The following is a 144179-nucleotide window of genomic DNA, read 5'->3' as shown; positions in this document are numbered from 1 at the left end:
TAATTAATCTATATACACCATAAGGAAAGAGTTAAATAAGTTATAAAGCATTCCTACAATGAAATAGTCTCCCACTCAGAAAAAGACCCAGAAGAATGAGTTCATTATATACTTATTGATATGGAAATCCCAGTGATATATTTTAAAAGGGAAAACAACCATCAAAATATTTATACTACCTTTGACTTAAGAAAAAGAAAAACTAAGATTAGAAATATATGTTCACATTTGCTAGCAAAAGCACTAAAAAACTCTGGAAAGATAAACAAAGAAGTAAATTTTAAAATGGTGGTTTTTAGGGAAGAATGCTATTGTGGGACTAGGACTGGGGTAGATGAGAAGAAGTAAGACATTTTTTCCATAAATCTCTGTATATTATTTCAATTTGTGAGCCACATAACTATATTACTGCAAAAATGAAGCATATTTTTAAAAAGCAATGACATTGACCACTTATGAGAGTGATTTTAATAGCATCTTTTGTGTGACGCTGGGTAAAATATTGGTCCATCAGATGTACCTCCATTCTCACTAAACAGTGTCTGGTTAAGGGTAGATTAAATCATCTCATGGCGGTGAACTGTGATTCTCTTCTGCCTAACTATGCTTCCCCTGATGGCATCTGCAGCTGAAGTTAGTGACTGGTGTCCTTTTTACTATCTGGTTTTCATTAATGTGGACAAGTAGTGCTACCAGGCTGGCCTGGTCTTACTTTAGAGCTTCTGATACTCAAGACCTCTTGGGTGTCTCTCATATGCTTCATTTGGCTCTGCTTTGCATCTGAGCCCACAGCCTCTGCTATCAGATCATTCTCCCTGGGCCTACTGACTTCCATGGAGCAATCTCCTGATTTGGTCCCCTCCCCTACCCCATTCCGCACTTTCAGGCACCCATTAGTCCAATCCACAGCACACAGGAATTTGAAGAGCTCTGGAAAGCTAAACTTCAGTCCTCCCTATATCTACCATGGAGAGAACTTCCAAGTTCACACTGATTTGGCCAACTCCCAGGTTGGTATATGGGAAACTCACCAAGCTATCTTTGCCAGAGACCCAGGTATGATTCTGGGCAAAAGTCCCTACCTTTGCATCATCCTTCCCCACCCCCCTCCCACACACAAACATGCAGCTTTTCTTACAGACTTGGTTTTGGCCCAGAGAGGGGAAGAAAGTCCCTCTTCCCACTACCTCAGCCACACCCACACCCCCCACTATCCAGATAATTGTCTCAGATCACATTTTATTTGTCTATTCAGATCCAGTCTAAGAAACCAATAAGTGGAGATAACTTATGTGGTTCTTCTATAACTATTTTTACTCAGGTCTCAAAATTCAGTCATTGATGTCCATCTATTTCAGGGGTCCCCAAACTACGGCCCGCGGGCCTCATGTGGCCCCCTGAGGCCATTTATCTGGCCCCTGCTGCACTTCCGGAAGGGGCACCTCTTTCATTGGTGATCAGTGAGAGAAGCATAGTTCCCATTGAAATACTGGTCAGTTGGTTGATTTAAATTTACTTGTTCTTTATTTTAAATATTGTATTTGTTCCCGTTTTGTTTTTTTACTTTAAAATAAGATATGTGCAGTGTGCATAGGGATTTGTTCATAGTTTTTTTTATAGTCCGGCCCTCCAACGGTCTGAGGGACAGTGAACTGGCCCCCTGTGTAAAAAGTTTGGGGACCCCTGATCTATTTGGTCAAGAGAATGCCGACCTCTTTTCTTAGTAATAGCAGATGTTATTTAGGGCAAAAACACACTGAGAAAAATACCACCTTTCCCATCTCCCTTGTGCCACGAGCTCTCAGAACACTTCTCTCTCTTCCCTTCAGTGACGGCATGTTACCTAGGTAATTACGCTGAGCTCTACAGCACTTCCTGATGAACTTTAATTATTACCTACCTGAGAGGTAGGAAAACTCTAGTTGACCCATTACCTTAATTTAAACAAAGGGTTTAACCTGTTCTGGTAGTTTTAGAGACTGCTGTAGGGAGTAAAAGAGACATTTTGGTGGTTATTTCCTTATTGACTGCAGACCCACTTAGTAAAAAGTGGTCTTAGGAAAGACACTAAAAAAAGTTTTATATTTAGTTTTGTAAAAAAAAAAAAAAAATTCTGTGGCAGTTCTCCACCAAAGTAATTTGAGTCCTGAAATTGTTTTCCCTTATGTTTCTTTAAAAATTCCACGTAACATGTTACACATATAAGACAAATTCCCTAGGCAACATGTGGAATTAACAGAGGTAAAAAGAACATCTTTTCAGGTGGTGGCACAAAACTCTGTTACCTTTCATTTGTGTAGAAAGCTCAGCCAAGTCCATTTATCATTATCAGGGATGATAAGTAATTTAGCCTCCTAAAGATTTTCACATTCTCTTTCCACATAATTCATAATGCATTTCTCAAAAAAAGCTGTGTCCAAAACCACATTCAATATGTTTCCCGACAACATACCGTCTATACTTTAAACTTACTGAGATCTAGTGAAGTATTACTGGAAGGCCAGGGGCGGAGGGGGGGGGGGGAATATCCACCTGGTTCTAGTTGCATAACAAAGCCTACATGCCAGGAACTCTTAGAGTCACAATTCTAAGAGCAGCCCTCCAAATGGGCAGTCCTGTCTCCACCACCCAAACAATGCTTGAATGGTTTAGCTCAGGGGTCCCCAAACTTTTTACACAGGGGGCCAGTTCACTGTCCCTCAGACCATTGGAGGGCCAGACTATAAAAAATACTATGAACAAATCCCTATGCACACTGCACAGATCTTAAAGTAAAAAAAACAAAACGGGAACAAATACAATATTTAAAATAAAGAACAAGTAAATTTAAATCAACCAACTGACCAGTATTTCAATGGGAACTATGCTTCTCTCACTGACCACCAATGAAAGAGGTGCCCCTTCCGAAAGCGCGGCGGGGGCCGGATAAATGGCCTCAGCGGGCTGTAGTTTGGGGACCCCTGGTTTAGCTCATCCTAACTAGGGAAGCCTTGTGCATATTGAATGATACTGATGGCAAAGAATTCTGCCCAAAATAGTCTGCAACATAGGTATGAGGCTGGCCTAAAGTATCCAACTTAAGAAACTCAGTATTCATTTCTGTGACTTTCCCAACATAAAAATTTTAAGACAGTGTTAAATTGCTTGCAATATTCTCCTCCTGTGACAGTGCCCAGAAGTGTATTACTCTTTCTTAACACTTTTAAATAATAAACCAGATCCTGAAGTGGCCATGTTAAACCATTGGGTGCAAGGTGGATACTAGACTTATTGGAGGGATCACTTCGTAAGTTAGATAAATGTCTCACAACTATGTGGTACACCTAAAATTAATATACTATTGAATATCAACTGTAATTGAAAAATATTTTAAATAATATAAGTAAATAAATAAAACATGGCTTCGAATTATTTGACACTCCTCCCATTGAGAGGTGGAGTATCAGCTCTTCCTCTTGAATCTTGACTGGCCTGTGACAGCTTCCACTAAAAGAGTGTGGCAGGTCTGACCAGGAGGTGGCGCAGTGGATAGAGTGTCGGACTGGGATGCAGAAGGACCCAGGTTCGAGACCCCGAGGTCGCCAGCTTGCGTGCAGACTCATCTGGTTTGAGCAAAAGCTCACCAGCTTGGACCCAAGGTCGCTGGCTCAAGCAAGGGGTTACTTGGTCTGCTGAAGGCCCACGGTCAAGGCACATATGAGAAAGCAATCAGTGAACAACTAAGGTGTTGCAACGCGCAATGGAAAAACTAATGATTGATGCTTCTCATCTCTCTCCATTCCTGTCTGTCTGTCCCTGTCTATCCCTCTCTCTGACTCACTCTCTGTCTCTGTAAAAAATAAATAAATAAATAAATAAAAATTTTAAAAGAGTGTGGCAGAAGGGATGCTGTGTGATATCCCAGGTTATAAAGGACCACACAGCTTTTGCCTTGTTGGCTGGAATATACTTCTTAAAGCCACTATTTAGAAATCTGACTACTTTAAGTCTGCTATGCTAGAAAGGCCCGGGATAGGCACCCAGTTAACAGTCCAAGCTGAGCCCATGCTCCCACCCACCCACTCCTTCCAAGAGACAGACAAGGGATTGAAACTGACTTGGACCCTCCAGATAAGCCCATTTTCCAGCTGAATACCATTAAGCAAACAGAACAATCCCCCAAGCAAACTCTGCCTGATTCTGACTCACAAAATCACGAGATGCTATATATTTTAACCACCAACTTTTTGGGAGTTCCTATTATAGTGACAGGTAACCAGAGCACTTACCTCCTAAGTTATGTCATCATTGATCAGCAAGCCACTATTAAGAAGCATATGTCTATTTGATAGACAGGAAACAAAGTCACACGGCATTGCAGGGCTAGAGCTTGACTCCAGCTGTTATTAAGACCTGTGTGTTCTTTCCTCACTGTGACATCTTTTCATGTTGATAATAAAATTTTCAGACTAGAATATCAAAAATAACTGAGTTCATTGGCTTCTGAATTGTGTTCTCTGGGGCCTTAGGGTTTCACAGAAGCTGACTGAAGCCTCATCCTGGGAGAGGAAGCAATAAGGGTAGGATCACCAAGCCAAGGATGGGGTAGCCCTGCTTCAAAGCACATTTCGTTTCTTTTTATGTATGTATGTATTTAGAAACTAAATTCAAATAAAATTTGTTCTGCTTTTGGTAACTGTATAAAGCACATTGATATTCCACTTACGATACCTTTTGACAAAAAAATGTTTCATTACTAAAACTAACAGAAATGTTTTCAAAGTAGTAATCTCATCCAAAGACCTCATTTGAAAATTAAAAAGCTGCATCCTGAAAAACATAACATCTTGCCCAGCTTTATACCTAGTTATTGGCCAATCAAGTTCCATGATTTCTATTACAGGATCTTACCATGTTTATACAATTAGCCCGTGTCATGCATTATCAGCAAGACCCAAGATTGAGATGAGTTAAGTTATGCAATCAACGTTTACTGAACACCTGCCAGGTACCAGTTCCCAGACCAGATCCTGGTGATGTGTCATTGAACATGATGGGCATGGTCATTACTCTCATCAGGGTTACCATTCAATAAGAAGTAAGTACCAACTAGTAATCCATGGGACTCTTTTCTACAAGTGGCTTTGCTCCTGTCTCCTTCTTATTCATAACAAAAACTATTATTAACAAAAGAAAAATTAGAAATCATATGATTCTGTTTCTTGCTGAGGACAAATGTTAAACTGTAACAGAGGAAAAGGAAGGCAACATGGAACTCTACTAATCTAGGAATAGGAATAATTAGGTCTCAGTTAAGTAGAGTAGGGTCACGTGGATAAGAGCACAAGGCAAGATAGACTTTTTAAATTGTTATAAAATTGTTCAGATGAGTTTTCAAGAAGTTTTCCCACTTCTTTGTTTTGTTCATTTAGTTTTGTTTGAGAACACTCCTTAATTATTCCAAGAATTTGCTTAAGAATCTCATGTTTCAGGTAGCATTCATATGACATGCTTTATAAAGATCAAACTAAACACAGGTAGGAATGTGAGGTAGTTTTGAAAAAGTAATAGGCCACTTAAGAGGGTGTGTTGATGTTGAGTGATTTCTGAGCATCTACAGGTATAGAGATAACAAATCAAAATATCTCTTTATTCAGTCAAAAAAATCCATGTCTTCAGGCAAAACCAATTGTAGAACTTGTGAACCAAATAACTCTTTTTTTAAAAAAAGATTTTATTTATTCATTTTAGAAAAGGGAGAGAAAGAGAGAGAGAGAGAGAGAGAGAGAGAGAAGGGGGAGGAGAAAGATGCATCAACTTCCATATGTGCCTTGACCAGGCAAGCGCAGGTTTTGAACCAGCGACCTCAGTGTTCCAGGTGCACCACCACAGGTCAGGTCCAAATAACTTTTAATGACTGAGTTAATACCATGGAGTATTTATTTTAAAGGTGCAAAAGAGATATTTTAAACTTTCTGTTTTGATTGAAATTTAAATATGTAAAGGTTCTGCTTAAATACATGAGAAAGGCTAACTGTAGCAATGATCTCTCCACTCATTGTCTTCCTTGAAAGACTACAGTTTTGTCAAAGATCATCTTAAACTCATCCATAAATACTTTACTTTGCATGGTTCATAATTTAAACCCCAAAATGTTGTTCTTTATTAATAAAGTTCATTTATTCCCCATTGTCATCATGGAGTAGTATGTTACATACATAATACTTACATATATTTTATCTATTTTCCCAATCAGAAATGAACACTTTGTGAGTGTACTCTGTATCTTCAAGCTTTATATTGTCAATCTCCTCATGCAAAAACCCAACTCAAAGACAGTAGTCTGTAAATGTTTGTTGAGAGACCAAATAATATATAGTCTTTTGTAGTATTTTGCTTACATTAAAATACTGTTTTTAATTTTTTTATTGGCCCTGGCCAGTTGGTTCACTAGATAGAGCATCAGCTGGGCATTTAGATGTCCCAGGTTTGATTCGCAGTCAAGGCACACAAGAGAAGCAACCATCTGCGTCTCTCCCCCTCCCTCTCCCCTTTCTCTCCCTTTTCCCCTCCCACAGCCAGTGGCTCAATTGGTTCTAGCCAATCCTCAGGTCCCAGGCACTGAGGATAGCTCGATTGATTCGAGCATCGGCTCTAGATGGGTTTTGCCAGCTGGATCCTAGTCCGGTGCATATGAGGAAGTCCGTCTCACTATCTCCCCTCATCTCACTTAAAAAAAAATTTATTAGGGTGACATTGGTTAATAAAATTGTATAGGTTTCATATGTACAATTCTATAATACATCATCTATTTATTGCACTGTGTATTCACTACCCCAAGTCAAGTCTCCTTCCATCACCATTTCTCCCCCTTTACCCTCTTCTACCTTTCCCAGCCACCTTTCCCTCTTGCAATCCTCATACTGTTGTCTGTGTCTATGTGTTTTTTCTTTGCTTAAATTGATTAATTTTTATTTGTTTTTCACAATAACCTTATTAATGAAGATTGACTATGAAAACGCTTAGAATATTTGTCCCTTTTACAACCGTAGTATTGTTATGTGAGGGAACCAGAACTGCACTTTTCTGGCGGAATCCTGTCTCCTTTCCAACCCTGGGCACTACCTCCCATCATTGAAGGAGGAAATAAAAGCCTTTACCTTTTTGTTGTTATTCCAGCAAAATAAATGTGTTACTGTAGGTTATTTCACTCATTTATGTATTCCCCAGCACTGTGCCCTTTTCATTTGCTTCACAATTCTCTACAATTTGTAATTCCCTATATATGTTTATTTGATATTTGTTTTCTCTCTCTCCTACCAGACTATAAGTCCCACATGGGCAGGGAGCATGTCAATTTAATTACCCAGAGCCCAGCACAGTGCCTCAAGCATTGTAGGCATTCAAGAAAATGTGTTGGATGCTCACTGAATGTTCCAGAATATGTTTCATTCTGCCTTTAATCCTTGAGCTTTGATAATGTTAGAAAGCATGCTGACTCAAAGGTATGTAACGTTAAGTATTAGCTTGTTGTCTCATTCTGATGTTATTTCCAATACAATTTGACATTGTTATCCATGATTGACTTCCTACATAGGAAAAATAAAGTGTAGAATCCTTCTTATTACTTGTTAGGTGCTTCTTTTAGTTGTTTTAAACTTCTTTTGTAATTTTGAAAGTAATACATGCACTTGATACAAAATTCAAAAAATATATATATAACTCTTCCAGTCCCATTTCCAAAAAAAGCCTTTTTTTCAGTTCCTTACAAATCTTTTCAGGAGAGTTTTATTCATTTACTCCTGTGTGTGGAGTAATGTGATGTAATTTATTATTCAAACCAATACACTTTTTTTTTTTTTTTTGTATTTTTCCGAAGCTGGAAACGGGGAGAGACAGTCAGACAGACTCCCGCATGCGCCCGACCGGGATCCACCCGGCACGCCCACCAGGGGCGATGCTCTGCCCACCAGGGGGCAATGCTCTGCCCCTCCGGGGCGTCGCTCTGCCGTGACCAGAGCCACTCCAGCGCCTGGGGCAGAGGCCAAGGAGCCATCCCCAGCGCCCGGGCCATCCTCGCTCCAATGGAGCCTTGGCTGCGGGAGGGGAAGAGAGAGACAGAGAGGAAGGAGGGGGGGGTGGAGAAGCAAATGGGCGCTTCTCCTATGTGCCCTGGCCGGGAATCGAACCCGGGTCCCCCGCACGCCAGGCCGACGCTCTACCTCTGAGCCAACCGGCCAGGGCCCCAATACACTTTTGAAGACAAAAAAGATACTGTTAATAATTATGCAGGGACAGCAAGCATAAACCAGGAATGTCTTTTCTATATGGTCATCAAACCTGGAAGTGTTACCCAAGCTTTCTTAGGATGCATCATGATCATGACCACTGTTAAAGACCTAGATTAATGAACTGTCCAGCTGCTCTGTCCTTATGCTTTAGAAGTTAGTTTATGATAAAACTTTTACTAGTCCCCAGGAAAATAAGAGTAATTAATACTCAATTATGAGATTTTTATAAATATAAACTCATCCAATTTAAAAAATTGTATCATATTCTGAAGTTACGCCCTTTCTACTCTGGTAATTAAATGCCATTCCAAGGGTGTAAGGGCCATTGTTTCCCTCTTTTATTTTTCAGTGATTGTTGCAGTTTCAAATTCAGTTACAAGAAACAATAACACACTAAAATAGGTCTAACAAAAAGTTTGGAAGTAGGTAGTCATGGGTTGCTACAAACATTCAGTTGTATCATTGAAGATCCAAGCTCCTTCTTTAACCACTATTCTTAGCATGATACCTTTTCACTTCATAGCAACAAGACAGCTGCTGAAATTCCACGCATCACATTCAAGTTCCAGGCAGAAAAGGCAAAGGATGAAGGCCTTGTATTCATAATGCTGTGTTGTAAAAATTGGGCCAGAGAAGTCCTTCCCTCTAGATGTACTGATACATTTCAATAGAGTAAATGAGGCTGCCTAACAACCTATAGACAAATTACTGACCTGATCAAGACAGCTACATTTTTTTTAAGTGAGAGGAGGGGAGACAGAGAGATAGACTCCTGCATGTGCCCCCACCAGGATCTACCCGATAACCTCCATCTGGGGCCGATGCTTAAATCAACCTAGCCATCCTCAGCACCTGAGGCTGATGCTCGAACCAGTGGAAATACTGGCTGCGAGAGGGAAAGAGAGAAAGAAGGGGGAGAGAGGAAGGGGAAGAGAAGCAGATGATCACTTCTCATGTGCGCCCTAACTGGGCTTGAACCCGGGACATCCGCACACCGGGCTGATGTTCTATCCACTGAGTCAAACAGCCAGGGCTTACATAGCTTTATCAAAACAAATTCCAGATTACATCATGCTTCTGCTCACACTTCAAGTGGTTTCTCTACTGTGCTCAGGGTAAAAACCAAAGTGTACTCAACCTCACACCATCTGACCTCCCTGCTGTATTTTATGTCTGATTGGCTCCTATTCTTCCCCTCATTCACTCTGTTTTGAACACACTGGCTCTTTGGTATTCTTTGACTATACCCAGCACACCTCCTCCTCAAGGCCTCTGTGTCTTCTGCCTCCAGATACCAGTGTGACTCACCCTTCTTATTGAGGTCATCTGTAATCAGTGATGTAAAGGGCAGTAATAACCATCCTCCATCTCAAACAATCTCTCTCTCTCTCTCTCTCTCTCTTTCTCTCTCTCATCTTGCTTGTTTTTCCTCCCTAGCCCACCATCTGCAGTACTCTATTTGCTGATGTATTTAGTTATTGTCTCCTCACACTAGAATATAAGCTCCTTGAAGGTAGGAGATTTATATGTTTTGTTCACTGCTGTACCCTTAATGCTTAAAAATGTGCCTGGTTCACAGTGGGTGCTCAATTAACACTGAATGAATGAATGATGAATTAAGTGAACGACCACAGTGGTCTAGGCCCTCACAATTTACCCTGAGGCCTGAAGTAGAAGCCTGTCTTTCTTAAGATCAAAGGATCTCCCCTCTCTGACTGAGCAAGTCTGACTAGTAGTGGGGTAGAAAAGGCAGGTAAAAGGCAATGTTTGCCAGTGTCCTTAATTGGGAAACTGAAACATTGAAACCTTTCTGTTGGTGCCACTCAATTTAAAAAACAAACAAACCAAATTATAGTATTTAGAAACCTCTTTGGCCACCAACAGGTTTACCTCCCTATCTTTTCTTCCTTGCCCTGTCCCTTCAGTAGGGCCAATGACCTTGGTCCTCTCCCCTTCGGAATTGGACGGCTTTCTCTGCATTGACTCCTGACAGCCTTCATTACCTGTTGGGCAGCTCCTTCTCCATATCTCAATTCTCTCTACTGTGGAAAAGGGAACTCAAATATATAAAACAATCTTCTCTACGTCTTAAATGTAAATTCCTAAGAAGCAAGCCATCAATAAATTATATTAACTACATCAGTCCAGTCGAATAAAATATATATTAGGGGGCATGTGTATAAAATGTTTAGTACTGAAATAACTTTCAAATATTTAAATAGAACTCATAAAAGACAAATTCTCACTCTACTACTGATATGAATCAAGATTTCAGTCCGTGATCTGCCATTGCCATTGGAAATGTAATTAGATTATAAATAACACATTCCAAGTTGGTCTTTTAACTCTTAAAAATTCTTTTCTGCCTCTAAGCTTTATTCCTCAGCCTCCACTTCTCCTTGGGTTGTTAAAAGCGTACAAAGAGTTCACCTCTATTATTAGCCTAAAATTGTTTTTTTTTTTTAACAAAATGGCGATAAAATGCCAAGCAATTAGCAGCATTCTGTGTGATTCTGTATTGCACAGTTTGGGAGTGGATGTATCCACAATGTGGAAAACAGTCAGTGGGGCTGTGGGTGGGAGGCAGGAAAGGAGGACAGATTCCCCTGTCCCTGACGTACACGGAACATCTGTTCCTTATATTAAATGGAAAATCAGACTCACCACAGCATGATAAACCAACTTCTAAGGTATAATTGAGTAGTTAATGCTCTGTAAAAATAATTTTCTCTTGGCAAGTGGGACTTTAGTTTTGAATTTTTGTGTAAGATTAAATTATCTCTTATCTCCATTTCAACCCTGGATTCCAAAATAGACCTAAAAGTGTTTTGTACTTTTTTGGTCTTAGGATAATAAATAAAGGTAATGGTGCTCTATTCTCCATCTGCATGCTCTGTTCCCTGGGTGTACATATGTATTTATGGACATATGTGGTAGACATATGTTCATTAACCCGTAGGAGTAACACCCTGGCCTCTTTGCTATCCTTTCAGTATACCCAGCATGGACACATATACTGTATCACAGACAAATGCTACGTACTGTATTAGAGAATCAAAACAGGTCAATTTGAGAGCTACTTTAGATTGGGTGTTAGGGAGCCACCTCTAAAGAAGTGGCATTTAAGATGAAAGCTAAATGGCAAGAGGGAGCCAGCTGGGGAAAGGTCAGGGAGCTCTCTACTCCAGGAAGAGGGAACACCTAGGCCAAAGAATCCAAGGGAAAATAAGTGACTTAAAGAACAGGAAAGTCAATAGCAAAAGCACAAAGGAAGAGGAAGATGATGTTGAAGAGGTGGGCAGGGCCAGGACTGTGTAAGCTAAGATAAGAAATTTGGATTGTATTCTACTCATTTCTATATAAGATTCATTGTAGGAATATACTTTTATTTTATTCATTCATTCAATTGTTGATGAGCATTGAGTTATTTCCAGTGCTATAACAAAGGGTTGTATAATGGAAGAGTGTGCACACCTCTCTAACTCCTTTGGATACATATAACTCCAAAATCCCTAATCATGCCATGTTTAGACATTAAAAAAAAAATCTAGGGTTCAAAAACATGTTTCTCCATTTTAAAATTCATGTGTTCCTTCTTAAAATTTGGAGGAAAAACTATAAAGAAGAAAATCACCAGTTTCCTACCACCCAGATATGCTGCATACCTTGCCTTTGCCTCTTCAAACCCTAGCTCCAGCTCTCTCCCCCTGCTTCTCCCTGGACCGTCTTGCATTCTGGCTTCCTATTAAATCTGGTCAATGAGAGGCACTAGCAAGAGATGGGAAGGGTGGAAGAGAAAGACCTCGGGCCATTTATTCTTCTTGTTCTTGTCCTGTTAGATCTCCATAGATGGCTGTATCTCTTTAGAGGGTCTCAGTTCCTATCAGATAGCCCTTTCCATACAACCACTCTCTGGGTTCTGATGACTACTTTCTTTAAAGCCTGCCCAAGCCTTTGTGAATAGTCCCTTTATTAAATGTTCCTCGAGGTACCTATCTAAATGTGCCAACCATATTCTGTCAAAGTCTGACTGATAGACCAGAGGTAACATTTTCTATATCTCTCTTTCTTCCTTTCTGCCGATCTTCCTTTCTTCCTGTCTTCTTTCCTTCCTTCCTTCCTTCCTTCCTTCCTTCCTTCCTTCCTTCCTTCCTTCCTTCCTTCCTTCCTTCCTTCCTTCCTTCTTTCTCCCTCTCTTCCTTCCTTCCTTCCTTACCTTTTTTCTTTCTTTTTGGAAATTAAATTTAATGGAGTGACATTGATCAATAAGAGTCCATAGGTTTCAGGTGAACATCTTCATAACATTTGAATTATTGATTGTTTTGTGTGCCCATCACTGAAAGTCAAAGCATTTTCCCTCTTTAGTCCCCTACCCCTGGTAATCCCTTCACTCTTAACAACCATCTTTCCTCGGAAATAAGACAGTGTCTTGTATTAATTTTTGCTCCTAAAGGTCTTATTCTCAGGGGATGTCTTATTTTTTCATGAACAAGAATTCACATTTATTGTTGAACAAAAAATCGACATTTATTAATATACTGTAGCCATGTCATCACAAACATCAGCATAACCAGCCAAACTCTGAATTCCATCAAGACTTTCTTGTGACTCTATTTCCATGTACAACAATCTACCCTGTTGCTGCAAAAATAAGACAGTGTCTTATATTAATTTTTGCTCCTAAAGATGCGCTAGGTCTTATTTTCAGGGAGGTCTTATATTTCTAAGCTTGAAAAAACTGCACTATGTCTTATTTTCAGGGAAACAGGGTATGTCCATAAGTCTCAGTTTTATATCCCACCTATGTGTGAAATCATATAATTCTTATTTCCAATATATTTCCAGTAACTAACATTTATAGTTTGGATCATGCTTTTCTCAATTAATATTGCATTTTTCCATATTATTAACTATTATTTTAAACTATTACTTGCACCGTAATATTTATTCCATTCATGACTTAAGCGTTCAGTGATTATTGAACACACAGACTATTTCTAATTTGTTGCAATCATAAATAACTACGATGAGTAATATCCTTATCTGTAATCTGACTTGTCTGTTTAAAAAGATTTTTTCTTTACTCTGAGGTTATAAAAATATTCTCCTATATTACTATCTAAAGCTTTATTGGCTTGTTTTTCATATTTAGATCGACAATGTAACTGTAGTGGATTTTTCTTCCACATAATACCCTAGCTGTCCCAGCACCATTTATTTAAGTAACCACCCTTCCTCCATTGCTCTGCAATGCCACCTTTTTCATAAATTAAATGTCTATATATGTATACATTTATTTCTGTGCTTTAGAATGTTCCACTGGTCTATCTATTCTTATGCAAACACCATCTTGTTTCAATTAATGTGACTTCATAGTGAGTCTTGATATCTAGTTAGGTAAGCCTTTCTACCTAGTTGTTTTTCAAAATTGTTTAGGCTATTCTTTTATGCATTTTTCTAGGGGGATAGTGGTGCTAGAGGGTTTTCTGTTTTGTTTTTAATTTTATTTTGTAAATAAACATATAATAATGTTGACTTTTATTGATGGGTATAGTTTTATGAATTTCAACACAATTATAGACCCTTGTAACACCCCCCAAGTCAGGATGAGGAGAGCTCCTGGACCCCAAAGCTTTCTCATGCTATCCTTGACCCCTCACAATCACTGATTTGTTCTTTATTACTAGTTTTTCCTTTTTTTAAAAAGTCATATGTGTGTGTGTATATATATATATAATTTATATTTTTAAAGAAGAGCGAGAGAAGGGGCAGGAAGGGAGAGAGATGAGAAGTATTAACTCATGGTTACATCACTTTAGTTGTTCATTGATAGATTCTCAAACATGCCTTAATGGGGGGAGTGACCTCAAGCTGACCCAGTACTCTTTGCTCAAGCCAGCGACCTTGGGCTTCAAGCCAGTGACCTTTGGGTTCAAACCAGAGATCATGGGATCATTTCAATGATCCCATGCTCAAGTTGGTGAGCCTGTGCTCAAACTGGCAAGCCTGTGTTCAAGCCAGCGACCTCAGGTTTTCAAACCTGGATCCTCAGTGTCCCAGGCCAACGCACTATCCACTGCATCACCACTGGTCAGACTAAATAGAATTTTACAGTATGTAACCTTTTGAAACTGGCTTCTTTTACTCAGCACAGTGTCTTTGGTATTCATCCAAGTTGTTGTGGATATCAATAGTTTGTCCCTTTTTATTACTGAGTGGAAAGAATTCCATCGTGTGGATGTGCCTAAATTTGTTTACATATTCACCCTTTGGAAGACACTTGGATTATTTTTGGTTTTTGATGATTATAAAGAAAGCTACTATAAACATTTAGGTATGAGTTTTTGTATGAACACAGTGTTTCATTTCAATTAAGTAAATACCTAGGAATGGGATTCCTGTGTAATAAGTGTATGTTGAACTTTATAAGAAACTGCCAAACTGTTTTCCAGAGTGGTTATACCATTTTGCATTTCCATCAGCAATGTTTCTTTGAGAGTTCCAGTGGCAGAGAGCACTTGATATTGTTTTTTTTTAAAGCCATTCTAATAGTTTGAAGTGGTATCTCACTGTGGTTTTAACTGGCATTTCCCTAGTGATTAATCATGTTGAACATCTTTTTATGTGTATATTTGCCTTCTGTATATTCTCTATTGCAAAGGGCCTACTCAAGTCTCTTGCTCCTTTTTTAATTTAAGGACTTTTTTTTCTTATTTTTGAGTTTTTAAAATTCTTTATATATGCTGAATACATCTTTTTTTTTTGTAGGTTGTGTGATTTAAAAATATTATCTTCATCTATAACTTATCTCTTCATCCTCTTAACTGTGTCCCTGACAGAGCAAAATTTTTAATTTGAGAGAAAACTTGGATGCTGGTGGTGCTGCCAAACATGACTGAAGCCACGGTTATGGCAAAGTCCCTGAGATCCTCGAGATTGTGGTGCCAGGGATGCCTGTGGTAATAGTGGCAAATGTCAGTAAAAGGGGGCATGTGTAACCTGAAGTGGCCATCCTAGAAGTCTTGCCCTCCAAATGCAGCCCAAGCAAATGAACAGCAAGTAGCAGCAGCCAAGATGGTGAGTGAAGAACAAATTCGGTTCTTCGGAAGTTTATGGTGTGACAAATCTTAACAGAACTTCCTTCACTAAGTTGGAATTCAGAAGAGGGGAGATCCCTTTTGTTCAGAGTAGTAAATTAAAGTGAGCTCTTTAATCTCAATATGCATTAAATTACAGTATTTCTCTTTCCCCTGTCCTGGGTGTTCCACTCCACTGACTACAGCAAGTTGACTATCTAGTTAGTATGGTACAATACAAGAACACTTTGTCTTCCAAAATAATTACCTGAATTCATCTACAAAAATAACTTTCCAATAAAATGAAGTACAAATACCTGCTTTATATAAGCTGTGTGCCTGTTCATAGTTTCCTATGTCAGATTTCCAGAGAAAACCCATTATTCCTCCAAATGAGTTTTCTGATCACTTAAACAAATAGAGCATTCTGTTCCTCTCATTACTTGTCATAATGAATATTTTAAAATTAATGTATCATGCAGTTAATATGTATGACATTGTTGTTTTCTTATAAGTTTGCTGTCAAACTTTGAAATAAACAGGCTCATGGTAGCAGAATAGAGCTATAGGGTTTTGAATATTTTCAAAGCTCATTTCTATTCATATCATTCTAATTTCTGAAAGAATAACAGGACCATAATAAATGCTTCTATTCTTGAATATAATTCTTGAATCTAATAAAAAATACAGGATACTAAAAGTGCTATGCCTCAAATCTGAAATCTTTAACTATCTGTCCAACAAATATTAGGTTCTCTTTCATGTTCAGATGTTGATTTTAATAGACATTATAATTTTTCATTGCTGTTGATTGTTAAAGTAGTGACAAGAATGTGGAAAAAATAAGGAAATTCTATATTTCTACAGAGGAAGATATTTTCTAAGATGAAGTTCCAGATGTCTATAGAAATATGTCTATTCCGAGTTAATATGAACTTTAGGACACATTTCAGAATAATATAAGTTTAAAAGGGGATTATTTTGCAAAAGTACTTTGACAACATGACTAAAGTGAAGAGGAATAAATTTTTATTTATTAGACAAAAGATATTAAGAGATAAAGTAATGTGGGGTTTTTTTGTTTTGCTTTGTCCTGTTTTTGACAGAGACAGAGCGAGAGTCAGAGAGAGGGACAGATAGGGACAGACAGGAAGGGGGGGAGATGAGAAGCATCAAATTTTTATTGTGGCTTATTCATTGACTGGGGGCTACAGCAGAGCGAGTGACCCCTCGCTCAAGCCAGCACTTTAGGCTTCAAGCCAGTGACCTTTGTGGGCTCAAGCCAGTGACTATGGGGTCATATCTATGATCCCACACTCAAGCCAGTGACCCTGTGCTCAAGCTGGTGAGCCCACACTCAAACCAGCAACCTTGAGGTTTTGAACCTGGGTCTTCTGCATCCCAGTCCAACGTTCTATCCATTGCACCACCTCCTGGTCAGGCTGCTTGTTTTTTTTTTGTTTGTTTGTTTTTTTTAAAGAATAAATAGGTGCCAAGTTCAGGATGATCAGTAATATGACTCAGGTGTTCTTAACCTCTCATCAGAGGACCCCTCACAGAAATTTTCTTCCATCGCCTTTAATCTCCATAGATACTTTCTGTTGCCTTACTTTTTCCTCTTCACTTTCTGAACTTTCTGTATAATTTTAACTTTTCTGTACTATTCAGTGGAGTGTGCAATGGGGGCTCAGTAATTTCTATTTTCACAACAATTATAGTAAACATATTCCAGAATATGGGTATATGCTTGTGAATGGGTACTTGAAGTCTCAAAGAAAGGTCAATGACTGACCAAAATTAAGAACACTTTGTTTTTAAGCTTTTGTTATATCAGTTAGAGATATTGTAATAAGAAGTTATATTAGAATAATCAGATTTTAAATCCCTGAAGAATCTTGAAACGATCCTACCCTTTGTTTACTGATGAAAAAACAGAGATGCTAGAAAACTTGGCTGAGGCCACCAGCAGAATCAGAAGTAGCCTAGAATTAGCCAAATATGCTCCAAGAGTTCACCTGCCTCTTGATTTTGCTCATGGTGTTATCACCATTTCAACTTCCTAAAACTCATTGTCATTTTATGCACTCTTGGCAAGTTTTGGGCAAACTTTTATTTCACCCCTAGATTGGGTTAGATGCCTCTCTTCTGCCTTTCTTTTGCAAAATCGATTGGGTTAGATGCCTCTCTTCTGCCTTTCTTTTGCAAAATCGCAACACACAATACACATGGCACTTACTTGCTTTGCTGTAATCAGTGATTTCCCTCTATCTGCCTCAGTAGACTGGGAGGACAGATATTGCGAGTCTGAATTTCTATATCCTCAGCATCTACATGATGCCCAGAATATATATGGAGCTTAATTATGTGTCTTTAAAAGATTCAATCATTAGAATCAAAGTCTCCCTTTTTCAAGACTACATTTTTCACTGTATGTTCTATATTTAGGAAATATAAACATTTACTTATTTTTATTATTTCACTGAACATCTGGATTTTTGTTGTTGTTGTTGCTTGTTTTGTTTGTCTATATGGCAGAAATTGCTCAACTCTCAGGGTAGTTTGGGTAGGATTAACCTCATCCTTAGTGTTAGGGGTGCTCAGGAGACCTGATTACAATACTTCATGTCCTTGGCTGGAAATATATCTCCAAGGAAGGGTGCAGAACTCAAATCAAAGGAATCTGAAAAGACCACCTCTCTACTCTTGGAAGAAGTTCTCCTTAGGCTAAAAATGGTATCACTAAATTTGATGTTAGTTTGAACCTAATTGGGGCCACTACCTAATGGCCAAACGGGAGTCTAATATTGGGGAAAATAAAGATTTGATTATATCCCTTAAGCTTCTGAATGTAGCCATGCCTGAAATCAGAAATATTAACTAGAATTACTTTGGCCACAAATAGCAAAACATTCTGTTAAAAGTAAGCATTTCTTTTCCTTATATAACAAAGAGTTCAGGGGTAGATTTTTTTTAATAAATAAATTTTTATTAATTTTAATGGGGTGACATCAATAAATCAGGGTACATATATTCAAAGAAAACATGTCCAGGTTACCTTGTCATTCAATTATGTTGCATACCCATCACCAAAGTCAGATTGTCCTCCGTCACCTTCTATCTAGTTTTCTTTGTGCCCTTCCCCTCCCTCTCCCCCTCTCCCTCCTCCCCTCCCCCCCCGTAACCACCACACTCCCGTCCATGTCTCTTAGTCTCATCCTTATGTCCCATCAATGTATGGAATCCTGCAGTTCCCAGTTTTTTCTGACCCACCCACTTCACTCCGTACAATTTTATCAAGATCCCACCATTTTGTTGTAAGTGATCCGATGTCATCATTTTCTAAGGCTGAACAGTGCACCACAGTGTACATGTGCCATATCCTCTCCATCCAGTCTTTTATTATTTTTTTTACAGTGATTAAAGTCTTTAAGCAAACTCTTAGCCAATACAGCAAGAATCCATAAAAGAGTAGTGTCCTCAACATGTTCATCAAGGCCAAGTTGGCACCATCACCATTCCAAATCCCTGCAAATGCAACCCAACCCCAGTTCAGTCTGTTAGGAGCTGTCACAAGGAGCAGGAGTCCAGGGAAAGTGAACATCCAGGAAAAGTCCACATGGCACTGAAATTGTTGTCACAATTCTATACTTTGCAGCTTCCATCCAAGTCCCAGTGACTTCTGCTTCTAGCTGGTAACGATTCAGGTAGACTGGAAAAGCCATCTGCAGCATGTGTGAAGATGGAGCTTCTGTTCTCCTCTTCCTGGAGAGATGAGACCAGGGTGCTTTTCCCTGGAGCTCTGTGACTGTGGCTTGGTAAAGAGAACCTTGGGATACACTAAGCTGGGTGGCAAGGGTAGATTCATAATAGAAGTTGGCAAAAGAGGGAAAGAGAGCTCTAAATTAGGAGTAGGTCCCAGCCTGAAATATGAGTGGGGCATTGAGGTAGGAGGGATAAAGGAAACACTATATAAAACAAAACAGCAGAAAATAGGACTATCAACACCCACAACAGAGATCTTTGAGGGAAGAATAAAAAACCTGACTATTCAGGCAAGACATAGTTAAGTGGCCCTTGTGCAAATGAGATCAGTTTACCTGCTTCTTGGAAGAAATACCCTAGGCTCATCCACAGTGTCGTAGATGGGGCTGATGGTCCTGAGCACCTTCAGCCTTCAGTGGCAAACCCCAGCTTTCTGGGCAAAGTTAGGTCATAGGTGGCTGGAGCAGGGCTGGAAGAGACTGAACCCTCCCTTAGAGGAGCAAGGGGGAAGCCTACCTTCCAGTGTCCCTGTTTCCTCACAGCAGAGGCATGTAAGTCTGGCAGGCTTTAGCTCAATGACCTTCCTTTCCACTATTGAAGCAGGACCCAGATGGCATCCTATGAGACCCCTTTGAGGCGTTGGAGTCTTTAAGGGCGTGTCCTAAAAGCTGGTAGTTCACCTGATCTCTATTGGGCTTTTTCTGCCTCTTGGTATCTTAAAGGCCATGCTCAGAAGATCTCACTGAGGGGTTTGAGGATCCCCATCCGCCTATATAAACTTTTTCCGTATATCTGGAGCTATTTGGAAAAAGACAAAACAGTGTTATTAGCTGGATCAAATAAAAGAAGGTAGGAGTTTGCAGGAGAAAAGGATTTGGTGTCTTCTGTTCATCAGCATTCAAAAGAAATTTAAGAGAGTAATGGCGCTGTAGGGAGCAATACCGATAAATCTCCCCCAAAACTCAACAAGATCTTCAACCAGAACCAGAAAAATCTATCCTTGGAGCCTCCAGATGTTCTGTAATACACCCAAAGGTATGGTCGAGCAAAAAATTGGCTAAATATATAATCAAACCCCGAAGGAAATAGGGAATAAGAAATACTCCGCCTTCCTCACTAACCTAAATAGGGCTACTTTCACTGGGAACTGAGAGTATGGGAACTAAGGCGGGCAAAGGGGGTGAATAGATCCAGGCCACGGCACAAACAGCTGAACCAGGCTGTGGCACGGAGATCCAAGCCGAGGAAAAACTGTGCCTGTGGCAACCCAGTCAATACAAGCTAGCACTCACGCCAAACCCACACAAAGAAAGACAATGGGGCAGCCATTTGCCCCGATCTCCTGGTCGGCGCACGCAGATAGTGGGCAAGAGATTCCTCTGAGAGCCCTGGGAGTGGGCACCTGTGTTACCCCACAGAGAGGCAGAGTCAGAGGCCTTTGTGTGGGCCTAAAAGCAGAATCTCGGGACTGCCCCAGTGCCCGGGAAAAGCCGCGCATAGGGAGGGAGCAAGAGCTAATTCCAAAACTGGATCTTTTCCGTGCGGGCGTGGGTCTCACTCAGAGTGTGAGACGGCTGGCCTGATATCCTGGTTGGCGCGCACGGAGAGTGGGCAATAGATTTCTCCTAGAGCCCTGGGAGTGGGCGCCCGTGTTACCCCACAGAGAGGCAGAGTCAGAGGCCTCTGTGTGGGCCAAAAGCAGAATCTCCGGGCCACCCCAGCACCATGAAAAAGCCGCACACGGGGAGGGAGCGAGAGCTAATTCCAACGCTGGAACTTTTCCGTGCGGGCGGGGTTCTCACTCGAAGTGAGAAGCGGCCTGCTCCATATTCTGGTCTGCACGTGCAGATACTGAGCGAGAGATTCCTCCAAGTGCCCAGGGAGTGAGTGTGCGCCGGTGTTACCAGACAGAGTGGCAGAGTCAGAGGTCTTTGTGTGGGCACAAGCCCCGCCTAATTATGCTAACAGCACTGACTGATTGAGCCTTACCCAGAGCCCTGTGCTGAGTGGGAATAGAGTGGGGATTTGCCAGCTCTTTGAGCCTCTTACTATCCAAGCAGAGGCAGCAGCAACCCCATAGCTGGATAATCAGGATACTAATTCAGGAAGGAAAGACTAGGAGAGAGGCTCCAGAAACACGGACTCTCTCAGTGTTGGAGCCTACAAATGCTAATGAGCCTTGACTGCCACGAGACTGAAGCCCAATATATGACATCGCCATAGAGACTTATCAACTGCAAACCTCCACCTGAGCGTGCCACAGGGGCAGAACCCAGGGTACAGAGTCACCGACCAGTAAGAGGGAGAGAAAAGAAAAAGCAAGAAGATAACCTCTCAAAATCAAGAATAATCCGCAGACTTTATAATCTATCCCATTTTATTATATTTGTTCATTTGTTTCTCTTATCTTCATGTCTTGATTATTTTTTTCCTCTTCCAATTTGGTTGTTTAATTCTCTGCTGGTCTTACTCTCTCCTCTCCTTGAACTACACTACCCATAAGTGTTAAATCTCCCATTATCTTTTCTTTCTTCTTCCTTTCTCTCTATGAGGGTTGCACTCCAAAACCCTTAACTCTCTCTCTCTCTCCTTTTTTTCTTTTTTCTTCTTTTAGTGGTTCCCTCTTTTTTCTCTCTCTCTTTCTTTTCTCCCTCTATATTAGTTTCTTCCTTTCTTCTGTATGTCTCCTCTCATTCAATCCTCAATAACGAACAAATTATCTTATCTGGGACTCAAACTTATGTTTGTGGCATTTTGGGGGGTTTTTACTTCGCTTTTTTAACTCACTAGCAGTGCTCCCAACCCTGGCTCTCCATTTTATCTAGTTCTTGTTCCACTAAATACAATAGTAATTTTTTAACTTTTCCCCCCATTTTCCTGTTTCCCTCTTATTTCTCTCATCATATCTCATAGTCAACCAACACCTAAAAGCAAATCATTTTATTCTTGACCCAAATTTTTTTCTTATTTGCAGTTCGTGGGTCCATACCCCCTTCTTTTGCCCCTTTATTACGTCTCCCCAACTCAGGCCCTCCATTACAGGCATTGTTTGTTCTATTTAACACAATATAATCACAGTTCACCACAAGATTTTCTCAAGAAAGAAGGGAGAGGAGAGGAGAGGAAAAAAGGAATGGAAGGATAATTTTCTTTTTTCTTTTTTTTAATTTTTAATTTTTTAAAATTCTTTTCTATTCTTTTATTTTTATTTTTTTAACTTTTTATTTATTATTAAATCTCATTAATACTATCAACAAAACCACCCTCAGATGCCATTAATAAAGAGAAAATCAAATATCATGAATACATAAGAAAGAGAGATAACACAGATGGATGAGGAAAAAAATCTATGTAGAAAAAATTTAATATATTGGAAACCTTGGAGCTAAATGACAGAGAATTTAAAATAGAAATACTAAAAGTACTCGGAGATATACAAGAAAACACAGAAAGGCAATTTAGGGAGCTCAGAAAACAACTCAATGAACACAAAGAATATACTACCAAGGAAATTGAAACTAAAAAACAAATCAAACAGAGATGAAAAACTCAATTCGCGAGCTGAAAAATGAGGTAACAAGCTTAGCTAATAGAACAGGCCAGATAGAAGGTAGGATTAGTGAAATAGAAGACAAGCAACTTGAGGCTCAACAGAGAGAAGAAGAAAGAGACTCAAAAATTAAAAAAAAAATGAGATAGCCCTACAGGAATTATCTGACTCCATCAAAAAGAATAACATAAGAATAATAGGTATATCAGAGGGAGAAGAGAGAGAAAATGGAATGGAGAACATATTCACACAAATAATAGATGAGAACTTCCCAAGCCTGTGGAAAGAATTAAAGCCACAAATTCAAGAAGCAAACAGAACTCTGAGTTTTCTTAACCCCAACAAACCTACTCCAAGGCACATCATAATGAAATTGGCACAAACCAATGACAAAGAAAAAATTCTCAAGGCAGCCAGGGAAAAGAAGAATACAACATATAAAGGAAGGCCCATTAGATTATCATATTTCTCAACAGAAACTCTACAAGCTAGAAGAGAGTGGACCCCAATATTTAAAGTCCTGAAAGAGAGGAACTTTCAGCCACAAATACTATACCCATCAAAGCTATCCTTCAAATACGAAGGAGAAATAAAAACATTCACAGATACAGAAAAGATGAGGAAATTTATCATCAGAAAACCCCCACTCCAGGAATTACTAAAGGGGGTTCTCCAATCAGATACAAAGAACAACAAAAACAAAAAAACAAAGCCACAAGTAAAAGCTCCAAGAAGAACACAATAAAACCAAATTTAAACTGTGACAACAACAACAAAAAAGGGGGGGAACGTAAAGGATGGAGAATAACAGTAGCAAAGGACAATGGAGTGCAAAAGTACTCACAAGATAGTGCACTACAATGAACAGCATAGGAACCCTTTTCATTACTTAATGGTAACCACCCTTGAAAAAACCACCACAAAAACACTTGACTTAAAAAAAGGTAGCAACAGAGGAAAGAAGTATGGAATACAAACAAACAAAAACGAATGATAGAAAAATAAAAGAGAAGAATCAAACAAGATACAAAACTAACAGAAAGCAATTTATAAAATGGCAATAGGGAACCCACAAGTGTCAATAATTACACTAAATGTAAATGAATTAAACTTACCAATAAAAAGGCACAGAGTAGCAGAATGGATTAAAAAATAAATTCCAACTGTATGCTCCCTACAAGAAACTCATCTAAGCAACAAGGATAAAAACAAATTCAAAGTGAAAGGCTGGAAAACAATACTCCAAGCAAATAACATCCAAAAAAAAGCAGGCATAGCAATACTCATATCTGATAATGCTGACTACAAGACAGCAAAAGTACTCAGAGACAAAAATGGCCATTTCACAATGGTTAAGGGGACACTGAATCAAGAAGACATAACAATTCTTAATATATATGCACCAAACCAAGGAGCACCAAAATATATAAGACAGCTACTTATTGACCTTAAAACAAAAACTGACAAAAATACAATCATACTTGGAGACCTAAATACACTGCTGAGGGCTCTAGATCCGTCATCCAAACAGAGAATCAATAAAGATATATTGGCCTTAAACAAAACACTAGAGCACCTGGATATGATAGACATCTACAGGACATTTCATCCCAAAGTGACTGAGTATACATTTTTCTCCAGTGTACATGGATCATTCTCAAGAAATGACCATATGTTGGGCCACAAAAACATAAGCAAATTCAGAAAAATCAAAGTTGTACCAAGCATATTTTCTGATCATAAAGCCTTGAAACTAGAATTCAACTGCAAAAAAGAGGGAAAGAATCCCACAAAAATGTGGAAACTAAACAACATACTTTTAAAAAATGAATGGGTCAAAGAAGAAAAAAGCTCAGAGATCAAAAGATATATACAGACAAATGAAAATGACAATACGACATATCAGAATCTATGGGATGCAGCAAAAGCAGTGATAAGAGGAAAGTTCATATCACTTCAGGCCTATATGAACAAACAAGAGAGAGCCCAAGTGAACCACTTAACTTCACACCTTAATGAACTGGAAAAAGAAGAAGAACAAAGACAACCCAAAACCAGCCAAAGAAAGGAGATAATAAAAATCAGAGCAGAAATAAATGAAATAGAGAACAGAAAAACTATAGAAAAAATTAATAGAACAAGGAGCTGGTTCTTTGAAAAGATCAACAAAATTGACAAACCCCTTGCAAGACTTACCAAGGAAAAAAGAGAAAGAACTCATATAAACAAAATCCAAAATGAAAGAGGAGGAATCACCACGGACATCGTAGATATAGAAAGAATTATTGTAGAATACTATGAAAAACTTTATGCCACTAAATTCAACAACCTAGAAGAAATGGATAAATACCTAGAACAATACAACCTTCCTAGAATGAGTCAAGAAGAAGCAGAAAGCCTAAAAAGACCTATCAGTAGAGAAGAAATAGAAAAAAACATTAAAAACCTCCCCAAAAATAAAAGTCCAGGCCCAGACGGCTATAACAGCAAATTTTATCAAATATTCAAAGAAGACTTGGTTCCTATTCTACTGAAAGTCTTCCAAAAAATTGAAGAAGAAGCAATACTTACAAACACATTTTATGAGGCCAACATAACTCTCATACCGAAACCAGGCAAGGATGGCACAAAAAAAGAAAACTACAGACCAATATCTCTAATGAATACAGATGCTAAAATACTAAACAAAACACTAGCAAATCGAATACAACAACATATTTAAAAATAATACATCATAATCAAGTGGGATTCATCCGAGAATCTCAAGGATGGTTCAACATACGTAAAACGGTTAACGTAATACACCATATCAACAAAACAAAGAACAAAAACCACATGATCTTATCAATAGATGCAGAAAAGGCATTCAATAAAATAAAACACAATTTTATGTTTAAGACTCTCAACAAAATGGGTATAGAACGAAAATATCTCAACATGATTAAGGCCATATATGATAAACCATCAGCTAACATCATATTAAATGGCACAAAACTGAAGGCTTTCCCCCTTAAATCAGGAATAAGACAGGGTTGTCCACTCTCTCCACTCTTATTTAATGTGGTGCTAGAAGTTCTAGCCACAGCAATCAGACAAGACAAAGAAATAAAAAGCATCCATATCGGAAAAGAAGAAGTAAAGGTATCACTTTTTGCAAATGATATGATCCTATACATCGAAAACCCCAAAGAATCCACAAAAAGACTACTAGAAACAATAAGCCAATACAGTAAAGTCGCAGGATACAAAATTAACATACAGAAGTCCATAGCCTTTCTATATGCCAACAATGAAACATTTGAGAACGAACTCAAAAAATAATCCCTTTCATAATTGCAACAAAAAAATAAAATACCTAGGAATAAACATAACAAAGAATGTAAACTTATATAATGAAAACTACAAACCATTGTTTAGGGAAATCAAAAAAGATATAATGAGATGGAAGAATATTCCTTGTTCTTGGTTAGGAAGAATAAATACAATCAAGATGGCCATACTACCCAAAGAAATATACAAATTTAATGCAATTCCCATCAAAATTCTAATGACATTTTTTAAAGAAATGGAACAAAAAAATTATCAGATTTATATGGAACTATAAAAAAACCCAAATAGCCAAAGTAAGCCTAAAGAAAAAGAATGAAGCTGGGGGCATTACAATACCTGAATTCAAACTATATTATAGAGTCATGATAATCAAAACAGCATGGTATTGGCAGAAAAATAGACACTCAGACCAATGGAACAGAATAAAAAGTCCAGAAATAAAACCACATATATATGGTCAAATAATTTTTGATAAAGAGGCCAACAACACACAATGGAGAAAAGAAAGCCTCTTCAACAAATGGTGCTGGAAAAACTGGAAAGCCACATGCAAAAGAATGAAACTGGACTACAGTTTGTCCCCTTGTACTAAAATTAATTCAAAATGGATCAAAGATCTAAATATAAGACCTGAAACAATAAAGTACATAGAAGAAGACATAGGTTCTAAACTCATGGACCTTGGTTTTAAAGAGCATTTTATGAATTTGACTCCAAAGGCAAGAGAAGTGAAGGCAAAAATTAATGAATGGGACTACATCAGACTAAGAAGTTTTTGCTCAGCAAGAGAAACTGATAACAAAATAAACAGACAGCCAACTAAATGGGAAATGATATTTTCAAACAACTGTTCAGATAAGGTCCTAATATCCAAAATATACAAAGAACTCATAAAACTCAACAATAAACATACAAACAATCCAATAAAAAAATGGGAAGAGAATATGAACAGACACTTCTCCCAGGAAGAAATACAAATGGCCAACAGATATATGAAAAGATGCTCGTCTTCATTAGTTATTAGAGAAATGCAAATCAAAACTACAATGAGATACCACCTCACACCTGTTAGATTAGCTATTATCAACAAGACAGGTAATAGCAAATGTTGGAGAGGCTGTGGAGAAAAAGGAACCCTCATTCACTGTTGGTGGGAATGTAAAGTAGTACAACCATTATGGAAGAAAGTATGGTGGTTCCTCAAAAAACTGAAAATAGAACTACCTTATGACCCAGCAATCCGTCTACTGGGTATATACCCCCAAAACTCAGAAACTTTGATACGTAAAGACACATGCAGCCCCATGTTCATTGCAGCATTGTTCACAGTGGCCAGGACATGGAAACAACCGAAAAGCCTGTTAATAGATGACTGGATAAAGAAGATGTGGCACATATACACTATGGAATACTACTCAGCCATAAGAAATGATGACATTGGATCATTTACAGCAAAATGGTGGGATCTTGATAACATTATACGAAGTGAAATAAGTATATCAGAAAAAACCAGGAACTGCATTATTCCATACATAGGTGGGATATAAAAGTGAGACTAAGAGACATTGATAAGAGTGTGGTGGTTATGGCGGGTGGGGGGAGAGGGAGAGGGAAAGGGGGAGGGGGAGGGGCACAAAGAAAACTAGATAGAAGGTGACAGAGGACAATCTGACTTTGGGTGATGGGTAAGCAACATGATTGATTGACAAGATAACCTGGACATGTTTTCTTTGAACATATGTACCCTGATTTATTGATGTCACCCTAGTAAAATTAATTTAAAAAAATTAAAAAAAAAGAAATTTAAAATTTTTTAACTAAAAAGCATAATATGGTAGACCTGTAGGAGTTCCAGGGTATGACTCCTCCCTTTTAAGTTTTTTTTTAAATTGACCTTAAAATATTTTCTGGGTACACTTTAATAATACCTTGACTTTAAAGATTGTAAGAAATACCCATAATTCAAAAGGTTTGACAAAATACAGTAAATGCTTTTGCTACATATGCAGGAGCATTGTCAGTTTAACCAGTTTAGAAAATCCAATAATAGAAAAATGCATACAGACAATGAGCTATAACATGCTTAGCAGCCTCTCCTGTTCTGACAGAGGTTACTATAAATCCAGAATAGGTATCCACTGTAACATGGACATAGGACTGTTTGCCAAATGAAGGTATATGAGTAACATCCATTTGCCAAGGTTGTCCTGGTAAGGGTCCTTGAGGGTTAACTCCCAATGAAGGGACAGATTGTAGTATAGGACCCCTTGGACAGGATTTCCCAATCTGCCGTGCTGCTTCCTGAGAAAGTTAAAAATGTTTACACAGGGCTGCAGCGTTCTGGTGATGAATAGTATGAGACTAAATTGCTCGATCTGTTATGGTTGCTCCAGATAATTTTCTTTTGGGTAGCTTGATCAACAAGGGCATTCCCTTGTGCTAAAGCTCCAGGGAGCATGGAGTGAGCTCGAGTATGTCCCATAAAACATGGAGCTCTATTTTGACATACAAGTCTTTGAAATCCCTGATCAAGCATCTGAGTACCGACTAAACCATTAGGACTGACAAACAACGCTCCCGTATTTTTCAAAATATCTCTACCCCACAAATTAACTGGCCATCCAGGGAGCACATAAGGCTTAAAAAATACCGAATGACCTTCTTAATCTTCCCAATACAGAAAACTAGAACTTTGTTGAGGGGATTTACTCTGCCCTATACCTTGTAATTCTATGGCTGCTGCATGAGTGGGCCAGGAAGGAGGCCAATGTAGCTTAGCAATAACAGATACATCAGCTCCAGTATCTAAAAGTCCTTTAAATTTATGCCCATGTATTGTTAGTTCCATTTCAGGGCATTCCTGACCTATTTTTTTAAATCCAATTGTCAAAATCAGAGGAGCCAAAAGGGATAGATTTTTCTAGCACCGATTTTTCAGTGGACAAAATCAACACTCTTGACCCAAACCTCTTGACAACCACTACAAGATCATATTCTCACACATGATGACTAAAAGCAAAAAAAAAAATTGGATTTTCCTTTCTCTTCTTTTCAGGAACTAAGTTTCTCCCAAAGGTCCCAAGTTCCCTTCTCTTTATATCTCATTGGTCAGGATTGGTCACATGCCCATACCCTACCTGTAAGACAGACTGGGGAAGTGTAGATCTGTCATTTTTACCTCCACAGTAAGATATAAGCACTTCCAGCAAGAAAAAAAGGGGGTGGGGGAAGGTAGACCACGACGAGCAAGGCCTACCACACTAATTTTCCATGAATTTTTCAGATATGTGAAGGAAAATAGTTAATTTATTTAAGCTACTTTGAGTCAGTTTCCTGTCTTTTTTTTTTTTTTTGCAAGAGAGACAGAGACAGGGATAGACAAGTAGACAAGGACAGACAGGAAAGGAGAGAGATGAGAAGCATCAGTTCTTTGTTGCAGCTCCCTAGTTGTTCATTGATTGTGTTATCATATGTAGCTTAATGGGGAGGGTGCTCCAGCAGAGTGAGTGACCCCTTGCTCAAGCCAGTGACCTTGGGCTCAAGCCAGCAACTTTGGATGTCAAGCCAGCAACCTTTGGGCTCAAGCCATCGACCATGGGGTCATGTCTATGATCCCACGTTCAAGCTGGTGAGCCCACGATCAAGCCAGATGAGCCTGCACTCAAGCCAGCAAGCTCAGAGTTTTGAACCTGGGTTCTCTGCATCCCAGTATAACGCTCCATCAGTTTCCTGTCTTTTACAATCAATCATGTGTAATAAGATATCTCACTTAAAATTTTATTTTTTTATTATACATTTAAAAATCTTTAAGTGGCCCTGGCCGGTTGGCTCAGCGGTAGAGCGTCGGCCTGGCATGCAGGGGACCCGGGTTCGATTCCCGGCCAGGGCACATAGGAGAAGCGCCCATTTGCTTCTCCACCCCCCCCTCCTTCCTCTCTGTCTCTCTCTTCCCCTCCCTCATGCGGGAGTCTGTCTGACTGTCTCTCCCCGTTTCCAGCTTCAAAAAAATACAAAAAAAAAAAATCTTTAAGAGAATTCTCTTATAAATGTGTACTATTACCAAATAAATAAAAATTATAAAGGTTATTGATTTTTAAAAAAATGAGTTTTCTGTCCATATTTTTATATAGCTAACCCAAACATTCCTGTGTGTTAAGTATTCATACACTCACTGAAAAGATCATTGAAGTATAATCTCATAAACAGGGCTTTGGGACAATATCAACATAAAACCAGAGCTAGTTGATAAGGTTCTTTATCTTGTTTTCAATCTTTGAATTAAAAATATTTTTGTAATTTATTCACCACACATTCTACAAATGCATGTCATTCCATTGCTCACTGATTTTTTTTTTTTTTTTTTTTTTTTTTTTTTTTAGCTGAAAAAGAGCATAGAATATAAGACATAAAATCTGCACTCAGTTGACTGGCAGAATAAGGACTTCGACATAGCTTCAATAAAAAATGTATTTTTTATTGCATTTTTCAGTTACTTTTAAAGACTGAAACATTTGTAAATTAGATACTTTCCAATTTTTTCTAAATAATGTTGCTTTTTTACAAAAGCTAGGACAGATGGTCGTTTTATTTTCCAGTTTAATTATAGCTGTACATATGAGAAGCAAACTTGATACTGCCTTCTGTTTGAATTTTCTCCATATTTTTAAGTCAATTTAACAAACACTAAATTTTCTCAGCTTTCATAATAGGCTTAGAAAATAGATATCAGCGGGGCAGCTGGAATAATTTGAGATGAGTAGTATAGAAAAATAAGCCTTGTATCCCAAGCACAATTATTTGGGATATCAAACTCTTCTGAGTAAAATTATATTTTAATGAATAAAAATATAATCTGATCAGGGAGCCAAATTGAATGCTAATTTTAAATGTAGTTTTTAAATCTCTCTAAAATTATTTGAATATTTTTAAAGCTATGGTATATTTTAAATCATATATTAAAAATAATTAAAATTGATGTCATGCAAACAACACTTAAATGTGAAGATGATAAAAATATTTAGACAAACTGAGAAAAGTTGGGGAAAACTAAATTTGAATTTCACCATGCCTCTAAAGTTTCTCAACCTTGGTACTACTGACACTGAGTCACATAATACTTTGTTAGGGAGAAGGGGTGTTGTAAAGCCAGTAGCCATAGCCACCATCACAGCCGCCTGACCCATGCAGGTTCGCATTAGATTTGGAGAGACGGTAATGAAACAACGGAGCCAAAAACTGGTGGACCATTACCTTTAATCCTAGCTTGTACCTGGCGGGCAAGAAATACACACAGTGGGAAAACAATTCCCTTTCCATTCAGGGCTCCCAAAACCACTGACTTATCCGAGTTTCCTAGAATCAAAGGTTTCTAACCTCACCAGTCTTACTCACCTCTGTTCCCCATCTTCTTCTCTCTGCACAAACTCTGTACAAACTGGCTTCTCGCTCAGCACTCCGCCATCTTGGCTGCTTCTCCTGGCCTCTTCCACGTGGCCTTTTTCTGCTTTCCTACAGCATGGGCTTCTCCTAGAATGTAATCACTCTTCCCCCAGAACAACGTGATCTCTCTTCCTTTTAAAACCTTTTGGCGCAAAAGCCCCCCCCCCCAACACATATTAACATAATGACTCCCATCCCAAGCAAGAAGGGCAATTAATATTATCACCTGGGCGACAGGCTTCCACATGAGCAGTGCCATCTTTTTTTTATTTTTTTTAATAATAATAATTTTTTTAGATTTTATTCATTTTTTTGAGAAAGAAGAGAGAGAGAGAGAGAGAGAGAGAGAGAGAAGAGGGGAGGAGCAGGAAGCATCAGCAAGCCCAGGCAAGCCCAGAGTTTTGAACCGGCAACCTCAGCGTTCCAGGTAAACGCTTTTATCCACTGTACCACCACAAGTCAGGCTGGGCAGTGCCATCTTTAACAAAGTGAGCATAATATATTTTATCTGCCCAACAGGTGTCCCATGTATACCAGGATCTTTAGCTGAGTCTCTTCCCTTCTACATTGTGATGACCAAAAATATCTCCAGGCATAGACAAATGTCCACTGGGGTGCAAAATTATCACTCCCCTTTGAGAGCACCTACTCTAGATCCCACTACCAATTTACAAGCAATTCAGAGGACAGAGGACAGGAAACTTAATCCACAAAGTCCCAACACTGTGAGAAATTCTACAAATTGTTTTGTTTTGTTTCTACAAATAAGTTGCAAGGAAGAAAAAATAAGAGATTAAAAGAGATTTAACCAGTTTTAACCCATTGTAATGAATGGAACATATTTGACCCAATTCATAGAAACAAAGTATAAAAATATTATGCAACAATAAAAGAACTATGAATATACTGACTAGATATTTGATGATGGTTAAGAAATTTTTGGAATTATGAGATTGTGGTTATGTGTCTAAAGAAAGACTTTATTTAACAGAGCTTACTGAAATACGTACTTTTAGAAGAAATGATATGCTGTTTGGGATTTGTTTCAAATTGATCCAGGTCTGGGGCTGAAAGGAAGGGGACAATGGAGGTACAATAAGATTTGGGAGTGTTGAAGCTAGATGATAGGTTCATGAGAATTCATTAAACCAGGGGTCCCCAAACTTTTTACACAGGGGGCCAGTTCACTGTCCATCAGACCGTTGGAGGGCCAGACTATAAAAGAAACTATGAACAAATCCCTATGCACACTGCACATATCTTATTTTAAAGTAAAAAAACAAAACGGGAACAAATACAATATTTAAAATAAAGAACAAGTAAATTTAAATCAACCAACTGACCAGTATTTCAATGGGAACTATGCTCCTCTCACTGACCACCAATGAAAGAGGTGCCCCTTCCAGAAGTGCGGCGCCTGTCGGATAAATGGCCTCAGGGGGCCGGATGTGGCCCGCAGGCCATAGTTTGGGGACCCCTGCATTAAACTATTCTCTTAACTGAGGGTTATGTTTAATATTTTCCATAAAATTAATTTAAAATTATTTAGACATGTCTTTTCTAATATTTTTAGCCTCATACACTATCTGTATATTAACAGCTTAATTTTTTTCTGAGTGATTGAAGTTATTAATTACCAAGTTAATTGTCCAGAGGAAAACGCATGCATTTGCTTTCATCTAAATTTATTGGCTTTATTGATCAACTTAACAAAAGTATTGTTAAATTGATATATTAAGTAGGCAGAGCAAAATCTAGCACCATACCCCATATGGTCAATTTCAAATAGTGCCTCTCACTAACCCTGGGGTTCCACATAAGAACTTGCAGAAATATTTTATTCAAATTTCACCTTTTAAACATTTTTCCAATTAGTTTTTAAAAACCCAACCTGGAGTCTTACCTACCCATTACCATGTATGTTAGTTAACAAAATCTGCCTTAGACTACCAGTGCAATTACTTTTGTCATTACTGTTTAATTGAATCAGGAACACCCTAATATTTACAAGGTAAGTGATTGAAAAGTAGTACAATTTTTCTTTATTAGTTTGTGTGGATCTAAATTTTCTCAACATTTTGTAATCCCCTTAAAATATGAATGTTTCAAATACTTTATGACTACCCAACTTACAATCATAATATCCAAATATTAATGTTTTATTTATTGTTATGGTTAATCAACATAATACTATGCAAATGTTTTTAAAAGTAATAATTTTATGGTAATCCAATGCTGAATTATGTACTTTATACATTTGAAAAAATGGTTGGGCTACAGCAAGAAGTTTGGGTATCAAAGTGCAGTGCATATAGAAAGAAAATCAGGAGGCCTGGTGAGGCCTGGGCATGAGCTTTGAAACATAGGACGTGCCTCTGCATTTTGATAAATGAGAACTTGCATGTTAGAAACTGCATTCTAGTTAGAAGCTTTATAAAGTCAGGAATCATATCTGGTTTATTCACAACTGTATGCCAGAACATTACCAATGAGTGCCTTATCCTTAGTTCTCATCTGAATGTATTAGCTGCCACAGAAGCACTCTAAATTCAATTTTTTTTTTGAGAAAGAGAAAGGGAGAGAGAAATAGAGAATGAGAAAGAGAGGAATGGGGAGAGAGAGAGAGAGAGAGAGAGAGAGAGAGAGAGAAGCAACATCAGCATGTTGTTCCATTTACTTGCACCATTGATTGTTTTCATACGTGTCCTGCCCAGGACTCCAGCCAGTGACCTCGGGGGTTGAGTGGGTGGTTCCAGGGTGGAGCTGGCACCCTCAGAATTGAGCTTTCACCCAGGGGCCAAACCCTGACTGGGACTTGAATTGACAACCTCAGTGTCAAGCCAGAGACCCAGGAATGGAACCTGCAATCTTGGCACTCAAGGACTATGCCAGGGTTAAAGTCAAATTTTTAAAAACAATAATAAACAATAAATGCATCAGTCAGGATAACTGCAGAAAGGAGAATTCAACTCAGAAGATTCAAGAGACTCCAACAAAGGATCTCTTTCCTGAGCTGTGAACAAAGCAAAGGGAAACAAGGCGTGACGAGGTACCTAGGTTCAGCAAAAGGGGAAACCATTGGAGCCCTTATGCCTGAAGGCACAAAGAGAGGAAAATGACATTACTGAAGGTCAATGGCAGCTGGAACCTTAGAATAGAAGCTGAGTCTGGGAAGGGTTACAAGCGCTACTCAAAGCAGGAGGCAGTGAGGAAGAAACCCTGGTCCCTCTGTCCCCCATCCTCCAGCTACTACCAGTGACTCCCATAGGCTGAATCAACCGGAAGCCAGCAGAAAAGGAGCCCAAGGGAAGCAGGGCTCACGGCTCAGCCTCCACAGCACAGAGCAAGGCAAAGACAGGGACAGGATGATGGCGGTGGGCAAACAGAATACTCAAAAACCTCTCCTTCCCTCACAAAATTGGCAAAAGAATATTTTCAATCCTCAGGCTGATGATACCACCAACTGAATAATAAAAGAACAAAAACAAATAAATCATTTAATCTAGGGAGGGACCACTTGGGTGACCAGTAGAAAGGAAAAACTATCCTCCTGCCCTGGCTGGATAGCTTGGTTGGTTGGCGTGTTGTTCTGGAGCGTGAGGGTTGCCAGTTCAATTCCCTGGTCAGGGCACATACAGGAGCAGCTCAATGTTCCTGTTTCTCTCTCAGAAAAAACAAACAAACAAACAAACAAAAATATCTTTATTTTAGCTTCTACTTAAAAATTCCATGTATGTGAACAAAGTCTACATATTTTTAGTAGGTCTTAAAATTTCATTTTGTGATGATTAATCTATTCAAGTTTATTCTCTCTCCCGAATGGCAATCCTATACATTGTCATCGCCTCTGGGAGGGGTCTTGGCTGCAGCAATATTTACCTTCAGTGACATCTACGATGGCTACTATCTTGCTTGTTCTTTAGTTGTAGGTCTACACAGGTTGCTGGGAGTGTCCCTTCAGACCCATCTGCAATATCCCTTCAGGCCCAAGGCTCTCTGTGCAATTTCAGTGCCATTGTCAAGGTGCCATGGGATCTGCATGCTGCTCCGAAGCGGTGCAAGGCTCTGGGAGCCTGCTCAGGGACCTTAACCTCTGAGCCCTTGCTCCATTCCTGCAGAGACAAGGGAGACTGCCAGGCCTTTCTCCAGTGCATCTACTTACATAGTCACCTCACAGATATTCCTGCTCTGGGCCCTTACTAGTTTTCCAGTCTCTATCCAGAAGCGAGGCCCAGGTCCTCATGATTTGGGATCCTCAACTTGTCTTGCGTGTCTGTCAGCATCACTTTCCAGGGTCACACAGTTTCTAAACTCTCTTCATTCCTCCTCACCTTTTTCACCACCCTTAACCAATTGAATCTTAACAGGTTTTGGGGTGGTTATGGGGAAGCCTTTGGAGTTTACAATACATCTCTCTAAATCTTGTCTTTGGTAGAGATCAAAGTTTTGACATTTCTTCTTAATAGTAATAAACATAGGGTTCTAAACCCTATCAGATACAGCCTCTTCTATTGTATTATACTGATTCCATTCTAATCTTTTTATTCTATTCCATTTCATTGCAATTGGGAAGGTAATATCAGTGGTAGTGTTCAAATAATTTAACAATCAGTTCTCTGCCCTAATGACCATTTTAAGTATAAAAAAATGATATACTGAAAGGTAGTTTATTATTTTATTAATTTAATACTTAAATAAGAACAATAAAACAGGTACACAAAATTAGATTATGTTATAAAAAAGTTTTAAAATATGTTTTAAAAAAGTTTTATTTAATGAAAAAATATTAAATAATACCTGACAAAAAACAGTAAAACTGTTATTCAAGATATTTTCATATTGTTTCTTGATTGGTGTCCCCACTTGCAATTTTCTTCACTTTTATCTGAGCATCATAGGCTGTGTGATTTATTCTTAACCATCTTTTCACTGTAGGAGTAGAATCCCATTCTTTCACCTATGGACGAATGAACATTACTATGGGTGCTTAGAATATGCTGTTGCACAGATGAACGTTAAAAAAGAGTAAGGAATGTAAATTTATGATTTCCACATTGGGTGGCTTCCCAGGTGCCCACCTTAGAAAACTCTGATTATAAGTGCCATTTTAACAATCGGTTCGCTGAACTCAACAAAAAATTAGGTATTGGTTCTGTCGAACCGGTATGAACCAGCTGAATCCTACCACTTGTGGTATAGTAAGTAAACTCTAGAATCAAACAGATCTGGTTTAAATTCCAACCAGGCTGGTCACTTATTAGCTATGTGAATTAAGCCAGTTACTTAAATTGTGAGTCTTCTTCTTTTAACTTGTAAGTCTTCTCTTTTTCCTCTTCTGTATTCACCTGCCCTAGGGTTGTGAAGATTAAATAATATAGAACATATAAAGCACCGAGCAGTATAGTTGCAAAACAAGGATACCAAGTAAATATTAGTTGCTGCTGCTGTTATTATATGCAAAGTCTCTAATTCATACTTTATATTATAAGGCTACTGAAAAGATCAAGCTATTATCTAAACAAGAAGTCTCTAATTCCATTTTCAAACGGGGAGAATATTTAGAAGGTTTAGACACATTTACAAAAATGGCCTGCTTTTCTAAGCATCCCATTTAGTTAGCATAGAAATAACTTAAGAGTAGGTACATAAGACAAACAGACAGGCAGGAAGAGAGAGAGATGAGAAACATCAATTCTTCTTTGTGGCACCTTAGTTCATTGATTGCTTTCTCATATGTGCTTTGACCCAGGGGCTCCAGCCAAGCCAGTGATCCTTTGCTCAAGCCAGAGACCTTGGGCTCAAGACAGTGACCATGGGGTCATGTCTAGGATCCTGAGCTCAAACTGGTGAGCACACTCTCAAGGCAGCGACCTCAGGGTTTCAAACCTGCGTCCCAGGCCAACACTTTATCCACTGCACCACTCCTGATTAGGCTCTGCTTATTTTTATTCTGAAGTTATTTTCACAATTTCTTCCATTTTAATATTCATGTGTAACTTAGAGAAATTGCTAAATGAAATGATAAATTCTACAAGTATTTAAAGAAATTGGCCTTTCTCACAGAGTGGGCCAAAAGTAGGTTTATAATTGTTTGTATGGAAAATAATACAATAATTAATAAATAAGAATATAAGAATAAACTGTGTTTCATGTACCCACAACTGTAAACCTTCTTTTGCCCAACCCTGTATAATAACCATGGAAAAGCTTAACCTTTTTGTCAGAATCCCAGCAGCTCTTCAACATACCTAAAATTCAAAGGTTTAACCCTCACTCAACCCTTCAGATCTCTATTCTTTACTATAGCTTACTAGATAATATGCTTTGCTAATATTGTTTTCTCAGTAAAAAAAAAGAGTCAGTTTGATTTTTTTTTTTCTTTTCTGAATTGAGAAGTGGGGAGGCCGAGAGCCAGACTCCCGCAAGTGCCCAACTGGGATCCACCCGGCATGCCCACCAGGGGGCGATGCTCTGGTTGCAACTGGAACCATTCTAGCACCTGAGGTGGAGGCCATGGAGCCATCCTCAGCGAGCCTGGGCCAGCTTTGCTCCAATGGAGCTTTGGCTGAAGGAGGGGAAGAGAGAGATAAGGAGGAAGGAAAAGGGGGAAGGGTAGAGAAGCATATGGGAGCTTCCCCTGTGTGCCCTGGCCAGGAATCGAACCCCGGACTTTCACACACCAGGCCAAAGCTCTACTACTGAGCCAGCTGGCCAGGGCAATTCTTAATCTCTTGGATTCTAGCCTAAATTAATGAGCCAGTTGTATACCAAAACATTGAGTCATAAAAATCAAAATCAGAGAACAAAATAATTTTAAAATTAAAGTCATTAATGTCCCCTTTTATACTTTTAGCTAAGCATCTTGAAAATAAGTTTCCTTTAATCAATAGTGTAATAATGAGAGAAATGTTTGTACTATGAAGTCTAACATGATTAATTTTAGAACAACTCAATTTTTACAAAATGTATTAGAAGTAGGGCTAATAAAATTACTGTGGTATTATCATATTAGTGCACAATAATTAAAGAGAAAATGAGCATATTAAATTTAAAGGATGAAAACATGATTTATCATTTTTCTAAGGATTAATAACTTACAGGAGAATCACTCATTTCTTTAAACAGTTTTTGGTTTATTAAAATATAGAAGCGTAAATGACTAGCACTCATTTTGTATTGACTTATTTTAGAAAAAAGTAAATTGATTATTAGGAAAGCAAATGAGAGCCAAGAGAAATAATCTATCCTAATTGATCATTAATTAATTTTGACTAGCAATTCTGGCTAGACATTTGTCTGAAATAATTAATATAGAAAGTAATTCAATAATTTAGCCAACTACTTAACATAAGTTATTTTAATGATACATGAAAGACATCTTGTTCACATTCTGGTATGAATAACTGTTTATACAATTATAAATGTGATGATCATGATAATTTGTGGTTTCATTTTTTAAGTTGGTTACTATGACATCAGACTGACATTTTACCTAGTGTTGTATAATCTTTTGATATTAATCCTATTAATTTGAGGTTTGAAATGTAGCTACAGAAATAAATAACAATGATCCTGAGAAATCATTTGATTTAACAATATAGAGTTTTACAAAATATAAATATATAGGAGTATTGAGCCATGGGTTGGAAGTGTCAAGTCTTTTTTTTTTTTTTTTTTTGGTTATACTTTTTATCTGAAAAATTAAAGACTTAAAATTCAACAGATGAAATGTTTTGTGTGATTGTGTGGTTACACTTCTAATGGTAACCTTTTTCTAATAAAACCTGAAAATAAAATTCCCTTGGCTTTAGAGAGAGATGTAACTATTGTTCGATTTATTTCTTAAAAGTTAGATTTTGCTTTATTTTTGAAGGGAAAAATTGCTGCTACTGTAAGGAAGGAAAATAATTACTTTCTCAGGAGATGAATGAATATATTTGTCCTGTGGTGGTTGTAGCTGTACCATAGTGTAGACAAGGAAGCATTTTATTTAAAAGGCTTTGCAACTGTAATGACCACTGAGCTCCTGGTTGATTAATGAGTCTTCTATAAACTATGACAATTGGATATGGAAGGCTAAAAAACAAGTAGCACAGCAGGATCTTCAGTAATGGGTATCTTTTCTTTCTCACTCTCTCTTTCCATTTAACTGTCCACACATCCAACAGCACTTATAACTTTAGCCTCACAGCTGGAGAGTCAAATCATAGCAACAGCCTTTCATATATTGCTGTTATAGTTGAGAGATAAATATAAGAAGATAGTTTTGGGGAAAAAAATCATGTGTAGCTACCTGGATGAAACCTTTGCCAATACTATAAGCAGTCATTTTTAAATGATAGAAAATATTCATGTGAAATCTATATGATTTTATTAATCAATGTCATCCCCAATAAATTGAGAGGATGGGAGATAGCGAGAAAAACTTCCTCATGCTCCGCCCCGTGTGGGGTCAATGCTTGAATAAACCAAGCTACTTTTAGCACCTGAGGTTGAAACTCTTGGATCAACCGAGTTATCTTCAGTGCCCAGGCTGATGCTGGAACCAATCGAGCCACTGGCTGCAGGTAAGAAAGAGGGACAGAAGGGGGAGAAGGAGAGAGAGAGAAACAGATGGTCACTTCTCTTGTGTGCCGTGATCAGGAATCAAACCCAGGACGTCTATATATGAGGCTGATGCTCTATCTACTGAGCAAACCAGCATTCTACCAAGTTTTTAGAGCTAAATATTAAGGAAGAGATATTAAACCTGCAGGTAAAATATCAGATTTTATTTACACTATACTAGGGAGAAAGCATGACATTGTTAATACCAACATCCACAAAGCAAAGAAATTAAACTTCAAAAGATGGCTATATTGTCAGGACATAAAAAATAAAGATGTATATCTGATGACTGCATTCACTAACACAAGCAAATGTCCTTTAAAGGAATCAGAGCTACATTATTTGTGTTATAAGTGACAAAAAATTTTTGTTAAATACTGTACATTATTTTATAATTTATTTACTTATTTCGACTAAAGAATTTAGTGCATATTTGATAAATAAATAAATTTTTTTTGTAACAGATAAATAAAGAAATTAAATTATATTCATGGCAGAGTTCATAGAAAGAAATGAGAACAATGATCAGCAAAAAGTAAGCTTTCCTTTAGCATTAGCTATTGTTTAACACCTAATCTGAGCACAGTTAATCAGCAACTCTTATACAGCTCAAAATGAATTCCAAAATTTTAGATTTTTTTTTTAGAATTTTTTTTTTTTTTGTATTTTTCTGAAGCTGGAAACGGGTAGAGACAGTCAGACAGACTCCCGCATGCGCCCAACCGGATCCACCCAGCACGCCCACCAGGGGCAACGCTCTGCCCACCAGGGGGCGATGCTCTGCCCCTCCGGGGCGTCGCTCTGTTGCGACCAGAGCCACTCCAGCGCCTGGGGCAGAGGGGGAGGAGCCATCCCAGGCCATCTTTGCTCCAATGGAGCCTTGGCTGCGGGAGGGGAAGAGAGAGAGACAGAGAGGAAGGGGGGGGGTGGAGAAGCAGATGGGCGCTTCTCCTGTGTGCCCTGGCCGGGAATCGAACCTGGACTTCTGCATGCCAGGCTGACGCTCCACCACTGAGCCAACCGGCCAGGGCCAGAATTCCAAAATTTTAGATTCCCCAATGCAAAATGAGAAAAGACAGAGATAAGTCATTTATTTTAGGTGTCTTATATATAAAAGAAGAAGCTAAGTGTTTCATGAATAATTATTCATCGCACATCATCTTTATTACTGTGACAGCATCAGTCAACATAGCACTTTAAAGAGTTAGCATGGAGCCCTGCCCTACCCCTCTGGACATTCATAATGCATCAAATGGCAAGCCAAAAACAACAATTCTGTAAGACCCAGAGTTCCTTCTCACAGACAGCTTCCGTGATCATTTTCTGGTCTTCCTTAAAGCAATACAGAACTTCCAAACGGACTCACATACTCTGGAATATGGACTCATAATGTTCTACTGACTTTGGTTTTTCAGAAAATAGTAAGAATTGCATTTTTAAAAGACTCTATGATTTCTTCTCTGCTATGGTGATCTCCTGGGAACTCAAAACTTTGAGGTGAAAGAAAGCCAGGTGGAGTTTGAAAACAGAGCAGTTGAAATAAGCTTGACTCTGGAATTTGTGGTAAGCAAATGTTCACCTTAACATCATATAAAATAAAAATATAATATTTTCTAAGACCAAAACAAACATTTTTCTTCTAAAATTATTTTTGGTTTTACTTTTGTTAGTCACAATTCTTTAATTTACAATGAAACTTCAAAGACTTTAAAGGAATTTATGGTCATAAAAGAAGGTGTGCATAGTTTTTCAGATATGTTAGGTGGAACTATCACTACTTCATACTGAAATTAAGTCATTCATTCTACTGTTATCAGATTTAAATTTTGAGTTTTCATAACTTCCCTAATGTTTTCTTCTTGGGATTGGCATTATATAAATGGAAATAAGCCAATTCAATCTTGTTAATGAGACTACTGGCATATTTTTGCACATGCTTTACATTTTTCAAATGCATTCACAAATACTGGATATCAAAAATAAACCTGTGAAGCAAACAGGGCAGGAATTATTAGTCCTACATTCCAGGAAAAGAAATTTCAGTTTAGAGATGTCAAGTCAATTGGCACATAGATATTAAATGGCAAGACTGAAATGATACTTAAAGCCAGGTCTCTAAGTTTGGTACTTGTATCAATCAAGATAAGCTAGGTAATGCGGTAACAACAAACAATTCCCAGATTCAGAGGCTCAAAAGAAAAAGGATACATTTTTTGTTCTTAAGTCATGTCCATCACAAGATATCTGGAGACTTTCTTTAGTTTTCTCTCTCTGAAACCCGGGATATTGTACTATTCATTGTCAAACTGCCCATCGCTAGGACAGAGGAAAAGAAATTATAGCAAATCACACGCTTGCTCTTTTTTTTTTTTTTTTTTTTTTTTGTATTTTTCTGAAGCTGGAAACGGGGAGAGACAGACAGACTCCCGCATGCGCCCGACCGGGATCCACCTGGCACGCCCACCAGGGGGCGACGCTCTGCCCACCAGGGGGCGTCGCTCTGTTGTGACCAGAGCCACTCCAGAGCTCGGGCCATCTTTGCTCCAATGGAGCCTCGCTGCGGGAGGGGAAGAGAGAGGCAGAGAGAAAGGAGAGGGGGAGGGGTGGAGAAGCAGATGGGCACTTCTCCTGTGTGCCCTGGCCGGGAATCGAACCCGGGACTTCCGCACGCCAGGCCGACGCTCTACCACTGAGCCAACCGGCCAGGGCCACATGCTTGCTCTTAAAGCTGATCCACACACTTCTGCTTGTGGTTCATCAGTCAAAGCATACCTCATAGTCATGGCTACTACGAATAAACAAACCTCTGAGGCAATACCAAAAATATTTGGTGAATGTTACTGGTTACAGTAGTCAGTCCTTCTAGGCACTGAATATTCAATCAACTTTCCTTCCTTTACGCAATATGTACTAATCCCTCCCTGAAGGAGAAAATAACGAAAGTGTCATGTATTGAGGACATCAAGATCAAAGAGCAGGAGCTATGAGTGATGTACTATAGTGAAATATGCTTCATGTCTGGATGCGGCTCCTCGTGAACTAAATAAGCAAGTCATCTGCTCCCCAAATATCAGGGATACACTGGTGAAAAATGTTTTGGTAACCTCAATAACTATTTCTGCTCAGAAAGGAGAAGAACGGGAGACTAGCAGGCTTGTCTATAGCAAGTGTGGAAGCCCTGTGGGCAGATACTGTAAGGATCCTCTATCCCAAGGAGAGAGAAATGTTCCCTGGTTAGACCTGGAAGGGGTTTTCCTGTCCAATCCTTCTCCATGGCTCTTTTCTCTACCCTCTGAAAAATGCCATCTTTTCCATTTTCCTCTTTGTACACATTCAAAGTGAATATCAGGGAATATGACATTTATGAGACACTGAGCAACTTTTTCAGGTAGCTACATTTGCAGGAGAAAATCAAAGATAATATGGTGAGTTTCCCTTAAGACCAAAATTATTATTCACATGTAGCTGTATATAGCTAGGTAAAAACAGTTTATTATAAGCATTAAGAGAATTTAGCAGGGTATGTGGATGTAAAACCAATAGGTAAAAATCAGTTTTATTGATATATACTAGCCATAAATAGTAGACACATTTTTAAAGAATTATTTAAAATAGCAAGAAGAGATATAAGTAATAAAAAAATACAGGGTGGGACAAAAGTAGGTGTGAGTATGTGAAATACAGAGTTTATTCTTTTTTTTTTTTTTCTTTTTTTTTTTTTTGTATTTTTCTGAAGCTGGAAACGGGGAGAGACAGTCAGACAGACTCCCGCATGCGCCCGACCGGGATCCACCCGGCACACCCACCAGGGGCGACGCTCTGCCCATCAGGGGGCGATGCTCTGCCCCTCCGGGGCGTCGCTCTGCCACGACCAGAGCCACTCTAGAGCCTGGGGCAGAGGCCAAGTAGCCATCCCCAGCGCCCGGGCCATCTTTGCTCCAATGGAGATTGGCTGCGGGAGGGGAAGAGAGAGACAGAGAGGAAGGAGGGAGGGGGTGGAGAAGCAAATGGGCGCTTCTCCTATGTGCCCTGGCCAGGAATCGAACCCGGGTCCCCCGCACGCCAGGCCGACGCTCTACCGCTGAGCCAACCGGCCAGGGCCCAGAGTTTATTCTTGTATTATTATTTATTCTTATTTTACAAATGAACAACTGTACACCTACTTTTACCCCAGCTAGTATATGGAACAAAAAAGAGATGCAATGCCTATGTAAAAAAAAAACTTTATTGAAGGGAGTTAAAAAGTGTAAATTTGCAACACGTGATGTTCATGGATAGGAATGCCAATATCCTAAATATATTATTTCCTTCAAAATTCAATGCAATTTCAGTAAAAATTTCAACAGCCTTCTTTTCTTGTTTCTTCAGAATTTGAGAAGCTGATGCAAAATTTTATGAGAGCAGGCAAAGGCCCAATAATAGCCAAGAAACTCTTGAGATGAAGAAAACGTAGTTGTATATCTGTAGGAGAAGATTTACAGAGCCAAAGCAGGAAGAGAATTTGTCTTAAGCTTGATAGCACTGATACATCTAAAGAAAAAAATTACCTAGAGAAGGAGCTGAGTCTATCTGGGAAACCAGAGGTACATATAAGAGATGCAAGGGCGGATAGTAATCAAAGGAAACAGAATCAGATAAAAATCTGAGGAAATGAGCTGTCAAGTGTACCCTTCTATTAGAAATGGACGTGTCTAGGTATTATAGTGTGATTCTATTAGATATCTAAATAAACAATTTCCAAAATGTTTTTTCAAAACACCAAAAAGACTTTTAAATAACTTTAAACCCCTTAGGCATAGTCAAGGTGGCATCTGTTATGTTTAGCCTATGTTAAATAGTTACACAGGGATCTGGCCAGTTGGCTCACTGGACAGAGCATTAGCCAGGTGTGTGGCCATCCTGGGTTTGATCCCCAGTCAGGGCACACATGAAAAGCAACCATCTGCTTCTCTTCCCCTCTGTCTTCTCCTTCTTTCCCTTTCCCCCTCCCGCAGCCAGTGGCTCAACTGGTTCAAGCATGGGCCCCTTGCACTGAGGATAGCTCAGTTGGTCCAAGCATTGGCCTCAGGTGCTGAGGATAGCTCAGTTGATTTGAGCATTGGACCTAGATAGGGGTTGCCAGGTGGATCCTGGCCAGGGTACATGTGGGAGTCTGTTTCACTATCTCCCCTCCTTTCACTAAATAAATAAATAAATAAATAGTTACACAGGATATAACTGTTGGTGTATTGAAAATAATTACAACTCAAAATGTAAAACATTTTATTTGTTAAGTGTATTCAGTAGAATCCGAAATGTTAAAGACTTGATACTCAGACACTATCATTCATTTAAAAATATGTATGAACAACTTTATATGTAAGGTGAAATTTTTACATTGTTCTTTTTCCTATTTGAACTTGTATTTTTATTCTACTTCCTCCACAGAATACTATGTTTATATAAGATTCTTTTATGCTTGAGAGGTCTTTGTTGTTCATCCTATCAGGTTTATCTGCAACAAACATACGCATGTAAATTGGAATATGATGCATGTTCTACGTTTCATGTGACTATAAGATTTAATTCAAGAGTTTTCTTTTGGACTGCATCATTAAAATTATTGTTAGTACACAATTGATAAGAGCAAAATAAGTACAATACATAACAAATTATAATGTACTAATAGAGACACGAAGTGTAAATTTTTCCTGAAAATGAATCTCATAGTGAGATGAATGAATCCTTTTTCCTTCCAATTACTTTATGTATACACGGGCTAATATTAAATAATGCTAAAATGACACAGGTTTCAACATTAAGTTCACATCTGGTTTTCATTTTTATAAATGTAAGCACTGAGCCCCTGGTTCATCACTTATAGCAACATCAACACCAATAAATTTAATTGTCCCATAGGGCCCCATATGGTTTTTATACCCTAGGGCAATGCAGTAAGAATGGATAAATATGATGTCTTTCTTTGTCCAGTGTGAAAAGGAAATTGTCAAGAAGAGGCTAATGTGAGGCCTAGACAGCAGGCAAGTTGTTAGGTAGATCAATTTTAGGGTGGGGATCATAGGTTGAGGATCTTGACGATTCCTTTTAAATTCCCCAAGCCTGTATAAACCCTGGTAAGTCCTTGTTTGCTGCAGTTTGAGGATCATTTATTCAAGTCATGTAACTAATTCCTCTGGTTGATTTGCTTGCTCAGTAAAGAGCCCTTTGATTTTAATGTTATTCAAATACACCTTGTTCCTGTGAGTAATATGCAGGTCACATTAACAGTAATAACTCAAATTGCACTTAATTTTGTCCCCACCTGCTGACAAAACCTCTCGTCCCTTGCAAATTCCACGCACCCCGTCCCAGTCTAAGCTCCCAAGAAGTGGCTCTGAAGTGTTCACAGATAAATCTACATGGCCAAGTGTCATCTCTCACTGAGCATAGGTATCTTTGCATTACAGTTGTGCTTTTCATATTCACATAGTAAAATTTACTGGAAACCAATCATATGTAAGTCGAGTTTTGTAAGCCAAAGAATGTATTCTTATGTTGCCAAGTCAGAATCTTTTAAAATACTATACATTATCGCCTTTAACTTGTACAAGAATATTTAAAATATTTTATAATTATTTCTTTTTATGAGGTATACAAAAGAATATATGTAATAAGTTATCAGGTAAATATTAAAATGAATATGCATGAACTCATCACCCAATTTAAGAACTAAAAGATTACTAGTAGCTTATATCTTCATATTGTGTCTTCATCCCATTCTATGCCTGCCTCCCAGAGATAGTCACTGTCCTGAGTTTTGTTTTTAGTACCATTTGCTTTTTAAATACAAACTTTTATCACATGTATGTATTCCTAAACAATATATTGTTTAGCTTCTCTTATTATTCAGATTTATAAAAATTATATATTCACCTGACCAGGCAGTGGTGCAGTGGATAGAGCATCAGACTGGGATGTGGAGGACTCAGGTTCGAAACCCCGAGGTCACCGGCTTCAGCACAGGCTCATCTGGCTTGAGTGTGGGCTCACCAGCTTGAGCGTGGGGTTGCTGGCTTGAGCTTGGGATCATAGACATGACCCCATGGTTGCTGGCTTGAGCAAGAGGTCACTCGCTCTGCTGTAGGACCCCCCCCCACCACCATCTAGGCATATACGAGAAAGCAGTCAATGAACAACTAAGGTGCTGCAGTGAAAAATTGATGCTTCTCATCTCTCTCCCTTCCTGGCTGTCTGTCCCTGTCTGTCCCTCTTTCTGTCTCTGCCAAAATAAATAAATAAATAAAAACAAAAGATAAAAATTATATATTCTATTTACTCCTCTGCAATTTGCTTTCATCATTCAATATTTCTAAGATTCAGTTATGATGTTAAATGTACCTGTGGCTTATTTGTTATTACTGATATATAATATTCCATTGGGTAAATTACCATAATATTTTATCCATTCTCCTGAAATGAACATTTGTATTATTTTAATATTTTTGCTATTACAAGTGATGTTGTTACACACTTTTAAGAATTTCTGTAGGAGATATATATTGCTGGTTATACACATTTTCAACTTTACAAGATAGTTCTGAATTTTTTTTAAGTGATTGAACAAATTGGCATCCCCTTGATCAAGGTATAATATCTTTTTGATATATAACTTCATTAACCCTTAATATCAACCTTCTAAATTTACCAATCTAATGGTTATAAAGTATTATCTCCTTAGGGTCTTAATCTGTAAATTGCAAATTTCATATTTTATTTGCCATTTGGGTTCACTACCACAATATACCTATCATTATCTATGACCGTTTTTCAGTTGGATTTTTATTGACTTGTAGGAGTTCTGTACATAATATATATATATATATATATATATATATATATTCTAGATATATCTATAATATAAATATCTAGGTATTATTTTTCAGTGGTAGTTGATATAGTTTGGAAATATCCTATTTCACATAAGCTTGTCTCATTCAGTTCTCAGTGTTCTGTGGGTCTTACATTTGCCCATAGGTACTGATGTTTTCTGCATGGAGTAGCAATGCCTTATGTTTGTGTGGGATAACCAGTTTACAAAGCACTCTCACAAACCTTATCGCACTTGAGTCTCCCAACAACTTTTAAAGAACAAGCTGGGTATTATTATAATAGTTTTATAGATAAGGAGAATGAGTGGCTTGCCCAAGGTCATAGGGCTAATAAGTCCTCAGACTTTGTGTTCTATATCCTTCTTATGATTATATGATGCTTCAGCTCTTTCTAGATTATGGCCTATTCATTTAAGCAAATGCTGCACTTCTGCTTAGCATCTTTACTTCAGTTTCTTCTCTCTCTCTTTCTCTCACTTTTTGTGTATAATTCAAAATACAGTCTATGAAGTTAATTATAAATTTGTTATCTACAAGATAACAGATGAGTATAGGAAGCACCAAAAGAATTTTTTTAGTAGGATATAAATTTTTTATTTAAGATAGTGTAGGAGGATATTAGAAATCATAATAGTTACTTATCCTGGGGCAAATCACATTTAAAAAAATAATGCGTCTATTATGTAAGAGAGCTGATTTCAAGGTCAGTGTTTTCTTTGGACCATTTAGAGAATTAAAAAGAGGATTACAGGAAATAAAGAAAAACCATTTTAACATTATTAGTATTATCTAAATTGGCTGTTCTACCTATGTCAAATACTGATTTTCTATTTGGTTAATTATTAAATATTATCTATTTGTTATATTAGATATAACTAATAATACTTATGGCATTATATGTTGAACTTATCATGGGGAATGATACTGGTAGGACAGTAATTTCATCCCTCAACCTCGAGCTGAAGTTCCTCATCTGAGCAGTTGGGTGGGCATTCATCTACTAAGGGAGCCTAAAGAGGGTGGATATTGTCTCTCAAATGAAAGATACCTGTTACCTCTAAAAAAAATTGAGATGGTCAAATATAGCATGTATTTCTTACTTTCTGGGAGCTGTTTCATTCATTCATTCTCAAACATATTAAAATACTGCATGTGAAATCTGTAACCTCTTCATAGCTCCCATGGATTATTGTATTTCTATGTCCATTTCTTCATACACCAAAGAAAACTATGTTTGATGAAACTAGCAGTGGCAAGAAAGGACCTGGGGATAAATAATGAAACAGCATTCCTACTCTGCAGTATTTTAATCACCATATGATAGCTATACTTAAGCACTTCCTGTGTACATCCCTTGATGAAGGGATAGGACTACATTGTATCTTCTGCAAAGAGAAAGGTCTTTAATAGCAATTGTCTATTCTACAGATAATTATTAAATATAACATTTCCTCAATCTCTTTGAGTATTATAAATACATGATCTCCAGTTACATACTTAGTATTTACTTATCAACTACTCCTAATCAGTGTCTAATTTAAATTGGTTGCTTTGTCCTGTTTCCATGAAATCATGGTTACATTAACTATTTAGTCTGAACCTGAGAGCTGTTGTGTGTTAAATGATAAATAATATCCATTTGATGATGAACTTCCTGTGTGTACTCCTTTTATGAGTCAGGTTCTATACTAGCCTCGCAGCTCACTTTGAGTAGGGGGTAATTATACCACGAAGTGGTCAGCATAAGAGGTGTGCACTGGAGGAAGGGTACCCAATAACTCTGGAATTCAAATCTGTGTTTGGAGAGAAAGAGGCGAGCTCTGTATTGGTGATTTTGAGTTTTACGTATTTTATATCTGTGTGTAAGTATATGGGTCATTTCTAATGACTTGTACATTTCTAATGTACGGAGCGCGTCATTCCTAGCCAGGCAGCTTCTAGCATTACCTAGTCCAGGCGTGGCCAACAGTTTTTGCCCCCGGGGCCAGATTAGAAAGAAAACTTTTTTCATGGGCCGGACAAAATATTAAAATTAAAAAATGTTAAATACAAAAACAATTCATTTAAGTAAACAAAATTTTATTATATAATTTGTTTATGAATAAATGTGAGTGAAAAATTTTAATACACAATATTATTTTAATAAAAATATAATTATATACCGTATAAATATCCAAACTGTATCGCAATCAATCGAAACAATATTTAATTAATATAATGAGCTTGAAGAGGTTATGTCACAAATAAAACAATTATTTTGCTTTACAAACAGCCTGGACACGTTTTCAGTTATCAACTACTATTGTCTATGCTACAATGCCACTTGATTCAGCATACTTGCCCCACAAAAATAATGAATTGTTTGACCTTGGATGTGCACTGGCAAACTCCGCCTAAAAGAATGTGGGTCTCACATTGCCGCTAAACGTCAAACAGTTCATATCGTGTACAGACAAGTATAAAAGTTGTAAATCCTAATAATGGAATTTTTTTAAAAAAAATAAAGAAGTATCACTAATTCATTCAACCAATTATTGGAAGTTAACCCTAGATTAGTTACACACGGAATTCTTTTCCGCGTACCACTATCTTCATAAATATCTTGATTTCTAGTAATCAAAGACGCTTCTGCTTCTGAGTAGCTGAGATTTTAAAGTAGTGGAGAATATTAAAAATTTAATCACGGGCCACATAAACTCACTACACAGGCCGCATCTGGCTTGCAGGCCGTATGTTGGCCATGCCTGACCTAGTCCAAAGGGTCTCAAATGAGCAAATTACCAATATGAAAGGAGACATTCATATTTTATTTATTTGTTTATTTATTTATTTTTGTATTTCTCTGAAGCCGGAAACAGGGAGAGACAGACAGACTCCCGCATGCGCCCGACGGGGATCCACCCGGCACGCCCACCAGGGGCGACGCTCTGCCTACCAGGGGCGATGCTCTGCTCCTTCTGGGGCGCCGCTCTGTGAGACCAGAGCCACTTTAGCGCCTGGGGCAGAGGCCAAGGAGCCATCCCCAGCGCCCTGGCCATCTTTGCTCCAATGGAGCCTTGGCTGCGGGAGGGGAAGAGAGAGACAGAGAGGAAGGAGGGGGGGGGGGGGGGGTGGAGAAGCAAATGGGCACTTCTCCTATGTGCCCTGGCCAGGAATCGAACCCAGTCCCCTGCACACCAGGCCGACGCTCTACCGCTGAGCCAACCAGCCAGGGCCAGAGACATTCATATTTTTAAATCTTTTCTTTAACTTTAATTTTTTTATAAGATTTTACTTATTCATTTTAAAGAGAAGGGGGGAGGAGCGGGAAGCATCAACTCCCATATGTGCCTTGACCAGGCAAGCCCAAGGTTTCCAACCAGCGACCTCAGCGTTCCAGGTCAATGCTTTAGTTACTGCACCACCACAGGTCAGGCACTCATATTCTTGGAAGTACATCTTCAAACCAACTGCTTTTTCAAAGGTCTTGTGGATAATGTGACCATATAATTTAATATCCACTTTGAGACAAGAATATATTAAATCGGTGGTCACTGAGGTCATTGGGACATTGAGACAACATATCCAAACAGGGACTATGGCAGACAAATAAAAAATATGGTTGCCCTATTTATGTAAAGAAAAGTGACCAAGGTCTTCTATGACATGAAGGTGGGAGGGCTGATTTGGTAGATTCTTTACTCAGAATATAAAATGACAAGCCAAAAAGGCTTCCTATTGCCTTTTCAAGGGAAAGTCAAGTGAAGACAGAGACAATGGATTTTAAGGACCTAACAAGGACCTAAAATTTTCGTTTTTAAAGATACTTTCCCATCGTGATTAATAACAACAGAATTCTTTAATTAGAAAGTGTCTTTGTGTTGGTTGTTAGGGACAGCAAGGAATGGGGCTCTGGGAAAATTCCCCATTTTGCTGTCACCTTGGATGTTGGGGAAAGAGTAAGGAAAGAGAAAGAACAGACTTCTTGGGTGAAGGAAATCTGGAATTATAAAGAAATATCAGGGCAAAAGAACAGACCTTGTGAAATGCCTGACATGGTGTCTCTCCAGCCTGATCAACAAGGCCACATTGTGGCCTGAATGGCCCCATGTGCGAAGAGCAGCATCACTTGTTTCTCTGGGAGCGAGGCCATGAGCTCCTAGTAACAGACACCATGTGTCCTGAACTGTTTGCAGCTCAGCGACTGCAGTTTGGAATGAGCCCCTCCGCCCAACACACCCACCCACCCACCCAGAGCTTTGAAAAGCCATCGGTGGGATGCAGGTAGAAGGTTCCCACTGCAAAGGGCGTGCCTGAAAAACCACCAGCCGAACATTCTGAGCTGGGTCAGGTGCGCTCAGCCTCAGACACTTTCCCTAGAGCCCCGCCCACTCCTCCCTCAGGCCCGCCCACACCTCAATCCCAGCCTTAAATCCGCCTGCCTCTCTTCACAGCTCAGCTCACACGGGTCTCGGCAAACTTCCGGCGCGGGAGGCGAGGGGCGCGGAGCTCGCCCAGTGCGCGTGCGCGCGCCGGCTCGGAGTCCTGCGCCCCCTCCCCTGCGGTGGGGACGTGGTACGACCGGACGGTTGGCGTCCTCCGCGTCTCCAGCCAGGGGCGGGCTTTTCAAATCTTTGGCGGTGTGGCGGCGGCCCGGGCTGTGGTGCTGGAGATGGAAGGGCTGACCCAGAGGGGTCCGGAGCTCGGCCAGGCGGGCCTTCCTGCTCAGCAGGTGAGTGAAGAGGGGGCCCCCACTTCAAGCCCTCACGACGTCACTTCGTGTCGTCGTCGGGAAAGCTCCCACTGCGCGTCTCCTACTCGGCGGTGGTCTGAAACAAAGGGAAAGGGCTGATCCTTTTGAGGGTCTCCCGGAGCTTGGGAATCTGCACAGGCTCCCGCCCCGATTTCTTGGGTAGGAATCCGGCCCGGATTCGGGAAGCTGCGCCGCAGCCCCGCGGCGCGTTTCCGAGCGCACCTGTCCGCTGCCCCCGCGCCCCCAAGTCGTCGCTGGTCTTTTCGCAAGTGTAGGTGTAACGTAGGGGAACGGAGTCCCGGGATTTCCGAGAGGCCCGTGGGGGACACCCAAGATCAACAGAGGACAGTTTGCTTATTTGACTGGATTTATGGAAAGCACAATTACTGGAGCAATGTGTAGACACATCATAAACTTGCGGGGGCCGGGGGACGGGGAGGAGAAACAAAACGTACCCTCTGAACTTTCTTAGTTTGAGAGTGGGTTCTTTTTGAATTGGCAGAAGTTTGATGTTTCCTATATATTTAGCCGTGTAAATGTGTTAGAAAAGTTTTTACTTAAGATAGGCCAACATTATTTCTTGGCAAAGCCACTTAATAAAATGGTATCCTTTCCACACTTAGCCATAATGTTAGGGTCTTAAAAGAAAACTCTGATGTCCTTAACAAAGGTGGATCTTCACGTCCATTTTAATCTCCACCTTTTACTTGTGAAGTAGGTTAAATCATATAAAACTGCCAGTTTTGTAGGTCAAAGTTGGTAGAATATAAGTAATTTTGTATGGTCCAACATTTTATCTTTGCTTAAAAACCTGTTATCTTTTCTAGAATCTTAAAAACCACAGTAACTACAAAATTGTTAGGAAATCTTCAATAGTACTGTAAAAAATAAAGCTAACATTAAAAAGCAAACATTAAGAATCATTATGCAAAAACGTCCAGTGCCTTTATCAGTAACTTATGCTGTTTTATGCCAGCATTTTCAAATATTTCAAACCATTTGTTGTAAAATACTTTTCTGTCCTATCCTGTTAACATACTTTGTTCTGATTAACAAAAATCTCGATTTCTAATGAATTGGTGATTAATGGATCCCCTTGCACTTGTCATATAGCTGTTGGTGTAGTCTTTGAAGTATATTTATTTATTGAGCTGTGTGCAGCAGTAATATTTAGGAATGATACAAAATAGACAAGAGGATAAAGTAAAGAAGCTTTGCTAAATAAATATTTAAATATATGTAATAAGAGCTGGATTATTTACATTTGGGAAGGTACAGTACTTACTGATTTCTTAGGCAGCAAGAAATTAAAATAATTGAGTTGTAGAAATCCTTCTGTTTGGATCTTAGAGAAAAATTGCAAAATACTAATAACTTTCAACCTGACAATAACATTGAGGGTCAATAAAAGAATTTTGTACTTGACTATCACTGAATTATTATTTTATGTACTTCCATTGATATTAATGAAGTTGCTATCTAACAGGGAGAGATAGCACCAAAGATTGTGGTCCACTTAGTGAACACCTCTACTCAAACTTTGGGAGTCATTTATGACTACTCACAGCATAGAACAGCAATTTTTTTTTTAATTCTATCTATCTATCTATCTATCTATCTATCTATCTATCTATCTATCTATCATCTATCATCTTAAGTGAGAAGCAGGGAGGCAGAGAGACAGACTCTGGCATGTGCCCTGATTGGGGAAACACCCGGCAGGCCCCTTAACTGGGCAATGCTCTGCACATCTGGGGTCGTTACTCCATTGCTGGGCAACCGAGCTATTTTAGTCCCTGAAGTGAGGTCATGGAGCCATCCTCAGCAGTGAGCCAACTTGCTCTAACTACCTTGGCTGTGGGAGGGGAAGAAAGAGATAGAGAGAAGAGAGAGGGGGAGGGGTAGAGAAATAGATGGGCGCTTCTCCTGTGTGCCCTAACTGGGAATTGAACCCAGGATATCCACATGCTGGGCCAATGCTCTACCACTGAGCCAACTGACCAGGAACAGAACAGCAGTTTTCAACCTTTTTCATCTGATGGCACAGGTAAACTACTAAAATTCTGCAGCACACCAAAAACTATAATTTCTGCCAGTCTGACAAAAAAGTAGGTATAATTTTGATTCATTCACATTGGACAACTATTGTGTTGGCTGTTGTCATTTTTTTATTTGACAGTCTAAAGGAAAAGAGGTCATTGCCCCTGACTAAATAGGCATTGCATGTTTTAATTTTTTTATTTTAATCTTGCAGCACACTGGTTGAAAATTGCTGGCATAGGGTATTTATTGACTTATTGATTAAGGGAAAACCAAATTAAGGTACAAACCAAGTCTGTTTGTTGTGCACCCGTTGAATAAGTTACATGTCTGTTCTACATCTGTTTCCACCGTTGCAGAATGGGTGATGTGCTAGTCCCTGCAAGTTGTTAGAATTTGAGAATCTCTTTAAAGTACTTATTAGCATAGTACCTCACACTTAAGATGTATTTGACAGGTGACTATTTTTGTTATCTTTGTCCCAATTTTCTGAGCAGTTGGGGCAGTCCTACCTTTTCTTACAAATGCTTAAACTTATAAAATCTTAATAAAAATAAAATTTGAGAAGTAATGCAGTTTCATTGCAGAAAAGTGAATGTATACAGAAACATGAATTTAAGAATTCTCCAGTTCCATTCTCCAGAATGATCACTATTTACAATTTCCAGATTTTATGCTGTATATAAACAATTCTTAAAATATATACAATTTCTTTTAGAAGAATGTTTACTGTATATATTCTGTGATCTTTTTCATCTTGGTCTCTTAGCTAACTATTCGTATATCCATTAGGTGGCTAGTAGTTTCTGTGTGTATTAGTATGATTGTCTTACCAGCAGTTTGACTTCATTTTTTTTTTTTTTTGAGTCTGCTTAATTCCAGCAACAAGGCCATTTCTTTGCACTTCTATGTGCCATTCTAGCTTTTAAATCCTACTACTGTATGTTTCTTTCTTCTATATAATGTAGATTTTCACTTTTAAGTCATCTCCCCATTTCATTTTTAGCCTTACCTTGTCCATTTATTTTTATCAGCCTGACTTTACCTACAAAAGCAGAATAGTTTCAGCGGCTTCTGTTTGACTTTTTTTGACAAGCAAGCCCTTATTCAGATTATTGAAGAAGAAATAGCAAAGGATGGCCCTCCTCTGCACCCCTTTTCTTCCTGGAGACTTGCTTTCAGACACTGCAAAGAGAGATGGATACAGGGAAACAAATGTGCTTCTGTCATGGGTCCTACTCAGTCTTGACTCTTTATTATGATGGAGGAAGCAGTGGTGTTTTTAGCTCCTTGCTTTTCCTCTTCGAGGTCAGTAAACATCACCACTGAATGCTCAATGGGTATTTTCATTACATAATCATTATTTTCATTGTGGCAGGAACCAGACATCACCTCTTACGCCAGGAGCACTCTGCACCCTTTATTAACTAAAGACCAGTCCTTTGACTCTATAAAGCCTCTCTTGACCAAAGGGCTGTTAGATTTGTACTGAAAGTAGTTGCATGGCGAACACAAAACTGGGTAATAAAATAGCCCTGCCAGATCCTCATCCAGTCATCCTATATCAGGGGAGGTAGAGTCATAGTGTACTAAGTATATTAATTTGACTGAATTAGAAATCAGCAAATTATTTCTGTAAAAGGACATAGTAAATATTTTCAGCTTTGCAGGTTAGACGTTCTGTTGAAATTACTGACCTCTGCTGGTACAACTTGAAAGCCATAGACACTATAAATGGTGTGACTACTCCAATACAACTCTTTAAAAAATAAAAACAGGCGCCCTGGCCGGTTGGCTCAGCGGTAGAGCGTCGGCCTAGCGTGCGGAGGACCCGGGTTCGAATCCCGGCCAGGGCACATAGGAGAAGCGCCCATTTGCTTCTCCACCCCTCCGCCGCGCTTTCCTCTCTCTCTCTTCCCCTCCCGCAGCCAAGGCTCCCTTGGAGCAAAGATGGCCCGGGCGCTGGGGATGGCTCTGTGGCCTCTTCCTCAGGCGCTAGAGTGGCTCTGGTCGCAATATGGCGACGCCCAGGATGGGCAGAGCATCGCCCCCTGGTGGGCAGAGCGTCGCCCCCTGGTGGGCGTGCCGGGTGGATCCCGGTCGGGCGCATGCTGGAGTCTGTCTGACTGTCTCTCCCTGTTTCCAGCTTCAGAAAAAATGAAAAAAAAAAAAATAAATAAAATAAAAATAAAAACAGGCACCAGCCAGGCTATAGTTTGCTGACCCCTGCTCTAAAGGGTAGAATTCTAATATTAATATTTGCTAGATATATTTAATTTCTTTAATGAATATTTAATCTTACAAATAAGGGCTATTTTTAAAACCCTGAATTTACTTTTTTTTTTAACCATTATTTCCCAAGCCTCTATAATTTTGTCAATAAATAATGAAGAGAAGACAGTCTTCATTTACAAGATGGAAACCCTGGGAGCCCTAACCGATTATTTAATGTGGCTGTGGCCATCTACTGGTTCCTTAAGGTTGTTGCAACTTTCCAGATTGCTGTGGAATTTCAAGAAGTCGAATGCTTTTCTGCTCTGACTTTATACTGAATCACCAGAGGAACTTTGGGGCGGGCGGGGGCTATGCTCAGACTCCACCTTCAGAGGGTCTAATTGTTTTGGGGTAGGTCATAAGGTTAGGTACTTTTTACGAGGCTTTGCTCTCTGCCTGAGGTAATTCTAACGCGCTGGCAAGCTTTGAGAACCACTGTGCTAGCTCAACTGGCTGCCTCACTGTAGCATTTAAAAAGCAAAATTGAATTTAATGGCACCAGATGGTATTTGTTTATATTTGAGTTGTAGGGTAAAGCTATTCATCCCAGCTTCAAGTTGCTTCCTGTGTGCAATCTCCAATACTAACCAGCCTACCAGAGTTTATTTCTATAGACATATGGGTCGTATGGTAAGTCCTTATAATTAATTACTAATTATATTAAAGAAGAATTTACTTAGGGGCTGACAAGACATAAAAAGATGAAATGGAGTTGTTGGAAGTTCAGTCATATATAAAGAAGGAAAAACAACAAATGACTTTTACCTAGTACACTAGTATTGAGTTATACTATAAGCATATATTTTTATGTGGTGATTACATGATGTAATTACAGAAGGTAATTAAACAGTCTGTTTTTTGCCTGTGGCTAGTACATTTGACTAATTTGAATAGTCATCTACTTCAGTTTCTCTTTGGCTAATCTTCCTAGATGATTGCTCTTCTAACTTTTAGCTTTTCTTTTTGAAAAGATTGTCTTTTTAACATCTGGATATTTTATTATTGCTTCCATTTACTTTTTTAAATTTAGATTTTGATCCAATTAAAAGTAAATTATAGTGTTTTATTTTTTTACCACATAAGCCAGGATGGTCACTTTATTTTAAAAATAGACATACTAGAACATTATCACATGTTTGTAGTATAGTAAAGTAACTGATGATTTATAATGTTTAAAAAGCCACTGTAAATTAAATCGGAACAATACATTTCAGTTTACAAAATTTGGTGTTACATAGTAAACTAGCATGTAGAGATTGGGCTGTTACAACAAGATCATTGTTTGGAATAAAAGACTTTCAGAATTTAAACGAGTTAGTAGTTTTATAGTGACTCTTAAAGCTAAAAAATATTCAAAATTATATTCCAATTTAATCTGTTTCAGGTAGCTAAAACTTCTGACATTTTTCTAAACACAGTGCTTTCACTGTTGTTTCTGAGATTTTACTTACATTACTTACTATGCCAAGTAGCTTGTTACCTCCCTGATGCTAAATTTTAGTTTCTTTATTCAGCACCTGCTATTTTAGAAAGTTTTTCCTTGGTTAATTCAGTGTCATCAACCACATTTTGCCACCCCACAGTACAACTTATATAAGATGTACGTGTGCATTATTGTTCACATTAGTTATTATATTATTGTATTAGTTTCTTGAGACTGACATAATAAATTACCAGAATTGGGTGGCTTAACACAACAGAAATACGTTCTGTTATAGTTCTGAAAGCCAGAAGTCTCAAATCAAGTATCTGCAGGGCCATGCTCCTGCTGTAAGTCCTAGAGGAGCTCCTGTGGTTGCTGGAATTCTTGTTGATCCGTGGCTTAGTCTCATTACTCTAATTTCTGCCTCCATCTTCACTTAAATTTCTCTCTGTGTGTCTTTCTGTGTCTTCACATAGCATTCTTATAAGGACACCAGTCATTGAATTTAGGTTCCACACTAGTTCATTATAACCTCATCTTAACTATCTGTAAACTATAGCCAAATAAGGTCACATTCTGAGGGTCTGGGAGGGCAGGAATATTTGGGAGACCTATTCAACCTTATGCAAATACGGTAAGAATATGTAATATCTCTCACCCTTGTTTCTGTTCTCTTTATTTGGTAGATTGTAATGATTTCCTGATAAAGCAAGACATTCAAGTTTTGCAAGGAGCTTTTAAAAATAGCTACGTATTTTATGCTACCATACATTAAAACTTTGTTACTTTCCCAATATAGTATAAAATTATAGTGATATCTAGTACATTCCATCTATTAGTGGTAAAAAGAAATGTTATAGTTTTATATTTTTGCTACCTTTTAAAAATTCTTTTCTCTTTTTTTAAGGACTGCAGCATTCAAGAAAAAATAGATTTAGAAATTCGAATGCGACAAGGAATATGGAAACTCCTTTCTCTGAGCACGCAGAAAGACCAGATTTTACTTGCAGTAAAGAACCTCATGGTGTGCAATGCTCGAATAATGGCCTACACGTTGAAACTACAGAAATTGGAAGAGCAGATTGCATGTCAAAGTGGAAGATGGTTAGTAGCATAGCTTACATATGGTTCCTAATGTCCTTAAATATTTGAATTAAACCAGCCCTGGCTGGTTGGCTCAGTGTTAGAGCATTGGCCTGGTGTGTGGATGTCCTGGGTTCGATTCCAGGTTAGGGCACACAGGAGAAGTGACCATCTAATTTTCTACCCTTCCCCCTTTTCCTTCTCTCTCTCTCTCTCTCTCTCTTTCTCTTTCCTCTTTCTCTCTCTTCCCCTCCTGCAGCCAAGGCTCCACTGGCACTGAGGATGGCACCACGACCCCGCCTCAGGCACTAAAATGGCTCCGGTTACAACGGGGCAAGCCCCAGATGGGCAAACCATCCCCCTCTGGTGGGCTTGCTGGGTGGGTCCCGATCAGGTGCATCAGGAGTCTGTCTCTGCCCCCTGCTTCTCACTTAAGAAAAATACAAAAAACAAACAAACAACATGATATAGTTTAAGCTTGAGGTCAAATATCAAATTACCAAAGCCTTTAAAAAATAAGTATACTGAAGTAACCTCTGATATCATAAACATTTTGACAGTAGAGCTCAGAGTGAACTTACTACTGAGGCAGTAGTTTTCACTGGGCAGTTTTGTTGTGTCTAGTACTTCCAGATTATAAAATTAAGTGGTTAAAAATGCAAGAACTGACAGAATATTTTAAGAAGGACCAAGACTGACAGTTGAGTATAAAGAAATGTAAATTAAAGGAAAAACTAACTGCTTAAAAGAATGCTAATAAAGAAGGACTAGCTAAGGCTAATAGAAACTTAAGTACATAAATTGAAATGAGTGGACAACAAAATTAAAAAGATATAAAACCTTATAAATAAAAGGGAACTTAAAAATCTGCTACCTCACCCTCTTCATTTGGATGCCTTAAGCAAAAATAACTTAAGGGCATAGTAACTTAGTAACTGAAGTAACTAGCTAGTGACAGTAGCTAATGAGAGGTTACCATATTTCCCCACATATAAGACATTCCTTTGTATAAGACGCACCTTAATTTTGGGGCTTGAAATTTGAAAAAAAAATGTATTACATAGTTATTGAACTCAAGTTTTATTTATCATAAAATTCATACAACTCATCCACGTGAAAAAGTGGGAAATGCAAGTAAAAAAAACTACAACCACTGTATAAGATGCACCCAGTTTTAAGACTCCAGATTTTTGAAAAGGGGTGCGTCTTATACATAGGGAAATATGGTACTTAGGATTTGCTAAGTAGCGCCTCTCTGTCATTCTTGCTGCCAGTTTGGATCAGATCTAGAGTTCCTATATGAAGTTTATATCATATCCTACTGCAATGCCAAGTCTTATTTGGACCTAAGAATTGACTCAATTTAGTAGCTAGATGTTGAGTTCTTTTTTAATATAAATAGTCTTACATCGCCCATTGTTAATCAGTCTTAAAGCTCCAGCACTGGTAAAACTTTCTTCTAGACATTAGTGGCCTTTGGGCTGTTCACAGTGCCATTAAATTTTTAAAAAGTAAGGTCAAAAAACAGGTCAGAGAAAAGTTTCTGTGAAAATAAAATGTTGATAAGATTGTGATACAGTAAAGCCTGTGTATAAAGTAGCCAATATTTGTTAGCTGTATTTCTTTGGGATAGCTATTTAATCTCTTTATGCTCATTTTTTCTTCATTATAGTTGGCATGGTAATATTTACATTTGAAAATTAAGACTATATATATTAAACAAAAACCATTGTAATACCTTTTATGTAATTACTCAATGAATGTCAAATAATTTTTTTATTATTCATCCCTGGCATTTAAAAATGAAATTATCCCAGTATCATAGTCTCTAGGAAAATAATTTTCAAGTAGACATACATTGGTTTAAGTCAGTGCTTCTCAAACTACTATAGTCTCCTGTATCACTGAGAAGACAGGATTATGTGTCAAGGGATATGCAAAGCCGTAGAATAAATATGGCAAATGTTCTTATAACATGAACTTTTAAGACAGGGGTCAGGAATCTTTTTTGGCTGAGAGAGCCATGAATGCCACATATTTTAAAATGTAATTCCATGAGAGCCATAAAACAACCCGTGTACATTAGGCATTATCCAATAAAAATTTGGTGTTGTCTCGGAGGACAACTGTGATTGGCTGCAGCCACCCGCAACCATGAACATGAGCAGTAGGAAATGAATGGATTGTAATACATGATAATGTTTTATATTTTTAACATTATTTTTTTTATTAAAGATTTGTCTGCGAGCCAGATGCAGCCATCAAAAGAGTCACATCTGGGCCCTGGCCGGTTGGCTCAGTGGTAGAGCGTCGGCCTGGCGTGCAGAAGTCCCAGGTTCGATTCCCCGCCAGGGCACACAGGAGAAGTGCCCAAGTGCTTCTCCACCTCTCCCCCTCTCCTTCCTCTCTGTCTCTCTCTTCCCCTCCCGCAGCGAGGCTCCATCAGAGCAAAGATGGCCCGGGCGCTGGGGATGGCTCCTTGGCCTCTGCCCCAGGCGCTAGAGTGGCTCTGGTTGCAGCAAAGCGACGCCCCTGGAGGGGCAGAGCATCGCCCCCTGGTGGGCAGAGCATCGCCCCCCTGGTGGGCGTGCCAGGTGGATCCCGGTGGGGCGCATGCGGGAGTCTGTCTGACTGTCTCTCCCCGTTTCCAGCTTCAGAAAAATACAAAAAAAAAAAAAAAAAAGAGTCACATCTGGCTCGCAAGCTATAGGTTCCCGACCCCTGTTTTAAGATAAAGCATGAAAAATTTAGAGTTATGGCATAGTTTGGAGTTATTCTCTTCAGGGGGATATATGTTCCTTCTCCCAGCCTTTATAAGGGCATTTTATCAAAGGGGGTTATTTCAGTGGAAAAGTTTTAAGAAGCACTTGTTTATAGTGTGGGACTAAATATAATATCATCTCATAGTTATATGGAATATTCCTCTGGGAATCATCTCTCTCCATATTTAAGTTCTTTAAATATTTACAGTAGGCTATGGGGGATATATCCAAAACCCCAGTCAGCGTTTGAAATTGCAGGTAATACCAAAACCCTATTCAACTTCTTCAACTCTGCCAGAAATGTGGCAGCAACTTCATCAACAGACATAGCCTCTTCAGTAATTTTTGTATTTTTCAGTCCCAAACTGTTCCTGAATCTATAACCATTTCTTATTTGCAGTAAATGGCTTTGTGTCCCTCGTGTCAGGTGATCCCTTGCTGAAAGCCTCATAGAGGCTCAATGATATCTGGCGTAAAACACTGCCATCAGTTGGGAGGTGTTTTCTGTTTATTTATTTTTTATTCAGTTAGAGGAGGGGAGGCAGCGACAGACTCCGCATGTGCCCAGGCCTGGATCCACCCGGCAGGCCCATTAGGGGGTGATGCTCTGCCCATCTGGGACATTGTGTGGTGGCTGAGCAACAAAGCTCTTCTTAATGCCTGAGGGGGAGGCCGTGGAGCCATCCCAGAGCATGGAGCCAACTTGCCCTAATCAAGCCATGGCTACAGGAGGGGAGGAGAGAGAGAAGCAAGATGGATGCTTCTTCTGTGTGCCCTGACTAGGAATCGAACCTAGACATCCACATGCTGGGCTGATGCTCTACACTGAGCAAACCAGCCAGGCTCTCTGTTCATTTCTTCTACCACAAACTTAATGCCTTGTCCATATTAACTAAGCACTTACCATGTACTGTGCTATGGCTATAACTTCTGCAGTTTGAGGTGCAACAGCAAAATTAGCACAAATTTCTATTTCCTTCTTCACAATTTCACGGATATATTTGTTCTTACGTAGATCTTGGTCACCTCAGTGTATGATTTTTCTTGCTATGAAGTTGAGAACTTTCACCTTTTCACTGAAAGGAAGCACTTTCAGCTTTGTTGGGCATATGCAAATTGCCAGGTCACTAATTTTGTGCTTTGGGGTTGTAAAGGTTACTTGAACACAAGCACTGTGATAACATGACAGTTGATCTGATAACCCAGGTGGTTCCTAAATGACTAATGGGCAGATAGGGTAGACCAGGGGTCCCCAAACTACTGCCCTCAGGCCGCATGCAGCCCCCTGAGGCCATTACCCGGCCCCGCCGCACTTCCGGAAGGGGCACCTCTTTCATTGGTGGTCAGTGAGAGGAGCCTAGTTCCCATTGAAATCCTGGTCAGTTTGTTGATTTAAATTTACTTGTTCTTTATTTTAAATATTGTATTTGTTCCTGTTTTGTTTTTTTATTTTAAAATAAGATATGTGCAGTGTGCATAGGGATTTGTTCATAGTTTTTTTTTATAGTCCGGCCCTCCAACGGTCTGAGGGACAGTGAACTAGCCCCTGTGTAAAAAATTTGGAGACCCTTGGGGTAGACAATGGAGCTATCTTGGACAAGCGTGAGACATTTCATGAAGCTACTCAGAAATGGATGCAGTTTAAAACTTATGAATTGTTTATTCTGGAATTTTTTATTTATTAATTTTGACTGCAGTTGACCATGGGTAACTGAAACCATGGAAAGCGAAACCACGGATAAGGGGAAACTACTATAAAATGAATTGTGAGTTGGTAATTTTTTTAATTGGCTGTATGACTTCTGAAGTTGCTGTTTCTATTGGGCTTATATAGCAAAGAGAGATTTGTATGATGATTTTCAGTTTCTTTTTTTTTTTTTGTATTTTTCTGAAGCTGGAAACGGGGAGAGACAGTCAGACAGACTCCCGCTTGTGCCCCACCGGGATCCACCCGGCACGCCCACCAGGGGCGATGCTCTGCCCACCAGGGGGCGATGCTCTGCCCCTCCGGCGCATCGCTCTGCTGCGACCAGAGCCACTCTAGCGCCTGGGGCAGAGGCCAAGGAGCCATCCCCAGCGCTCGGGCTATCTTTGCTCCAATGGAACCTTGGCTGCAGGAGGGGAAGAGAGAGACAGAGAAGAAGGGGGGGGGGGTGGAGAAGCAAATGGGCGCTTCTCCTATGTGCCCTGGCCGGGAATCGAACCCGGGTTCCCCTGCACGCCAGGCCGACGCTCTACCGCTGAGCCAGATTTTCAGTTTCTTAACTGGTTGTTTTGATAGAGAAAAATAGCTTTGATGCTGTACACATTTATATTTTTTCATCATTCATATAAAAACTTGGTCTCCCTTAATAGTTGAATTATTTTTATTTTTTGGAAAATCTGAATATTGTATATTAACTCCTTTGTTTGTAACTTCATTTTATTATGTTCAGCTATAGCCTGAGTTCACTGATCAGATATAACTGGAAAGTATAGTTCTTGTCTTCTTTTTACATAAAAATGATGTCAAGATTAATGGGAGTCTAATGATAGGTGGGGTTTTTTTGTTCCTTGAAAAAAATTATGTAAATTGTGCCATTTGTTTAGTCAATCAAATATTTACCAAATATGTACTACTTATACAACACTAAGTACTATGCTATTATATCCAAATTCAAAAAACAAGATTTGTCAAGATATGAGGCGAAAGGTTTTTCCTTTAAAGAGTTAATAGTTTGTTCTTAGTTGGTTTTAATAGTCTTTAACATGGAAAAATGCTCCATTTTTACATTGCTACCAGAGTTAAAATATCATTGTAATGAGTCTAACTACTAATGCTAGTCTACCTTCTTTAAAATTGTATGACAAATGTAAAAAAATTAATATAGATAATATATTTAGACTTTTTTTTTAGAGAATAATCAAATCAGTATGAAATGGTATAATTGAGGAAGGTCTAATGGAAGCCATGGATCAGAATCTTCTAGATCCGTCATGGCGAACCTTTTTATAAAAACCGCCCACTTTTGCAGTGGTGGTCAACCTGGTCCCTCCCACCCACTAGTGGGCGTTCCAGCTTTCATGGTGGGGGTAGGAGAACAACCAAACGGTGCCGCAATTGGCTCACCATGAAAGCTGGAACGCCCACTAGTGGGTGGGAGGGACCAGGTTGACCAGCACTGCAAAAGTGGGCGGTTTTTATAAAAAGGTTGCCATCACGATTCTAGATCATGGAGGATGGATAGAGTTTGATTAGGTGAGCAGGAGAAATCAGCATTCCAAGAAAAGCTGACTGTGGAAGACAAGCATAAATTATTCCAGAGCAGTGAAGAGATGTATTTGTTTGAAGCTAAAGGTCAAGCCAAAGTTGGAATGGGGAGGCATACAGCAAGATTCAAGAAAACTTGGAATGCTAGGAAGTTAATTGGTATTGACAACCTTTCTAGGTGCCAGGTACTAGCCTAAGATGTTCACAAATATTACATTACGAACTATGAGAGGTATAAATAAACCTCTTTATTAAATACTCAGAAACTAGGACTTAGAAATATTTGGTAATTGTTTCAGAGGGTGCACAGTGTTTCTGACCAGGATGTGAACAGATGACTTAGAGCTTGAGTACCCCTCTCCTGCCAGAAAGAAGCCCAGTACAGTACTTTGTACCACAAGCTGCCCTAGTAAGTTACTGCAGCGCTTTACATTTATTTCACTGTTTATTCTTGATTACTTTCTGCAAGAAAGAGACATCATAAAATGGATGTTTGGGTAGATTTATCTTGCAGTACAGTATTGGAAAGGATAGTGAGACAATAAGTGAAATAACCAATTTTTAGAAAAATAAGAATAGGCACACATGGAAGTGGTCAAATAGTAGCTTTTGATGAGAGAATTTAGGAGATCAAAACTAATGCGTGGATTTTGGGTTTTTCTCATAGATCATCACTCAGAGTACACTCAATTTATTAAAGTAAGCAAATATTTTTACTTAATTTTGCAGCCTTTTAAAATCAGGGTTCCAGGAAAGGATTAAGCCCTAATGCCCCAAGTAATGCATTGTATACAGTGACTTAACTTCTGTGTATCTGGAATAGTGCTCTGGTTTTGCATCATTTTGAGGGAAATTGAGAATATAGTTATTTTTTGGTTTAGATGAGGAATCCCTCCCATTGAGAAATCTGTTTTATTTTCATCTTTTTTTTTTTAAGAACCACATATCTGAAAATATCAGTAACTGGTCAAATGTCCTATTACTTTAATGTTCTAATTATATAACGTAAGTTTTGTTTTCAAATACTGTATATTTATGAAACACCTGGTATACTACCTATTTTTATGCCTAAATATGCAAAAGATATTCAGGTTTGTGTTACAATTCACAGTACTGTACAGTAAGGTAAGTCAATAAAGCTTTGTAGGTTAAGTAAACAGTAGATCATTAGAGTCAGGGGTGGAACACAGTTTCCTGCCTCAGTTTAGGTGACAGGATTGTTTAGTTGCACTAATCCATCAATTTGCTAGTCTTTTGACTGGTGAACTGGACTAGCCTTACATTTTCCTTGCTGTGATAGCTAGATATATGACTTACAAGACTGTTTTTATCAGTCCTCCTCTTAAACAAAAACCAGTTAATGTTTTTCATTTACTATTATTCCTTAGTGAGGCCTTGCATTCCAGGCTCTTTGGGGTCTGATTTCAAACAACTTTCGTAGTCTTATCTCTCAGATTTCTACTTTGAGAAATGAAATTTATTTCAGCCAAATTTTAAATTTCGATCCCCAAGACAGTCCTTGAATATTGTCTCCAGTGCTGTTGTTTGTACTGACTTGTCCTGTCTTTCATTTCCACTTAACAAGGCCTCTTTTGTTTTGCATCATCAGTTTCCTTGGTGATTCTACTCAGAAGATGATCATTTCTTATTTCTCTTTTGGTGGAGTGGATAATATTTACATACTAACCTTGTACTTATATCTCCACCTTTGTTTTACTCTTTGATCTTCAATTAAATATTATTAATGTTTGCTATCCATCCTTTTATTGTACTTCTCAAAACATTTCTTGTTTGGAGGACACTAATGAGCTAGCTAGTAGATGTCTACTCATGAATACAGTTTTCTTCACATTCTTGTACATTTAAGTACTTTACTTTAGTTTTTGAACTTAAAGGGCAGCTTGGCTAGATACAAAATCCTTGGCAAACACTTTCCTTGGTTACTTGAAAACCTTGCTCCATTGTTGTCTTGTTATCAACAAATGTAATGCCTAATTATTTTTTCTTTGTAGATGCCTGATTTTCTTCCTTTGTAAATGACTGTTTTTTTTGTTTTGTTTTGTTTTGTTTTTTTGTCTAGAGACTAAAAATAGATTTCTTTATCTTAAAGTCTGATAATTTTACTGGGAAATATCTAAGGCTGGGCATTTTGGTTCACTTAAAACCCTTTCAATTATACAATTCAAGTCTTATTTTCAGAAAGGTTTTATGGAGTTAAAACCTCCAGAATAATGCATTAATTTTAATCTCATTATTTTTCTCATTTAAGGACTCCAATTACACAAGAGTTAGATTTTCTCTGCCTGTCTGTATGTCTTATCATTTTCTCTTAAATGGTTTTAAACATTTTATTTCATTTCTCATTCACTCAATGCCTTAGTGTACTTTCAGTTTTTCTCTTTGTCCTTACTCAGTCTATATTTTCATTTCAGAAATGATTTTTTTCCAGTTTCTTTTCTTACTATTTCATTATTTTTTTCTTTTTACATATTTACTTGTTTGTACTTTACTAGTCTGAAGTTTTAAATTTGAGATTCTTGGTTTCTTCTTTCATACTTGTAATAGCTTATTTAACTGCATTTACTTTATTTTGGAGTATCATGTAGTTTTTGTTACCTTTTTGAAGAGTGGTTGGTGGAGTATTTCTGTCAGCAGAAGCATTTTGATTTTTTCTGCTTTCATTTTATAGTAACTTTCCGTGGATATCTGGGTCCTTTTTAGTCCCTATTGAAATATGTAGGATGCAGGACTTTCCAGGGCCAAATGATTGGGGTGGGGCGGGTGTAGAGGGTTTACCTTGTTTCTTAGTTCAAGAGTATTGTCTATTTTTGGAATGTGAAGAGCAACTTCTTTAATAAATGGTGTCTTTTGGGATGTTGACTTGTTGGGTGGTTGGTTGATTTTCTGATTCTTTATAGTATTTTGTTTCTTGGTGTTTTTAACCTCAGTTGCGTCTTCCACTTCTTCTTTTTTTTTGTTGTCATGGACAAACTTTCAAAGGATACTTTCCCCATGTGTGTCTTTCTGAACCGGAATTTTTTGGAGCCTCTTTCTATCAACTCCCTGGGAACCAGTGCTGTTGTGTTCCCCCAGGTCTTATATCCATTCTGTTTTCTTCTAGGGGACAACAAAGGTTGATAAATTGTGTTTTGCAATGTGAACCTGACTCTACTTGGGTAAGGCCTCCAGGAGCTGGGCTTGATGGTTTCAATTGTTAATTTTCCCATTTATATTTAAAGTTTGCAGTAGTCTGTTTTCTTGTTATGCTATAGATATGGGCTATATGTAATTTTATTTGCTTTCCTTGTTGCCTGAAAGCATTTGTAGGATGCCTGAAGAGATTCTGGTTTAGGTGGCTGTCATTATCTTATAGGAATTGGGAATTCATACTCTGATCACTTTAGCAAATGTTATAGTGCCTCTTTCACAAAAGCTCCAGATTAAACACTGAGGCCAAAAATAGAAACTCACAAAGTCATCCTTGTATTTGTGTAACATTTTTAATACACAGAATACATCTAAAATATTATTTCATTCAGTAGTTGTGAGGTAGGTAGATATTCGTTCCACTTTACAGATGAGGATGCAGAGGTTAAGAGGTTAGCAGCAACTCATTAGCATAACTAGTTATTAATGGGTAAGATTCAGCCCTGTGATTTACTAATCTAAATCTGCTAAATCTACTGCCTGCTCCTTTGAAATGACCATATCCTATTTCATTCATTATTTACTAAACATTTATTGAGTGCCACTGTATATACAACGGTGTATTCAACAGTGAACAAAATGGATTTTAAAAAAGCCCTATGTTTCTAGAACTTAATTACATTTTAGCAATGATATTTTTCCCTTGCCCCAACCTACCAGTCTATCTTTGTTTTAACTTCTGAAGTACTTTATTTGGTTTTGTAAAAATAATACTAGTTAAAGTCACTTATAGGACCTAATTATGTATATCATTTAACATTATTGTGATTTTAATAATGCCACAATAACTAGTTTGTTATAATATTCTAGTTGCTTATATTCTATAACTTAAAAAGAAAAAGTTTAGTTTCCAAGTGAATAATACTGTATACTGTTGGTATTGCTACAATAAAATATGGTATATATTAAAGACATTACTGAATTAATTTTTAACTATATCATTTAATGTCTATGTTAAGGTTTGAAATAGAAAACTCATGTCAATTTGAGATACTTTGAAGGTAATAATTTTATACCACATTGTTTTAGAATGGTTTAAAATTGCATATTGAGCATTTCTGAGTGTTATAGTTTTTAGTGATTTGCATTGGAGGTGAAGGATTTTATAACCTGCTTTTAAATAATAGAATTGCATTTAGAATTCTGTTAGTACTTCATTAAGAAAGTATAAAATACTTTCATGATTATGCTATTTCTCATCATAGCTTGTTAATTTTGGCAAAGAAGTGCTATTTTGCATTCTCAAATGGAACAATATAAAATAGGGTAATCTGTAGCTACTCGGTCAATTTTATTTAATTTATTTTTTTGTATTTTTCTGAAGCTGGGAACAGGGAGAGACAGTCAGACAGACTCCCGCATGCGCCAGACCGGGATCCACCCGGCATGCCCACCAGGGGGCGATGCTCTGCCCCTCCGGTGCGTGGCTCTGCCAGGACCAGAGCCACTCTAGCGCCTGGGGCAGAGGCCAAGGAGCCATCCCCAGCGCCCAGGCCATCTTTGCTCCAATGGAGCCTTGGCTGCGGGAGGGGAAGAGAGAGACAGAGAGGAAGGAAGGGGGGGTTGGAGAAGCAAATGGGCACTTCTCCTATGTGCCCTGGCCGGGAATCGAACCTGGGTCCCCCACACGCCAGGCCGACGCTCTACTGCTGAGCCAACCGGCCAGGGCCTACTTGGTCAATTTTAATAAAGATTTCTGAGCAACAAAGATTGGCACCCTCTATTGGTCATTTTATTTGCCTACAGGCAGTAATATAAATTAAAAGTTTGTCTTTTATATTTTTATCTGTCTTTTAAATTAGCATAAAAAGTCTCAGCAAAAAATATTCTAAACTGGCTTTCTAAGAATAAGGTACACTATTATTTAACTGTGCTTTTGTTTGAATAATTTTGTGGTTATTTGCTTTTTCCTCTGGCTGGCTCTCTAATTATAGCATTTAGAATTGGCATTAACATTGCAGATTTTCGAACAAGTATTTATTTAACTGTAGCAAACTATTAGCTACAGTAGCACATTATTAAACAGATAATGTTTAACAATTTTATTGTCAATGTGAATTAATTAGAAAATATTACATTTTAGCACCCTAAATAACAGTTTGAGGAGTTATTCGAATTGAAAATAATTCAAGCTTCAGAAAAATGAGGCTACATTATTCCAGTTTCTAATTTTTTTTAACAACAGACTTAATTATTCTGTAAGATTATATAGTTAATTGGATTTATATTATAGTTGAGAATATTTGTATATAATAAGGTTTTGACTGGTCCTGGTAATGCATATGCAAGTAATTTATAATTACAGATGAGAAAGCTATGCTTTGCCAGGTGGTTGAATAGTTGGGAAAGGAAAAGTTTTTTGGTAAATATTCAGCCAGTTTGCTTTTGGTAGTTCTAGTATTTTAGAATATTCCTTGTCTGCCAAAGCCTCAAGTTTAATCCAATTTAATAATAGCTAATAGATCTCTACTTGAGCATAATCTATGACCTATTCCATAACACTTGAGTTACTTAACTATATAAGAGCTTTCGTATATTTTTTCCTTGAAATGAGTATTTTAAGAATTTATATTATGCATTGCTCATATAGAAGATGTTTTCAGAAATATTACCTAGAAATGCCAGCCAACTGTATTTATATTGCATTTCTTGTTCCAATCTGAGGAAATTGAGATTTGTGTTTTATTTCTAGTGGGCCTCTTGGTGCATTATTTTCACCAAAATATAGTAGATTATTCAATTGAATTTTTCACACTCTGGGATGAATTAATAAATTAATGTTCTTCAGCATGACAAACTGTAGTATAAAATGTTGAACTTGACTGTTGCTTATATTTGTGATTCAATGAAATATTATTATGAAATAATCAGTGAGTACTTCTACTTTTCACTGAGTGAATTCCCTATTTTAACATAAATACCATTGTGACCATAAAAGTAATTAGCTGAGTCTGTTACTCCAGTGATATCTAGCATGTGAATCTGTAAACACCATGTAAATATCCCATGTAAGCTTATCAACATAAGTACATTAGTATATTATTTTAGTTTATTTGAAGTATATTTTGCTATAATACAGGTATTTAGGTGCTTAATCCAGTAAGAGAGTAAAAAAATGTAGGTTGATACATTTTATTTTCAAATTTGGACACATGATAATGAACATATACAATCTTTTAAGCAAGCCTCCTAAATAAAATGGGATGAGATGGTGCCATATTCTTCTGAAAATTAAATACACTTCAAATTCCCACCCAGTCTTTCTCTAAAAGCCCTCTTACAAAATCAAACAAATGAAAAGTTTCTATCTTATACATTTGGAAGTACCTAATTAAATTAGCCAGCAGTTAATTAGCTAACCAGTTTAAATAAAGACTAAAAGAAAAGCTCAAAGAAAAATGCTCTTAGAAACATTGCTCTAGAAATGGAATGCTAATCTCTACTATAGGACATTGGAGAAATATTTAAGGATGCGATTGATTTGATCTAGTACAAGATAATTATTTTAAAAGACTTTTTTTAATGGGAATAGTATATTCTAAAGTCAGACTTGAAAGTGTTTTATATCCTAAGAATTTCCTTTGAAACATTTCTATTGACATGGTAATATTTTCCTCTCCATAGTTTATTCTCTCTATAGAGCCATCCCTTCCTTTTCCACCTTAATTCATTATTTTAGTAAATGATTAGTTTTTTTGGAATTTTAAAGAAATGAAATATTATCTTACTGCATATAAATATAGAAAACAGTAATTTTTAAAATACTTGTTATACTTTATAACAGGGGTCGGGAACCTATGGCTCGCGAGCCAGATGTGGCTCTTTTGATGGCTGCATCTGGCTCGCAGACAAATATTTAATAAGAAAAATTGTAACGTTAAAAATATAAAACATTCTCATGTATTACAATCCATTCATTTCCTACCACTCATGTTCATGGTTGCGGGTGGCTGCAGCCAATCACAGCTGTCCTCCGAGAAAACACCAAATTTTTATTGGATAATGCGTAATGTACATGGGTCGTTGTATGGCTCTCATGGAATTACATTTTAAAATATGTGGCATTCATGGCTCTCTCAGCCAGAAAGATTCCCGACTCCTGCTCTATAAGGATAAGGTTCTCCTGTGCAACAAGTTCATGAGTTCATGGTTGGGGCATTCATTTACTTTTTCAGGCAACAGAGGCAACTATGTATAATCTGGTAAGATAGAAATATAATTTATGAAATGGCAATCCAAGATTACATTTCCTGGGACCTGGACAAATATTGTACATACCGTTTATAAATGTAAGTAATCACAAAAGGCTTTCATTGTAGAATAAGCCAGTATATATTCACCAGGGAAGGTAAAGTTTATGTGAAAAATCAAAGAGAATAGCTCTGTATATTTACCTTAAAGCCAGCTAGCTATTGACTACTTCAAGTCAAATAGTTATTATTATTCATGAATATGTGTGTACTTGCTTATTAGGAAAGATCTTTTTTTTCATTAGGTTTTTCCTTTTGACAGTGATGTGAATTTTGAAACTAAAGAACGAACAGCATGTAAAGGAAAGATTGCCTTATCAGGTATGCTATAGATAGATCGTTTTTATATTGTTGAGTAAATTATATAAAGTAACCTTCTAGAGATGGGGGGCTTTTTAAAATTTCCTGTGTGCATTCTCTTCATTTTATTTCACATACCTCATCAGAATATTTGTTCTAAAACACTTCTCATCGTTATGCTGTTCATATAAATATGGAATTTTACAAATAGTTTAAGAAAACTTTCATATATATTACATATATTATGCAGTTTTCTTCTTAGTGCAGCTTTGTGAAGTATGTTGGGTAGTTCTCTTTCTCTATAGACTCAAAGGTTAAATGACTTCCTGTAAGTGATTGAGTTGGGCTGTAGACTCAAGTCTTTTGACTCTCCATGTCTTTTCTGCTCAGAAGTTTTTTTTGTTGTTGTTGTTTTTTCATTTAGTGAGAGAGATAGTGAGAGGGACAGACAGGAAGGGAGAGAGAGATAAGAAGCATCAATTCTTCATTGAGGCACCTTAGTTATTCATTGATTACTTTCTCACATGTTCCTTAATCAGGGGGCTCCTTCAGAGCAAATGAGCCCTTGCTCAAGCCAGCAACCATGGGATCATGTCTATGATTGCATGCTAAAGCCGGTGACACCATGTGCAAGCTGGTGAGCCTGCACTCAAGCCGGTGACCTTGGGGTGTTGAACTTGGGTCCTCAGCATCCCAGGCCAGTGCTCTATTCACTGTGCCACTGCTTTGGTAAGGCTCTGCTCAGAAGTTACAATGTTATTAGTGTTTGTCTAGGCTAGAAGTTCTGTGAAGGTTGGAACTATGTTTGTTTTGGTCATCATTGTATACTAACAAATGCTTGCACATAGTAATTGCTCAGTGACTATATTGGATGGATAACTATTCTTCATTACCCATAGGATAAAGACCACTCCCCAACCCCAGAGTTTTTATTCTGACCCAATTATTTTTTCTAGGCACATTTTCTACTGTTCCTATATATAAGCTGTCTGCTTTAGCAGGACATTTCTCTCCCTGTTCTGTCTGCACACCCATGCTTCTGACACCCATTTGGCTCTTGAAATAACGATACTGTCTTTAGGATGTTTGCTCATATTTAAAGTCTTCCCTATAATTCCAGTTAGAAATGATGTTTCCTCTTCTTAATTCCTAATGCAGTTAGGAGACCCTTTACCACTAGATGGCACTTACGCTGTTTTGTCTCAGTTTCTCCAAAGTGTTAAGGAAGCTCAAGACAATAGCTTGGAGATGCCACAGATTGAAGTGAAGACAGGCTGACTCGTGTGTATACCCTGGGTAGATGATGCACCCTGTACAAATACTGGAAGCAACAGAACTCCATCCGTTCTTAAGTAGTAACAGTTGTTTCATTGGCCAAAAGCCTTGTTTACTTTGCTCCAGAGACCCTTCTGCTGCATTTCAGGCCCTCACCATGGGATTTTTTTTTTTAGAAATGTACTTATGAATAAACAAAAAATTTTTTATATGAAGGATAGACCTGAATTTTATGTAGGATGTAATTGTCTTAAATCAGAGAAATTGCCCTCAGCAAAAAAAAAAAAAAAAAATCAGAAAAATAACTGAACTATATAAAAATCTATTGCTTATTTTATAGTTATTTATATTCATGTTTTCATCTTTCCAGTTAGAAGACTGGAATAAAATGTTCATACCCCCTGTATCATTTTGGTGCCAAACACAGTACTTTTAGATAGTAGTTCACTATATTTAAAATATTTTACCATGACAGAGAAAATATTTAAAGGGGATTTTCTAAAAATATTTAAACATAATCCTTCATTTCTTGCTTTCGATGTAGTGCTACTTAGTACACAAATGAGACAAGTTAATATTGAAGACTCAAATGACGATAGAGTTAACATCTATCGTCATTTGATAGTAGTTTATTGACTGCAGCAATTCATGAAATTAGCATTAACTGTACATTTAGAAGAGTGCTTAAGTAAAAGCATTTAAAGAGAAAAATCTATTTTCCTGACCACAAATACTCAAGTACAGGAATTAAACATTTCTCATTTGTTCCTTTTTTCCAAAAGATAATTTTAAATTTAATTAAGGAACCGAAAGTATCTGAAAATAGGATATATATGTAATTACTTTTCATCTTTGCTTAATTATATTTTGTTTGTATATTTGTAAAAAATAAAACCAAAGAAATTTGAAAATTCACATTTTTTTTATAATGTTTCTGAGGTTACATTGAGATACCTGATTTTTTATTTGCAGTTTCATCACTCACTGGGTAGATCTTTATAAAAGTAAAAAGAATAATTTAGGTTTATTCTGATTATTTCTGCTAAACATCAAATAATTGCATTGCAGTAAAGTTGTCTGAGCTTACTCACTGACTACTAATTCAGTAACTAAAGCCAAATCATTTCACAAAATGCCTCAGTTTTTACCTCTGAAAATTATGGTAGATAAGATACTGCTAGGGCTTGATGGCATCTAGTTAGCCATCCTCTTGTGACTCTCAGTTTATTAAAATGTCAATGAAGACAAAAAAAGACAAGGATAAGAACACTGAACTAAAACTGAGTCAACCATTTGTAAGAATCAGAAAGGAATTTCTACTGTTTAAACCTAAATTAAGAAACATAGTTGGTGGTTTATATATTTTTTGCCATCTGACAGTATTTGACCACCCGGGAAATAGATAAGAAGCGACCACTTTCTCTTCTTGAGGCTCTAACATAGCTAGGCATGGGAAAGGGCAAGACTGACCCACAGGGTGGGTATGCAGCAAAGGAAGTTAGGGTCCATATTACTCCCAAGATAGTGTAAATAGTTAATACCACCCTAATGGAACAAGAACAGCTGTGAAAAAGAACAGTTGTGAAATGAAATGAGTCAGCAATTGTGGTCAAGTAAGAAGCAGGCTCTTTGACAGATCTCCAGCCAAGTCAGAATTATAGAACAATAGAGGCAATCCTATTAAAATCAAGAACAAAGTAACAATGTCTATTGTATCAATATAATTTAACACAGTTTTAAAAATCCTAGCCAAAGAATGAAATAATGAAACTACTGAGAAGAAATAGACAAACTGAATACTATTTGGATATAGATTGTAGACCTAGAAAATATAAGGAAATTTACTGAAATAGTATTTGAACTAATAAAGAATTCAGTAGAATGGCTAAATTCAAGATAAATATATAAGAAGTAGTAATTACTCTCAAAACCAACAATAACTAGTTAGGCAATATGGTGGGGGTAAAGACCTTTTTTTTTTTTTTTTAAATTTTTTTTTAATTTCATTTATTTATTTATTCATTTTTAGAGAGGAGAGACAGAGGGAGAGAGAGAGACAGAGAGGTAGAGAGAGGAGGGAGAGACAGAGAGAAGGGGGTGGAGCTGGAAACATAAACTCCCATATGTGCCTTGACCAGGCAAGCCCAGGGTTTCGAACCGGCAACCTCAGCATTTCCAGGTCGATGCTTTATCCACTGCGCCACCACAGGTCAGGCCAAGACCTTCTTTACAATGAAAACAACCAAAAATTACCCCCAAGAATAACCTTAGTAAAAATATAAGGGTAACTGTTTTGTGCTATTTTGTGTAAAGACAGAATATTATAATGTTGTCAGTTCCCAAATTAATTCGGGCAGTACAATTGTAATAAACATTTTGGAGGGGGAATTTTGACACAGTATTCTAAAATTTACATAAATCAGCAAATCAGATTAAGATGTTGCTGGGAGAATGTATTTCTATCTGATAGTATTCTACAGTGTGTCCGTAAAGTCATGGTGCACTTTTGAGCGGTCACAGGAAAGCAACAAAAGACGATAGAAATGTGAAATCTGCACCAAATAAAAGGAAAACCCTCCCAGTTTCTGTAGGATGATGTGGCAGCATGTGCAGATGATGATATAACACCGTGTATACAGCGGAGTAGCCCACGGTCATGCCAGTCGAGATGTGGACGGTACAGAGGAAAGTTCAGTGTGTTCTGTGGCTCGCTAAATTCAAATCCATGACCAAAGTGCAACGTGAATATTGGCGCGTTTCTAATGAAGCACCACCACATAGGAATAACATTACTCGGTGGGATAAACATTTGAAGGAAACCGGCAGTTTGGTGGAGAAACCCCGTTCTGGTAGGCCATCGGTCAGTGACGAGTCTGTAGAGGCTATACGGGATAGCTACCTAAGGAGCCCTAAAAAATCTGTGCATGAGCCCACATCGAACTGCACTGAATAGGAATGAAACTGGGAGAGTTTTCCTTCTATTTGGTGCAGATTTCATATTTCTATCATCTTGCTTTCCTGTGACCGGTCAAAAGTGCACCATGGCTTTACGGACACACTGTATAAAGCAGGGGTCTCAAACTCGCGGCCCACGGGTTCAATGATTGTAATAGTATAGTATTGGTATTAGGGTAGTCATTAATAAATGATTCAATTAGATCCATAAAGTATATAACCAAAGAACTGAGAATGATGTATATATGATAAAGATGGAATCATTAAATCAGTAAAGAAAAAGAATACCTATTAGATACAAAAGGAGCTGCAACAATTTTTATAAGAATAATTATTTTCATGTTCTTACCTCACATACCTAAATTCTCACATAGATTAAATAATTTACTTTTAAAAGTACAAACCATAACTAATATGTTTAAAAGAGAGAGAAATGTATTAACATTTTTCTTGTTACTCAAGAAAATGCAAATCTAAACAACTAAATCCTGTCACTTGACTATTAAATCGGTAAACATTTTTAAAATTGTTTGATGATATGTATGTATAAAGTATTTAGCTTGGCAGATGGAGAGAGCTCAATAGGTGATACTTGCCTGACCTGTGGTGGCACAGTGGATAAAGCGTTGACCTGGAACACTGAGGTCGCCAGTTTGAAACCCTGGGCTTGCCTGGTCAAGGCACATATGGGAGTTGATGCTTCTTGCTCCTCCTCCCTTCTCTCTCTCTCTTCTCTAAAATGAATAAATAAAATCTTTTTTAAAAATTAGTTAAAATTTTTATGAAAACTGCTAGAGCAGCTGTGGTAAGGGCTCTTGTACATACCTACCTGGTTGGTTAGGTTAGGGATGAAGGACTAATAAAAGCTTTTAAAGAAAGGAAATTGGAAATAGGCATTAAGAACCTTAGAAACTATATTCTAAACAAATAAATGTAGATAAAAGATCCTGGGATCTCAAAGTGAAGCACTACCTAAATGGGCCAAACAGTATTTCATAAAGATTTGTAATTATTTGAAAGTGACATAATTAATAGGTATGAAAATATGCACATAAACTTCCTAATTGTAATAGGGAAGTGTCTTAAACAAGTTTTCCACAAAGGATTGAGACATTTATATAGTGTTTTATACTCTGAGTAATTGAAACTAACTTCACTTTACCATTGAGATGTGTACTGTGCTATGTAACACTGTAGTTCACACATCTTAATCTGTTTGGTAGAACCTTGATCCTTCAACTTTGAAAATATTTAAAGAGCATAGGAATGTCAGAAAATGTTACTAGTGTTAATCTAGTATTAAATGTAAAGGGAAGAATGGATGAAACTAGGAATAAAAAATTTTGACTAATCACTGTTCTAGATTAATTTCTGGAATAAAGATCATGGACATAATTACTTCAGAGTTTGAAGAATGTGTGAATAAGAGAAAGTATGTTTAGATCACTTTTATTTATTACTTTTAGAACATAGTCTTTTTTTTTTAGGCTGAAAGAAGTAATGCATTCCTCTCTTTAGCTTTATTTCTTAAGGGAAATGCTGCAGTTTGTAACACAAATACAAATTCTTTTGTAGACAAGTTAAATCTTAATGGAAAGAGTCTGTCAAGAGCTTGGTATCTCCCAAAAACCATGATTTTAGACAAGTCAATTTTCCTCATCTTTAAAGTTTGCGTAGTGGATAAAAGTTCTAAAGTCTTTCCTGTCTCTACTAATCTATCCTTTTTGAAATGTATTTAACTACTTTTGCTGCTGCCACTTACCCCAAATAGAAATTCAACATTAGATTTCCCATAATTCATATATTCAGAAAACATAAATCTCAAAATGAAAATGTATGGCAAAGTTTATTACAGACCTCCCTTAATAAATTAATTTCTTGAGTTATAGTTTGTGGGGTTTTTTAAAATAAATTATGTAAATAAATATAATAGATTTTTATATATCTAATCTATGCTATTTCTTAAAGTGTATATCAACTGTGTTAAAATATTTAAATAATAATAAATTCTAATGGCTTTACTGGTCAAAATCTATTATGGAATTCAGAGGTTCATTTTACTCTTAAGATATGAAATTTCCCAAAATTATTACCTGTCATTTATTTTCCCCCTCTTTATAGATATTCGCATACCACTTATGTGGAAAGACTCTGATCACTTCAGCAATAAAGAACGTACGTATAACTTTAATTTGTAATTGAAATTTTTTTAGTGTATGGTAAATTTGTATTATTGGAAGAAAAAGCTGCTCCTACACTGAAATAAATTGATACCATTTGTCAGAATAAGCAAAATTTTGCTAAACTGTGTTTCTTTGATTTTTAGTTATAAGTATACTGTAATTGCTTGATCCTAATTAAGATAATGCATATCTAATACACTTTTAGTTGATGATAGGAACCTGTGCAAGGACAGTATGTAACTAGTTATAAGGGAAGAGAAGTGTGGAACAAAAAAAAAAAATGTTTAAAGGGTGAAGGTAAAGGCATGCTTTCTTTCACTTGACCAGAATCTGGGAGATCTTTCTGCCTTGTTTTGTTTCTTCAGATTATGTAAGAGAAAAAGGTTTTTAGCTTGATCTGATTTTTTCTCTTCCATCAGCCTTTTACAGCTTTATATAGTCTTCACAAATCCATGTAATGCTGAGGTCAGGGAAATTAACCTCAAATGATTTCTAGCTGTTAGAAGCAAAGCAGAAAAGATATGATAATCCTTTATCTTTCTTGTCTGTTGTGATAGCTTTGTTACTCATTTTAAAGACTGAATCATATTGAGCATAATTAGTTTTATATGAAGAATCCAAAATCAGATTAGTATATGTGTTAGGCAATTAGGAAATATAATTTATTATGCAAAGGAATACATATGAGAATTAAGTACAACTTTCTGATTACTATAGAAAATAAGTTTCTCTGAAGAGCTATAGTTTTTCAATAATGAGGATTTAGCCCTTTAATCACCTAATACTTTTAAAATGTCACCAAATTAAAACACCCAGCAGCTATGTTTTTTGTGTTCACATGTCTACTTTTTATTGTTTTTGTGGTTTCCTCCCTTGCTGTTAGTTTGGTAGACCGTTTCGCTGTTCTTAACGTGCCTGCTCTTAACTTCTTTTAATAGAAAACGGTTTTTTCTTAAATAGACTTGGAAACCAAAATGACAAAGGTAATAATATATATAATAATAAATTTGCCATTAATGAAAGCTTAAGGGGTTTTCTGAGGGTAAAATTTATGAGTTTGGTGATTATTTTAGGCTGCTAAGAGGCCTATATTTTTAACTTTTTTAGTTGAGTAAAGTATTAATATATACTGACAGAATAGCCATTATAAAAAGTTATGGATTACAGTGTACAGAAATAAGAATCTATTAACAAATTTTTAAGTTAATTTTTTTCATTTTTAAGTAGATTTTAACGTGCTATAGGTATGATTTGTCACATGGATCATAGCTTAAAATGTTTTTTTTTTCTCTAGGATCACAGCGCTATGCCATATTTTGTTTATTCAAAATGGGAGCTGAAGTTTTTGATACAGACATGGTAATTGTTGATAAAACAATCACAGATATATGTTTTGAAAATGTAACCATATTGTAAGTACATTTTTTTCTTTAGAAAATGAAAATAATATAAAATTTTGCCTTTTTTAAAGGAGAGCATAATTATTGGGTCTTTGGGTTATGTTTGAAGCATCAGATCTTTAAATCTTTAAATTTATTTTTAAAGTTACTTTATTCAAAAGAAGCCCATTTCTGCACTTGAAATTTTCTAATTTAAAATATCAGGTAATATTAGTAGTAAATATTTTGTCTCATTAGACTATAAAGTTTTATTTTACAAATGTTTATAATTTAATTATTAACTAAACTATGAATACAAGCTAATCTCATTATAACTATTTTATAGAGAGTAAATTTGGGCATAAAATTGGTTCTTATGTCTCATATAGGAGAGTTACAGAAACACTAAAACAGTATTACAACTTTATTTATAAGATGGTCCTGAAATATGTACCATAGGAGAAGCACTTTAGTAAAATTTGAGATGTTCTTTTTCTTATGGTAGACTTCTTTCAAGTACTCCAAAACAGTAAAAAATTGGGTGATCCTCAGGGCTATTTTTATTGCTCCTGCTCTTTTACAGGCTCATTTTATTGTGGTCATAATACAGTACCAGAAAGAACTCCTTAGGTAGCCATAGAAATCATTTTTAACTAACATAAGTTCTTCCTGGACCCTTTCAGAAGTTCCATTGTCCTAAATCAGTGTGTGATTTGTATTTCTTTCAGTGTTTCAAAGACACTATCCTGATATCTATTATTAATAGTGATTTAATTATTAAAGTAAAATCAGTATACATGGTTTTTGCCATTTTCAGATATGGAGCTATGCAGCAGTTAAGATTTGAGAGTACAAGCTTTGCCACTCACTAAAAAAAAACCCAAAAAACTATTGCAAACCATGTTTTGTGGCTTCTGTCCAGTGTCCCATCATTAACTACCCAACACAGAAAAATAAAATGCATTGTTCTTGGGTTATTAGCAGCAGTGCAGGCCTTCTTATAAGCTCTGTTGAACCAAAGCAATTTACTTAGGATCCCCAAAATATCACCAAATGCTTATATAATTGAGACTAAAAAATAATTTTCTAATTTACTTAAATACATTTATTTCCATTATTAACTATTGCAAGTGCATTTTTTTTTTCTGTCAAGATTATCCTGTTAATGGGCTCTCTTCTTCACTTCATTTTGCTATTGTTTGTTTTACCACAAAGACAAATACCGTAATTTATTTTCAGGGAAGGAACAATGCAAGTTACTTGGGGAGACAGCACATGATTTATAACTTTTAAAAATTCTCTAAATATTTTAAATTGTTCTAAAAATAACTGCAGTCAGATGTTCTAAAGGTTGTTTAAAAATGTGCTTTTTGTTATGGTTGTTTTTAATAAGTGCTCAATATTTATGTATCTCTGGTTTTCCTCTAAATATTGACATTTGTTAGTCATTACCAGGAATACTGTATGTTTAAAGTTGCCAAATAAAAAACTATAAAAATATCTGGGAATTAACTTGTACTTATGCAAACTTTGGAATGGCCATTTAAATCTTAAAAAAGTCTGTGCTGCATTTTTAAAACCTTGAGGCTGCTGAGTGGTCTGTAGGCAGCATCCTGATGAACCTCTTGCGGTTCTAAGTGTATTTTATTGTTAGTGACACCACCACAGTCTTTCATAAGAAAGGTAGCTCATTGTGTCTGTAAAAGGGTAAAGCCAGACTTTGCTAAAATTGTAGAATTTCTGCATATTAGTTTAATAAATATTTATTGAGTACCTTTATGCTAGGTTAAGAATACAAAGATTAAGACAGCACTTGTCCTCAAGTAAATTTATGCCTTGAGTCTATCTCTTCATGTTTTGTTTGTTTGTTTCCCCCTATATAACCAAATACTGAAATGTTCTTTTAGAGTGATTAGGCACATAAGATGGGTTTCAGGGGGAGGTCGCTGCATGTGGTGAGTGGACTGTAAGTGCCTATGAAAATTAAAGGTTTTAGTAGAAGAAACCTTTGTTTCTCCTTTTTTATCTTTTTGTTTTCAAACTTTTTAGGAATAGTCATTTCAGGAAATTATATATATAATGTAAATAGCTAAAAAATAGGTGTGATAAAGGAATGACAAGGAGAAATAACATTGGCAGCAAAACATTTTATTCTTTTTCTTTAAGTAATATGTCTACATATTTGTTAAATTTAGTTAAGATTGACCTACTTTAGAAGCTGGTAGCTTTGAAGTTACAGTGATGCTCTCATTTAGATACTAAATAAACACTGGCAGATTCTGTCTCATTAACGTATATTGACATAAACCTATTTCAAATGCTAATTTTAAATTATGAAAACACCAGAGGATGTTATAACTGCATTTTCTACTGAGTTAAATTCCTAACATTATGAATACTCTTTTTAGTAATGAAGCAAGGCCAGACTTTGAGATAAAGGTGGAAGTATATAGTTGCTGTACAGAAGAATCTTCTATAACCAACACACCAAAAAAATTAGCTAAGAAACTGAAGACATCTATAGGTAAAGCGACAGGGAAGAAAATAAATTCAGTGCTTCAGGAAAATCACGAAACGTGTTCATCCTTCAGTCCTGCTATTTCGTAAGTTTTTAATACATATAGTGGCATAGTATAATTATGTAGTATGACATTTTAAAGTCTTGTATGTGGAGTGTATGTTTACATTTTAAATGGAAAAAGCATCCTGAAGCAGAAACAAAACTTGCTGTCTGACATTTACCCTGCTGAGTTAGCATTAATACCTTATTTTGAAAGTAAGAATTTGGGTGACAGTGTGTGTTTAGTGATTTGGAATTCCAGTATTTACCAGAAAGATGAAATGTTTTTCTTGAAAGGAACTATTTATATGTCAAAGTATATATATTACAGATCAGTCTGCTAACTGGATTTCTATATGTCATGCTTTTTTTCTTATAGATTTTTAAAAATATTTTATCTTTATCACAAAACCACATTACCATTATCATACCTAACAAATATAAAATAAGTCCTAAATATCATCTGATATCTAGTCTGTATTCAAATTGTTGCAATTCTGCAAAAGTACTTTCATGATTTGTTTGTGCAAATCAGGATCGAACAAGGTCTACACTGTTGCTTTATAGTGAGTCTTTAAGTTTCTTTTATTCATTAACAATTTCTCATCTAGTTTTTTTTTTTGCTATTATTTATTGAAGAAACTAGATCTTGTAGAATTTCCTATATTTTGAATTTAGCTAATTGTATATTTGTGGTTTGTTTAAAACATTTTTTTTCTTTCTTTAAATTTTATTTAGAAGATTAAATTTAATGGGTGACATTGATCATTTAGAGTCCATAGGCTTCAAGTCAACATTTCTATAGCATTTGAACAGTTGATTATGTTGTATACCCATCACATAAAGTCAAATCATTTTCTGTCACCTCATATTTGTTCCTCTTTACTCCCCTTCCCCACAATGCTCTCCCGTACCTCCCTCTCCCTGGTAACCACTTCACTTTTATCTGTGTCCATGAGTCTCAGGAAAACGTCTTTCTCTACCCTCTGTATTTCCTACAACTGGTGGGTGGTGGATGTAGAGAACTGATTAGGTTCAGGTTCTCTTTTAGGGCAATGATACTTCCTATTGATTATATGTGCTGCCTTCTCTCTCTCATTAGGAGGCCTTTTCCCACTTTTAGTTAGGTTAAAATTGATCAGTGGGTTCAGATCTTGCCAGCCTTATTCATCTATTACAAAGTTCCCTATCAATCTTTTATCTAATGGTTTTAGCAGCCATTACTGGTCATTCATTATTTCATCAGGGATTATGGTTTGGTGACTTTCTCAATTTGTCTTGTGTTTTTTTTTGTGTGTGTGTGTGTGTGTTTTTTGTATTTTTCTGAAGCTGGAAACAGGGAGAGACAGACAGTCAGACAGACTCCCGCATGCGCCCGACTGGGATCCACCCGGCTTGTGTTTTTTTTTTAACCTGGAATCCTCTCAAAGAAGTTCCCATCATGAATTCTCTGGATATATATACAAAAAACTGAAGGAAAAAACAGGCAGGAAAAAATACCTGCTTCTTTTATTTACCCAATTTTAGAATAATAAATTGATACACTGGCAATCATGGAGACGATCAATGTTATCTTTTATTAGAACTCTTAAATTTTTATATATTTCTGTCTCAATCTATTTCAGATATTATTTTCTTTGAAGCCAAATTGTCCCATAGTTGATCTCTGGGAAGCTTTTAAGCTGACTCCTGCATGGTTTTGACACAGCCTAATCTCTGATAGCTTCTTTGCTTTATAACACAAGATGATCCACATTTATCTGGTATTTTTTGCCCAGACTTAGAATTATCATTTCATCAAGGAGCCCTGGTTTCTTGTAGATACTTTCATTAAACATTGTGTTTGTTGATTCACTAATTGTTTTATGTTTCTTGGGAAAACAGTTGATCAGGCTACATTCCTAGAATTTCTTTGCATGTCTTAGTAGAGTAGGCTCTTCAGCATGCCAATTTTACTATAATTAAAAAACAAAATAAGGTATAATTCCTGGAAGTATCCATCATCACAATGTAATTAAATAACTCTTCATGTCAGATATATTTCATGTAGAAAATTCCTTGGGACTCTATCAACCATTGTGGCTTTCAGTCTATTTTGATTGAGACACAATGGTAAGAAATACATTTTACATTATGACATTAGGACACTACTACATAAGCATATTTTATGAAGCAATATTTAGCCCTTGCTCTTTATAGTATAATTATCAGACTTTTTAATTCTGGTTATTTTCAGTTTTAAAAAAATACCTTTTATGATTTATTAACATGCTTTAAGATCCATGAACATGTCCCATTCACTAAAAAACAGTCATAGAAGTTAAAACTTTTTTCTAATGTAAATGTCATTAAAAAAGAGAAAACGGGCACTTGATTTTTTTTCTTTTAGAATTAGAGCCATTTAAAAAGTTTTTAGGTTAAGATTGTGCCAAGTATTTGCTGAAGGGTACTTTAGCTCAACCATCTATAATCCCTCTGTAAAATGGGAATAATGATATTATAATAATGTAATTAGCCTGACCAGGCGATGTCGCAGTGGATAGAGCGTCGGACTGGGATGCCGAGGACTCAGGTTTGAGACCCAAGATCGCCAGCTTGAGCGCAGGCTCATCTGGTTTGAGCAAAAGCTCACTGGCTTGGACCCAAGGTAGCTGGCTTGAGCAAGGGATTACTCAGTCTGCTGAAGGCCCACGGTCAAGGCACATATGAGAAAGCAATCAATGAACAACTAAGGTGTCGCAATGTGCAACAAAAAACTAATGATTGATGCTTCTCATCTTTCTCTGTCCCCGTCTATCCTTCTCTTTGACTCTCTTTCTGTCTCTGTAAAAAAAAAATATATACACACACACACACACACACACACACACACACACACACACACTAGAAAGCCCAGCGGTCATACGAAATGACCGCTGTTCTAGATATTATAAATTGTAATTAAAATGATTTGTGCAAAGGTGTCTGCTAATTCAAACTGAATTACCCAGGGCAGGCGGCGAGGATGCCCCTTTACTTACTGCCCCACGGGGTTTCCCCCTTCTACTTGCTTAATTGCTTAAAGTAGAGTGCAATGAAGGAAACCACTGGCAGTACATTTCTTAAGAGCCACCGCTAGCTCAATAAATAAAGTTGATTTAAATAATAAAATGTTAATTCACATGTCAAAGATCTCTTTGTACACAACATTTCTTGTGTAGATCTTTCCATCATTTTTAAGCTCGCCTTGCAGAGGACCATCAATTATTTTTAATTTTACGTCCGTTCTTTCACGAACTCTTGAACAGGCAACATAAAGTTGACCGTGTCCAAATGCAGGCTCAGGTAAAAAAATGCCAACACGCTTAAGTGTTTGGCCCTGAGACTTATTGATGGTCATAGCAAAGGCAAGTTTTACAGGAAATTGTCTACGTCTCAATTGAAACAGCAACCCTGTTTGAGATGGAGCCAAATCAATTCTTGGAATGACATGTATTTCACCTTTAGAGGAGCCAAAGACTTAGCTATTATGACATTATTTTTCAATTGGAGAAAAATAATGTCTTGTACCATTGCAAAGACCCCTTCTGGTGTTAAGATTTCTTAACAGCGTAATAATTGCTTCAATCTTTAACCTCAATTTGTGAGGTAGCATGCCAGAAGGCGGGACTATTTGAATGCCGTGGCAACTTCACCCCATTGGCTAGTACAGTTACGCAAGCAACCAATAAGCTATCGGCGACAGACACTTAATCCGCATATAATAAAGATATATATATATAATTATATATAAAAAGATATATATATATATAATTATATCTAACTCCATAGGATCATTATGAGATTCCAAAAGATAATTTGTGAACTTAGCATACAGTAAGCATTTAATAAATGTAGTTCTTACCATTATTGTTAATATTTTTACTGGCCCAAGACCAGTGCTTTTTCTGAATTTCTTTTTTTCAAACTTATTCTGAAGCACTGCAGTGTAGAAACTGCACAGGATTATAAAATGTAAACATATATTTTAAAATTTTAAATCATTGTTTATAATTTCATAGAAGATAACCCAAGTGATATTAGAACTTGTATTTAACCTATATTCCTGTTTGAAGCCTGGAGGAATTTTTGAGGATAAAATTATTTAGTATTAAGTTCTTTTTATTAGGGATTGACATATTTGTTTTGAAGTGTTCACTCTTCTATTTATAGAGTTGTCATTCTACTTGGTTTATATCTGAATCCAAACAGTAATTTTCTTTACTAACATTTCCCATGAATCTTGCATGCCATTTATTACCATTCAAGTTGGCCAAAAGATGAATAAGACCTTTTACAACATTTCACCAAATCATATTCAAATACCAGCATCTTACTGCACTTTTGGTGTGATTTCAGAGCATATGAGATTAAACTCATAGCCCAAGACTGCTCTTACCCATACTTCCTTAACTGACCACTTCAGCATCATGTAAGAGTTTGAGAACAGCATTAATAATCAGAATGCTTAGGGGATCAATTTTATTTATTTAACAGTGATCTGGTTCAAGATCCCTGCAAAGATTGCTAATACAGTTTTTAGTTCTTAGCCAAAATGGGCACAAAAGATCAAATTTGAGCTTTGTATATCTTCTCTAGTAATATGGCATGTGACCAAATACAGCTATTCTTCTTCACAAAAGAGTATATTTTATTTAGACTATAATTTAAAGTAGTGATTTATTTTTTCATAACATTTTTGGATAACCTCCACCCAATCTTACAACAGTTGGCCTATTTGATTTAAAAAATGTAGCTGATTAAACTTTTGGGAACTCAATATTAGGGTTGGCTAAAAAAAATGAATATAATGTTTTAGTAAGAAAATGTTATCCTGACAAGAATGTTTTAAAAATGAGATCATTGTTGGTTTTGGAAGCATTACCATTGTAATTAGTCATAGTTTAAAAATGAAGTAACTTGAAATATCATCATAAAGTATTGTTTGATCTAAAAGAAGACAGTGAACATTTTTGGTAATTTTTAGCATGTTTCCCTCATGTGATTTCATTTATTCATTTTATTTGTGGAATTTAGCTTACTGAAATTCCTTTAGCTAAATTTTCCCAGTTCTTCTACTAGCTGAACTGACTACTTTATGCTCCTTAAGAACTATTTAGCACATTATTTTTCACTGTGCAAATATGCATAAACAATCATCTTATAAAAATTGGTAATATGGAGAACAATTATTTACTTGACAAAAAGGTGTACTAATAAGCCACTATGATGCATCTTAAATTAGATTGAATTGTAAAACAAGTACTGTATATTAATACTTGTCCAGGATAGGTTGGTTATTTATGTTTTGAGTAATGAGGATATTGATGGTTTGATTGATTTTTAGAGACAAGAAGGTAAGGAAGAGAGAGGGGAGGGGAAAGGGAAGCATTCATTTGTTGTTTCACTCAGTTGTACATTCATTGGTTGCTTCCTGTTTATGCCCTGACTGAGGATCAGACCTGTAACCCTGTCATTTCTGGACAATGTTCTTAACCAACTGAGCTTACTGGCCAAGGCCTAACTTTCTAATTTTCATTCAGTTTTATCTAAGTACTGGTTACTTCTAAATTTAATTCTCTAGTATTTTATTCTCCTAACTCCAGATTCATATATCCAGCTTCCTGCCCTTTATACCATCTAGATAGCTAAAAAAAAAAAAATTGAACTTGTCCAAAATTTAGTTCTTACTTCCCATATTTATTCTTCTCTTAGCCTCATTGTAGTTAATAACATTTTTTTTTCTAGTTGGCATAGGCTAAAAGCCTGCAATTGTCTTTGGCTAGTTATTTTCTTTCATGTCTACCCATTGTCCACATTGGATCAACTTTAAGAATACATCAAGATTCTTACTGTTTCTCGCCACCCCACCAGCTACCACTCTATTCCCGGCCTGCATCAGCTCTTGACTGGTCAGTTGCAGTGGCTTTCTAGTTGGCATCTCCATTTTCATTCTCTTGGCCTCTGTGGCCTGTTGTCCATACAGCAACCAGAGGGATCAAAAATAAAAGTCAGATATTATAGCAAGCACATCCTGCCACTTGCTTCCCATTTCACTGAGAGTAAAATCCAGTGTCCTTACCATGGCCCACATGGCCCTGTATGTACAGTGTCTGCCCCCACTTACCTCTGGACTTCCCCCTCTCTCTTCCCCACAGTACTGCAGCCACACCAGGCTATTGTCACACGCACATAGCATCGCTGTCAGCAGTTACCCACTTGCTGTCAATAGCCTCCTGAAAATAACAGGTTCAGCACTAACATGCTAAAAGGGAGTCTATTTTCCATTATTTTAAGTGGGGAAAATGGTAATGTAGTTTCAAAAAAATGTATATATCAGTGACAAGTTGTCATGTTGATATAATGCTTAAAATATTACACCCTGATCACCAAAACAGCTAATATGATTGTTAATAGACAGTTTGTGTGTTGTGATGTTTGCTCTTTTATATTGTGATTTCTTTTCTTAAATGCTTTGTTTATTTCTTCACGGTTTTCTTTAATACTTCCTCAACTTCTTGCGGGGAGGTAAACTCATTGTCTTAACACTAGGGGAATAAAAGTTAATTTTGAAATACACTATAGATAACTTGTTCAGGACAAATGAATAATATGTAGTAGAGAATGAGGTAAGAGACTGAGTATGAGGCTGGTGCCTCTTAGCTCTAGCAACATTGGATATTTGTTGATACTTAGTGAACTTTTCCAAAATTTTACATGAGTCTGGCATTATACCAATTGTATTCAGAATGTAACTTGAAACTTGACTCATGTGTTATTTTGTTTAAAAAAGTTTTAGGAACAGAAACATAGATTTTCCTCTATAAACACTGACAAAAAACACTGGGTATTGAGAGACATTTCTAATCTATGACGATTGCATATTAAAACCAAGGTAAATCAAACCCTCATGCTGTATGCCTTACAGTTATACAAGGATGTATGTCAGTTAATTCTCAATATAATTGGAAAAACAAAAACAAGAGGTGTTCTTAACAGGAGTAACATTCTGTGGGGTATCGCATTATCTACGAAAGGTGCGCATGAATGCATGCATTCCAAACCTACTACATACATACATACATACAATATTTTTTCTTGTAATGAAGATTTTATTAAAGACTTAGTAAGAGACAAATGTTTATAAAACACATAAGCTGGAACAATTAACACAGATTCCCATCAGACTTTTCTCTTTTTCTCCAAAGTTTGTCTATATGGCTGTTCATTTGCTTGTCTCCTTTTTTTATAACAGGCTTTTTAATGTTTTGAACGTTAAGATTTTACTATTTTGGAAAATTAAAATGTCAAGAAGAGTCTCAAAATAAAATTAAGATTACTAGCACAGAAAAATAACAATTATTATTGAACAAAAATTCACTTATCACCCCAGAGTGTCAAGATATGAAATTTATTAAAAATTTTTGATACTTCGGTAATAGTGCTATTTTAACAAAGGAAGCTTAATGAAAAAAATGGGGTTAGTAATGAAATCCTTCATTTTCCCTTACTACAGATAATAATTCCAAATCTTTAAAGTTGCTAAACTAGAAGGAGATTTATTCCTTCCCCCAGGAAATAAATATGAATCAGGTTTCATCATTACCCTTCTCCAGTGACTTCCCATTATACCTGGAATTAAATCTGCCTTTCTTCCAAGGCTCACAGCCTTGGTGATCTAAGCCCTGCACTTCCAAGCCTGTGTTGTGCCATGTTTCCCACTGGCTTGCTGTGCTTCATCCATATTCGTGTTCTTTTAGCCTCTGTGCATGCTGGTTTGTGCTTAGAATGCTTTTCTGCATTCTTTGCTTGGCTCCATTTTTTTTATTCATAACTGTTAGTTCTCTGGAGAGTCCTTTCCTAATTCCCCCCTACCTAACAGAGGTCCTCCGTATTTTTTTTTTTTAATTTTTATTTATTTATTTTTTTAGAGACGAGAGTGAGTCAGAGAGAGGGTTAGATAGGGACAGACAGACAGGGACAGAGAGATGAGAAGCATCAATCATTAGTTTTTTGTTGCACATTGCAACACCTTAGTTGTTCATTGATTGCTTTCTCATATGTGCCTTGACGGTGGGCCTTCAGCAGACTGAGTAACGCCTTGCTCGAGCCAGCGACCTTGGATTCAAGATGGTGGGCTTTTTTGCTCAAGCCAGATGGGCCCGCGCTCAAACTGGCGACCTTGAGGTCTCGAACCTGGGCCCTCTGCATCCCAGTCTGATGCTCTATCCACTGTGCTACCTCCTGGTCAGGCGGTCCTCCGTATTCTTATATCCTTTGTTTCTTTCATAGAAAAAGTTGCATTATAACTTTCAAATGTGAATATTTGATTTTTTCTTCTCTCTTGCCTCAGAATATAATACTAAGTCTTATTTACCATTAATGCCCATCACTTTGCATAAGACTTGGCACATAATAGGTATTCAGTTAATATTTTTGAGTGGAGATACTTTAAAAGAAACATAAGTTAAACCAAATAATCTTCAGATTTTCTTAAGATAAAATAGCAAAAAGAGATAAAGAGTTGATTAATCACATATATTAACTTTATCATTTGTAACATCTAAATGTGTTTTATTTTCATTTTTTTCTTTTGGTAAAATATACGTAACAAAATATACCATTTTAATCATTTTTAAATGATTTTAAAATATATATATCAATGACATTAAGTACATACACAGTGTTGTGCAACCATCACCACCATCCATCTCTAGAATTTTTTTATCTTCCCAAACCCAAACTGTACTCATTAAACAGTAACACCCTGTTTTTGCTTTTCCCAGCCTGTGGAAATCTTTATTCCACTTTGGTCTCTGGCTTTGACTTTTCTAGGTACCTCATATAAGTGGAGTCATATAGTATTTGTTCTTTGTGACTGACTTATTACACTTAACATAATGTCTTTGCAGTTTATCCATGTTGTAGCATGAGTCAAAATTTTCTCCTTTTTAAGGCTGAATAATAATATTTCATCGTATGTATACGCATTTTGTTGATCCTTTCACCCTTGGATGGACAGTTGAGCTTCTTCCACTATTTGGCTATAGTGTATAATTCTGCTATTATGGGTTTCATAGATCTATTTGAGTCCCTACTTTCTTCTGGTGTATACCCAGAAGTAGAATTGCTAAATTATTGGTAATTCTATTTCTACTCCATGAGGAACCACCACACTCTTTTCCATAGTGGTTATATCATTTAAATTCCCTTCATCAATTTACAAAGGTTCCAACTTGTCTGTGTCCTGGCCAACATTTGTTTGTTATTTTTTTTTTTTGTCACTATTATTTTTCAATAATGGCCATCCTAATAAGTATGAAATGGTATCTCATTGTGGTTTTTATTTGCATTTTTTTAATCACTAGTAATTTTGAGCATGTTTTTTTTAGTCATTTGTATATCTTTTTTGGAGAAATGTCTATTCAAGTCCTATGCTCATTTGTTAATGAGATTTATTTTTTGTTGTAGAACATTTAAATATTTTATGTAACAGGATGTATACTAGAGTACTTAAAACATGTCTGCTTTCTCACAATTAGTGGTGCAAAGTATAATTTGCTAGCTCATACTACACTGACTTTGGAAAGTGCTGAGGACAGTTTCAAGACCCATAATCTGTCTATTAATGGAAATGGTAAGTTCAATCTATATTTTACTTATTACATATGTTACCTTAATATATATGTGGTAATAGTAATAATTTTTAATTTTAATGTGTTCCCCTGAAGAGGATATTGGCTTAAATAATGTAGGCATGAGTGAATCTGTGGGTTTTTCAAATCAGTTCATCCCTTTTCCTCCAAAACGAGCAGATTATTTTCTTCTCTCTATGCTGTATGCCAGAAATTTGTTACTGAGGCCAGTTTATTGAGAACAGAAAGATTTTGTATATTCTGAATTCTTGTCTTTGACTTGAAATTGATGACTTCACCGCTTCTAGTTGGCAGTCAAAGACCTGTTTATTTTTAAATTTGAAATTGAGGAAGCCAACCGTTCTGTTGGTAGCAGAAGATTTAAGAAAAGGTAGGTCTAAATTAATCTTAACCCTTTTCTTTCTAGATGATATTGGTAGTTGTTATTTATACAAAGGAAACATATATCAATGTATAGAAATTATTGTAGTTTACACATTCTATATTGTGAGAGGTATAAGGACATCAGTTGTGATTGTGGATTTATTCTAGTTCTCATAGTTGTCTTTTTTAGCTGTATATAATTTAAGCCTTTGCTATTTGATTCACACAATTTTAATTATATATTTTCTTCCACTCTTTTACCTCAAACTGTGCCTGTTTTTATGTTGTATATATGCTTCTAACAGGATTATATATTAGATTTTAATTTTTATCCAATTTGACAGTATTTGTGCAGGGTTTGTTTTTTGTTGTTTTTGGAGCATTTAGTCATTTTGCATTTAATACCAAATAGTTTATAACCCATGTTATAGGATATTAAATATTTGGACTTAAATCAGTCCAATGGATTTAAATCCTGTTTTTCTATTCATCTTACCTATTTCATCCATGGTGGTTCTTCTGTTCTGTCTTACCTTTTACAGAATTGATAGTTTCATCATTTCAGTTTTTCCTTGTTCTAATTAAAGTTATAATTATTTTTCTCATCTTTTAGAAATTGCCTCTAGAAATATTAATAATACTTATTAAAGTCTAAAATTAAAAGATTGTTTTATCTTTTCCTCAGACAATGCAAGGACTTTAGAATAAACTTATTTCTCTGACCTAGGTGCTATTATGTATTATAATTCTGTTTGACTTTTTAAATTCATAAGATGTTTTATGCATTTAATATTTATTTAGGTTTACATATATGTGTATATGGACTACTTATATTTTATACCTTACATCTGGTATAATTTTCCTTCCGTTTGAAGTATAACTTAGAATTTCTTTTAGTATGTTCTGCTGGTCTTACACTTCTTGATTTTTTGTTTTTGTGTGAAGATAACTATTTTTGTTTATTCTTGAAAATATGTTTTAAAGAATATAGAAATTTGGCAGTTAAATTTTTTTTTTTTTTTGAGTATTTAAGATATAATTCCACTATCTGGCTTTTAGTGGCTGTTGAAAAGGATTTGTTAGTATGTCACTTCTGTGAAGGTAACTTCATTTTCTCTTTGTCCTAGGCTTTCTGAAGTTTCACTATGACATAGGTATAGAATTTCATTTATGCTGCTTTTGGAACTCCTTGAACTTAAGTTATTGATTGGTGGTTTTCCTTAATTCTGGACAAAATCTCACTTGTCTATTCAGACTGCTTCTGCTTCTCTGTCCTGCTTTTCTTCTAGCATCCTGTTAAACCTGTTAGTCTTTCTCACTGGGTGCTCTATGTTTATTACCCTTTATGGTGTGTTTTTCACCTTTTTATCTGTCTTTGTTGCTCTACTCTTTTGTTTCTTTTAACTATCTTCCATTTCCTTTATTCTCTCTGCAGCTCTGTCAGATTTGCTGTTACACATTTATGCCAGGTTGTTTATTTTAGTTACTGTGTTTCTCAGGCCTAGAATTTTTATTTAACTCTTTCAAATATGCTATGCCACTTTGTATTTTCTATATACATTGTTAATATTATCTTTTAGCTTGTTATTAAAAGAGTAAACATAGCTGTTTTATAATCTCTGATTAGTAATTCAGATATATAAAGTCTTTCTGGGTCGGTTTCTTTTGTTATTTTTCCTATTGGTTTTCACTCATGATATCTTACTTCCTTGCTTATCAGGTTATTTTCATGCATTTGTTATGGTAACTGAAAGTTTACATACAGGAATAAATTGATGCTTAGTGTTTCTGTTTGCTTCTGGCAGGCACCTTGGGGGCTATCATTCCAGTCCCCCTTTACATAAAGACCCTGTCTGAGTTTCTCTGTGCCATTCCCATGCCCACCTCCAGGATGTTCTGGGCAGCAAGACTAGTTTGCTTCTGGCTCAATACTACACTGTTGATGAATCCTTTGGTATCTCAGATTAGTATGAGGAAAATCTACCATTAAACTGCTTACATTGTTCAGAAATTAGGAAGCAGATTTCTGTTTTGCTTTTCTCATCCTGCACAACCATTAAATCATAAAATTAGATTTGCTGGGATTGGCAAATGCTATTAGGACAAATACAGCATCTATGTTCACTGAACTCACTGGTTCTTTTTTTTTTCTTTAATTGTGAGGTGGGGAGGCAAGAGAAAGACTCCTGCATGCACCCCAGCCGGGATCCACCCAGCAAGCCCTCCACCTGGGTAATGCTCTGCCCATCTGGGCAGCTGCTCCGTTGCTTAGCAACTAAGCTATTTTTAGCACCTGAGGCTAGGCCATGGAACCATCCTCAGCACCCAGGGCCAACTTTTGCTTGAATAATTCAAGACATGGCTGGAGGAGGGGGAGAGAGAGAAAGGAAAAGGGTGGAGAAGCAGATGGTCCCTTCTCCTGTGTGCCCTGAATGGGAATTGAACACGGGACTTCCACATGCTGAACTGATATTCTACCACTGAGCCAACCTCCAGGGCCACTGGTTCTTATTTATCTAGTTTGTACAAATAATTTTTTATAGTCTTGTTACCTCTTTATTGCTCTGGGAGAAAATTTTTAAAATACAGTTAATTTGCATTTTCAGTAGAAGACTTGATCTGACAGTCTAGTCTCTCATCACCCAAAACTTGAAATCTGCAATAGTATTAGTAGTATTAATTTTATCAGAAAATTTGGCTAATGAAGTTTGTTTTCATCCCATTTGTGTCAGTTCTCCAGAATTATCAATATTACTACCATATGTTGAGTGCCTATTATATGCCAGACACTGTTCTGATATACTATTCGGCCTTCAAAAAGAAGGGACTTCTACAGTATGTGACACATGAATGAACCTTAAAGACGTTATGCTAACTGAAATAGCCAGTCAAGAAGGACAAATACTGTGTGGTTCTCCTGAAATGTGGTATTTCAAATAGTCAAACTAATAGAAGCAGAGGGTAGTGGCATGGCAGTTAGTAGGGGTGGGGGGTGGGTGAGAGGGGAGTTGCTAATCAATGGCTGTAAAGTTTTAGTCATACAAGATGAATAAGCACTGGAGATCTGCTGTGCAAATAGTGCCTACCACTAACTGTACTGTGTTGTGCACTTAAAAATCTAAGAGGGTTGGTCTCCTGTTACGTGTGCTTACCACAATAAAATATAAATAAATAAGCAAACAAGCAAGCATTTTTGAAGCAATTTTTATTCTTAGTCACTGTTAGATGTAGTGTTAAGGAAACATTACGATGAAGTGGTTAATGATGTGGCTGGCCATCAGCCTTGGGTTTGTATTCTAGGTCTACCACTAGCTAGCTCTGTGACCTCACAAGTTCCGCATTTTATCACTATTTACAGTTTACAGATGAGTAAAATACAGCTTAGAAAATGTAACATACTAGTTCATACAGCTAGCAAGTGGTTGAGCTAGACTTTAAATAATCCAGGACAAGCTGTGCTCTTTCTTTTATACTTTCTGGTCAGGCAAGGTCACTGTTAAAGCAGCTAAAGACTCAAAGTACTATGGAGGTGTGAATAATGGACTCGATAATGAAAAGGCCCCGTTCTTTAAATCAAATCATCTGAAAAGTTGTAGAAAGGAATAAAATCCACACAGGAAGCATTACTTTTAGCAGTAATTCCTCAGTTGTCTTCAGTATTCTATAAAATATTACTAGATTTGCCTTTAATAAAATGCTCCTGGGCAAATAAACATGGGAACTGTGTGGTTATAGCTCTTTCTTACAGAAACACAATACAGATTAACATATTAAAGACAGAGAAGACCTAGGCTTAAAACAGTCACACCCATTTGGAACTTGCAGATTACACTGGAAAATAATTTATGAAGCAACCTATATTCCCAACACTGTATGTAATAGATATATTCCTAGAACTGTGTGTCAATTAAAAACTTGTAATTAAATCTTACAAGTAAAATGAAAATTTTATACAGAAAAAAGGCACCAATTTTTTCATTATTATAAGTATGTTCATGAAATGGGAGTTTTCTAAATAAAGTTATATTAACGTCTACCAAAAAGAGGCTATAAAATCAAAAGGAAATGCAAGCTTTTTTAAATTTATAACTCAACTTTAGTCATGCTAGTTGAAGGGAAAAGCCAAAATGATGTCATCAAGAAATTTTTATGCTTTTTATAAAACAGTGAACACATTGTGAACATTGACTCACACGGAACTGAGATGTTATCTGGATTCTTTCTCTTGTCTGTGTATTGTTTTTGTCGTTGCTGTAATTTTAAAACTCCGTTTTGTTTCCCATTTGAAACTACAGATGAATTAGATGAGATCTTTTAGTAATGAAAAGTCAAACTGCTCTCACTTCCTGTTTCATTTTATCTTGTTCTAATGCCTCCTTGCCTAGAAAAGAATTAAGCATTTTGATTAACTGTGTTGCATGAGGACTGAGAGGCAGCATTGAAAAATGGAAAGGGTATGGTTTGCAAAGGGAGTAAGACTACCCTGGATGTGAAATTATGAGAAACATCTATTATGTGCCAGACACAATGATAGATGTCATATACACATTCTCATATTTGATTTTCATAAGCCTCCTACTTAAGACAGGTGGTATTTTTTTAAATGAGGAATTGACACTGAGATTTAATGACTAGCCGAGATGCCATATTTCTTGTGTGAAGAAGAAGAAAGCTGTGTATACATTTTATTCTACAATGCTCCTCAGCTGTAAAGAAACCTAGAAGTAACAGGTGATTGCAGGGTGTGTGGCAAAGAATTCTACATCCAATATCCCTTTTCAAGGACTGCAATCTGGATGGAATTATAGGCAGTCTCTGGGATATGAACAAGATAGGTTCTGTAAGGTTTGTAAATATTTAGGTATTTATTTGCACAGGAAGGTAAAAATAAATACTGTGTTAAGACAAACATCTAAGTTTCTAAGTTGCATTTAATTGGTAAATGTACCTGTTCCAACTTATATACCAATTCAACTTAGGAACTAACCTACAGAACCTATCTCATTAGTAACCTGGGACTGCCCATATTATTTTTGATGGGCCGTGAAGTCTGAACTTACTTTACCAGAGAAACAAATTGTTACATGTGGTATTTAGGTTCCAGTACATCACTGGTTGAACAAACTTTATGAACTGGTCTGAAAAACTAATCATTATTTATGATTCTATTTTTTTACGAAGTGCATCCTAAGTTAAAAATAGCTAGCTTATAGATATTTAGAACGCAAGTTATAGTGGATCTTGGATTAATTACTACATAAAAAAAATTTGCTTTCAAACTTTAAATTCATAAGTCACAAAGTTGATTTCAGATGAGTTACTCAGGTCATTTTTATTTTCTTGTCTATTTTAGAAAAGAAGATTCTTGTTTATTTACTTATGTCTGCATTTTGGGATTATTTCCTGTATTGTATTTATGCATTTGTTTCTGACAGGTCAAGCTTTTATTTCTAAAAGATAACAACATCTTTAACAAGTTATTAATAAAGAAGATTTAGTCAGTCTCAGACAGTTTACTGTATGCTACTGTATTAATATAATAGAATGTGAGCAGGTCTGTTAATAAAACCTCCTTTTACTTTGTACTCATCATTTCAGCCTTGTCTTTTTCATTTAACTGATGTACAAAACCTTGGCTACATTCATCTATACAATAATAGTTAAAAGTCCATGGCTTGGCCATTTTATAGGTACTACCAACAGGGGTCATTGAAAACTGTAAAAACCATTTTTGTATGGTCAAAGGGCTATCTGCTTGAGTTTTACACCTGATAAAATAAATTATGCAGTGCTCTTCTTACATATAGATTTGAAGGCTATAGCCAACCTGCACACATACTAATGGAGTAGCTTAATGTTTTTTTGAAAGAACTTTTTTAGACATTTGCAGACTTATGGAAAATTTGCAAGTTGAATGTCAAGATCTTCTTCCCCTGCAGAAAATAAATGAGAGCAAGTTGCTTACATGATGCTCTATTACCCCCAATATATTAATATGTATTTCCTAAGAAAAGGACATCTGGTTACATCACTGTAGCCATCCAAGTCAGGAAATGAATAATACATTACTACCATTTAATTCTCAGCCTTCATTCAGGTGTTGCTCATTGTCCCAGTAATGTTCCTTATGACAACAGGATATAGTACAGAATCACAAATTGCCTTTAATTATCATGCTTCCTTAGTTTCTTTTAATTTGAACCAATTATTCAGTCTTTCCTTGGCTTTCATAACCTTGACACTTTTACACATCCTAGTCAGTTATTTTGTAGAAGATCCTTCAGTTTGGGTTTGTTTGATGTTTTCTTAGAATAAGATTCTGGATATACATTCTTGTGAGAAATATCACAAAATTGATATTGTGTTCAGTGCATCCATTAGGGGGCATATAATTTTGATTCATCCTGTTACTGATGAGGTTCACATTGGTCATTTGATTGAGGTAGTGTCTACCAAGCTTTTCTACTATAAAGTTGCTTTTTTGTTTCACCTTTTGTAATAAATACATATTTTCTATGTGAGAGGGGGCACATTGAAACTATGTATTTATTTCTTTTTGAACTCTCATTTTATGCATTGATAAATTTATATCAATGTAGACTCATGTTTTTTTGTTTTGTTCAGTGTATTGTAATCTGTTAATATTGTTTATTTAGAGGTTGAAATTGTCTTCAATATGGCCAATAGGAGCACATTCAAGATGGCTTAAATGTTTTTTTGGACAGGTCTTCATCATTATTAAGTATTTTTTTGCTTTATGGCATAATGAAATATTTCAAGATCGTCATATACTTTCCCTGTTTCAACCCTGGAATCGGCAATTTCTCAAGGAATGCTGGTTCTTTTTAATGGAAATAATATCTACAAGACATGATCTGGGCTCTAGATGTATAAAGTCATTGCTACTAGAATTATCATTATTAAGAGTGTTGCTGTTCCTAGCCCCTTCAGTGGACAGAGCTGCATACATGCATATATATATTTTGTCATGTATTTCTTAATCTCTGTATGTTGAAAACCATGAGTTTCACATCAGTACACCCAGCTCTAATCCAGCACCACAGATAGTTCATTCTACATATTTGTAAGTTCTTCCTCTGACAGTGAGAAACTTGTTTTCTATTATCATTTCCCTGAAAGCAGTCATTCTCCCATCTCCTTCACATGGATGATTTCTTCTCCTTGCTGGGGCTCTGACTCCCCATTCTATCAATAGGTTGCCCCTTGCTCATGTGGACATTCCTCTTCCTGCTCAGGCCTGGTTGCCCTCACCCTCATCCTGTGTGACACCCTCCTCAGCCTGCTCGTGCTCTGACACCGCGTGCCCAGCTGTCGCTCTGCTTGGGTGCCCGTCTTCTGGACTCTCACACTGTTCTGGGTCACTGAATGTGTGGATGGTTTCTTTGCTGCTCTACGACTGACTCCCATGGCTGGGCCACACCTCAAATGTGCATACTCTTCTTACTCTACTTCGGTTCTGATACCACACATGGGGCAGCTACCCCACATGGACATCCTCCTTGCTCAGGTACCCCACAGTCATCCTCCCTGACTGCCTATGCCAGACTATCCCCGGAGCAGAGAGCTCTCTTGGACTATAGACTGTGCCCCGTGTGTTCTGTCCTCTTCAGCCCATTCAGGTTCTGATACCTTGTGCCAGGCCGCAATCTGACTCACCCTCTTCATCCTCTAGCACCCAGCTGTGGCACACCCCAGCACAGATGCCCAACTTGGTGGAATACACTGAATGAATGGCTTACAGCTGAATTGTTCAGTTAGGGAAGGGGAAGAAGAGGAAAAGCAAAAAAGAGTTATTAAATTATCTTTAACGTTGTGCTCTGAAATGTTTTGTTCGGAGGATCACTTTACTAGTTATTATAATGAAAGTCGAGTGAAAGTAGGATCTGACATACAAAAATCACCTTATTATAATTTTTTATAGTAAATGAGTTTGCATATATGCCCTAAACTACCTCTATTAATTATTTTAAAGTCAGACAAGAGATCAAGAGACTAAAAGTTCCTTGCTGTTCTAGGTGATAACATGCTATAAACTGTTAGTTTGATATTATCTTATTTGATTTTATTAAATATAGCACTGGTACTTGAGTAGGATGAACCTTTACATGTGTTCTTATGTAAAGCAAAAAAGAAAATCTAAAAAGAAAAAAAATATGTGATGACCTGAAACATATAACGTGATTTTTTCTCTCTCTCGTTTCCATAGAGGAGTCTTCGTTTTGGCTTCCCTTGTACGGCAACATGTGCTGCCGTCTAGTTGCCCAGCCAGCTTGCATGACTGAGGGTGCATCTGCAGGATTTCTTAATCAGCAGGTTAGAGGACTTTAAATATCCTACAATGACTAAGCTCAGTTTAGATCTTAATCCTAATACTGAGAAGTGTTTCTTAGAGTCAGCCTTCTTTTAATAATAGTTTTCTCAGTGTTAGATGTAGACCAGGGGATTGGTGGGAATACCTGGGGATCAGAAGGAGGCAGGGGTGGGATCTGATGCAGTCTGGATGGCTAAGGAGCCCCTCTCCAGGTTCTTCGCAGTAACAGGATAATCAGCAACAGAAGATTCTTGTGGGGACTGATGAGGATTACTGAGCACCTTTCGCAGAAAGGCATTTCTGGCCAGCAGCTTTTGGCATAACTTAGGCCTCTGGGTTTGCAAAACTGCCTCTATCCCACCTACTTCTTATTTATTTATAACCTCGTTATTTATATTCAGTAAATAATTAATTATGGGCTCCAATGAATCAATAGCTTTTTCTGAAAGCTATTTCCACTAAGAGGAAATAAAATTTGCATTCTTACAGAGTAAGAATTCTGAATATTGAGTTATTTTTATAATTTTCCTGAGTTAGATGCATTTCTGTGGAATTCTAAGTACTCTTTTTTTTTTTTTTTAGTGAGAGAATAAGAGAGAGGGAGAGACAGACAGGAAGGGAGAGAGAGGAAAAGCATCAACTCATAGTTGCTGCACCTTAATTGTTCATTGATTGCTTTCTCATATGTGCCTTGACCGGGGGGCTACAGCAGAGCTAGTGACCCCTTGCTCATGCCAGTGACCTTGGGCTCAAGCCAGCGACTATGGGATCATGTCTGTGATACCACACTCAAGCTGGCAACACTGTGCTCAAGCTGATGAGCCCGTGCTCAAGCCAGCAACCTCAGGGTTTCAAACCTGGGTCCTCAGTGTCCTAGGCCAACGCTCTATCCACTGCACCGCCTCCTGGTCAGGCTAAGTACTCATTTTTAGTAGACTAGCTTTTCTAATTGATTTGTGATTTTATGGGTGTAAAACTTATATGGTAATTATTACCTCCATTTTGCTTATTTAGTGCTTTTGAGAATTCTAGAGCTTTATTCCTTAATATTAACTTACTCTTTGGTTTTGGGCTATTGACTTATTATATGATTAATGGGATACTAACACATTTAAAAATTTCAAAAAACTTTTAACTTTTGGTAATTTAAGTATTTTGTTATAATGATTTAATGTTAATAGTTTCTTGATTTTTTTTCAGCAGGTATTAGAAGGTCAAATTAGTTGGAGGAGGTTGTATTGTGTTTTGAGAGGAGGTAAACTCTATTGTTTTTACACTCCAGAAGAAATTGAAGCTAAAGTGGAACCAGCTTTGGTAGTGTCCATTAACAAGGTAAATGAAATGCTCTTTTGAAAATAAAAATATAACATTTTATGAAGTTTTCCCATTTCTATACAGTTTACATTGTTGCCATCTTATAAACAAAAGGTAAGTACTATTAAAGGTTAGTTTATAAAGATAATCTTATTTTTCTTTTTGTTATAGAACTTATTTCATAAAGGAAATAGTGTATATTTCCTGAGAAAACATAGTAAGCGAAAGTCTATACTAGTAAATAGGTTTTAAAGCAGAGAATATAACAGGATATCCAAATTAACAGAATATTTAGATTTTTCATGAATTTAAGAGATTATATAAACTGAAGTTGTTAACCCATGTTGCAGTGATGTTCTTTCTAGTTAATATTTAAATGAACCCATAAAAAGACAGTTCTGAATATACTTTCTGATTTCTTATGGGATGGATGGGCAATTTATTCAACCTTCTGTCAGAACAGGAAAGCCTGACAATTCATTTAGAATACTTGAGTGCTTGCACTGCATTTAAAAAGTAGTAGTACACCACCTAGAGTCTATCAAATACATTACTCCACTTGCATGTACACTGCGCGCTCGCGCGCGTGCACACACACACAGGTTTGATACAAAGGTGATTAAAATTTAGTAACAAAATTTTCAACTACAAATCAATAGGAGAACTTTTTACACTAGCCTGACTTATTTTATTTATTTTTAAAAATCTTATTTTTATTAATTTTAATGCAGTGACATTGATAAATCAGGGTACATATGTTCTGAGAAAACATCCCCAGATTATTTTGACATTTGATTATGCTGCATACCCCTCACCCAAAGTCAAATTGTCTTCTGTCACCTTCCATCTGGTTTTCTTTATGCCCTTCCCCTCCCCCTACCACTTCCCTCTCCTTCCTCACCCCTCCCCACCCCTCCACCCCACCCTCTGTTACCATCACATTCTTGTCCATGTCTCTGAGTCTCATTTTTATGTCCCATCTATGTATGGGGGTTTATATAGTTCTTAGTTTTTTCTGATTTACTTATTTCACTCCGTATAATGTTATCAAGGTCCATCTATGTTATTTTAAATGATCTGATGTCATCATTTCTTATGGCTGAGTAGTATTCCATAGTATATATGTACCAAAGCTTTTTAATCCACTCATCCTCTGACGGACACTTGGGCTGTTTCCAGATCTTCACTATTGTGAACAATGCTGCTAAAACATGGGGATGCATTTCTCCTTCTGGAACCATTCTATGGTGTTCTTGGGGTATATTCCTAAAAGTAGGATGGCTGGATCAAAAGGCAGTTTGATTTTCAATTTTTTTAGGAATCTCCATACTGTTTTCCACAGTGGCTGCACCAGTCTGCATTCCCACCAGCAGTGTAGGAGGGTTCCCTTTTCTCCACATCCTCACCAGCACTTATTCTGTGTTGTTTTGTTGATGAGAGCCATTCTGACCGGTGTGAGATGATATCTCATTGTGGTTTTAATATGCATTTCTCTAATGATTAGTGATGTTGAGCATTTTTTCATATGCCTATTGGCATTTGTATGTCCTCTTTGGAGAAGTGTCTATTCATTTCTTTTGCCCATTTTTTGATTGGACTCTTTGTCTTTCTGGTGTTGAGATTTACAAGTTCTTTATAAATTTTGGTTATTAACCTCTTATCAGACGTACTGTTAAATATGTTCTCCCATTGTGTAGTTTGTCTTTTTATTCTGTTCTTATTGTCTTTGTCTGTGCCAAAGCTTTTTAGTTTGATATAGTCCCATTTGTTTAACCTGTCTTTTATTTCCCTTGCCCATGGAGATAAATCAGCAAATATGTCACTGCGAGAGATGTCGGAGAGCTTACTGTCTGTTTTCTTCTAAGATGCTTATGGTTTCACGCCTTACATTTAAGTCTTTTATCCATTTTGAGTTTATTTTTGTGGATGGTGTAAGTTGGTGGTCTAGTTTCATTTTTTTGCAGATTGCTGTCCAGTTTTCCCAACACCATTTGTTGAAGATGCTGTCTTTACTCCATTGTATGCCCTTACCTCCTTTATCAAATATCAGTTGTCCATAGAGCTGTGGGTTTATTTCTGGGTTCTCCGTTCTGTTCCATTGATCTATGTGCCTGTTCTTATGCCAATACCAGGCTGTTTTGAGTACAATGGCCTTGTAGTATAGCTGGATATCAGGAAGTGTGATACATCCCCCTTTATTCTTCTTTTTTAAGATTGCTGAGGCTATTCGTGTTCTCTTTTGGTTCCATATAAATTTTTGGAATATGTGATCTATATCTTTAAAGTATGTCATTGGTATTTTAATTGGTATTGCATTGAATTTATAAATTGCTTTGGGTAATATAGACATTTTAATGATGTTTATTCTTCCTAACTATGAGCACGTTAAATAACGAATGGATTAAGAATAAGATCAAAGAAGAAATAAAAAAATTTCTAGAAACGAATGGTAATGAGCATACAGCAACTCAAAATTTTTGGGACACAGCAAAAGCAGTACTGAGAGGAAAGTTCATAGCACTACAGGCACACTTTAAAAAGCTAGAAAAAGCTCAAATAAACAACTTAACCCTGCATCTAAAAGAACTAGAAAAAAAATAGCAAGTAAAGCCCAAATGTAGTAGAAGGGAGGAAATAATAAAGATCAGAGCAGAAATAAATGACATAGAGACTAAAGAAATAATACAGAGGATCAATGAGGCTAGGAGCTGGTTCTCTGAAAAGGTAAACAAGATTGATGAACCTTTAACTAGACTCACCAAGAAAAAGAGAGAGAGGACTCAAATAAATAAAATTAGAAATGAGAGTGGAGAAATAACAATTGACACAACAGAAATGCAAAATATTGTAAGAAAATACTATGAAGAACTGTATGCCAAAAAACTAGACAACCTAGATGAAATGGACAAATTCCTTGAAACATACAATCTCCCAAAAATCAATCTGGAAGAATCAGAAAACCTAAACAGACCAATTACACCAAATAAGATCGAAACAGTTATCAAAAAACTTCCAACAAAGAAAAGTCCTGGGCCTGATGGCTTCACAAGTGAATTCTACCAAATATTCAAGGAAGAACTAACTCCTATCCTTCTCAAGCTATTTCAAAAAATTCAAGAGGAAGGAAGACTTCCAAGCTCCTCTTATGAGGCGAGCATAATTCTGATTCCAAAACCAGGCAAAAACAACACAAAGAAAGAAAATTATAGGCCAATATCCCTGATGAATATAGATGCTAAAATCCTCAACAAAATATTAGCAAACCAGATCCAACAATATATGGAAAAAATCATACACCATGATCAAGTGGGATTTATTCTGGGGAGGCAAGGCTGGTACAATTCGCAAATCAATCAATGTGATTCATCACATAAACAAAAGTAAGGAGAAAAACCACATGATAATTTCAATAGATGCAGAAAAAGCATTTGATACAATCCAGCACCCATTCTTGATCAAAACTCTCAACAAAGTGGGAATACAGGGACCATGCCTCAACATGATAAAAGCCATTTATGACAAACCCACAGCCAACATCATACTCAATGGGCAAAAATGAAAAGCAATCCCCTTAAGATCAGGAACAAGGCAGGGGTGCCCCCTTTCACCACTCTTATTCAACATAGTCCTGGAAGTCCTAGCCACAGCAATCAGACAACAAGAAGAAATAAAAGGCATTCAAGTTGGAAAAGAAGAAGTAAAGCTATCATTATTTGCAGATGATATGATATTGTATATAGAAAACCCTAAAGTCTCAGTCAAAAAACTACTGGACCTGATAAATGAATTCAGCAAAGTGGCAGGATATAAAATTAATACTCAGAAATCAGAGGCATTTTTATACACCAACAATGAACAGTCAGAAAGAGAAATTAAGGAAACAATCCCCTTCACTATTACAACCAAAAGTACCTAGGAGTACATTTAACCAAGGAGACTAAAGACTTGTACTCGGAAAATTATAAAACATTGATAAAAGAAATCAAGGAAGATACAAACAAGTGGAAGCATATACCGTGCTCATGACTTACTTTATTTTACCTCAGATCTTAAATTTATCTTCCTCTATCATCTCAGTTTAGTGTTTATTAGAGGTCCCTCCCCACATTTTTTTACATTCCTAAATGAATGTCATTTCTAGAGCAGAATATCAGTTTTTCTTCCTAAAGACTACACTTAATTGTTCTAGTTGTTTTAATTTGTCTTTGGAGTGGTCGAATTGAAGTATATGATTTTATATATATATACACACACACATATATATGTACTTGCATATATATAGGTACACTTTTTTATATTTATACACACACACACACACACACACACACTTTTAGATGTTAACTCTGCATGTTCTACTTGTCTCTAAATTTTCTTTTGAAGAAAAATGTAAAGTGGTATGCCTTGAAAAACAACATGTAGATACTGGTTTGCTAATCTGTAAGGACCTGAGCTAACTTCTGTCATCTTTTCCAGTAATAACATATGGTCTGTTTCTGTCGTGCTTTTAGAAATTACACTGCTTTTACTTTAAAAAATCCTTCATGAGATCTTTTATCATATAATTAAAAGTCCACTTAATTTATCTGTTTTGTTTGTTAGAATGATTAGTATTGGTCTTAAATAATATACCTCATTATTACAACCTAGGGAATTTATTTTGGTTTTGAAAATTAGGTTTATGAAAGTAAAATTTCCTTATTGGAAAATTGAGATTTTTATTATTTGTCAAATTTTTATTTTGTTTAAGCAGCATTTATTTTTTTCCATATTAGTCTTTTGAAAATTTCAAATGTATAAAAAAGTTAAAAGAATAGAATAGTGAATGCCTGTGTACCCTTCACTTAGATTCTTTATTAGCAGTTTGCCACATTTGCTTTCTCTCTAGTTTAGTTTTTTTTTGAACTATTTCAATGTAAGTTGCAAAAAGCATAACATTTCTTTCTAGAATACTTCTGCGTGTTTCTCTTAAAAACAAGGACATTTCCCTCATAACCATAATATTTTTAGCACACTCAAGAAATTTATTAATAAAATAATATCTAATTAAAGAGCAAGTTACCCCAGTTTTCCCAGAATGTTCTTTCTGTGGTTTCTGTATCTTTTGTTTGTTTTCCTTCACTTGCTGCCCTTTTTTTTTGGGGGGGGGGGGGTCTTTCATTATACTGACATTTATGAAAATCCAGGTCAGCTCCCAAATCTGTATTATATTAATTAATCCAGTATATTTCGATTAAATATTTTTGGCAAGAGTTCTGTAAACATGATTTTTGTGTGACCTGTTTACCAGGTTGATAGGTAGTAAAAATGGATCCTATGAATTTTTTTCTTATATGTTATACAGTGGAATATGGATAATCATAAATCAAGTTAAATGTAATTTAAACAAATATATATATATTTTTTGTATTTTTCTGAAGTTGGAAACGGGGAGGCAGTAAGACAGACTCCCGCATGTGCCCAACTGGGATCCACCTGGCACGCCCACCAGGGGGCGATGCTTTGCCCATCTGGGGCGTCGCTCTGCCGCAATCAGAGCCATTCTAGCGCCTGAGGCAGAGGCCACAAGAGCCATCCTCAGCTCCCGGGCAAACTTTGCTCCAGTGGAGCCTTGGCTGCAGGAGGGGAACAGAGAGACAGAGAGGAAGGAGAGGGGTAGGGGTGGAGAAGCAGGTGGGCGCTTCTCCTGTGCACCCTGATTGGGAATCGAACCCGGGACTCCCACATGCCAGGCCGATGCTCTACCACTGAGCTAACTGACCAGGGCCTAAGCAAATATTTTTAAAGTCATTTGTTTTATTGGAAAACAGCCTTCATGGTATTCATTTTACTTTATCTCAGCTCTTAAAGGTAGGCAGAACAGGTTGAAGTCATTCCTGTTGTTCAGGTTTATTATTTCTGTTCTACAAGTGAAGAAAAAGACTCAGGGATGAAATAGAACTTGTCTAGCTAGTAAGGAAGATTATATGGCTCACTCTTTTCATAATGCATAGAAAAAAATAGATAAAAATTTGTGGGGTGTTATTCTGTTTCCTCATAGACATATTGCTAGACTAGATTTGAAAGGCAAAATTAGACATTTTCCTATGTCCATACCTACTCTGAATCAGTTTTCAAAGTAAAAAGTAGCTCTGAAATGAGGTTCTGAGCCTGAAGCTACAATCTACCTCTAGGCTAGATGGCTTAGGCATGCATTGAATCTTTAACACTTAAATTTTAAAGGACAGTTATAAGGGTACTCCTCTGTTATTATAGGCAGTATATCTGTATTTTCTTGTCAGCTGACAAGGGTCTAATTCCTGAAAAGTGGTTAACAGTGTTTATATAGCCTGACTGAATTGACCTTTTTTCAATTGACTCATTTTTCCTGAGATGGTAAAGGCTGATGCCTAGCAACTAATAGAATTCTGTAGTCAGTCAACTCCATTATTAACATGAATGAAATCAGCATACTTAGAAATCCCCATGGTGGTTCCACAATTGACCATTGGGAAATTGATGAATCTAGTAATTTGTATAGACTCAGCCCTAGACTATTGGGAATAGTATGGGTTATATTTGACCCTGAGGACTGATGACAAATTATATCTCTTCCATTGTTTCTGACGTTTTTCTAAAGTTCAAAAGGGAATTTAACATTAAACTATGAAGTAAGAGTTAAGGTTGGGAAGGTTAATATAATTTAGTTGCTTAATCACAAAGATTAAACAGATGAGGTCTTTTGTTTTTTTTGTGTGTGTGAGAGAAACAGGGACACAGATAGGGGCAGACAGACAGGAAGGGAGAAAGATAAGGAGTATCAATTCTTCACTGAAGCACCTTAGTTGTTCATTCATTGCTTTCTCCTATGTGCCTTGACTGGGGGGCTACAGCAGAGCGAGTAACCCCTTGCTCAAGCCAGCGACCTTGGGCTCAAGCCAGCAACCACAGAGTCATGTCTGTGATCTCACGCTCAAGCCGATGACCCCCGTGCTCAAGCCAGTGACCTCAGGGTTTCAAACCTGGGTCCTCCACGTGCCAGGATGCTCTAACACTCTATCCACTGCACCACCACCTACTTAGGCTGAAAGGTCTTTTTTCTTTAATTTTGTGATATTATCATCTTAATTTTCTTCAGCACTGATTCCTACCCTTTCTCTTAGGAATTTTTCTCCTTCCAGTTCCTATTTCTACCTCAGATTTCCTTTGAACTCTTCAGTTCACCTGCAAACTTCACTCTTAACAGTAAATGGGTGCTTGTCTCCTTATTTAAATATATCAGATACCATCTTGGTCAAGAAATTTGTTTGTTAACTTATGAAAATACAACTGTTACAGAATTTTACCTCCTATTAAAATAATTTGCTTATTTTTTTCTGAACTTATAAAATTATTCAAATTTACAGAAAAGTTGAAAAAACACTATAATGATCACTGTATACCACCTACATTCAACAGTTAACATTTTTTCATATTTGCTTTATGTCTTGTGTGTGTGTGTGTGTGTGTGTGTGTGTGTGTGTGTGTGTAAGTGGGGGCTAAACACTATATTTATCTTATTTTTAATCATTATGGTGGTAGAGTTCTCATAAAATAAAGTTCACTAATATTAAAAGTATTTGATAATTTTAACAAATATACAGTTGTGTAATCATTACTATAGTCATTGATTGTATTACTTTTTTTTTTTTTAATCTTTTCTTGGTGAGAAATTCTAAGCAAATTTCAATTATACAATAGGGTTATGAGCAATACAATAGTTACTAACAGTAGTCACCATGTTTTATATTAGACCCTAGACCTATTCATCTTGTAGCTGGAAGTATATAAAGCCTCATTACTTGTCTGTATTTTTTGCTGAACCATGTGGAATATATGTAAACCCAATACCATTATCACAGCTGGGAAAATGAACACTTTTCTTATATCTAATATCCAGTTCGTACTCAAAATTTCCTGTTTTCCCCAAACTATTCTTTTAAATTTTGTTTTTAATCTAGGAATATTCTAATCCTTTGTTCTTCTAACTGTAAATTAGGTTCAGAGGCTTGATTAGATTCTTTTAAAATATTTTTCATGGGCTTGGCTGGTTGACTTAGTGGATAGAATGTCAACCTGGAGTGTGAATGTCTCGGGTTCGATTCCTGGTCAGGGCATGCAGGAGAAGCAGTCATCTGCTTCTCTTTCCCTCCCTATTCCCCTCTTGTAGCCAATGGCTTGATTGGTTCAAGCATCAGGTGCTGAGGATAGCTGAGTTGGTTCGAGCATCAGCCCCAGACTGGGTTGCCAGGTGAATCCCGGTCAGGGCACATGTGAGAATCTCTCACTATTTCTCCTCCTTTCACTTGGAAAAAAGAAAAAAAAAGAAAAGAAAATATTTTTACAAGAAAATTTTATGGATAATGGCAAATACTTTATAGGCCATCCTGTTCAGAGGCACATGATGTCAGGTTGTCTTATGGAAAATGCTGGATTAAGGTGGTGAGCACTATCTCCAGTATATGGGTAAGCTTTCTTCTTTACAATTAGCAAGTAGTGAAAGAGGTGGTACTTTGTGATTTATCTGGCCTGAATTAGTTATTACCTTGCAGATTGCATTTGTTTATCTTATGCTGTCCTTTCTTATACATATGTTAGCTGGCTTTTTTGTATTTTGAGGGGATTTTTCTTATCAAGTGGGAATGAATTAACACTTCCTCCTGAGAAAGCAGGATAAATATTTAATGTTTAAATTGCTAGTTTTCAGAGTAATTAATTGGTATTGTATTTATATTTGCAATATGTATTATAGTATCACCCCACCAGAAGTAGCAAATGAGTGTTGTCTCTTGACTCTCCCCCCAAATATTACAATAAATTTATAAATTTTTATCTATTCAATGTTTTAAAGTACTTGGTTTTTAAATATAAGGTCGATGCTTTAATTGTGCTTACTTTGGACATTTTTGAGTATGTTAAGTAAACAGGAGCTTTCATAAATTTCAGTTTGATATTTTCTGATATGTAAGGTAAGCATCAAATAAAACTTAAGAACAATGTTTTTTTCAGTTTTTAGTGTATTTCCAATGCTGAGTCTCTAAGATCTTTTTATGCTTAATAATGTTAAATATTAAATACAAATCTGAGTTCCTCTTTTTTTTTTTCTTCTCTCATGATTTAGAAAATAATACTTTTGCTTAATGCTACTTTAAAAATTATGTGAAAACATACATTTTGAAGTTGCTAAGGTATATTAATAATAGTTCTATTATTTTGATCACAGAATCTATAATCCTTGTCCTTCTAAATGGCATTTCCTGTAAAGCTAGGTCAGTTCATTAATTTTCATAGGGAGCCATCTGTGGAAATAGTCACATTAAGGAAAGAAAAGCTTAAGAGCTATTCCCCTCATCTTTTCAATCCAAATTTGAAAGGATGATTTACTTCAAAGTGATCGCTTCAACTTCAAAAACTTCCCTGTCAATGTTGTTGAGTAAGGCATTCTCAATAAGGGGTACTTAACTGGAGCCACTGAATCTCCTATACATTGTAGAAAGCATTTTATTAGCCACAGTTTTATCCATTGCCAATGGGTTGGGGAATAGAACGGAAAAGAAGTATGGGTCTTTGAGATCAGTAGTTTTTCCCTGATTAAATATTATACATCACTTCATTTTAATGAATGATAAAATCTGTACTAAAACAAGGAAGGCAATAACACTACTTGGGGTGACAGACCTCTGTTACATTGTCTTGAAATTGCTTTTAACCATTATTTTTATCATGGACCCTAGCAAGCAAAATTAATTGAAAGCACATGGGATTTTCTTCTGATTATGTTAGTCCTCTTAATGTCTAAACCCTCTCAACCATTTATGACCTTTATTAAATACAGCAAAATATGATTTTTCAACAGCCTTTTCTTTAACAAGTTTATGTCTAATTTCACTGACATAAATTGAAAATAATTATATCACACTAATCCCAGTTATACCTAATGCTTGGTCTAATTTATGGTTACACTTTACATATATGCACTGCTAACAAAAATTAGGGGGTATTTTATTGCTTCATATTCCTTTTGAAATATCCCCTAATTTTTGTGAGCTTTATATTTCAAACATTCCTTGTCATATATTGTGAAAGTATGCATTTTTTCTTATTAGAGTATATATAAGGTCTTAAATCTTGTTTTTAGCCAGAAACATTTTGTCTTCATCCCTGATCAACAAGACTTAAGAACAAACACCTTTTGGCCCTGGCTGGTTTGCTCAGTGGTAGAGCATGGGCCCAACATGTGGATGCCCCAGTTTCGACTCCCTATCAGGGCACACAATAGAAGTGACCATTGGCTTCTCCACCTCTCCACCTCCCCCTTTTGTCTCTCTTGCTCTCTTTCTCTCTCTCTTCCCCTCCCACAGCCATGGCTCAATTGGTTCAATTGATTTGAGCACTTTGGCATAGACACTGAGAATGGCTCTGTGGAGCCTCCACCTTAGGTGCTAAAAATAGCTCAGTTACAAGCAGGACTCCAGATGGGCAGAGCATCGGTCCCAGATGGGGAGTTGCCGGGTGGATCCCGGTCAGAGCACATTCGGGAGTCTGTCTCTGCCTCCCCTCCTCTCACTTGGAAAAGAAGGAAAAAGATCCTTTTTAAAATAGAAGAAACACCTTTCAAAGAACTCATTTATCTTTAGGACATGTTTGTGAGGAAGGAATGAGTAAAATAATATCATCTCTGTGTTATAGATAAAAAAGTGGACACTTAGATTTTAGAACTTATATTTTGTTTTTTAAATTTCAAGATAATCTATAAAGAGGATAATATAAATAAACTTGACTGTTCCTTCATGCATTATCCCCACCATAGTATTATTTTGAAGGAAATCCTTAAGACCAAATCATTTTATTTGTAAATACTCTAGAAATTATACTTCTAAAAGTTTAAGGGTATATATAGTCAATATATCTTCAAAAGTCTTGTATTCAAATTTCCCAGTTTTGCAGTTTTTTTAACAATCAGCATTCAAATAAGGGCCATATATTACAGTTGATAGTTGATTGATTATGTCTCTTAAATCTCTTAATCTGTTGGTTTTAATTCTTATTCTAATTCTCTCTCACACACACAACACATACTCATAGTCACACACAGTTTATTTGTTGAAGAAATTGGATTTTGTGTGTCTGTGTAAATTTGGTTATTTATCTTACAGTTTTCCATAGTCTAGATATTGCTGATTGCATGTTTGAGTTGTCTCTTTTCTTTTTTTTTTTTTGTGAGAGAGAGACTGACAGGAAGAGAGAGAGATGAGAAGCATCAACTCATAGTTGCGGCACCTTAGTTCATTGATTGCTTTCTCATACATGCCTTGACTGGGGGGGGGGGGGGCGGCTCCATCTGAACCAGTGACCCTTTGCTCAAGCCAGCGACCCTGCACTGAAGCGGGTGAGCCCGTGCTCAAGCTGGTGAGCTCAGGGTTTCGAACCTGGGTCCTCAGCATCCCAGACAGACACTCTATCCACTGCACCACCGCCTGGTCAGGCAATTTTTTTTCTTTTCTGGATCAGACATAGGTTGGTTCATAGGAATATGCCTTAGGAAATATTTACTTTTATCCAGAGGCATATAATATGTCTGGGCCTCCCACTCATATTAATATCCATTGCTGAAATACTTAGATCCTTTATTTTATTAGGGATTGCAAACTGGTGGTATTTTAAATTTATTTATTAGCAGAGATACCTCTACTTTTTCAGCTATTTGACTGAGGTGCAATTTTTATAGGAAATGCAAGATAATGGCTTGATTTATTTTGTATTTATATACTAGTTACCAAAACAATGGATTTCCTTAACATCCTTCAGAGGTGACTAGAGTTAGTTTTTGTTGTTGTTGTTGTTGGTGTTGGTTTCTTAGAAAATTTAATTTAATAGGATGACATAGATCAATAAGAGTACATATATTTCAGATAAAGTTAGGTTTTAAATATCACTATGAATTTGTGGATTTAAAGACATTTTATGTATCGATGTATTACCATTGTTATTGATATTCTGATTGACCCATTTTTGGCTACTAGAAGCCTCTCCAAGTTGGTGCCTTTGATAAAACCATAGTAACCTTTGATTTCTTTTTTTTTTTTTTTTTTTTTTTTTTGTATTTTTCTGAAGCTGGAAACGGGGAGAGACAGTCAGACAGACTCCCGCATGCGCCCGACCGGGATCCACCCAGCACGCCCACCAGGGGCGACGCTTTTCCCACCAGGGGGCGATGCTCTGCCCCTCCGGGACGTCGCTCTGCCGAGACCAGAGCCACTCTAGCGCCTGGGGCAGAGGCCAAGGAGCCATCCCCAGTGCCCGGGCCATCTTTGCTCCAATGGAGCCTTGGCTGCGGGAGGGGAAGAGAGAGACAGAGAGGAAGGAGGGGGTGGGGGTGGAGAAGCAAATGGGCGCTTCTCCTATCTGCCTTGGCCGGGAATCGAACCCGGGTCCCCCGCACGCCAGGCCGACGCTCTACCGCTGAGCCAACCGGCCAGGGCCACCTTTGATTTCTGGTAGGACATGATATTCCAGGATCATCACATATATGTCCCGACTCGGGCTGGAAATCAGCCATTTCTAAAGAGTTCTGGGCTTTTTTGGTGGGAAAGAATATTTAGAAACCATAATCTGGGTACATAGCAGACTTTTTTAAAAGTCATATAATCAAAAGTAAGGTCAGATACAGTTCATAAATCTGTCCTAATCTATTAATTTTTCAGTACCACAGAAATGCAAGATTGAAGTACACTTTTAGTTCAAAATGATGAACACCTAAAAGAAAATTTCTTTTGACTTCAGAGTTAATTTTGTTACAAAGTTGGTTACTCGGATTAAATTTTTATTGACTGCAGTTGGTTGCAGAAGGTTGCAGTTTAGTGTGTGCTGGCTGACAAAAGTCAAGCCAGTAAGAATTAAAATTTCACAGTGAAGAGTCTCAAATCTATCCACAAATCAATAAAAGTTGACTCTAAAGCCTCCATATCAACTAGAAGATTTGGGATTATCAAAGCAAGACAAGAAACTCTGACCTTGGCTAGAACACTTATCTCAGAACATAGATTTCCTCATCTATAAATTAAAGAGTTGAATTAAAGATTATTTCTGGGATCTGAGTCTATCAGCGTAAAATTTTTTATCAGATACTTTGATTAATCACATTTTCTTTGCCATGCGGTTTTTTTGTTTTAAAATTTTCCCATTAGTTAAATTATTTGAAGTGATAAAATATGGAAGATAATTTAAATGATCTATTCTGTGTTTCATTTGCACCTTTTATAAACCTCTCGTTTTAATAAAATTTAGTATTTATGGTTACCAGAGTTAGTGGAGTGTGTATAGTATTTATATATTATTGCGCTATATTCTCTTAGGAGGATATAAATGATTCATTCAGTTCATCATACTTGCTTCATTGGTGTTTTCATTTGAAATGATACCATGGTATTATTAAAAATGTACATATTCATGTATAAAATTTATTTAAAAGTTGAATCTATTTTAATCCTATACAAAAGGTAGTCAGAAATTTGTATGAAAATGGATTTGGTGTAGTGAAGCACACTTTTCAGCGACAAGAATACTTCATATTTTATTGCTTGGGTTTTTTTTTAAAGACTAGTAGCAATAAAGGTTCCCCCTTACCCTTCACTGAGACAGCCTTCAGTTAATCTGATAGAGAAGCATAGCAAAGATTCTTATTAGAGCTAAGTCATTCTCTTCTAGGGATAGTAAGCTTTATACTTAAAAGAGATTGATTCCATGCATTTTCAGGCTTCAAGGATGCCATTTGGGGCAGTATTTTTTTAATATTTATAAATAATTAAGAGTTAATTCACAAAGTTTATTGCCAATATATAGGAGTATAAAAAGACTCAATTATGATAAAAGTACCATGCTGTCCGTAAGTTCCTTACAATTCTCTGAACTCACATTCCCACATTTTTTAAATGACAGAATAGATTGTCTCTAAGATGGTCACCAATCCTTATATTTTGTGGTACTCCAAAGTTTCAAAGTTATGTTGCTACTTTGTACAGCATACATTTTTCCTCATGTGATTTTTGAATAAGAATTCCTTCAAAAAGAACTTGGGTAGTATATGATAGTGTTCACCTGTCTGTATATATGCCCATTTTCCAGGGAATAGGTTTTCCCCTCTTTGCTATGTCAGTAATGTCCACATAGACATTATTATGTGAGTATGTTGGTTTTTGTATGTGACTGTACAGACAATCTCTCTTCATTCAAAGAAGTGAAGAATTTCTTTTCATTCTTAACCAGCTCTTTTAACTGCCAGCCAAATACTATTCTGTACACATTCTGGTAGGCATACTCATTCTCCTCTAAAACTTCTCTACCCAGTACAGTCGCATCACCACTAACCATCAGTGGCTGTTAAGTTCTTGATATGTGGTAGTCTGAATTGAGATGTTCCATAAGATAGACTAGATTTGGAGACTTAGTATTGAAAAAATAATGTAAAATATCTCAAAAAAATGTTATCCCTTATATGCTAGTATTCTGGATACGTTGGGTTACATAAAAGACATTATTTTGAAGTACTGTAATAATTATTACATAATTATATTCCTCAGTTTCATTATACCATATTAACTGTGATTGTTAGAAAATCTTAAATTACATATGTGGCTCACATTATATTTCTAATGGACACAACTGCTCTAGAATAATGTAATATCAGTCATTATCCAGGCAGCCAAATCCTTGTCTTTGCATACTAGATAGTTCTATTACAGACTTTCCTCCTAAGATTCTGTGGAGACTAAGTGCAGTTGTTGGGTTGTATGTGGTATGGCAGTGTCTGTGTATGACTTGGGAATAGACATTTTTTTCATATAGACACAGTAAACATCACCACAATGTCATACTTAGTACCACTCAGAAAAACAGTTTAGCGTGTATGAAACCATTGCCTTTTTCTAAGTCTTGCATTCAGCATTTGAAAAAATAATTTTTACCATTATGAAGATAATATTACTTTATGGATCTTTGACTATGAGCTTTGTAAATGAATGTTACATGTGAAATAAATGTTAAGGAAAACCTGTTTTGTTGCAGTAAACACTGTTATGGTTGTACTATGTTAATTGATAACATTGTATATTATGCAAGAATATTAGAATAAGAAACATACTTTACTAATCCATCTATTTTACTACTGTTGGAAATATAGTTAACATAATTCACATTACAGTTATGACATGCTGTGCTTATGTCATTGTAAATTTCAAGGTATATATAAAAGACAGCAAACTCCTGCTTAAACTGAGAGATCAAAACAGGTTATGTTTTAATCTCATGTAATTTAATGTAAGTGCTATATGTAGCATACTTTGAAATATTACTCAGTATTTTTTTTTCTTTACAAACAGAGAGAGAGAGAGAGAGACAGATAAGGACAGACAGACAGGAAGGGAGAGAAATGAGAAGCATCAATTCTTTGTTGTGGCTCCTTAGTTGTTCATTGATTGCTTTCTCGTATGTGCCTTGACCAGGGGGCTACAGCAAAGCATGTGACCCCTTGCTCAAGCCAGCGACCTTTGGGGTTTAAACCAGTGACCTTGAGATTATGTCTATGATCCCACACTCAAGCCAGCGATGCTGTGCTCAAGCTGGTGAGCGTGTGCTCAAGCCGGTGACTTTGGGGTTTCAAACCTGGGTCTTCCGTGTTCCAATCAGATGCTCTATTCACTGCGCCACCTCCTGGTCAAGCTACTCAGTATTTTTTTAAATGAATTTATTGGGGTGACACTAGTTAACATAATTATACAGGTTTCAGGTGCCCAGTTTTTAACACATCTTTGTACACTGTATTGTGTGTTCACCCCACCCCAAATCAAGTCTTTGTCCATCACCATTTATACCCCCCCATGCCCTCCTCCAACTCTCCCCCTTAAAAAATCGTCCTGGTTTGAATTTTAATATTGAAAATTCTCAAAATAACATATTTTACATTTTAAATTATCAGCATTAAGATTATAATTGCATGTGGTGTGTATGGTAGTTAAGCAATAAAACATTTCTTTTATCATTACAGAAATATGCCCCTTCTAAAACACCAGTTTTGTTTTAATTTTTAGGAGACCAGAATTCGAGCAATGGATAAGAATGCTAAGAAAATGCATAACTTCTCTGTCATCAACCCTGTTGCTGGACAGGCTGTAACACATGTTTTTGCAACTGACAGTAGAGATGATCTCCAGAAGTGGATGGAAGCCTTCTGGCAGCACTTCTTTGATCTTAGTAAGTTCATGTTTGGCTTTTCTAACAGTATATTCATGTATCCTTAAGTGATACACACTGCAATCTAAATAATAAAATTATATATACTATATTATAATCTTGTAATCTGTATCAAGAGATTATTATCCTCTTGAATAAAATGGTAGTATATCACCAATGCAATGATGCCTTTTTCTCTTAACATTTCCCCAGTACCTGACTGACTATAATATGGTATACCTTTGAATTCCTGGTGTCCCTGCCTCTTATATTTGTTTTAAGAAATCGATGGCATTTTAATTAAAATCAAAATCAACTTGATTAACACAAGCTGTGATTTTAAGTAGTTTCTTACAAGCATGAAGTCACACTATGCATTGAAAACAGTGACTTTTTTTCATGTTAAGGTAATTCATATTTTAGTGGGAATTAGATGATTTCATTGAAGTTACTTCTGTGCAAATGCATTTTTCTTTTTTAATTAAATTTATTGGGGTGACATTGATTAATACAATTATATAGGTTTTACGTGTACAATTCCAGTAGACTGTATATTACATTGTGTGCCCACCACTCAAGGTCAAATCTTCTTCCATCAACATATATTTGACCCCTTGACCGTTTACTACTCCTCACCTTCCTTCCCTCCGGTAATACCAGTCTGTGTGAGTTTTTGTTTGTTTTTCTTATTTGTTCATTTGTTGCTTTCAGTTTTATATTCTACATATGAGTGAAATCATATGGTTCTTAACTTCTGTCTGATTTATTTCACTTAGCATGATATTCTCAAGATCCATCCATATTGTTGATAAACCATTTGAGGAATAATAAACTTCTTTAATACAGTGATGATCCTAAAATATTGAAATGTTTAGAAGGACACTCATTTCCCTGTAACCTTTTGTTAACTCAACATTTGTTACAATATCATTTTTTAAAACTATACATACATTTTTCAGTTTCAACAATACAGTCCAGTGCTATGGATTATAAAACAGTGTGACAGTAGTGTAATAGAATTCCAGTATATAAAATATGTGAGGCTCTTATAGTCTCAATTTCAAGAGGAATGTTATCAATGGGAAGATAGTGAAATCTCATATATTGAAAATATAGATAATGGTTGTTTCTAATCAAATTAAGCCTACTGTTAGAGTCAACCATTTATATCTTTAGAATGCTTTCCTATAGAATTACAAAGTAGAGCCATTTTCACACAATAGTAGTTACTTCTACAACTCCTAGAAATAATCCTAGAGACATTTTAGGACTTCTTACAAGCTGTTTCGGGGAACTATATAGAGTTTATATCTGCAGTCTTCAGATTAAGTTTTAGAAGCCTACTCTGATCCATGGCCTAGTCAAATATTATAGTGATGTTTGGGGAAGGGGACAGAAAAGGGAACTAAATTTGACTATCTTTCATGTACAATATGGCTTCATTTATTTCTAATAACATCTCAGTGATGGAGAAATCATTTCTCTCTGCTCTAAAAATGAGAAAATTAGTCCTGAAGAGGTTTTACTTTGCTACAGGGAACCATAGGGAGAGCTCTCTCCCTGGGCCTTCTTGGATTCTTAAGGACTTGTTTTTTCTTAAGTACTATCCTATCCCTGTGCATTCAGTAGATGTTTAAATATTTGTTTTATGTCTATCAGCGTGCACTCTATTTCTTTCTTTTAAAATTTGAACTCATCATAGGTGTATTTCCTAAAAGACAACTTCCTTTCATTTGCTAATCACAGCTAAAATTTTAACTGCTTCCCTAAATGCTCTGATTTAGAGAGTGTCTTATAGAAGACTGTATTATTTTTAGAAATTATTCTGGTATTTATAATATTTATGTACATTAAAACAAGAAGGAACAGTAAAAAAAAAAAGTAAAAATACCAAGATATTATAGTCTGGATATCAACTTCTACTAGATGATCTTCTGTTTCATTCTCCAGATTATGTAAAATAATTTATCGTGCCAGAAAGCAGAGTGATTAGGATAAGAATCTCATGGCATTTTGTACTGTCAAAGTAATAAGAAAGTGATGACAGTAGGGTTCTCAGGTCTGTGTCTTTAGTACTTAATGTTTGGGGATAAAATCTGCCAATCTCTGTAATTTTTAAAATATAAATTCTATTATATTGTACTTTAGAATTCATTGTGTATCAAGATAGGAAGTAAAGGTGGAAGTGTTTATACTACCCTAAAGATTAACTTGGACTTTAAAGTTTTTATCTTCCCAGGGATAAGTATAGCTTCTTGGGGGTGAAATAATGATGTGCAGAACAAAGGAGAGGATAGCGATCCAGGCAGAATAAAATAAGAGTAATTCAGCAGTTAGAGCAAATTTCAATTATTTGACTCTGCTTGAGTAGAAAATCAGAAGAGTGAGATAATTAGAAATTATGAATAAACTCTAATGGAACTAGTTTTATTTAGCCTGTAGAACACTCTGAGGAGTGGAGGTTGGGAGACAAGAGGGATATAATAATTAATTTTTATTTTTTTCCATATAATTATTTTAATCTTTTTTAAAATTATAGTTTGCATTCAATATTATTTTGTGATAGTTTCAGAAGGACAGCACAGTGGTCAATCACTCTTCACAAAGTGCTTCCCCTGATATTTTTCGTGCCCACTTGGTACCATACATAGTTATTACATGTAATGCTTAATTTTATTTATTTATTATTTTTTTTATCTTTTTGGTGACCAACACAGAAAGACAGAGAGAGGGACAGATAGAACAGACATACAGACAGGAAGTAGAGAGATGAGAAGCATCAATTCTTCGTTGCGACACCTTAGTTGTTCATTGATTGCATTCTCATATGTGCCTTGACCAGGGGTTACAGCAGAGTGAGTGACCCCTTGCTCAAGCCAGCAACTTTGGGCTTAAGCCAGCGACCTCAAGGTTTTGAACCTGGGTCCTCTGCATCTCAGTCTGAGGCTCTATCTACTGTGCCACCACCTGCTCAGGCTAATGGTTAATTTTTAATATACTGCTCACAAAAATTAGGGGATATTTTATCACTTCATATTTATTTTGAAATGTCCCCTAATTTTTGTGACCAGTATATTTGAGAGCTAACAAACATATAAAAGAGGAATGCTACTTTTTTTGGACAATCAAAAAAGGTAGAGCTAGGAATGTTGGGTCAAAAATAACTTTTTTCATATGTTCAATAATATAAATATTGAGTTATATAAGCAATTTAGGATAATAGATTATTTGACTGGGAATATTATAGCAATAAATATTATAGGAAATATCTTCAGTATACAGATTATATGTGAATAAAACATTTCTTTAATATTTTATACTGGGTCTTTACCTTTATGTAGCGTACTACTGGTAGCATGTGTAACTGCATACTAATTTATTCACTAGTAAATGTTTCAGTTGGAAAATCTTGATCAGTGAACATATCACCTTTTTGTAGTTCAGATTTCAGTAACATGGGATAAGGTACTTTATATTCCAATTTTCAGCATGATTAGTTTTCTGCTACCAGTTTAGCTATCAAAAGCTTTCATCTATCAATATAGAGAAAATACTGCACTTTATAATTTGTATAAGACTTGACAGAGAAATGTTTGCTAGTTTAAAGTGTTTCATTATTTTTCCATTAGATACAGCCTTTTTTTTCTGCCCCCAAGGAGGAAAAGCTGACTTTTATATATTTATCTAAAAAGGAAATGGAGGACAGGAATAAGTTATCAGATCTCAGATCCTACTAGATTGAAATTCTGCAGGGCAACCTTTGAAGCCTCAAACTTAAGATTTTATTCCCTTTATGAGTTGCTATGTGAGTTATTTTGAAAATTTTATGATATTCTATATTTAGCATTATAATAAAATATGCTGAAATATTTTTGTTGCTTAACTATTTAAGGTGATAGATTTAAAATGTATGTATATATTACCATATTACTGTAACAGACTTAAAACAACAAAAATGAATAGCTAATTTGACGAAACATGAAATATCTTTAATTTTTAAGCCATAGAAAATAACTAAGTTGGAGATTGAATATGGAGATTGAGAATATAATAAAAGAAGAAATACAGATCATAAATCAGTCTAAGAAGGCACATGTGTATTCCATTTACTTTTCTACTGATGTAAGAATTTAAGAATGGTGAACCTCCATAACTTATACTTTTATAATATGAATATATGGACACATAGTTTCTCACACAGTTGTTATCCAGCATGCAGGTGCACAGTATATATGGAATGCTTAAGTGTTTTTATATCCACTCTGAAGAAATAAATCTGAGAATTTTATTTTAAAATGAAAACAGTAAAGCATAATTAAAAGAAAAATCAATGTCGTCCACACTTTTAAAGTTTAACTTAATAATTGAAACAACTTATTTGAGTGGTTTTTTTTATTCTGAATACCTAATGGCTTTATTTAAAATGTCCTTCCTAAAATAAATTAGATTCTGTTAGGATTTTGAGTGTTCTGTCTCCATAGTAATAGGCTTTTATATACCTTTTACTTAAATGAAAATTCGTTGCTTTTCTAGAGTTGTATGACTTTTTTAAAAGCATGATAACCATCTTGAGGAGGTAATTGTTAACCAATTTTTACTTCTTAATTAGAATTCTCAAAGTTGAAATCATTTTTGAGAACCACTGCTCCTTACTTATTTTTCTACTTCCTCTTAGGTAACTTTATTTCATTTAATTTTTTACCTTTCAACTGTCTTAAATACTGGACATTTTTATTTAATATTTAAAAGTAAAGAATTTGTACAAACTTTAGCCATAAATAGAAATTTTAGTTATTGACCATTTAGTGAAGTAGTACAGTATTTAAAATATCCAGAGATCTTAGCTTAACATCTATACATAGAACTTTATTTTTAAAATAGATTTCTTTCATGCTTAGACTTGGATTTTAAAATTATGGGTAGTACTATATTTTTGTGGCTTTCTTAAGGCAATGTATAAACTGTTGTTTTTTCAAACAAAAATGTGTTGGTATCTTTGAAAATGAAATATACTTCTTCACATTTATGGTTTAAACTAGCCTGCTGCTTTCTGTTTTTCTTAGGCCAATGGAAGCATTGTTGTGAAGAACTTATGAAAATTGAGATTATGTCACCACGGAAACCACTTTTGTTCCTGACAAAAGAGGCGACCTCAGTCTATCATGATATGAGTAAGTAAGGTTTGTCTTTTCTAAACTGCAAGGTAACAAAAACAGCATTGTCCATACTCAAGCAGCTTATTCTATTGACATTAAAATATATTAAAATTTTCAGGGCACAGTGAAAATGAATGAAAAAAGACTATGATTATTGACTGAAGAACTCATGTTTAATAGATGAATTAATACAAAATTAATGCATACACATTCTTGTAGTTTGTATACTTAAGACCAAACAAAACTTAAGGTTTCAAAATGAATAAAGGTTCACTAAAATCAATATCAGCTGAGTAGCTGGTGAAAATTCTGAAAATTTAAAGTTGCAGATTTTAAATATAGGACGGGGCAAAGTAGGCTTACAGTTGTTTGTATGGAAAACAATACAATAATAATGGTATGAGAATAAACTGTTTCCCGGATTGGGGACTGTAAACCTACTTTGCCCCACCCTGTATATATCATGTTCAGTAACATTTTTATTTTATTTTATTAAATTTGTTTAAGGTCATGTTGATAAAAGAATATTTAAATGGAAGCTCTCATCTTAGGCCAAAGAAATTGGTGAAGTTTAATGCTTTGGAAATTTTTAAATGATCAGACTCATTAACATTTTATTTTCTCACACTTTGAATAGTATTTATCTTTATAGGATTGCCTCAGTAAATAGTGTTGCAAATAAGCACAAGTCAAGACAAAATTCTAGTCTGTTTTGTCCCCAATGTCTCTGCACTCATATATACTTTAAATGTTACATTAAAAATGATACATTTGGGTTTATACATTTGAAAATACCAGTGATTCATTTAATAGATATTTATTTCTGTTTTCATATTTTACCAAGGGAAATTTCACCCAGCATTCTTATCACCAAAATAGTATCAGGGCTTCATTCACTCTATTTCTCTGGGGTTTTGTTTTGTATTTTTACCCTATTAAAGAGACTTGCTGGTCTATAGGAAAAAATCTATTGTGTTTGTCCCAGTTTATGGAATCCACTCTTACCCAGTTAGAATAGATTTTTTAAATCCAGTAAAGAAATTGAAAAAAATCCTGATGTAACTCTATTTCTTTGTAAGCTGGACTTGACTCATTTATTTAAGAATACAGTACATATATTTATACATATACATGTGTGCTTGTGTGTGTGTGTGTATGTGTGAAGTGCATAGTGCATGATCTTATTTCTTTGGTTCTATAGGTATGGTTATTTTTACAAGTAAATGTCTTAAAAATAAAAGCCACGTGCTTTCCCAGTCTGTTTCTGATTACCATTATAGATAGGATTTTGGTTTAGAAAATAATAACTTACTCAGGTAAAGTTTATACTGTTTGAATTTTTTCCGATGTATTTTTTTTTCTTAAAATTATTACAGGCATTGATTCACCTATAAAACTTGAAAGTGTAACTGATATAATACAAAAAAAAATTGAAGAGACAAATGGACAGTTCCTTATCAGTCAGAATGAAGAATCCTCACCACCACCTTGGACCACACTCTTTGATGGTAACCATCAAGTGGTGATCCAGAAAAAGATATCTTCTGCAAGCAAGCAGTCACATGATGGGAAAGGGAAGAAGAGACGAGCTCCTCTTCCTCCTTCTGATAAAGCTCCATTTAGCTTAAAAACACAGATGAGCACAGATCAGTTGATTAAGGACAACAGGGAGGAAACAAATGTATCTCAGACCTCTTCTTTGGATACCAAATTACCAACCCTAATACATCGTTTACAGAAGCCAATGGCTGCTCCTCGAAAACTTCTTCCTGCCAGGAAAAGTAGTTTAACTCATGGGGAGCACGGGGAGCACACAGACGTTCAAACCAATTTTGAAGCCAAGCCCATGCCAGTTCCAAGGCAAAAATCTATCAAAGACATTTTGGACCCTAGATCATGGTTGCAGGCACAAGTATAGGAACCCGTAATGTGTAAAATGTCTACAAAATCTATAACTGTGATGCTTTACTCAGAAGTACTATAGATGTAGTAATATGAAATTATGTAGGTAAATAAAATAGTGATTTAAATCAATAATTAATAAGCTATTAGATATAAAAGTTTTATAATTAAAAAATAAATTTCTTTTTTACTTCTGGTTTTTAGAGTATAAGTGATTTTCTCAGCACAGTGCAAGAGGCACTCTCTAGACAATATCCTAATTGTTGGAAGGGTTAATTTATTCCTAAATTAGTACCAGGCAGTGAACAAGAACGAGGCAGAAGAAAGCATTAAAATTTCTTTGGGGAGAGGCTGTCTAGTAATTTAAAATGTGTTAAATATGAGCCATTTTCTCATTGTGAGAATTTTAATGCTAATGGAATTTTTCAGAAGTTTTATTTAAACCACAAATTATAGAATCCACCCAAGAAAATTTCTTCTTAGTATTCTGGAATTCTCATCTAATGGTTCACTGGCTCTCATCTATTGTTTAACTCACTAGTTAACTCACTGACCTTTTAAATTTCTAGGATAAGTTTTGGGATATTAAATTTTTTAAAGAGATTTTGTAATGTACTATATTCAAAGTTGTCTCCTTGATGAGCCCTGAAATCCTGTAGAAATTATCTTCATAAGTGAAGCATATATTTATTAGTTTAGAGAAAAGTAGATGAAGTATTCTTTACTGCCATTTTTCTATGCATGGTGCTAATTTCCACGTGACACTGGAATTTACGGAAGTGAGTAGCTGATTAACACCTTAAAATTCATTATAATACTTATTTTAAAAGCAGGTGGTCGATTCAAAAAATATCAGAAAAGTGGGCCATAATAATAACTTTCAAAATTAATTCCCTTTTTAAAAAATTTAATTAAATTTTCTCTTTCTAGTAAGGTTTGTGTCTGCTATTGATATTAATCATTAAAGTCATATTCTTTCAATAATGTCATCAGAATTACCATTGGAGGTAATTTTCATAGAAACTAATCATAGTGACCCAAACAGAATTATGAAATTAAGTGAGGAATAAATAGCAAGATATTGAATACCTTACAAGGGGGTAAATAATCAATGTTTTATAATACTTCTTGTAAACAAGAGATGAACAGAATCTAATCAGAATTTCCAAATAAAACAGTTTCCATAAGGTGTCAGCAACATAACTAAAAATCTCAAATCACAGTGAACTCTAAATGTCGTTGAAAGAAGTAAGAGTTAAATTACTGCCCTGTGAATAATCTCTGGAGATCTTTTTAAAGCCCGTAAGAACTCTATTTGGATCAGAACTCCATTATTACAAAGTAAAATGAACACTTGACAAAAATAACATTAATTTAAATGGAGTCTTTCATTATTTTTAGATAGCATAGTCTTTTTTCATTTATATAGAATGATGTAACTGCCAGGTTACTTTTGTGTTTGCTCAGGACTCTAGTAAGAATTGGGACTCTAGGGAGCAATGATACAAAAGGTCTCTTGTGACTGGCGATGTCAGGATAGACATACTATTTGATGAGAAGGAAACCCTATATGCTTGCCTGATAGAATTTAGAGATAATCACATGTATAAAAACCTAAAAAGGTGGGATTAATTTGTTTTTTCTAATTAGAAGGCTCTTATAAATTTCTGTTGTGATTGCCAATTTTTAGTAAATGGCATATGAAAAATCTAAAGGTTGATATTATTTGAATTTCTATTTTAAACCCCACTGCTGTTTTTGACAGCATTTGTGACTTTTGTTGCCCCTAAATTATTGAGTTAAAAGATGCTATAGGCAAACTTGTTTCTGAAACTGGCATCTTAAGCATTCCTTTTTTGTTGTTGTTAGAGACTTTTTTATAACAAACTAGCGCTAAAATTTCCAAATTATAGTATCATTTCTCTTTATGCATATTATATCTAGAAGTGTTTATGTTTGTACAGGAAAGAGAAATTATTCATAGATAAATTACCTAGCAGTTGTTCCTTTTGTGGGGCACTTTGAAACAAGGCTGAAGGCCCTTCTTCCTAGGACCATTTAGGTGAAACCTGACCTAAATTATTCAGGCTATTTCTAGGGGACATGTTGCTATATGTTACTAAGCTTTTGAAATTGGGCTGAAGTCTTCAGCTGCACTTCCTTTGATATTGTGCTCATTAAATATTAGTTTAGTTCCCCCCAAAATATGTAATATGAGGTTGGGGCTCCTCCTTCCCCCTTCCCTTTTTCCCCCCTCCCTCCCTCCCTTCCTCCCTCCTTCCCTTCCTTTTTCTTCCCTTCCCTTCCCTTCCCTTCCCTTCCCTTCCCTTCCCTTCCCTTCCCTTCCCTTCCCTTCCCTTCCCTTCCCTTCCCTTCCCTTCCCTTCCCTTCCCTTCCCTCCCCTCCCCTCCCCTCCCCTCCCCTCCCCTCCCCTCCCCTCCCCTCCCCTCCCCTCCCTTCCCTTCCCGCCTCCCTCCCTCCCTCCCTTCTTTTCTTCCTTCTTTTCCTCCCTCCCTCCCTTTTCCTCCCTCCCTCCCTCCTTTCCTCCCTTCCTTCTTTCTTTCCTTCCTCCCTTCCTTTCTCAGTTAAAAAAAAACAAAAAAACTAGAAGTACTGAACCTGAATACTTTGTTAAGGAATTCATCAAAAGAAGTATTTGTTCTCTCATTTTCTAAACGAGAAGTTTATGTCAGAGAAAAATATGCCATCTAATATAAGCTATTTCAGCTTTATATGATATGGATTTTCACATTCCTTGTTTGTTTTTTAAATTTATTTCTTGGTATATAAAGGCTATAAACTTTAAACAAAGAGTTAGCTTTCATATCTTGATAATATTATAATTGGAGTAGCATAATAGAATAGATATCCTATGATATAATTCTGATAGTCTAAAAATAAAAATAATACCTTAGAAAATTACATTTACATTTCAAGTTCTAGAATATAAATTACTTACAACAGCATTATGACAGTAATATTTTTAATTGCTACAAAGTAGAAACTTATGCACAGGACAAAAAAGACATTTTGTTATTATAAAGGTACACCTCCTATGGTAAACAGTCTTTCAAAATATCAGGCATGCAAACTCTTGTTGAGTTTTATTAAATCCTCAACTGTTTGCAGTGCTCCCTAATTTCTTTTAAATAGATATGCATATTGGTTGAAAACTAAGTCCATTTATTATAAATGCCTTATCTTTGCCCTTTAGGGTCCTACAAAATGTATTTTACCTGGTACTGTTTATTAAAAATGGAAACTGCCTTTTTTAGAGACAATTCATGTATGGTAGGGTAAACAATGAAATCTTTCTTTAGGCTTATGTTTAGCACCTCAGCCACCTACCGAGAAGTTAATTAATTCAGTACAAAATGAAATTATAGGGCAGTTTTGTACAATTTATGTTAAGTGCCATTTGAATGTAATCACCTGGGTTACCATGGATGAGGAACAACCTTAACAGAGAGAGAGAGAGAGAGTGCTGTACCTGAACAAGAAGAGAAGGGCTTTGACAGGAAAAATGTCTGTTCCTGTGGGTCAGAATTTATCAAAACTTGCGGTTTTCTTAGAGTGAAATATTGAACAATAATTTAACTGATGACCATTTATATCCTATTAGTTTGTCTTCAGTGTTCTATTTGTCTTAAATGATAATGTAGATAGAATTGGCTTGTACTTACATTTCAGAGACAGTATAATTTTTAAATCTTTACATGTTTATGTGTAACTGCTTCATTGCTAATGTATGAAAAATGGTTTATACAATACATATTCTAAAATACTAGAAAAGATGTTACCTTTGAGCTTTTAAAAGACAGGATTTCTTTTAAAATATGTAAAGGCTTGTATATTTGACATTGTATTTTTTATTTTTTAGTTAAATGTGGGTCAAGCTTATGGATTAAAATGTGTCATGGATTATATATTTTTTAAAGTACCAAAGATTGGTAAGGAAGCTACGGTCATGTGATTAAAACTTCTGAACATTACCAATTCATGAAGACATTTCTTAGCTTTTCTCACTCTTTGGACTAGACTATCGAAGTAAACAGTGTCATCAAGTTGGTTTAATCAGACAAAGACATACCCAGTAGCTGGGGCTAATTATTATAAGACTAATATTCTATAACCTTGGTATAACTAACATTTATTTAAATGTTTACATATAATCCTTCTTACAGTTTACTCTTAAAAGTCCAGTGATGTGGCCCTGGCCGGTTGGCTCAGCGGTAGAGCGTCGGCCTAGCGTGCGGAGGACCCGGGTTCGATTCCCGGCCAGGGCACACAGGAGAAGCGCCCATTTGCTTCTCCACCCCTCCGCCGCGCTTTCCTCTCTGTCTCTCTATTCCCCTCCCGCAACCGAGGCTCCATTGGAGCAAAGATGGCCCGGGCGCTGGGGATGGCTCTGTGGCCTCTGCCTCAGGCGCTAGAGTGGCTCTGGTCCCAACATGGCGACGCCCAGGATGGGCAGAGCATCGCCCCCTGGTGGGCAGAGCGTTGCCCCATGGTGGGCGTGCCGGGTGGATCCCGGTCGGGCGCATGCGGGAGTCTGTCTAACTGTATCTCCCTGTTTCCAGCTTCAGAAAAAAAAAAAAAAAAAAAATCCAGTGATGTAACTTTAGTTTTAGGTTAGTGATGGAGAATTTCCCCAGAGCATTAATCACTCTGATAAAGAATTAGGGACCTAGAATATGCATTCAGTTGCTCTCAGTAAGCACAAGGAGACTGCTTACTTTAATGCACCTTCCTGAGTATTTCATTGATTCCCATGCAGCACCTGAGGGGAGGAGGAGAGAAATGAACAATTCTGGCTCAATTCCCTTTTCTCCACACCCTCATCAGCACTTGCTGTGTGTTGATTTGTTAATGAGCGCCATTCTGACTGGTATGAGGTGGTATCTACTTGTAGTTTTAATTTGCACTTCTCTGATGATGAGTGACATTGATCATTTTTTCATATGCCTTTTGGCTGTCTGTATGTCCTCTTTGGAGAAGGATCTATTCAGTTCTTTTTACCCTTTTTTTTTTTTTTTTTTTGTATTTTTCCGAAGCTGGAAACGGGGAGAGACAGTCAGACAGACTCCCGCATGCGCCCGACCGGGATCCACCCGGCACGCCCACCAGGGGGCGATGCTCTGCCCCTCCGGGGTGTCGCTCTGTTGCGACCAGAGCCACTCTAGCGCCTAGGGCAGAGGCCAAGGAGCCATCCCCAGCGCCCGGGGCCATCTTTACTCCAATGGAGCCTCGGCTGCAGGAGGGGAAGAGAGAGACAGAGAGGAAGGAGAGGGGGAGGGGTGGAGAGGCAGATGGGCGCTTCTCCTGTGTGCCCTGGCCAGGAATCGAACCCGGGACCCCTTGCACACCAGGCCAACGCTCTACCACTGAGCCAACCAGCCAGGGCCTTTTTACCCATTTTTTTTTTTTAATAAATTTTTATTAATGGTAATGGGATGACATTAATAAATCAGGGTACATATATTCAAAGAAAACATGTCTAGGTTATTTTGTCATTAAATTATGTTGCATACCCCTCGCCCAAAGTCAGATTGTCCTTCGCCACCCTCTATCTAGTTCTCTGTGCCCCTCCCCCTCCCCCTAACTCTCCCCCTGTCCTCCCTCCCCCCACCCCTGGTAACCACCACACTCTTGTCCATGTCTCTTAGTCTCATTTTTATGTTCCACCAATGTATGGAATCATGTAGTTCTTGTTTTTTTCTGATTTACTTATTTCACTCCGTATAATGTTATCAAGATCCCACCATTTTGCTGTAAATGATCTGATGTCATCATTTCTTATGGCTGAGTAGTATTCCATAGTGTATATGTGCCACATCTTCTTTATCCAGTCTTCTATTAAAGGGCTTTTTGGTTGTTTCCATGTCTTGGCCACTGTGAACAGTGCTGCAATGAACATGGGGCTACATGTGTCTTCACGTATCAATGTTTCTGAGGTTTTGGGGTATATACCCAGTAGAGGGATTGCTGGGTCATAAGGTAGTTCTATTTGCAGTTTTTTGAGGAACCACCATACTTTCCTCCATAATGGTTGTACTACTTTACAGTCCCACCAACAGTGAATGAGGGTTCCTTTTTCTCCACAGCCTCTCCAACATTTGCTATTTATTACCTGTCTTGTTGATAATAGCTAATCTAACAGGGGTGAGGTGTTTACCCATTTTTAATTGGATTATTTGCCTTCCTGGAGTTAAGTTTTAGAAGTTCTTTATAAATTTTGGTTATTAACCCCTTATCAGATGTATTGACGAATATGTTGTCCCATTGTGTGGGTTGTCTTTTTATTTTGTTAATGATGTCTTTTGCTGTGCAAAAGCTTTTTAGTTTGATTTAGTCCCATTTGTTTATTTTGTCCTTTATTTCACTTCCCTGTGGAGATAAATCAGCAAAAATATTGCTGTGAGAGATATCAGAGAGTTTTACTGCCTATGTTTTCTTGCAAGATGTTTATGATTTTACGACTTTTAAATATTTTATCTATTTTGAGTTTATTTTTGTGAATGGTGTAAGTTGTTGGTCTAGATTAATTTTTTTGCATGTATATGTCCAATTTTCCAACACCATTTATTTTTTTTAATTTTATAAATAAATTTTTATTAATTTTAATGGGGTGACATCAATAAATCTGGGTACATATATTCAAAGAAAACATGTCCAGGTTATCTTATCTTTCAATTATATTGCCTACCCATTACCCAAAGTCAGATTGTCCTCCATCACCTTTTATCTAGTTTTCTTTGTGCCCCTCCCCCTCCCCCTCCAACATTTATTAAAGAGACTGTCTTTACTCCATTGTATGCTCTTACCTCCTTTGTCAAATATCAATTGACCATAAAGGTGTGGATTTATTCCTGGGTTCTCAGTTCTGTTCCATTGATATGTATGCCTGTCCTTATGCCAGTCTAACAAGCTGTTTGAATACAATGTTTTTGTAATATAACTTGATATCAGGAAGTATGATACCTCCCACTTTATTCTTCATTTTCAAGATTGCGGAGGCTATTCATGTTCTTTTTTGGTTCCATATAAATTTTTGTAATATTTACTCTTTATCTTTGAAGTATGCCATTGGTATTTGAATAGAAATTGCATTGAATTTATAGATTGCTTTGGGTAATATAGACATTTTAATGATTATTCTTTCTATCCATGAACACAGTATTTGCTTCCACTTGTTTGTATCTTCCTTGATTTCTTTTTTCAATGTCTTATAATTTTCCAAGTACAATTCTTTTACTTCCTTGGTTAAATTTATTTGTAGATAGTTTTTTGTTGTTGTTGCAGTAGCAAAGAGGATTCTTTCCTTAATTTCTCCTTCAGACAGTTTATTTTTGGTGTATAAAAATGCCACTGATTTCTGAATATTAATTTTATATACTGCCACCTTGCCGAATTCATTTATCAGGTTTAGTAGTTTTTTGTCTGAAACTTTAGTGTTTTCTATGTACACTATCCTTCATCAGCAAATACTGATAGTTCTACTTTTCCAATTTGGATGCTTTTTATTTCTTCTTGTCTGATTGCTGTGGCTAGGACTTCCAGAACTATGTTGAATAAGAGTGGTGAAAGAAGGCACCCCTGGCTTGTTCCTAATCTTAAGGGGATTGCTTTTCATTTTTGCCCATTGAGTATGACGTTGGCTGTGGGTTTTGTCATAGATGGTCTTTATTATATTGAGGCATATTCCCTGTATTCCCACTTTGCTGAGAGTTTTGCTCACAAATGGGTGCTGGATTTTATCAAATGCTTTTTCTGCATCTATTGATATAATCATGTGATTTTTATACCTCCTTTTGTTTATGTGATGAATAACATTTATTGATTTGCAAATATTGTACCAGCCTTGCCTCCCCAGAATAAATTTCACTTGATCACGATGTATGATTTTTTTTTTTTTTTTTATGTATTACTGGATCTGGTTTGCTGATATTTTGTTGAGAATTTTAGCATCTAAGTTCATCAGGGATATTGGCGTATAGTTTTCTTTCTTTGTAGTGTCTTTACCTGGTTTTGCAATGAAGATCATGCTTGCCTCATAAAAGGAGCTTGAAAAAAAAGTCTTCCCTCCTCTTGAATTTTTTGAAATAGCTTGAGAAGGATAGGTGTTAGGTCTTCTTTGAATGTCTAGTAAAATTCATCTGTGAAGCCATCCAGTCCAGGACTTTTGTTTGCTGGGAGTTTTTGATAACTGCTTCAATTTCATTTGTTGTAATCGGTCTGTTTAGGTTTTCTGATTCTACTCGATTGAATTTTGGAAAATTGTATGTTTCTAGGAATTTATCCTTTTCAACTAGATGGTCCAATTTTTTGGCATATAGATCTTCGTAGTATTTTCTTACAATACTTTGTATTTCTGCAGTGTCAGTTGTTACTTCTCCACTTTCATATCTAATTTTATTGATTTGGGCCCTCTCTTTTTTTTTTCTTTGTGAGTCTGATTAAAGGTTTGTCAATCTTGTTTACCTTTTCAGAGAACCAGCTCTTGGTTTCATTGATCTTTTGTATTTTTTTTTTTTTTTTTTTTAGTCTCTATGTCATTTATTTCCACTCTGATCTTTATTATTTCCTTCCTTCTACTTCCTCTGGGCTTTATTTGTTGTTCTTTCTCTAGTTCTTTTAGGTGCAGGGTTTTTTGAGCTTTTTCTTCTTAAGTTATGCCTGTAATGCTATGAACTTCCCTCTCAGTACTGCTTTTGCTGTGTCCTATAGATTTTGAGTTGTATATTCATTTTCATTTGTTTCAAGGACATTTTTGAATTCTTCCTTGATCTCATTTAAACCCATTCATTATTTAAAACATTCTATTTAGCCTCCAACTGTGTGAATGTTTTTCAGTTTTTCTATTGTAGTTGATTTCTACTTTCATGCCATTGTGATCAGAGAAGATGTTTGATATGATTTTAATCTTCTTAAATTCATTTAACTTGTTTTATGTCCTAACATGTGGTCTGTCATAAAGAATATACCATGAGTACTTGAAAAGAATGTATATTCACTGCTTTGGGGTGAAATGTTCTGAAGATATCAGTTAAATCTAGTTGATATAGTGTGTCCTTTAAAGCCTCTGTTTTTTGTTTGTTTATTTTGTTTTGTTTTAATTTCCTGTCTTGAGGATCTATCTCCATTGATGTTAGTGGGGTATTAAACTCCCCTAATATTATTAATTTACTATTGGTCTCTCCCTTTATATCCATTAAAATCTATATATTTAGATGCTCTTATATTGGGTGCATAACTATTTACAATGGTTATATCCTCTTGTTGGATTGCTCCCTTTATCATATGATCATATGAAGTGACCTTCTTTATCCCCTTACTATAGATTTTGTTTTAAAGGCTATTTTGTCAGATATAAGTATTGCTACACCAGCTTTTTTAAATTTTCATTTGTGTGAAATACTTTTTTCCATCCCTTTACTTTCAGTCTGTAGGTATCTTTTTTTCCGAGGTGGGTCTATTGTAGACATCATATGTACAAGTCCTGTTTTCTTATCCATACAGCTACCCTATGTCTTTTGATTGGAGCATTTAATCCATTTACATTTAAAGTTATTGATATGTACTTATTTATTGCCATTTTATTCTTTAAATCTACAATCGTCTTTCTATTTCTTTTTTCTTTTGCTCTTTTTACATTAACATTTTTTTTTACATTAACATTTCTTGCTGTACTAGTTTGGTTGTAATGAATTCCTTGAGTCTTTTTTGTCTGGGAAGCTTTTTATTTCTCCTTCAATTTTAAACTATAGCCTTGCTGGATAAAGTAGTCTTGGTTATAGGTTCTTGTTTTGCATCACTTTGAATATTTCTTGCTAGTCCCTTCTGGCCTCAAGTGTTTCTGTTGAGGAGTCAGATGTCATCCTTATGGGGGCTCCTTTGTAGGTAATTAACTGCTTTTCTCTTGCAGCTTTGTCTCTCAACTTTCGCGTTTTAAATATGATGTGTCTTAGTGTAGGCCTCTTTGGGTTCATCTTTAATGGGACTCTGTGCTTGAACTTGTGTGACCTTTTCATTCATCAATTTAGGGATATTTTTACCTATGATTTCTTCAAACAGCTTCTCTATCCCTTGTTCATTCTCTTCTCCTTCAGGAACCCCTGTGATGTGGATGTTGTTTCTCTTCATGTTGTCATAGAGGTCTCTTAGAGTTTCCTCAGTCTTTTTGAGCCTCTTTTTGTTTTGCTGTTCTGCTTCTGGGCTTATGGTTATCTTGTCCTCTAAATTGCTGTTTTCGATCTTCTACTTTATTCAGCCTGCTGTTGATTCCTTCTAGTGCATTCTTCATTTCTGATATTGTATTTGTCATTTCTGACTGGTTCTTTTTTATGGTTTCAATGTCCTTTTTTATGCTTGCTGTCTATTTAGGTACTCATTATGACCATCCGTTGTTTATCTAAGATCCTTGAGCATCCTAAAAGTTATTATTTTAAACTCTGCATCTGGCAGTTGGTTACTTCCATTTCATTTGGTTCTTTTCCTAGGGATTTCTCTTGTTGATTCACTTGGGTCATATTCTTTGCCCATTTTGTAGGTGCACTGTCTGACTTTGAAATTTGTTATGGTGTCTTTATGAGGAAGATGGACCCAGTGGTACTGATCTCCAGGCCACCTGATTTCCTTGCTCTAGGAATGCTTCTTGATGGTAATATTTTCCCTCATGTTGCATGTGAGTATTGAATGCAGTTGGTCCTTTCTTGGGTGTTATTATTCCTTCAGGCTGTATGACTCAAAGGGTTAACCTTAATCATGTATATTAGACACTGTGCAGTATCTGTCCTGTTGGGCATATTTATTCTCCACAGTGTCCAGTGTCTGGTGCCTGGTGGACTCCTCCTGTGTGAATGTAGCTTGTGTAGCTAGCTGAGTCTAGGGTTGGTGCTGTCTGCCACCTATTACCAGTTGTGTTGGTTCTAGGTCTTCTTGGGTTGGCATCAGTCACTGTTTGTAACTTGCCATGGGCTACCTGTCTGGAGCTACTGCTCTGTTCACTGTGTCTGCATTTCCTGTGTGTGAGTAGTATGGGAGGGACCAACCTGTGTATAAGGATCAGCATCCTCCTGCTTAGAGATCAGAGCGGCTCCATAAAAACCCCAAGCTCCATAAGATTTGCCTCCACTTGCAGCTGCCCACCTCCTCTTGCAGCTGCCTGGTGTTCCCGCAGAGTCTTCTGTAGAGACTGTAGCTTGGGCTCAGACTGGCCTCACCCAAGCAACGCCTCTACAGTCTGCAAGCTTGGTGTGTTAGGGCAGCTGAGGTTTGGAATACAACGTTAGTGGGAATCCCTACTTCAGGGGTCTCTTCGTCAGGAGCTCAGTACATGGAATGTGACCCCTACTCCAGAGCCTAATTTCTCAGCCACTGCTGGATACGCAAACTTTGTTTCTCCCCAGCAATGTGCGCAGCAGGTTCAGTTCAAGTGGGGCGGACAGTCACCTCTGCAGAAGTTCTGACAGCTTATGAGACCCTGGTGTCGGAGGAAGACTGAGAGTCCTCTCCAGGAGCTGACTGTGCCCCCTCAGAAAGTGGCTAAACCCCTTGACCAGACCAAAGAGTAGGCTTGCATGTACCCATACTTTAAATGTCTGTCCGTGCTCCAAGCCTCTCTCCCTTTCCCCTGTGGAACCTAGTCCAGCAGGGCAGGATATCCAGCACCCAGGCCTGCTGACTGGGAAGTTCCACCCTATCCAATGCTCATGAGCTGGTGTGCTGGTGCTGATCACAGAGAGTGGAACTTGCCTCAGCTGGCCCATGTGTGAGGAAGTCTTCCTTAGGATACCCCACTCTCAAGGGTTGTTAGGTCCTGACCCTATGTTCTCCATAGCTATCCACAGGATATGCTAGCCCTGGGCCTTCCTAGAGGGAACCCAGTGCAGACCAGTGGGAGACACTGCCCGTGACTTGCCCTCAGTAACCTTCTTGGAGATACAAGCAGTCCAAAGTTTGTGGCTGCATCTGCTGGGCCCAGGTGCACATGGAAATACCAGGCTGCACACCTAGACTGGCTTTTACCCACTCTGGACCTGGGGGAAGGTTCACTTAAAAAGAACAAGGTTCCCTGAGTCCTGCCTCCTGCAGGCTCTCTCTGCTGGCTGCTCGTTCGGCTTGGCCACTGAAATAAACTCTGGTAGAGTCTAGAGCAGTGGTAGTCAACCTGGTCCCTACTACGCACTAGTGGGCATTCCAGCTTTCATGGTGGGCGGTAGCAGAGCAACCAAAGTATAAATAAAAAGATAGATTTAACTATAGTAAGATGTTTTATAAAGATTTATTCTCCCAAACTTAGTGAAAATCTGACATAAAGTACTTGGTAAGTAATTATTATTATATGCTTTACCTTGCTGTAACTCTGCTTTATAAATTTTATAAAGTAAAGTTACTTCCCTACTTTATAAATCACCATTACTGTGGAACCGGTGGGCAGTTAGAAAATTTTACTACTAACTGAGATACAAAAGTGGGCGGTAGGTATAAAAAGGTTGACTACCCCTGGTCTAGAGCCTGCAGCAATTCAGGGATCAGGAAAGGTGGTGGGTGTGGCTGTGCCCCTTGGCCCCAGGTGTCAGTCTGTCCAGACTTTTATCACAGATCTCAGTAGGATGTGGCCCCAGGGGTCCAGTGAGTGTGGCCTCCGAGACCCAGGGGTGTGGTCTGCCCACATTCTGGACAATTTCTACTGAGTCTCCTGTGAGGTGGAAGGACCAGTCATAGACTTGAGAGAGTGCGGTGGGGAAGGGGCAGGGGAGAGTTCCAGCATCAATGCCAGAAAGCTGAGTCACTGATGGATGTGCCCCCTGTTTCCTGGCTTCTTAGAACAGCCCGGTCCCCATGGGGTGGGGCAGGAGAGACTCCCAAGGGTGGGCAGTGAATTTTCCCCAGGCTGATGCCACTCAGAGGGGACTGACTGCTCCACCCAAGAAAGATAGCAACTGAGGTATTAGCAAAGGACTCAGCACAGGGGTTCTGGTGGCCGTCCCCCACAGTGTACCTCCCTGGGCCACCACCTTCACACTCTCACACAGCTCTAGTCCTCTCAGCCTTCCCTCTGCCGGAGCCCTGGGAAAGTGGCTGTGAGTGAGATTTTCTGCACTGGCCCTTTACAATGGAGCCTGTCTCCGAGAGCTCCTCTGTTTATAGACAGAAACCTTGGCTCTTTTCACTGCCAAATGCTGAGTGGGTGCCTCTTCTAGGCTCTGGGTGCAAGGCTGAGCACCCACAACTTTCAGGGTGACCTTCCCCACAGTGAGAGTCCCTCCGGACCTACTGCCCCACTCACTCCTGGTAGCAGGGCAACCCTTTCAGCTTGTCTGCCCTTCCTAGCAGTCTTGAGGGAGCAAGCCTCCCTTCTCCCTTCAGAGAGGAGAAGCCAGAAGAATACAAGGGAAAGGTGACAGCAGAGATAACTAAGTCAGCCAGTTATAAATTACAGTGGTACCTTGAGATACGAACAGACCAACATATGAATTTTTTAAGATATGAGCTGCGACTCGATCCATATTTTTTTTTCGAGATCCAAGCGAAATTCCGAGATATGAGTCGTGATTCGGGAAGCTACCGCTAGTTGGCGCGTTGGCGCACGGGTCCAGTATCGGCAGTTTGATATACGAGTTGACTGACTTATGAGCTCGGTTACAGAACGAATTAAATTCGTATCTCAAGGTACCACTGTAAATATATCCCATAGTTCTCTAAATGGTTACTTAGAGCCTCTTGCAACACAAAGCAAGAAAAGTAGGATCTGTACATGGCTACTACCAGTGACCTGGAAACCCTGTCCCCCTTGCTGCCCCCACCGTAACTCCCCCTCCCCTCCCCTCTCCTTGAGTCCTGGGAAACCTCTAACAAAGGAATCATGCACCCATTTCTGGATTCTATAAAGGTATATATATATAACCTGTAAGAAAATCTAATTTGGGGAGCTCGTGCTTTGGTGCTACTATCTTCACATGCTCCACCGGCTACTAATAAATTATCCTTCCTTTATCATCTGAATGTCTCCTCCATCCGTGTCGCTTCCTGAAACAGTCTCATTGTGACTTCTTCTGTGATCCTTGGTTATAGACTCCTCTTCGTTTAGTCCAAAGTTGATTTTTCAAGATGATTGTTCTTAAGTTAATTTGCAAGCCAATTTGGTCCTGGGTGGTAGCAGTTGTAACATCTGCCTACTCTGTCGCTATCTTGGAATCTGCAGTATTTTTTCTAATATATCTCCTCAGGCAAGGAAAACAACCACATGGGACTACATCAACCTAAAAAGCTTTGCAAAGCAAAGGAAACCATCTACAAAATGTAAAAAATCCACTGAATAGAATATATTCACCAATGATACATCTGTTAAGGAGTTAATATCCAAAATATTTAAAGAACTTATAAAACTCAATACCAAAAAAAAAAAAAGTCCTATTTATTTTTTTTAAAATGGGCAAAGGAATTTAATAGACACTTCTCCAAAGACGTCAAAAGACATGAAAAGATGCTCAACATTACTAATCATCAAAGAAATGCAAATTAGAACTACAAGGAGATACCATCTCACATCTGTCAGAATGGCTACCATCAATAAGTGAACAAACAAGTGTTGGCGAGGGTGTGGAGAAAAGGGAACCCTCAGGCACTGTTGGTGGGGACGCAGATTGGTACAGCCACTGTGGAAAACAGTATGCGGTTACCTACAAAAAAAAAATGGAACTGCCCTATGACCCAATGATTCCACTTCTGGGAATTTATCCAAAGAGACACAAAACACTAATTTAAAAGAATACATGCACCCCTATGTTCATTGCAGCATTATTTATAATAGCCAAGATTTGGAAGCAGCCCAAGTGCCCATCAGTAGAGGAGTGAATAAAAATGCTGTAGTACATTTACACAATGGTATGCCACTCAGCCAATAAAAAGCAAGAAACCTTCTCTTTTGTGGTAGCTTGGATGGACCTGGAGCCAGTCAGGGAAAGACAAGGACCATATTATTTCACTCATGTGGAATCTAATGAACAAAATAAACTAACAGACTCTTAGAGAACAGACTGACAACTGTCAGAGAAGAGTTTGTGAGGGTGGGTGGAAAAAGTGAAGGGATTAAGTAAACAAATAAACAAAAACATAGAAACAACAATATGGTGATTATCAGAAGGAAGGGTAGTGGGGAGGAAGAGGGTGTCGGGGGGTAAATGGTGAAGCAAGGAGACTACTTAGGGTAGTGAACACAATACAATATATAAATGATATTGAGTTGTCAAGCTATGAAATTTTATTAACAATATCACCCTAGTTCAATTAAAAAAGTTATTCATCTTAAGTATTAAAACATGTATATATAAAGATAAAACTATATATATATGTATATATACTCTAAATCTTTAATCCAGATATTTTCAATTAGTTTTAAAAGATTTTTTAATGTGTTGCCAGTGCTAGTAAAATGAAAACACCTAGCTCTTTCCCCAGCTTACAGAAAGCATCACAGCCCAGCTCCAACCTGCCGCCCACCTGGCGTTTACCCTTGCAGCTCTCACCTTTCGGTCATTGCCTCAACAACCTGTACAGTTTCTGCTTGTTCATCATCTTACTGAACCCTCTGCCTCAAATATCTCCTCCTTCTCTTTTTCAGCAAGCTCCCCTCAACCCATAGTCAGCAAATTTTATTCCTTCTTCAAAATGGTAGCGCCTCTAAATTTGCCAGGACTTCAGACCCTCCTCGGCCTCTGCACCCAGGTGGAGCTGTGCTCCCTCCTTCGTGCTTTATGTTGGTCTACCTCTGTGGGTTGCCTAAGTCTTATTCATGTCTTTGTGTTACTCCATGTATTCGTTTGGTGAATTTGTCCTTTGCATACCAAATTATCATAAACTTAAGACAACCCCAATTAATTATCTCACGTTTCTTTACATCAGAAATTTAGATGGGCTCTGATGGGTTCTCTGATTTAAGATCCCACGAGGCTGATACCAGTATGTCAGCCTGGCTGGACTATAATCTGGAGGCACTAGGAAAAATCTACCTCCAGGTTTATTCAGGTTGTTGCCAGAATTTGGTTCCTCATGCTTGTGCTTGTGTATTGGCTAAGGGTCTCTCTCAGCTCCTAAAGCCCACTCTCCAGTTCTTGCTTTTTTTATTTTTTGGACAGAGGCAGAGAGAGACAGAGAGAGGGACAGACAGACAGACTAATGGGAGAGAAATGAAAAGTATCAATTCTTCCTTGCAGCACCTTAGTTGTTCATTGATCACTTTCTCATAGGTGCCTTGACCCGGGCGGGGGGACTACAACAGACCGAGTGACCCCTTGTTCAAGCCATCAACCTTGGGCTCAAGCTGGTGAGCATTGCTCAAACCAGATGAGCTCGTGCTCAAGCTGGCAACCTCAGGGTTTTGAACCTGGGTCCTCCATGTTCTAGTCCGACACTCTATCCACTGGGCCACTGCCTCATCAGGCCAGTCCTTGTATCTTTAAAGCTAGCAACAGCTCATGCAACCTGCCACATCATATCTTCCTTGTGGAGGATTTGAATCTTTGATTTGAATCTGGCTACTTTTTCATTCCCTACTAGCTGGAGGAAACTGCTTTTTAAGGACATGTGTGATTAGATGTAGCCGACCAGGATAATATCCCCTTTGATTAATTCAGGGTCCACTGATTAGTAACTTTAATTACATCTGGGTAAGCCCCTTTTGAATATAACATAATCACGAGCATGATATCAAGGGCAGGAAATCTTGAGGTGCTAGTTTAGAATTCTGCCTAGGAAAAGTTAGATATATTTTTCATGGGCCAAGAGCATGTCTTATTTGACCTTTTAACATTCTCATAGTATGATAATGAGGGCAGATAATTAGGTATTTATGTGTAAAGTATTGTGCTAAGAACATGAATTAACTCATTTAATCCTAACCCTCCTACTAACCCCACTGAACAGATATAGAAGATTACCCTGAGCCATATACTACATGGTAGTTTAAGTATAAATTCTGGAATTAGACCTGGATTAAATTCTAGCTCTGCCATAATCTAGCAGCGTTATTTGGAGCTGGGTTTTTTTTTTTTTAACTTCATCTAAGTTTGGGGTTTTCCTTTTAATCTTTAAGATAAAAATAGCACTTATCTCAGTGATTATTAAGTAATATAATGCATGTAATATATAGTCCAGTGCCTAACACATAAATTCTATACTGTTTCTATGGTATGGCATATAGCATGTAACAAATGTATTGAGAGAGAGAGGCACTGGCCTCTCTCAGTGGTAGAGCGTTGGTCCAGCCTGTGGATGTCCCAGGTTTGATTCCTGGTCAGGGCACACAGGGAGAAGCACCCATCTGCTTCTCCACCCCTCCTCCTCTCACTTCTCTCTTTCTCTTTCTCTCTCTTCTCCTCCCCTCCTGCAGACATGACTCAATTAGAGCGAGTTGGCCCTGGGCACTGAGGATGGCTCCATGGCCTCCACTTCAGGTGCTAAAATATCGCTCCAGTTGCAACAGAGCAAGGGTCCCAGATGGGCAGAGCATCATCCCCTAGTGGGCTTTCCCAGGGGATCCCGGTTGGGGCGCATGTCGGTGTCTGTCTCTGCCTCCCCTCCTTAAATAAACCTGCCACATCATAAAATAAGATATATAT

General features: G+C 36.9%; 1 protein-coding gene across 2 annotated transcripts; it reads left to right on the top strand.

Moving 5' to 3' along the window:
• Positions 1-52360: 52360 nt before the first annotated feature.
• Positions 52361-127750, top strand: RTKN2 (rhotekin 2). 2 transcript variants are annotated; one of them, XM_066349549.1, is made up of 13 exons: positions 52361-52613; positions 59279-59475; positions 73186-73244; positions 79575-79628; positions 80931-81048; positions 83424-83618; positions 93136-93230; positions 94740-94766; positions 101840-101946; positions 103145-103276; positions 119359-119521; positions 124564-124671; positions 126033-127750. In XM_066349549.1, the coding sequence occupies exons 1-13, from the start codon at positions 52554-52556 to the stop codon at positions 126572-126574; spliced, it is 1857 nt and encodes a 618-aa protein (XP_066205646.1). In that variant the 5' UTR covers positions 52361-52553; the 3' UTR covers positions 126575-127750. The 2 variants fall into 2 exon arrangements, with proteins under 2 accessions (XP_066205646.1, XP_066205647.1); XM_066349550.1 differs by lacking the exon at positions 94740-94766.
• The last annotated feature ends 16429 nt before the right edge of the window (positions 127751-144179 follow it).

This window comes from Saccopteryx leptura, chromosome 9 (genome assembly GCF_036850995.1).
Source record: "Saccopteryx leptura isolate mSacLep1 chromosome 9, mSacLep1_pri_phased_curated, whole genome shotgun sequence".
NCBI classification, from domain to species: Eukaryota; Metazoa; Chordata; class Mammalia; order Chiroptera; family Emballonuridae; genus Saccopteryx; species Saccopteryx leptura.
Note: the sequence above shows the minus strand (reverse complement) of the source record. Positions and strands in the feature narration are given on the sequence as shown.

Bases quoted from the DNA above. Each gene is read 5' to 3' on its own strand.
- RTKN2 (XM_066349549.1), top strand. From the start codon at position 52,554: ATGGAAGGGCTGACCCAGAGGGGTCCGGAGCTCGGCCAGGCGGGCCTT. The intron at 83,619-93,135 runs GTAAGTTTTTAA...TCTCACAATTAG, and splicing joins TCCTTCAGTCCTGCTATTTC to TGGTGCAAAGTATAATTTGC. The intron at 101,947-103,144 runs GTTAGAGGACTT...ATTTTTTTTCAG, and splicing joins CAGGATTTCTTAATCAGCAG to CAGGTATTAGAAGGTCAAAT.